The 144,179-nt window shown below is 42.1% G+C and overlaps 4 protein-coding genes across 11 annotated transcripts in view; all 4 read right to left on the bottom strand.

Moving 5' to 3' along the window:
• mark2b (MAP/microtubule affinity-regulating kinase 2b) overlaps positions 1 to 24,796 on the bottom strand; it is a 138,782-nt gene extending 113,986 nt beyond the window's left edge. The window contains exon 1 of the mRNA XM_045700611.1: positions 23,499 to 24,796. Within this exon, the coding sequence (XP_045556567.1) occupies positions 23,499 to 23,552 (54 nt within the window). The 5' untranslated portion in view covers positions 23,553 to 24,796. The remainder of the gene's footprint in view (positions 1 to 23,498) is intronic.
• Positions 24,797 to 25,869: 1,073 nt separating this feature from the next.
• Positions 25,870 to 39,724, bottom strand: krcp (kelch repeat-containing protein). 2 transcript variants are annotated; one of them, XM_014156694.2, is made up of 12 exons: positions 39,294 to 39,724; positions 38,764 to 38,925; positions 38,247 to 38,328; positions 36,551 to 36,607; positions 34,882 to 35,170; positions 34,650 to 34,781; positions 29,717 to 29,904; positions 29,407 to 29,603; positions 28,673 to 28,764; positions 28,296 to 28,350; positions 27,912 to 28,009; positions 25,870 to 27,824 (listed from the first exon to the last, which is right to left on the bottom strand). In XM_014156694.2, the coding sequence occupies exons 1-12, from the start codon at positions 39,359 to 39,361 to the stop codon at positions 27,589 to 27,591; spliced, it is 1,656 nt and encodes a 551-aa protein (XP_014012169.1). In that variant the 5' UTR covers positions 39,362 to 39,724; the 3' UTR covers positions 25,870 to 27,588. The 2 variants fall into 2 exon arrangements, with proteins under 2 accessions (XP_014012169.1, XP_045556491.1); XM_045700535.1 differs by lacking the exons at positions 38,247 to 38,328; positions 38,764 to 38,925; positions 39,294 to 39,724 and adding an exon at positions 37,995 to 38,084.
• An 18,785-nt stretch (positions 39,725 to 58,509) lies between these two features.
• Positions 58,510 to 102,196, bottom strand: LOC106578104 (zinc finger protein OZF). 5 transcript variants are annotated; one of them, XM_045700525.1, is made up of 4 exons: positions 101,998 to 102,196; positions 101,732 to 101,863; positions 95,982 to 96,431; positions 94,063 to 95,445 (listed from the first exon to the last, which is right to left on the bottom strand). In XM_045700525.1, the coding sequence occupies exons 3-4, from the start codon at positions 96,205 to 96,207 to the stop codon at positions 94,340 to 94,342; spliced, it is 1,332 nt and encodes a 443-aa protein (XP_045556481.1). In that variant the 5' UTR covers positions 96,208 to 96,431; positions 101,732 to 101,863; positions 101,998 to 102,196; the 3' UTR covers positions 94,063 to 94,339. The 5 variants fall into 5 exon arrangements, 4 of the variants coding, with proteins under 4 accessions (XP_045556480.1, XP_045556481.1, XP_045556478.1 ...); XM_045700524.1 differs by lacking the exon at positions 94,063 to 95,445 and adding an exon at positions 58,510 to 59,787 and having other exon boundaries at positions 101,732 to 102,182; XR_006760260.1 differs by lacking the exons at positions 94,063 to 95,445; positions 95,982 to 96,431; positions 101,732 to 101,863; positions 101,998 to 102,196 and adding exons at positions 59,422 to 59,787; positions 60,433 to 60,496; positions 66,237 to 67,177.
• Positions 67,170 to 74,682, bottom strand: LOC106578102 (zinc finger protein 629). 3 transcript variants are annotated; one of them, XR_006760263.1, is made up of 3 exons: positions 74,080 to 74,682; positions 67,459 to 69,253; positions 67,170 to 67,406 (listed from the first exon to the last, which is right to left on the bottom strand). XR_006760263.1 is itself a non-coding variant. In XM_014156697.2 (2 exons), exons 1-2 carry the CDS (start codon positions 74,258 to 74,260, stop codon positions 68,115 to 68,117), a joined length of 1,320 nt encoding a protein of 439 aa, XP_014012172.2. In that variant the 5' UTR covers positions 74,261 to 74,682; the 3' UTR covers positions 67,170 to 68,114. The 3 variants fall into 3 exon arrangements, 1 of the variants encoding a protein (XP_014012172.2); XR_006760264.1 differs by having other exon boundaries at positions 67,511 to 69,253; XM_014156697.2 differs by having other exon boundaries at positions 67,170 to 69,253.
• Positions 102,197 to 144,179: the final 41,983 nt, after the last annotated feature.

Genomic DNA, 144,179 nt, shown 5'->3' with positions numbered 1-144,179 from the left:
TAATTCCTATAATAACTACAACCTAAAACATCTTACCTGGGAATATTGAAGACTCATGTTAAAAGGAACCACCAGCTTTCATATGTTCTCATGTTCTGAGCAAGGAACTTAAACGTTAGCTTTTTCACATGGCACATAATGCACTTTTACTTTCTTCTCCAACACTTTGTTTTTGCATTATTTAAACCAAATTGAACATGTTTCATTATTTATTTGAGGGTAAATTGATTTTATTGATGTATTATATTAAGTTAAAATAAGTGTTCATTCAGTATTGTTGTAATTGTCATTATCACAAATAAATATAACCAAAACTTTGTTTATTTATTATTATATTTTTGTATTTTTATTAAAAATTAAAAATAAATGTAATAAAAAAAAATCGGCCCTCCTTTTTTTTGGCCCTCCAATAATCGGTATCGGTGCTGAAAAATCATAATCGGTCGACCTCTAGTCTATAGTAATGATAAGTCCAATGGGGGGGAGATCACACACACACACACACACTCCTGTGTCCTGGTTGTGATGGATGTGTTTCCATGGTGATTTGTTGCTGGCTGTAGCTGCCCTCACACCATTTCCCCTTCTCCTCTGTCATCCCTTCTCCTCTGTCATCCCTTCTCCTCTGTCATCCCTTCTCCTCTCTCCTGTCTTCTCTGTCATCCCTTCTCCTCTGTCATCCCTTCTCCTCTCTCCTCTCTTCTCCTCTCTCCTGTCTTCTCTGTCATCCCTTCTCTTCTGTCATCCCTTCTCCTCTCTCCTGTCTTCTCTGTCATCCCTTGTCCTCCCTCCTGTCTCCTCTGTCATCCCTTGTCCTCCCTCCTGTCTCCTCTGTCATCCCTTGTCCTCCCTCCTGTCTCCTCTGTCATCCCTTGTCCTCCCTCCTGTCTCCTCTGTCATCCCTTGTCCTCCCTCCTGTCTCCTCTGTCATCCCTTGTCCTCCCTCCTGTCTCCTCTGTCATCCCTTCTCCTCCCTCCTGTCTCCTCTGTCATCCCTTCTCCTCCCTCCTGTCTCCTCTGTCATCCCTTCTCTTCCACCACCTCTACTCAATCCCCTCTATCTTTGTATTCAATGATGGGAGATGGATGCAAGATATTCTGTCAAGCACACACACACACCTGTACTTCGTATTTATATTACTTAGATGTTGTTGCACACAGAGAAAGTCAGCCATGAGTTGGGTGAACTAAAAATAAAATGTCCACCTACACACACTCATACGCTCTCGCTCATGGACAGGGATGTGTGTGTGTGTGTGTGTTATACTAACTCCCTAGAGTAAAGGGTTTGTGTTGGTACTTGTCAAGGGAGAATGCATTTGCGTTGAAGTGTGTGAAACTATGAGCTCGTCAACAACAGGGGGGTTATTTAAATAAAGAATCACCTTATAGCATGAATAGCACCATCTAGTGGTCAGAACCTTATTTTTTTTTTTAACTAGGCAAGCCACAAGCACAAATTCTTATTTACAATGAAGGCTTACCTAGTGGTCAGAACCTGGTCATATCAAGATGCAGGATGGGACATAAACCCAACAACTTCAATGACACATTTCTCTGAACAGGGGAAAACAACATTACCAAATTCACTGAGAATACATTACATATGAAGAAACAATACTCCAAGCGACAGCTCCATACTCCTTGTCAAACATAGAGAACAGACACTACAGCCAGCAGCATACCACCCTGCATCCCACTGCTGGCTTGCTTCTAAAGCTAAGCAGGGTTGGTCCTGGTCAGTCCCTGGATGGGAGACCAGATGCTGCTGGAAGTGGTGTTGGAGGGCCAAATGGCCTCTGGTCTAAAAAAATATCCCAATGCCCCAGTGTAGGGTGCTGTCTTTTGGATGGGATGTTAAACGGGTGTCCTGACTCTAAGGTCATTAAAGATCCCATTGCACTTATTGTAAGAGCAGGGGTGTTAACCCTGGTGTCCTGGCTAAATACCCAAACTGTCCCTCATAGCATCACGGCCACCTAACCCTCCCCAGCTTACACTTGGCTCATTCATCCCCCCTCCTCTCCCATGTAACTATTCCCCAGGTCGTTGCTGTAAATGAGAACGTGTTCTCAGTCAATTTACCTGGTAAAATATATAGTTAACGGACACTAAATACTTCTTGTTTGGTTGGGATGTTGGGGGTCCGTGGATTCCTCATGTCTTACTCATTGTTAGAAATATACTGCTCAAAAAAATAAAGGGAACACTTAAACAACACAATGTAACTCCAAGTCAATCACACTTCTGTGAAATCAAACTGTCCACTTAGGAAGCAACACTGATTGACAATAAATGTCACATGCTGTTGTGCAAATGGAATAGACAACAGGTGGAAATTATAGGCAATTAGCAAGACACCCCCAATAAAGGAGTGGTTCTGCAGGGGGTGACCACAGACCACTTCTCAGTTCCTATGCTTCCTGGCTGATGTTTTGGTCACTTTTGAATGCTGGCGGTGCTTTCACTCTAGTGGTAGCATGAGACGGAGTCTACATCCCACACAAGTGGCTCAGGTAGTGCAGCTCATCCAGGATGGCACATCAATGCGAGCTGTGGCAAGAAGGTTTGCTGTGTCTGTCAGCGTAGTGTCCAGAGCATGGAGGCGCTACCAGGAGACAGGCCAGTATATCAGGAGACGTGGAGGAGGCCGTAGGAGGGCAACAACCCAGCAGCAGGACCGCTACCTCCGCCTTTGTGCAAGGAGGAGCAGGAGGAGCACTGCCAGAGCCCTGCAAAATGACCTCCAGCAGGCCACAAATGTGCATGTGTCTGCTCAAACGGTCAGAAACAGACTCCACGAGGGTGGTATGAGGGTCCGACGTCCACAGGTGGGGGTTGTGCTTACAGCCCAACACCGTGCAGGACGTTTGGCATTTGCCAGAGAACACCAAGATTGGCAAATTCGCCACTGGCGCCCTGTGCTCTTCACAGATGAAAGCAGGTTCACACTGAGCACGTGACAGACGTGATAGAGTCTGGAGACGCCGTGGAGAACGTTCTGCTGCCTGCAACATCCTCCAGCATGACCGGTTTGGCGGTGGGTCAGTCATGGTGTGGGGTGGCATTTCTTTGGGGGGGCCGCACAGCCCTCCATGTGCTCGCCAGAGGTAGCCTGACTGCCATTAGGTACCGAGAGGAGATCCTCAGACCCCTTGTGAGCCCATATGCTGGTGCGGTTGGCCCTGGGTTCCTCCTAATGCAAGACAATGCTAGACCTCATGTGGCTGGAGTGTGTCAGTAGTTCCTGCAAGAGGAAGGCATTGATGCTATGGACTGGCCTGCCCGTTCTCCAGACCTGAATCCAATTGAGCACATCTGGGACATCATGTCTCGCTCCATCCACCAACGCCACGTTGCACCACAGACTGTCCAGGAGTTGGCGGATGCTTTAGTCCAGGTCTGGGAGGAGATCCCTCAGGAGACCATCCGCCACCTCATCAGGAGCATGCCCAGGCGTTGTAGGGAGGTCATACAGGCACGTGGAGGCCACACACACTACTGAGCCTCATTTTGACTTGTTTTAAGGACATTACATCAAAGTTGGATCAGCCTGTAGTGTGGTTTTCCACTTTAATTTTGAGTGTGACTCCAAATCCAGACCTCCATGGGTTGATAAATTGGATTTCCATTGATTATTTTTGTGTGATTTTGTTGTCAGCACATTCAGCTATGTAAAGAAAAAAGTATTTAATAAGATTATTTCTGTCATTCAGATCTAGGATGTGTTGTTTAAGTGTTCCCTTTATTTTTTTGAGCAGTGTATATTTAATCCAAATCAGCTGTTATGTATTGTAATTATTGAATATTATATGAATTCTATAAAAAATAATTTAAAAAAATTAAATTGCCATTTTGGGTGCAATCAATTCACTTAATTTATATTTCAGCAAAATAATTTTTTCCTGAGTGCTTATCTTATCCGTTTCTAACTAGAGAAACGTTTCCAGAACCATCTGAAGTGTCATGAAATGACCAGAGAGGGAGATGGGGGGGGGGGGGTCCTACGAAGCAGAAACAGAGGGAGAAAAGATAAAAACACAGAAATACAGTAGAAACGAGAAAGCAGTCAAGTCCTTTTCCCCCTCTCACACCCCAACCCAACATACACAGGACACACACCTATAGGACGTACATGCCAGGTGGTGTCTGAGAAAAAGACTCCAGCCACCCGAGACATGGACTGCTCTCCATGCTTCCGTCCGGCAGACCGTACCGGTGCATCAAGGCTCAGCTGTCCCCTGACCATAAGACTATCCACACTGACTCTATGCTCATCCACAGGTCTCTTCCCACTCAGAGACACACAGACACACACCCCATCACACCTACACTGCAGCTAATATGATCTTTAATTAGATGTATTACCACTACGTTGCTGTTCATTGATTATCTATTTATCCTGCTACTGGGTCACTATTACTCCAACGCTAGTATAGCCCTGTTTACATGTATATATTACCACTAGTATAGCCCTGTTTACATGTATATATTACCACTAGTATAGCCATGTTTACATGTATATATCACCGCTAGTATAGCCCTGTTTACATGTATATATTACCGCTAGTATAGCCCTGTTTACATGTATATATTACCACTAGTATAGCCCTGTTTACATGTATATATTACCGCTAGTATAGCCCTGTTTACATGTATATATTACCGCTAGTATAGCCCTGTTTACATGTATATATCACCGCTAGTATAGCCCTGTTTACATGTATATATTACCGCTAGTATAGCCATGTTTACATGTATATATCACCGCTAGTATAGCCCTGTTTACATGTATATATTACCGCTAGTATAGCCCTGTTTACATGTATATATCACCGCTAGTATAGCCCTGTTTACATGTATATATCACCGCTAGTATAGCCCTGTTTACATGTATATATTACCGCTAGTATAGCCCTGTTTACATGTATATATCACCGCTAGTATAGTCCTGTTTACATGTATATATCACCGCTAGTATAGCCCTGTTTACATGTATATATCACCGCTAGTATAGCCCTGTTTACATGTATATATCACCGCTAGTATAGCCCTGTTTACATGTATATATCACCGCTAGTATAGCCATGTTTACATGTATATATCACCGCTAGTATAGCCCTGTTTACATGTATATATTACCGCTAGTATAGCCCTGTTTACATGTATATATCACCGCTAGTATAGTCCTGTTTACATGTATATATCACCGCTAGTATAGCCCTGTTTACATGTATATATCACCGCTAGTATAGCCCTGTTTACATGTATATATCACCGCTAGTATAGCCCTGTTTACATGTATATATTACCGCTAGTATAGCCCTGTTTACATGTATATATCACCGCTAGTATAGCCATGTTTACATGTATATATCACCGCTAGTATAGCCATGTTTACATGTATATATTACCGCTAGTATAGCCCTGTTTACATGTATATATCACCGCTAGTATAGCCCTGTTTACATGTATATATCACCGCTAGTATAGCCCTGTTTACATGTATATATCACCGCTAGTATAGCCCTGTTTACATGTATATATTACCGCTAGTATAGTCCTGTTTACATGTATATATCACCGCTAGTATAGCCCTGTTTACATGTATATATTACCGCTAGTATAGTCCTGTTTACATGTATATATTACCGCTAGTATAGCCCTGTTTACATGTATATATCACCGCTAGTATAGCCCTGTTTACATGTATATATCACCGCTAGTATAGCCCTGTTTACATGTATATATCACCGCTAGTATAGCCCTGTTTACATGTATATATCACCGCTAGTATAGTCCTGTTTACATGTATATATCACCGCTAGTATAGCCCTGTTTACATGTATATATCACCGCTAGTATAGCCCTGTTTACATGTATATATCACCGCTAGTATAGCCCTGTTTACATGTATATATTACCGCTAGTATAGCCCTGTTTACATGTATATATCACCGCTAGTATAGCCATGTTTACATGTATATATCACCGCTAGTATAGCCATGTTTACATGTATATATTACCGCTAGTATAGCCATGTTTACATGTATATATTACCGCTAGTATAGCCCTGTTTACATGTATATATCACCGCTAGTATAGCCCTGTTTACATGTATATATCACCGCTAGTATAGCCCTGTTTACATGTATATATCACCGCTAGTATAGCCATGTTTACATGTATATATCACCGCTAGTATAGCCCTGTTTACATGTATATATCACCGCTAGTATAGCCCTGTTTACATGTATATATCACCGCTAGTATAGCCATGTTTACATGTATATATCACCGCTAGTATAGCCATGTTTACATGTATATATCACCGCTAGTATAGCCATGTTTACATGTATATATCACCGCTAGTATAGTCCTGTTTACATGTATATATCACCGCTAGTATAGCCCTGTTTACATGTATATATCACCGCTAGTATAGCCCTGTTTACATGTATATATTACCGCTAGTATAGCCCTGTTTACATGTATATATTACCACTAGTATAGCCATGTTTACATGTATATATCACCGCTAGTATAGCCATGTTTACATGTATATATCACCGCTAGTATAGCCCTGTTTACATGTATATATCACCGCTAGTATAGCCCTGTTTACATGTATATATCACCGCTAGTATAGCCCTGTTTACATGTATATATTACCGCTAGTATAGTCCTGTTTACATGTATATATCACCGCTAGTATAGCCCTGTTTACATGTATATATTACCGCTAGTATAGCCCTGTTTACATGTATATATTACCACTAGTATAGTCCACACACACACACCACACCCCCTTGGGAAAATGTGGCACTGTACATTTGACCGGCAGTACTTTGACTTAACAGCCATTTGAGAAATGTACCAGACCCATATGGATTGGGTGAGTAACCCATTAGAGCGGTCCAACCACGGTGCTCAGAAAGACAGAAATAACATTTAGATTATGGGAATTCATATTAACAGAACATACAACTCCTGTAATGAAGCAGCCAAGAAAAATATATATATTTTATGTTTATATATTTCATGTTAGCAATATATTCATAATTAAAGAGAGATGTTGTCCTGACATTTCTTATACCCATTCATGCCTTACATGCTGACCAATATCAGCGTTAGTGATGAGTAGGTTACATTTTTACACTTTAGCAGACGCTCTTATCCAGAGCGACTTAGATTTCATACATTTTTTCCGTACTGGTCCCCCGTGGGAATCGAACCCACAACCCTGGCGTTGCAAACACCATGCTCTAACAACTGAGCCACACGGGACCATGGTTGTCTCATAACCCGCAGTCCCTGTGATTACATCCACAATTTAGATATATTTGTATTTATTATGGATGCCCATTAGCTACTGCCAAGGACTTCCTGGGTCCAGCAAAATTAAGGCCGTTATATACATATTTTTTAAACATTACAATACATTCACAACAGATTTCACAACACATCGTGTGCCCTCAGGTCCCTTCTCTACAACACAAAATCTATGTTATCGTGTGTGTATGCATATGTCTGTGCCTTTGTGTGTGTGTGTGTGTGTGTGTGTGTGTGTGTGTCTCTCTTCACAGTCCACCCTGTTCCATAAGGTGTATTTTTAGCTGTTTTTTGTTTTTTAAATCTGATTCTACTGCTTGCATCAGTTACCTGATGTGGAATAGAGTTCCATGTAGTCATGGCTCTATTCAGTACTGTGCACCTTCCATAGTCTGTTCTGGACTTGGGGACTGTGAAGAGACCTCTGGTGGCATGTCTTGTGGGGTATGCATGGGTGTCTGAGCTGTGTGTCAGTAGGTCAAACAGACACCTCGGTACATTCAACATGTCAATACCCCTCATAAATAAAAGTAGTGATGAAGTCAATCTCTCCTCCACTTTGAGCCAGGAGAGATTGACATGCATGTTATTAATATTAGCTCTCTGTGTACATCCAAGGGCCAGCCATGCTGCCCTGTTCTGAGCCAATTGGTATTTTCCTAAGTCCCTCTGTGGCACCTGACCGAACAGTAGTCCAGGTGCGACAAAACTTGGGCCTGTAGGACCAGCCTTGTTGATAGTGTTAAGAATGCAGAGCAGCGCTTTATTATGGACAGACTTCTCCCCACCTTAGCTACTGTTGCATCAACATGTTTTGACCATGACAGTCTTCAATATGCGCCTCGGAATTTGATAAGAAGGACGTGAGCAGTGTGTCCCCGACGTGTCTGTCTTCACTTGTAGCTTACTTCGGAGCGGAGATGCCTGTGAGAAGGACCTGATCACCATGGGCATTGGCTAATAAGAACTGAGACAGCCATGTGAGTGAGAGGTGCTTCAGAGCACGGCAATTGACAGCCGGGAGAAGGGAATTATAATATTCAGCCCAAGGGCACAATGGCCCCTTTGGCTGCAAAAGGCATGACTTTTTTTACACAAGGGGGATGTCGCCGGGAGATTCGATGTCTGGTGAGAATATTATCAAGTGCTTGACAAATTATGAATGAGAGACTGATGAAGTGTGTACAGTCTGCACAAGAAACAAAGCAGAGCTCATGCCTTTAATGATGACCAGAAAAAAAGTTGCATGAGATTCGCATCATGCAGCCTTAGAATGTATAAAAATCAAAACATTATAGCCCAAAGTTTGAAGAACTAAAGTTACATAAATAACTAAATGAAGCATATAGGAACAGCTGTTTCTTTGTTAACATATCAACAACAGCATAGCCGCATGTGCGCGGTCCCTCGGAAATCGTTGGCAGAAAATCTCATTTTATTCAGCTATGTTCAATTGTATTCTTCCTACTATAAAATAATCTAAAGGAATGCCATGGAATCTATATATCTATTCTAAGCAAATCTTGTCTGCTAAATTAACTAGTGTAGCCCACAGCCATATGGCATAGCCAGATCAGGACCTAACAGAATATCACACTTGACTCAAGTCATTCAATGTTTAAACTAACAGTTTGTTAACTAAAGAAAAGAAAATAGCCTACTAAACAGGCAAAGCCTAACTAATATATATTTTTTTACCCTGATTTTACCAGGTAAGTTGACTGAGAACACGTTCTCATTTACAGCAATGACCCTGGGGAATAGTTACAGGGGAGAGGAGGGGGATGAATGAGCCAAAATGGAAGATGGGGACGATTGGGTGGCCAGATGGTATGAGGGCCAGGACGGGGTTAATACCTCTACAATAAGTCCCATGGGATCTTTAGTGACCACAGACAGTCAAAACACCCTTTTAACGTCCCATCAGAAAGACGGCACCCTACACAGGGCAATGTCCCCAATCACTGCCCTGGGATATTCATTTAGACCAGAGGAAAGAGTGCCTCCTACAAGCATCAAGCATTTTTCTGGGGCCGTTTTAATGCTAATTTCCTGCAATTCTACAAAATGTTCGAAGTCTTGTGTGTTTAAATGATACGAGGCGTCCAAACCCAACCGAGTCACACCGCCCCCCCCAAAAAAAAATATGTGTTTGTTTTTGTAGTTGGGACTGTGTGTATTGACCCTGGGTCCGGATACAGAACGCCAGTTGTGTATGGGGGGGGCCTAAATAAAATCAATCAATTCAATTAAATAGCTCAGGTCTTGAAAATATAGGCAACATTTTTCCCCTCCGTATCCACAATGTACATAAATGAGGCGAATACAGACGAGTTGCCTGTCATTTTTTCCCCCTCCCTGTACGTAATCAGCAAATAAACAAACAACAGGTTTCAAAAACTCACTTTATATAGACTAGGGGCTCTATCACTCCATTCTGCTGCGTACTCCTCCTGTCCCACATCAAGTAGTCCATTTTACCCCGAATCACGTGCAGTGGCCCATTTTCACGACGCGAATATGCCGTTTTGTCACAAAATGATATTGACACATTTGGCTTGATAAAAGGGGGACCCTCCGAGTCATTTAAGAGAATACCATTTTTAAAATGTGGATCTGGTCGGTATTTCACATCTTTTCACACAGATCCGAGTTCTGTGGTTACCGAACGGGATCCGACCCAGGAGCCGAGGGTTCACTACAGAATTTGTGATATGAACCGTCCGGATCCCGGGTAAATCGGGTAGAACCGTGAAGACCTGTAGTAGGGAGCACGACTCAGTAACTTCTTGCAGTCACAATCTGGCTACCTATCAGTTTAAAAGATATGTAAAGACTATGTACACACTTATTTCCAAGTTAAACATCTAAACTACCCACAATGCACTATTTCTCAAGGTCATTTGGAGGACCTCTGTGCTACAGAGTTCGTATGCCATGTTAGGTACACCTCAGGTTATTCAGACTTTGTGACTTGGTGGGAACTCATTAGCACAGCAGGTCCTGGTGCCTTCTTGAAGTGGGCTCAAACGAAAGAGAAAAATCATACCTGCTCTAATTGTGTACTACCTTATCTGTTCTCCCGTTTTTGTTTTGTTTGGGGCGGCAGGTAGCCTAGTGGTTAGACACGCTGGGCCAGTAACCCATAGGTTGCTAGATTGAATCCCTGAGCTGACAAGGTAAAAATCTGTTGTTCTGCCCCTGAACAAGGCAGTTTAACTCACTGTTCCCTGGTAGGCCGTCATTGTAAATAAGTATTTGTTCTCAACTGAATTGCCGGCATACTCTCTGTGAAGTATGTCTAGGGGATATGCTGGCTTGGTCCTCCATATTACGTCACACCCCGGAAAAATATGCCTTTAGGCATTCTGATCTGTTTTATGTAATATCCCCACCCCCAAAAAATAAAAAAACTACTTTGCATTAGAACTTTTTATGTGTATACAAACGCAAATCCATGTTACACGTGGTTATGTTTCTACCTACATACCTACTACCCTTTAAGGATAGGCTGTGTTTTCAAAATGCCTAGTGCCTCCAGCTCATTGCGAAGTGGGGTGTAGCGTGCTGAAGCCTGTCTACGGCTGCCTTTATGCACTTGAGGGTGAATGGGAAGAGTACTTCAATTACCACTTGAGAAATAAAAATAAATATTTTTAAAAATCGTGGCCATCAGAACTGTTTTTTGTTTGTATTTTTTTAAACATGTGAATTTGAATTGTTACGCAATGATTGGGTTTCCAAAAGCACGGTTCAGTCCAGCAACAATGACAAGCCGTAGCAGAAGACTTTAACAACACAGGTTCTGTGTCTGTACGCATGTGATAAACATAACGACTAATGAAAATAAACTATTTAATTCCACTCAATTATGCAGAATTGCCCTACAGACCGATAAGCATAACTGATCAAATGTATTTACATCGACTAGTATTTCTAAATCAGTGAATAGGCTGAAAAGCATTATTTTGCAATGGGAATTTTTGTTTAAAAATTGGCTATTCATTTTTTGGTTTTCAGCCAAAACACAGCTATTACTGGCTAACAAAAACCCTGCCACACACCTACTCACAGACACACACAAAACTTACAGTGCTTTCGGAAAGTATTCACACCCCTTGACTTTTTTCACATTTTGTTGTGTTAGAGCCTGAATTTAAAAAATGTATTACATTTAGATGTGTCACTGGCCTACACACACTCCATGTTAGTGGACATTTTTACAAATTAATTAAAAATGAATTCAACCCCTTTGTTATGTTAAGCCTAAATAAGTTCATTTTTACTCTTGTTCCCAAGTCATATAAGTTGCATGGACTCACTCGGTGTGCAGTAATAGTGTTTAATATGGTGTTTGAATGACTACCTCATATCTGTACCCCGCACATACAATTATCTAGATTTTTTTTTTTTTAAAAAGGTTCCTCAGTCGAGCAGTGAATGTCTAACAGGCTCAACCCCAAAGACCAGGGAGGTTTTCCAATGCCTCGCAAAGAAGGGCACCTATTGGTTGATGGTAAAAAAATATATAATAATTTAAAGCAGACACTGAATATCCCTTGGAGCATGGTGAAGTTATTAATTACACTTTTGATGGTATAGCAACTAAGATACAGGCGTCCTTCATAACTCAGTGGCCGGAGAGGAAGGAAACCGCTCAGGGATTTCACCATGGGGCCAATGGTGACTTTTTTAAAAAAATGACAGAGGTTAAAGACTGTGATAGGAGAAAACTGAGGATGGATCAACAACATTGTAGTTACTCCACAATACTAACCTTACTGACAGAGTGAAAAGGAAGCTGGTACAGAATAAAACATATTCAGAAACATGCATCCTGTTTGACACAAGGCAGTAAAGTAAAAAACATGTGGAACGCAATTAACTTTTTGTCCTGAATACAAAGTGTTATGTTTGGGGAAAATCCAACACAACACTGAGTACCACTCTCCATATTTTCAAGCATGGCTGTGGCTGTATCATGTGATGGGTATGCTTGTAATCGTTAAGGACTGGGGAGTTTTCAGGATGATAAAATATATATATATATATATATATATTTTTTTTTTAATGGTGCTAAGCACAGACAAAATCCTAGGAGGAAAACCTGGTTCAGTCTGCTTTCCAACAGACACTGGGAGATGGATTCACATCTCAGCAGGACAATAACCTAAAACACAAGGCCAAATATACACTGGAGTTGTTTACCAAGAAGACATTGAATGTTCGAGTGGCCGAGTTAGATTTTTGAAAACTATGGCAAGACCGGAAAATGGTTGTCGAGCAATGATCAACAACCAATCTGATAGAGCTTGAAGAATTTTGAAAATAATCCTGGTATGGAAAGCTCTTTGAGACTTACCCAGAAAGACTCAGCTGTAATCGCTGCCAAAGGTTCTTCTACAAAGTATTTACTCCAGGGTGTGAATACTTATGTAAATTAGATATATTTCTGTATTTAACTTTTAATAAAATGTGCTAACGTTTCTAAAAACCTGTTTTGACTTTGCCATTATGGGGTATTGCGATGTTATTATGGGGGTATTGTGATGTCATTATGGGGGTATTGTGATGTCATTATGGGGGTATTGTGATGTCATTATGGGGTATTGTGATGTTATTATGGGGGTATTGTGATGTCATTATGGGGGTATTGTGTATAGATGGTTGGAACACATCCATTTCATGTGACAGTAAAACTTGAAACTAATCCAACACACAATTAAGGGCAACACATAGCTCAACTGGGAAGGCCAGTTCTCTCTCTCTCACACACACACACACATAAGCCAGAGCTTGTAGCTGCCAGCTAGCATGCAATCTGAGTGTATAACCAGACCGACTTACAGGAGCCCAAGGGCACAGATTTTTCACCTAGTCGGCTCGAGGATTCGAACCTGCGTCATTTTGGTTACTGGCCTGCCGCCCTGGTCCAAAGTAGTGCCCTATATAGGGTGAGATAATGTGCGATGCCTATAAAGTGCACTGCCATTTGGCACGCTATCTTTATCAACTAAAAGTTTAACCCTGCGGAAGCGTTTTATAGACATTGTAATGTCCTAAAGATGGATTTTTATTATCACTCCTTCCTGACGGTCACAAGCGGGGAACTCCACGGCCGCTCAGAGAAAACTGACCTTTGGAATAGCTGATTAACTATACAGGAGAAGACAGACATGTAAGACAGACAGGTAGCTTACTAGACTTGGCAGCCCTTTCGAAAGACTGACAGTTAAAAGGAACACACCTTGCTGTTAAAGCCTTCTAGACCAGAGGTCATTCTGTGCTGAACAATAACACAATGCTTTGCACAACAGACGACAAGGGCTGGGTCCTATTCATTAGTGCAGACCGTAGCGAAACGCTTTGCAACAGAAAATGAAAACGTGCAGAAAATGTCCATGATTCTAGGGCTGGCACAATTATTTATGGTATTTTCTTAAAACTGCATTGTTGGTTAAGGGCTTGTAAGTAAGCATTTCACTGTAAGGTCTACACCTGTTGTATTTGGCGCACGTGAGAAAAAAACCTTTGATTTGATCAAGAAAACAAAATAAGTCATAACTATAAAGAATAGAACAGCTGACTGGAGACGGGACGGCCGGGCAAATCGAGAGGTTGACTCTTAATGCGTTTAAACTTTGTTGCTCCTTGCTAAAACACGCAAATGAGTATTCTGTTGCCTTGGTAACACACCCCACAATGCAGCAGCAGCAGCAGCACGTAGAAATAGAATGAATAGAAAGGGATTGGAACCTCTAACACTGGCAATTTGAATGGTAAAGTCATGGGTAAACTTGCAATGGCTGCCTGGCATTGGGATACCATTTCCATGGTAATGTAGAACAGGTCCGAGTATTCAACCAGGGGTCCGAAGCCACCTAGGGGCCAGCGACGGTACTGCATCTTTAATGATGTCAAATTAAATCTCAACTCCTAACATTGAAGCAAATTAAAAACTCACTGGAGTATCTGACAGGCTTCGAAAAAGCACCAGGCTTCCATTGCGACAAGTGCCGCTGGCTGCTGGTAAGCTTTTTTGACTTGGAAATAAACACGTGCCTCACCTTTGTTTAACCAGCTCAACAGCTGCTCTCTGTGAAAATGTGTTTAGAGTTAGCTTTCTAGCTAATAGTCTGTTACAGTTTACACTTCCTCTTCCAATTATAATATAGGGAGGTGAAAATGATGAGAAAAAAAACAAGCTACCAAATCTATTCACTGTTGACCATTTTTCCGTGCCATTATCATTCACCTGATGATAAAACAAGACATTGGGATTCATTTTTATTTATTTTTGCTAATGTATGACAGTGGTCCCTGGGTCGAGGGTTTTCCAGGGAGGGGATCCCCGATGTATCATGTTAACTGATGTGGCTCATGCAATGGAATGTCATTTATGATGTCGATTGAGTCAACAAATCACAGCACAAAATTGAAGCACCCATGGGTACAATCGTCATGGCCACCAGTCCACCCATTATGACATCACTACCAACTTGAAATGGGGACGCCCGTTCTAGTCGAGGCTTTTGGGTCCCCTGCCCCAGTTCCTAAAGGGAAGTGGACTGCAGTGTGAGGGGATGGAGAGGCTCGCCTTGTAGGGGGCTTTCCTGAACCCCTCCCCAGGTGTGATCTTACTGGTGCTTCTCCAGTCGCCGAAGCATCACTCAGGTGGGTGCTACATTTCAGTAGTGGACGATCCAGTCTACCCATCGAAGACGAGGTGCCCGATGAAGAGCTCCGTGGCTCGTCTATCAGATGTCTGGACTTTCCCGCCTGGCGGTACCATCTACGTGCCCTCAACATCGATACTACCTTTCTGAACTGCCTACCATCCAAAGCCGTGGAAAACCAATCGTCCAAGATCTGCCAGAGCCCTACACTTGTTTTGTTAAATTGTTTGTTGATTTTAAAGCAACTTAGATTCTAATTGTAATGAAAAGCGTTATTTAAAATGAATATGTTATTATTTTTCTATGGCAGCCAGGAGCAGAGGAGAAAATGTGTATCTAATAAAATATTAGGACAGAACCGGGGTCATTTGGCTGGCCAATTACTGCTTTCTAAAGTTCCAGGACCATCACAGCCCAACCCGATTCAGTCTGTTTTCTTCTGTTTGGAAATGGATACGACTCTGTTGTTGCTGCCTGGAATAGACTTAGTCTACCTGTACTGCCAGTGAGTGTGAGTAAATGGCTGTGTGTGTGTGTGTGTGTGTGTGTGTGTGTGTGTGTGTGTGTCCTAGCCAAAGCAGACTAGGCAGCTGCAGGGTTTAGTTTTATAGTGCATTCGGAAAGTATTCAGACCCCTCGACTTTTTCCACATTTTGTTGTGTTACAGCCTTATTCTAAAATGAATTAAATTGTTCCCCCCTCAATCTACACACACACACACAATGCCCCATAATGACAAAACAAAAACAGGTTAAGACATTTTTGTAAATGTATTAAAAATAAAACTGAAATACCCCATTTACATAAGTATTCAGACCCTTTACTCAGTACTTTGTTGAAGTACCTTTGGCAGTGATTACAATCGTGATTCTTCTTGGATATGGCGCTACAAAGTTTCCCCCATTCTTCTCTGCAGATCCTCTCAAGCGCTGTCAGGTTGGATGGGGAGCGTCGCTGCACAGCTATTTTCAGGTCTCTCCAGAAATGAGAGATCGGGTTCAAGTCCGGGCTCTGGCTGGGCCACTCAAGGACATTCAAAGACTTGTCCCGAAGCCAGTCCTACGTTGTCTTGGCTGTGTGCTTAGGGTTGTTGTCCTGTTGGAAGGTGAACCTTTACCCCAGTCTGAGGTCCTGAGTGCTCTGGAGCAGGTTTTCATCAAGGATCTCTCTGTCCTTTGCTCCGTTCATCTTTCCCTCATTCCTGACTAGTCTCCCAGTCCCTGCCGCTGAAAAACATCCCCACAGCATGATGCTGCCACCACCATGCTTCACCATAGGGATGATGCCAGGTGTGCCTTTCCACTTTGTCATTATGGGTTATTGTGTTAAGCTGTAGATTGATTAATACATTTTTTTGAATAAGCCTTTAACGTATAAAAATGTTGAAAAATGGAAGGGGTCTGAATACACTGTATATTATATATATCTTTACCCCCAATAGGGAGTAGGTCTCGATTGCCATTTCTATTTGAAAATCTTTGCTCTGGTCTGGCCATCATGTCTCATATTAGAATAAGTAAACATACAAACAAAATGCCAAACAAATAACAGACTTAGTCCTATTATTTGACCCGTCAGCCCCCCTCCCTCCCTTATGGTTACAACAAACATTTCCCCCCAGAAACCCAATTCAACCACCGGAGAAATCCTCTCACCAGGATCTCAAAACAGTTTCTGAAACACAATGAATTTAAAAACACAGACCCACCCCTTGCTAATCAGGAAACTTTGGCGTATGTTGTGGTGGACTGTCATTACAATTACTTCATGGAGATCTGGGAAAACTGTGTTTGTAGCTAGCTAGCCACTGAATGGCTCTGAATTCACTGTCAGCGTGCAGTGAAAACCACAACCACTTCTGGAGCGAACTTGTGCTCTCAAATTGGATCCTGATGACGTCGACAGCTGATGGGAGTTGTATTGATGACAGTGACCATGGTTACAACACCAATATCCCGATATTATTCTGGGACACTCAATAGTTAATATAGTTAGATTCAAGCAGCTTATCTCCTGTCATAGCTTGTCCTAGATGACTAAATAAAGTAGAGCTCATCAGAATAAAAGTCTTCATCAATAGAAGGAACGAATCAGTAATCTAGTGAACGTCTGTATCGTTTAGGGAGAAAACACCACAACAGTGGAAAGATAGGTTCAGTGCAAAATGTCATCAGTTTGACCAGTTTTAAAGGACATAAAAATCTTTCTCTGATAAAATGAGACCAACTGTGAAGTGTTATGTGGTTGAAATACCGTCTGCTTGCAAAACAAGTGTTAAAGATAAACACTTTACACACATCGTCACTCAAAGAAATCATTTCCACTCCTGTTACCAAGACAAAATTAACATTTGTTGTATCATTTTACTGCAGGAAAAGCATAACTCTGCATGAGTTAATATTACTCTACATGTTTATTTATTTCACCTTTATTTAACTACAAAAGTCAGTTAAAAACAAATTCTTATTTTCAATGACGGCCTAGGAACAGTGGGTTTAACTGCCTTGTTCAGGGGCAGAACCACAGATTTGTACCTTGTCAGCTCAGGGATTCGATCCAGCTACCCGTCTCTAACCACTAGGCCTACCCCGCCTCTAACCACTAGGGCTACCCCGCCTCTAACCACTAGGCCTACCCCGCCTCTAACCACTAGGGCTACCCCGCCTCTAACCACTAGGGCTACCCCGCCTCTAACCACTAGGGCTACCCCGCCTCTAACCACTAGGGCTACCCCGCCTCTAACCACTAGGGCTACCCCGCCTCTAACCACTAGGGCTACCCCGCCTCTAACCACTAGGGCTACCCCGCCTCTAACCACTAGGGCTACCCCGCCTCTAACCACTAGGGCTACCCCGCCTCTAACCACTAGGGCTACCCCGCTCTAACCACTAGGGCTACCCTGCTCTAAACACTAGGGCTACCCCGCCTCTAACCACTAGGGCTACCTGCTCTAACCACTAGGGCTACCCCGTCTCTAACCACTAGGGCTACCTGCTCTAACCACTAGGGCTACCCCGCCTCTAACCACTAGGGCTACCCCGCCTCTAACCACTAGGGCTACCCCGCTCTAACCACTAGGGCTACCCCGCCTCTAACCACTAGGGCTACCCCGCCTCTAACCACTAGGGCTACCCCGCCTCTAACCACTAGGGCTACCCTGCTCTAACCACTAGGCTACCCTGCTCTAACCACTAGGCTACCCTGCTATAACCACTAGGGCTACCCTGCTCTAACCACTAGGGCTACCTGCTCTAACCACTAGGGCTACCCCGCTCTAACCACTAGGGCTACCTGCTCTAACCACTAGGGCTACCCTGCTCTAACCACTAGGGCTACCTGCTCTAACCACTAGGCTACCCTGCCGCCCACATGTGAGAGGTTAGACCTATACTCAGTGGCCATACTTCATTTACTATTTAATATAACCCATATGAACTTCAAATTTGGAATAAATGTATTAAATGACACTTATCCTGAATAAGACTTTAAGTGGGATATGAGCTAATACCCGGAATACTGTGTGCATGTAAACGTGGTCATAGCTAACTTCGCTACCTAACATACATTCTGAGAAAATTAGTTCTACTAAGTGGCTAGCTAGCGCTAGCAACGTTTGGTGGTCAATGAGACAGAGCTAGCTAACAAAAGTATCATTTCAGATTGAATAATGAGTCCAGCAACAGGCTCTGTATTTCAGGAATCACAGTAGAAAGTACTCCTGACGCACTGTTTAAACATGGATTTTTATGAACCTTGTTTTTCCACACTGCCCTTCAAGCCATTTAAACATGAGCTCGTCCGACGTGTCGGACTTGACGACAGCTGCTATCCATTGGAGCGCTGCGATTGGTTGCTGAAACTTAGCGAAGGGTCTATTACAGCCACTAGCCTGTGTGTTATGTGATGCTGTGGAGGGGTCAGGGTTAGCCCTGAACTGGGTTTGTAGGTGAAAGGGCACAAATGGACGTGAAAAGACTCACAGTAGGGATGGGCACATTAATCAGATATCCAGACTAAGGTTAGTATTCAAATGCTTGTTCATTGTTTGGGGGGGGGGGGCTATTTTGACAATAAAAAGATTGTTATAACAACGGTACATTTTTTACCCCACTTCAAAAAGCAATTACAGGCTCACACCGAACAGAGTTTCAACAAGACCTGACACAGAACAATGCAAAACACTTTTGGTAACAATCTGTTCCATCATGGTGAAAAATCTGACCTCTCTTTCTGTTGTTAACCTCTGCCATGTGCATTTGTGTCATTCAGATTTTTATTTATTTATTTTAAAACATGCTTTTGACTCTAAACTATATACACACACACAAATATTATTCAAATGGTGAAATAATGTCAAATGTCCATCCCTAACACACACACACACACACACACACCAGTGTTAAGCGAGGATGGATACATTTCCAAAAAACTGCTATTTTTACTCAGTCGGAGCCTCAACTTACTGTTCAGTGTTGGCATGGTACAATACACAAGGTGCAGTTTCTAAACGTGGTTGTACATCAGCACTTCTCTCATGTCAGTCACTCAATTACCCTACCTCGGAAAACTGTTCTGATTGGTAAGTTAGTCTAACGGCCAGCACTCTACACTTGAAGTAATCAATTGCAAAATAAATAAATAATTTTGCTTCGTCATTATGGTGTATTGTGTGTAGACTGATGAGGGGGGGAATACTTTTAGAATAAGGCTGTAACGTAACAAAATGTGGAAAAAGGGAAAGGGGTGTGAATACTTCCTGAATGCACCGTACACCAGGTGGTGACGCGATGTCATAGCATGATGTCATCGCATATGTCACACTGCAGGGCTCCGGTGTGTCCGACCTGTGAGCTCCGAGGGACATCTCTAAATAGAGCCACAGCCAGAAAGAGAATAAACCCAAGTGTGTATGGGGGAACCCATTATGCAGCCTGATACAAAGCTTAAATCACCACCTCATTTTTCCTCAGACATGATTGGCTAGAATCACTCACTTGAATAGACAGGCCGTGTCCCAAATGGCACCCTATTCCCTATATAGAGCCAGGGGCCACGTTACAGCTCTGCAATCTGCATTTTCAAAACAAACCATCAACAACAACAAAAAACCTGCGTTTTAAACCATTTTAAAACGCGTTTTATAAGTAAAAAGGTCATTTTTGTAGGCTACACTGAGAAAAGTAGCAGAGAAAAGTCCCGACACATCAGTCATGCCCTTTTTGTGAATTGTCATCCGAGTAGATCAGTGCAACTGAAGCACAAAATTAATCTGATGCCGAGCGTGAAATACAAAACGAAGCATTTTAGGTTCCGCATTTACAAAACAAAGCTTTTTTATGTTCCGCATTTACAAAACTAAGCTTTTTTATGTTCTGCATTTACAAAACTAAGCTTTTTTATGTTCCGCATTTACAAAACTAAGCTTTTTTATGTTCTGCATTTACAAAACTAAGCAAGATGCAGTATCTTAAGAATTTGATATATTATGTTCTCATGAACGACACAGCATTCTGTGTAAACACGACCCCCCTGATAGAGCACTACTTTAGACCAAGGGCCACAATGCTCTGGTCAAACGTACTGCCCTATATAAGGAATAGAGTGCCATTTGAGACTGAAACTACGCTTGTCTACTCTGCTGTTCAGGCTGCCCCCCCCCGCCGCCCCACACACCACCAATTGATATCAATGGCTGCCCTGAGAAAACAAGCTTCGTTTGGTCATGACAATAAGCTGCTGATATGGGTTTCACTATTCGCACTTCGACCATTACAGACATCTGCATTTACTTTACCTTTGTGCTAGTCATCGCACCTACATCAAATCAATACACACACACACAGACGGAAAGAACGAGACACACACACGTTCAAATTCCACCCAGGAAGACATTACCTGTTTTTTTTGTGTAACACACCCTGGATGCCAAGCCAATCACTGAGGGCTATGATTAAATGACAAATCATGTCCCCAGGAAACGATGAGAACCAGTGACACACGCTGTTAATCTGTTCGCATAGCTACTAAAGAAATGTCTGATTGTAGCGTGCTAATCCCCTCCCTGACCCCACCACCATCAGCCCAACTCCTTGGTTACGTCCCAAAGAGGCACCCGCCAACATCGCTCATCCAAATATTTACATATCTAAAGTGACGGAAAGGAATTAAGAATTTGTGTGTATTGTCAAATTGTTAGATATTACTGCACTGTTGGCGCTAGAAAGACAAGCATTTCGCTACACCCACAATAACAGCTGCTAAACACATGTATGTGGCCAGTAAAATGTGATTTGATATATGGTGCACTACTTGGCAAAAGTCTTATCGACCCTGCACAAAAGCAGTACATTATATAGGAAATGATATAGGAAATACAGTGGCCATTGGGACAGACCCTGTAATATCTAGGACATGGTTGTCCCTTCCATATTAAAAATGCTGTGTGGTTTGTTTCAGACGTGGCCAACCGATAGCTCAAATTCAGAATCTCCTTCCTTCCTGGATGGAATTTGAACCTGTGTGCGCTCGTGTTGAGTGAGTTCATCGGCTGAGCTGACAGTGCAGCTTCGTGCCATTCCCAACCCGGGCAGCCAGTGTTCTCCGCAGCTCGCGTCACCTGAGCCAGGTGGGCCAGTGGGAGGGAGTGACATCACAACAGGGCAAGTCCCCACAACACCAGAAGCAGAAATCCAAGGACCAGGGTAGTATTCATCAGGCACCAAACAGAAGAAAACTGACTGAAAACAGGGAAGAATCTTTCTGGACTTCCCCTTTTCCATTAGGGAAGAAAAAAAGGTTTTGAAAATGGTGTACACTGATGAATATGACCCAGCTTACTGGTTTAAACTAGCCTCTGAACACACAGCCAGGGGAACTGGAAGGCACAGAAAAAAACAGACAACTGTTAATGCCAACTGAAAGTGGCTTGGTGTGTTATGAGATGTTATGACAACCTATAATAATAAATGAACATACTGTAATTTGATTATGACAGATAGCTAAAATGGGGTTTGGTCAGTTGGAACATTAGTTGTAAAGATCAATATTGAGTCATGATTAACCGTCTAGGACAATGATCACCAAGTAAACAGGTACACCTAGCTAGGAGGTTTACAACACAGTATTCCTATAATTAAGAGTTTCATCTAAACAATATGGAATATACAATACAATGACATACCAATACCCATAGAACTAGAATTACTATCAGTAATTACATACACATGACTAAAAGCATGTGGACAAATGGTCGAAGATGATCTCATTCCAAAATCATGGGCATTAATATGGAGTCGGTCTACTCTTTGTAACTTTAAGAGCAACCACCTCTTCTGGGAAGGCTTGATGTGGGGAACTTGCTTCCTTTCAGCCACAAGAGCATTCAGATTCATCCCAAAGATGTTTGATGAGGTTGAGGTCAGGGCTCTGTGCAGGCCAGTCAAGTCTTCCACACTGATCTCGACAAACCATTAGTGTATGGACCTCACTTTGTGCATGGGGGTACTGTCATGCTGAAACAGGAAAGAGCCTCCCCCAAACAGTTGGAAGCACAGAATCATCTAGAATGTCATTATAACGCTGTATTTCCCTATGGGACCTAGCCCAAACCGTGGAAACCTGTTTCATGAAGCTAACAACTAATAGTTATTGTGCTGACGTTGCTTCCAGAGGCAGTTTGGAACTCAGTAGTGAGTATTGTAACCAAGGACGTTACATGCTCCAGCACTCTGTGGTCCCGTTCTGTGAGCTTGTGTGGTCTACCACTTCGCAGCTGTTGCTCCTAGACACTTCCACTTCATAATAACAGCACTTACAGTTGACCTGGCCAGCTCTAGCAGGACAGAAATTTGACAAACTGACTTGTTGGAACGGTGGCATCCTATAACAGTGCCACGTTGAAAGTCAAAGAGCTCTTTAATAAGGCCATTCCACTGCCAGTGTTTGTCTATGGAGATTGCATGGCGGTGTGCTCGATTTTATACACCCGTCAACAACGGGTGTGGCTGAAATATCCAAATCTACTAATTTGAAGGGGTGTCCACATACTAGTGTAGTTTGTTATTCTATTTCTGTGCCAGTACAAAAGGACATGAAATGACACATACATACATATATATTAGCCAGGTAGGAAGGAAATGACAATCTAAACAGAAACCTCAATTGGGTTTCAGGTTGGGAACACCAGAATGAGTGAGTGTAGGAGTTGGATACCAATTTAGTTTGATTACTCAGTTGATGGTAAAATAAAACAAGTTTACATAGCCAAAACAATCAATCAGTCTGGATCAATGCCATTTGGCTTGGCTGGTCACACGCAGTTCATTGCCGAGCAAGGAACATAAAGAAACAAGCTACTGTGTGTGACGTTGGCTGGAGAGGATAGTTTTCTAGCTAATGTTAGTTGACAAAATTTCATTTAGTTAAGACAGTTTAGCACCGATTGTTCTGGGTAGATAGCTAGCATTAGCAACAAACAAAAAAATATCTTACCTGGCCACCTGACGAATTTTCAATGACGGCCAACAATGGCGTCCTGGCCGACATTTTCAGGGATGTTGTAGAAAATAAGTGAAGAGAGGAAGACGAATAAAAATAGTTTCAGGATCTTGTGTTCATTTAGCTAGCAGTGGTAAAAACCACCGTCTACTAGCTAACTGTGTTAGACACACACACGCTGTGTGATCAACAAGTTGATTCCTTCATTAGCCGCTGAATTAGCTAGCCAGACAGCTAGCGTACAAGTGTGTTTCCCATGTCAACACAGCGCTGGAAAATAAGGGGGGGGGTCCAGAGTTCAACCGTTTCAACTCACTGGGTAATACTATTTCTGCCGGCAACACAAGCTAGCAAATACGTCTCAGATGGCTAGTCACCAGCATTAACGTTAGCTATGGAGTTGTCTAGCTAGCTACAGTTCGCGTTAATAAAATGCAAAGTCCTGCCCCCCCCCCAGAAAAACAAACCACATTAACGTCGGCTAGTAGTTGCTACATTTGAGGAAGCACATATTCTAAGCGAACGTTATCAGTGCGGTGTCAAGGCTACGGACAGCTAGCTAATAACCTCGTTAGCTCGGTTTTCATTCAATGACAAACTAACGTTAACGGAAATCACACAGATAACGTTATTGAACTAAATAAAATCCGAGACTTCAACTTCAGGCCAAGTTAGCCCCCACACACACACGAACCCTGACCTTCGTTGACGTATATAACGTTAAATATATATATATTTAAATAAAGCTTTCGGGCTAGCTAGCCAGCACCGTTGATTATAAAAATAGAAACTCGACGTTATTCTCCAATACCCGGGTAACTAAACCACCACCTTGCCTAATAAAACGTTAGTGTGCTAGCTAGCGAGGAAATCAAAAACGGTTGATTAGCCCATGTATACTTGGGAATTTGTGCTTTCGAGCTAGAGCCGAGCTAGCTAGCTAGCAACTGAACAATCTCCCCCAAAAAAATTAAAATCCACGGAAATCGCTTCCCGTCTTCCCGTGATTTGAATAAGGTCGTTTCAAACGCTGCACTGCAGCCCTGCGCTGTCCGATCCCTGCATACGGTGTTTATATCCGTGAGAGCGGATGAAGAAATCCTCAAGTTGTAAAATCGATTAAAATTGGCAACAGTGTTTTTTTTTGTTGTTTTTTTGGCGTGTCAACGAACGAGCGAGTGAGCTGCGCCCGAGTGGCACTAGCAAATGGAGCCTAACGCACACAACCGAGCCCGATACCGGAAAAAGCCCGAGCGAACAGGTTGTTACTAGTTACCACAGCCACAATGGCTATCATAAAAATGTATAACAAACATTTGTTTTTTTTGGTCTTAAATTTAAAAGGTTTGAATAAGGTTAGCAGTGTAGTTCAGGCTAGGGTTAACGTTAGGCTTAAAATGGGATTTTAAGAAGATTAAATTGTAGAAATGGGCGGGGTTTAGCCAGAATTGATGACTTTGTGGCTGTGGTTACAAGTGACGACCGAGCGAACATGGCCGCTTGAACCACGACTGGAGGAAAGGGGGGGCCGCTCTCTGACTTCGGGTAAACTCGGTACATTACGGAAAGTATACAGGTGTTGGATACAGCTGCGACCAGAATATTCACATAATGTAGCAATGCCTTCAATTGTGTAGGCAACGCCAGGCACATTTACATAGAAATAAACCTTATCATCCCTGGTTTGTCATAAATGTTGAGTAAAATTATACTTGAACTTACTCTGCGAACTATGCATACTAACCAATGTCTTGCAGGTGTTTTTACATATGTGCCAGGTGACATGTCTACCTCAGTACATGCACTCTAAAAATTCAGGTAAATGATACTGTCCTGTAGATTGTTTTAAATTTCATCTGAAGGACCAACCACACAGATAACCGGTAAAGTGTAATTGTATTCAACACTCTGGCTTGTAAGGAAACTCCTTTTGCAGTGCCGTGTTTCAGACTATACCAATAATCAAAGTCTGATTTATAAAAGGAAGAGTGGGGTGCATTAGGTTCCCTTCAAAATACACATACCACAACTTTCGTATAGCTACCTACCCGTAGCCAAGCTACCACAGCTTTCATATAGCTACCTACTCACCCATAGCTAAGGTAGGTCTCCAAACAGACTCTCAATTCATCTTTCCTCAATTCCTTGCATCTCCTCTCCTCACCACTTTCTCAAAACCCATTGAAAAAAATGTCAGAGGGGAAGGAACTTGGACCACCTTCTCCTACAAAGGAGAGAGGAAAAACATGATAGCTATTGACTAGTCTCACAGCTGTAGATCTATTACAATGGCCTCTGCTATCTCAAGTCTAGGCTACACGAATCAGCCTGCTATGCATCATTCCCTTTAGACTACACAAGGGAGTATCTTTTAGTATCTTTCAGTTTATTCAGCATGCATGTACAAAAACAAAATCTGCCTAAGAAATGAAAGCGACACCATTCTGAAACAAGATCCATACCAATAAACCTGCCCATATATACACACACACACACATTTGTTTACAATGGGGAAAATAAAAAAATAAAAATCATTTCTCACAAAATTCTCATTCAACAAGAGCAATTGTCAAATAATTATGCTTAAAAATTGATTTCATACATTGTGACAATGACATCATGAGAATGGTCACAAGTGTCCAGATAAGCACGAGATTTCACCCCCATCCTATTTATTGAATATAGTTTATCAGCCCATATCGATATAGCGTTAAAAAAGCCAATATCGGCTGATAAAAATCAGTCAGGCTCTAATTAGAACGTGTGAACCTGAGACGCAGAACTTGAGTAGCTTTAAAAAAATATATATATATATATATATATATACACACAAAATAATTGGAACGTAGGAAAAAACCTAATTCTTTATTTCTATGACAAAGTTAGTTTTTTTTTGTCTTTTTTGTAATTTGAAATAGATTTCTAAGTCTTGTTGTAAATGATTTTAAAGCCCAATATGGTAATGTGGCCTGGTTTCCAGTCCGATTGAGTTATGGAATTCAATTGGCAAGTGAGCAGAAACAGACTGGCAACCCGGCTTCAAATTATGCTTTAGTTTAATTCCACTATGGTTACTGACCATCTAAAGTAAAAAAAAATAAAAAAAATAAAAATGCTTGCACACGCACACACACACACACCTTTAGGCTCACCAAAATAATAATAAAAAAAACACTGCACTTGAAGTACAAAAGGTTACAGTCAAACCATAAATCCTCACTTTATAAACCCCAGGGTTGTATTCAATAGGAACCAAACTGTCCGAAATAGAACAACTACCTTAATTTGTCCGATAAGGAACCCTCATTTTCTGTTGCAGTTTTGCTACAGTGTGCACTGATGAACGCGACCCAGACATGTGGCTTGAGTTCCGAAACGGCAACCCATTCCCTACAAAGGGCTCTGGTTAAAAGCAGTGCACTACAGAAATATGCATTTCCTGGAATGTATACATGTTTTAATGTATCAATAACATCAGTCTGACCATTCTCTCATCACCCTGAGAGACATTTGAAAACAAAAAAAAAGACTAGCACTTCCTGTTTCTAATGACGTGAAAACATCAGAATATACAGCAGATCTGTGAGATTCCTCTAATACACCCATAGGGGCTGTGTATGTGGCCAGAGCCCTGGTCCAAAGTAGTGCACTATATAGAGAATAGGGTGCCATTTAGGATTCCACTCATGTGGTTTATGTTGTGTTCATAACCAAGTGGGAAGTAAATACCAGTTGGATTTATTCACGTGCTTTCAACTTGTTGATTATCGCAGATTGACTAATGGCAAACAAGCCGCGTCAACTATAAAACTACAGGAACTGTTATCATGCTCACAAACAAATTATAGTGTTAAAAAAAATGAATAGATAGCTTTTTATAAACAATGGTTTTTATCGCATTTAGCTGCCGAAAATGTGGTTATTGGGGTCATTTCCTTACTTAAGGGAGGTCAGGATGTGGGAGAAGTCGGAGCTCAGGGATAATATACAAGTGTCCCACCAGTAACGACCAGTTGGAGAGGCATTCAAGTGGATTTTCCCCAGCTGTAACGTGGTAAATTCCCACTTGGTTATGAACACAGCATTAGTTCTGGTCCAGAAGTTCAGCGACAACCAGGGTCGTCAGGTCGGAATAGAAGTTCCCCTCGTTGTCGCCCCCTCCAAATACCAGCAGGGTTTTGGGGGTGCGGTCGGAGTTCCGTTCTTTGCCGTCATCCTTGAATGAAAGGTTTTGATTGGCTAGCGCCATGGTGATGATGGAATGTCCAGCTCTGGGCACGGAGAGCTGTGGGTGAACCAGCTCAGTCCAGGTGTTGGTGTCTGCAACACACACACACACACAGTGTTGAAGGCCTGGTTCTGGAGGAGTGTGTGTGTGGCGAGAAGCAGGGTGTGTGTGTGTCTGACCTGTGTTGAAGGTAAAGGTGTCATTGAGGGCCTGGTTCCCGTTGTATCCCCCGTGGACCACAAACGTAGAGTCAGAGAGTAGCACACAACCATGCCAGCTGTAACACACACATACATGTAACATGTCCTCTGTTAGTTTTCATAGTGGGGAGAAGCAGTATCCAAAAGCACAAACATTTATGAAGACAGACAAAGCATTGCATCGATTACAGGTTTTCCCTTATATAAAAAGGGAGCGATTCAATGACACTTCCTGGGTTAAAAGGTTCAACTTACCTTAAAGGATGGATAAAAAGATGGCTGTCTGAATTATGAGAGACTCATTGAGTCTTTAAACTGTTTGTTTCTGTAACCTGCATTCTTGTGTATAGCCTTTAGTCCTACCTGCGCGGAGAAGGGGGTGATCCATTGGTCTGAACAGACGAAAACTCCATCAGTCCTGAAAACATGTGTATTTATTTGTATATATTTGTATTTAACATGTATTTATTCAGGATAGTCCACTCAGCAACACTTCCCACTGTTTTCCTGGGAGTGTTGGGATCCATAAAGCAATAAAGATACAGTGACTAATATTAAATAAACAGTGACAATCTAATTTAAAATGTTAGTCCTCCAATGCCGTCCCTCTAATAACTAACCCGGCCAATTGTATTGCAGAGCCTCAGACAAGCTGCAGAGCCGTGAAGAGTAACCTAAACAGCAGTCAGGAAGTCTCACCACACATCGACCTCCTGGACAAACAAGCCTGTGTCTCTTACCCAGGTCAAGCATGTACATGTCGTTGAAGCAGAGTGGAGTGTCCCAGCCTCCAAACACATAGATCTTCCCTTGGATAACGCAGGCAGAGTGACTGGAGACAGAGAGAGAGAGACAGAGAGAGAGACAGAGAGAGAGAGACAGAGAGAGAGAGACAGAGAGAGAGAAAAAACCAAAAACACAAAAACAAACCAAAAAACACAGAAGAGACACAGAGAGAGACCAGAGAGAGACACAGAGAGAGACACAGAGAGAGACAGAGAGAGACAGAGAGAGACAGAGAGAGACAGAGAGAGACAGAGAGAGACAGAGAGAGACAGAGAGAGACAGAGAGAGACAGAGAGAGACAGAGAGAAAAAAAAAAAAAGGTATCGAAGGAGACAAGAGGGAGAGAAAATGAGGGAATCAAAGAAGAGAAAAATCAGACAGCCCCCCCCCAAAAGACTGTTCTGGTAATCCTCTGATCTGTACTATAGAAGTTCAAGTTATTTGTACATCTAATCTGTGCTTTAAGTTGCTAAACATCCACCCAGTTATTAGCTGCCAGTCTGTTTGTGCCATCATACCTACTTCCTATTGTCATGTTTGGTTTGACAATAGGCAATGGATTTTGACAAGAGCCCAAACAGATCTGGGCCCAGGCTACCCATGTGGGTGTGAATCAAGAGGTAGAAAGAGGACCGCTCTTTCTAACTAACGGTCTGAAGCTTTTTCGGTTTGGATCGGTCCATCTTACCCTGAGCGGGGGGCGGGCCTGTCGCCTGTGACGATGGGCTGGTACCAAATGGAGAGATGTGGGTCGAAGATGTAGAGAGAGTCACTGCAGCCGTCGGGTTCAGGGTGAGGGCGAGGGAACACCCCTCCCAGGACAAATAGTTCACCCCGAAACATGCTGCAGCTGTGGTAGGCTAATGGAGGTACTTTTCCCTGGGCCTGGAGAGGAAGAACAGGGTAGAAAGATCATTCATGTTCTTACATTTGCACAGATGGAAGCGTACACCTATCCAGTCCCTGATTATTAGGTGTGTGTGTGTGTCCAGTCTCACCTCCACTGTGCTCCACTTCCAGCTCTGTGTATCCAGGATGTGAACGTCGTTGAACCACTTTTTGTTCTTAGAACCCCCAAACACAAAGATTCTTTTGGAATCAGGGTCGTAGGTCGCAGTATGGCCAATCCGGGCCTCGGGGGTGGGGCCTTCTGCCAGCGTCTCCGCGGGAACCCATGACATGTCCTCTGAAGGGTCCACAAGGAAGTGAGGGTGTCATGTGAACCAATTAAAAAACAAAGATCCAAAGTACATGAAAAACACAGCTAGCTAAAGTGCCTTCAGAAAGTAATCACACCCCTTGACATTGTTGTGTTACGAAGTGGGATTAAAATTGATTTAATTGTCATTTTTTGTCAACAATCTACACAAAATACTCTGTCAGTGAAAGAAACTCAAACATAAAAAAAAAAATACAATGATTAACAAAAACACAAATAGCTCTTGAATAGATAAGTATTCAACCACCCAGGTCAAAACACGTTCGAATCATCTTTGACAGCGATTACACCGGTGAATCTTTTTAGGGAGAGCTTTGCTCAATATTTGTTAATTATTAATGTATTTTTTAACTTAAAATGCTGTGAAGTGGGTTGTTGATCATTATTATACAGCTATTTTTAAAGTCTTGCTATAGAATTAAGCCGATTTAAGTCAAAACTAACTAGGCCACTCAGGAACATTCAATGTTGTCTTGGTAAGCAACTCCAGTGTATATTTAGCCTTGTGTTTTAGGTTATTGTCCTGCTGAAAGGTGAATTTGTCTCCCAGCGTCTGTTGGAAAGCAGACTAAACCAGGTTTTCTAAGATTTTGCTTGTGCTTAACACTATTCAGTTTCTTATCCTAAAAAAAAAAAAAAAACTCCCTTGTCCTTGCCGATGACAAGCATACCCATAACAGGATGCAGCCACCACCAAGCTTGAAAATATGAAGAGTGGTACTCAATCATGTATTGTGTTGGATTTGCCCCAAAGAGAACGCTTTGTATTCTGAACAATAAGTACATTTCTTTGCCACATTTTTTGCAGTATTACTTTAGGATGTATGTTTAGGAATACAGGCTTTTGTACAAGCTTCCTTCTGTTCACTCGGTCATTTAGGTTAGTATTGTGTAGTAACTACAATGTTGTTGATCCACCCTCAGTTCTCCTATCACAGCCATTAATCTCTGTAGCCGTTTTAAAGTCACCATTGGCCTCATGGTGAAATCCCTGAGTGGTTTCCTTCCTCTCCGGCAACTGAGTTAGAAAGGACGCCTGTATCTTTGTAGTGACTGGGTGTATTGATACACCATCCAAAGTGTAATGAATAACATCACCATGCTCAAAGGGATATTCAATGTCTACTTTTTAAAATGTTTCACCCATCTACCAATAGTTGCCCTTCTTTGCGAGGCATTGGAAAACCTCCCTGGTCGTTGTGGTTGAATCAGTGTTTGAAATTCACTGCTCGACTGAGGGACCTTACAGATAATTGTATGTGTGGGGTACAGAGATGAGGTAATCACTCAAAATCATGTTAAACACTATTATTGCACACAGAGTGAGTCCATGCAACTTGAGAAGCACATATGTACTCTACCTTATTTAGGCATGCCATAGCGGGGACTGAATACTTATTGACAAGACATTTCAGCTTTTCATAATTTTTTTTACACATTTCTAAACAACTAAATTCCACTTTGATATTATGGGGAATTGGGTGTAGATCAGTGACACAAAATCTAAAAGTAATCACATTTAAATTCAGGCTGTAACAACAAAATGAGGGAATAGTAAAAGGGCTGTGAACACTTTCTGAAGGCCCTGTACCATCTACTACGGCTCCGTTACTGGTACGGACAGGAGGTTAGACACCATCTACTACAGCTCCGTTACTGGTACGGACAGGAGGTTAGACACCATCTACTACAGCTCCGTTACTGGTACGGACAGGGGGTTAGACACCATCTACTACAGCTCCGTTATTGGTACGGACAGGGGTTAGACACCATCTACTACAGCTCCGTTATTGGTACGGACAGGGGGTTAGACACCATCTACTACAGCTCCGTTACTGGTACGGACAGGGGGTTAGACACCATCTACTACAGCTCCGTTATTGGTACGGACAGGGGGTTAGACACCATCTACTACAGCTCCATTATTGGTACGGACAGGGGGTTAGACACCATCTACTACAGCTCCGTTATTGGTACGGACAGGGGGTTAGACACCATCTACTACAGCTCCGTTATTGGTATCAAGGTGAGGATATACAGCTGAAGTCAGAAGTTTACATACACTTGAGTTGGAGTCATTAAAACTCGTTTTTCAACCACTCCACAAATTTCTTGTTAACAAACTATAGTTTTGGCAAGTCGGTGAGGACATCTACTTTGTCTATGACACACGTAATTTTTCCAACAATTGTTTTCAGACAGATTATTTCACTTATAATTCACTGTGTCACAATTCCAGTGTGTCAGAAGTTTACATACACTAAGTTGACTGTGCCTTTAAACAGCTTTGAAAATTCCAGAAAATGATGTCATGGCTTTAGAAGCTTCTAATTGGCTAATTGACATCATTTGAGTCAATTGGAGGTGTACATGTGGATGTATTTCAAGGCCTACCTTCAAACTCAGTGCCTCTTTGATTGACATCGGAAAATCAAAAGAAATCATCCAAGACCTACAGAAAATAAATTGTAGACCTCCACAAGTCTGGTTCATCCTTGGGAGCAATTTCCAAACGCCTGAAGGTACCACGTTCATCTGTACAAACAATGGTACGCAAGTATAAACACCATGGGACCACGCAGCCGTCATACCGCTCAGGAAGGAGACACGTTCTGTCTCCTAGAGATGAACATACTTTTGTGTGAAAAGTGCAAATCAATCCCAGAACAGCAAAGGACTTTGTGAAGATGCAGGAGGAAACCGGTACAAAATATCTATATCCACAGTAAAACGAGTCCTATATCGACATAACCTGAAAGGCCGCTCAGCAAGGACGAAGCCACTACTCCAAAACCGCCATAAAAAAGCCAGACTACGGTTTGCAACTGCACATGGGGACAAAGATCGTACTTTTTGGAGAAATGTCCTCTGCTCTGATGAAACAAAAATAGAACTGTTTGGCCATAATGACCATTGTTATGTTTGGAGGAAAAATGGGGATGCTTACAAGCCAAAGAACACCATCCCAACCGTGAAGCATGGGGGTGGCAGCATCATGTTCTGGGGGTGCTTTGCTGCAGGAGGGACTGGAGCACTTCACAAAATAGATGGCACCATGAGGAAGGAAAATGATGTGGATACATTGAAGCAACATCTCAAGACATCAGTCAGGAAGTTAAAGCTTGGTCGCAAATGGTTCTTCCAAACGGACAATGACCCCAAGTATACTTCCAAAGTTGTGGCAAAATGGCTTAACCTGTTTAGGACAGGGGGCAGTATTTTCACGGCCGGATAAAAAAACGTACCCGATTTAATCTGGTTATTACTCCTGCCCAGAAACTAGAATATGCATATAATTGTTTGATTTGGATAGAAAAACACCCTAAAGTTTCTAAAACTGTTTGAATGGTGTCTGTGAGTATAACAGAACTCATATGGCAGGCCAAAACCTGAGAAGATTGCATACAGGAAGTGCCCTCTCTGACCATTTCTTGGCCTTCTATAGCCTCTTTATGGACAATAGAGGATCTCTGCTCTAACGTGACACTTTCTAAGGCTCCCATAGGCTCTCAGAAGGCGCCAGAACGTTGATTGATGACTCTGCAGTCCCTGGCTGAAAAACAGTAGCGCATTTGGATAGTGGTCGATCTGAGAACAATGATACGGGTGCACGTTAAGAGTCCATTTTACATTTTCAGTCTTCGAACGAAAACGACGTCTCCCGGTCGGAATATTATCGCTATTTTACGAGAAAAAAAGCGCATAAAAATTGATTTTAAACAGCGTTTGACATGCTTCGAAGTACGGTAATGGAATATTTTGACATTTTTTGTCACGATATGCGCCGGCGCGTCACCCTTGCTAGTTCTGAACGGCACATGCTAATGTAAAAAGCAGTTTTTTGATGTAAATATGAACTTTATTGAACAAAACATGCATCTATTGTATAACATAATGTCCTAGGGTTGTCATCTGATGACGATCAAAGGTTAGTGCTGCATTTAGCTGTGGTTTTGTTTTTTGTGACATTATATGCTAGCTTGAAAAATGGGTGTGTGATTATTTCTGGCTGGGTACTCTCCTGACATAATCTAATGTTTTGCTTTCGTTGTAAAGCCTTTTTGAAAATCGGACAATGTGGTTAGATAAAGGAGAGTCTTGTCTTTAAAATGGTGTAAAATAGTCATATGTTTGAAAAATGGAAGTTTGGGGATTTGAGGAATTTGTAATTCGCGCCACGCCCTATCATTGGATATTGGAGCGGTGTTCCGCTAGCGGAACGTCTAGATGTAAGAGGTTAAGGACCACAAAGTCAAGGTATTGGAGTGGCCATCAAAGCCCTGACCTCAATCCTATAGATTGCGAGCAAGGAGGCCTACAAACCTGACTCAGTTACACCAGCTCTGTCAGGAGGAATGGGCCAAAATTCACCCAACTTATTGTGGGAAGCTTGTGGAAGGCTACCCAAAACGTTTGACCCAAGTTAAACAATTTAAAGGCAATGCTACCAAATACGAATTGAGTGCATGTAAACTTCTGACCCCCTGGGAATGTGATGAAAGAAATAAAAGCTGAAATAAATCATTCTCTCTACTATTATTCTGACATTTCACATTCTTAAATAAAGTGGTGATCCTAACTGACTTAAGACAGGGAATTTTTACTAGGATTAAATGTCAAGGAATTGTGAAAAACTGAGTTTAAATGTATTTGGCTAAGGTGTATGTTAACTTCTGACTTCAACTGTATACCATGTCTTAAGGTAAACCCACCAGTGCACAGCTTCCACATGGGGTCCTTGCAGAACTGCATCCTGGATCCCTGCCCTCCAATCAGAATGGCTGTCTGGGGGTCGATGGGGCACAGGCTCTGACCCCAGCGACCTGACGGGTTGACCAATGGGGCTGCATCGATGAGGAGGCAGCAGGGTCAATACACTGGTTGGCAGTCTACACACAATAATGTATCCTTTCCACCCACACACACACAGATACGTTAACTCACCAGTCTGTGTAGTGGGTGTCCTGGCAGGTCTACCCTTGCCCCTCTGTGGAGGAGTGTTCTGAGGGGTGAGAGCCGCGCCTCCCTGCTCCTCGCCCTGGAGGAACAGTCTGGTCTGACCTCCTCTGCTCTGACCTCTGACCTTTCTGAGCGGGGTTGACTTATCTGAAAATGACGACACCACTTCGATGGGACACGTGTTCTCCTTCCCTCTGTTCTCTTCCTCGTCTTCTTCCCTCGTTTGTCCCCTCTTTCTCTTCCCCTCCCTAACAGGGGAAGGGGCCATGGCGCTCTGGAATACAAGAGGAAAGAGGGGAAGGAGAAAGAGGGTAAGGAGGGCAGAGACGAGGAGAAAGAGAGGGGGGAAGGAGAAAGAGAGGGGGGAAGGAGAAAGAGAGGGGGAAAGAGAAAGAGAGGGGGAAAGAGAAAGAGAGGGGGAAAGAGAAAGAGAGGGGGGAAAGAGAAAGAGAGGGGGGAAGGAGAAAGAGAGGGGGGGGAGGAGGGCAGAGACGAGGAGAAAGAGGGGGGGAGGAGGGCAGAGACGAGGAGAAAGAGGGGGGGAGGAGGGCAGAGACGAGGAGAAAGAGGGGGGGAAGGAGGGCAGAGACGAGGAGAAAGAGGGGGGAAGGAGGGCAGAGACGAGGAGAAAGAGGGGGGAAGGAGGGCAGAGACGAGGAGAAAGAGGGGGGAAGGAGGGCAGAGACGAGGAGAAAGAGGGGGGAAGGAGGGCAGAGACGAGGAGAAAGAGGGGGGAAGGAGGGCAGAGACGAGGAGAAAGAGGGGGGAAGGAGGGCAGAGACGAGGAGAAAGAGGGGGGAAGGAGGGCAGAGACGAGGAGAAAGAGGGGGGGAAGGAGGGCAGAGACGAGGAGAAAGAGGGGGGAGGAGGGCAGAGACGAGGAGAAAGAGGGGGGGAAGGAGGGCAGAGACGAGGAGAAAGAGGGGGGAAGGAGAAAGAGGGAGGGCAGAGAGGGCACAAGCACGATGAACTGCAGATACTTCGGACGTGAGCCTGATATTGCAGTCTACTTCGTGCAATACTGACTCTACCTTTGAGTGACATTTAATAGAACGAGGTTCTGAAGTAACAATGGGCTTATTCCTTTTGAATTTCAAGATGGCGTCCTCTCCTTTCCCCAACATTCACTGGTGTAGAACTTCCCGAGAGCAGTGTTTAACTGCTCCCCATTTTAGTTTTTAAACTCTAGCACTACACACCTTCATCCACTCATCATCAAACCTTTAATTAGTGGACTCGGGTGCGTTAGCACTAGGGCAACAACTACAATGTGTATGTACCCTTTAAGAAACATTAGCACTAGGGCAACAACTATAATGTGTACCCTTTAAGAAACATTAGCGCTAGGGAAACAACTATAATGTGTATGTACCCTTTAAGAAACATTAGCGCCAGGGCAACAACTATAATGTGTACCCTTTAAGAAACATTAGCGCTAGGGCAACAACTATAATGTGTATGTACCCTTTAAGAAACATTAGCGCTAGGGCAACAACTACAATGTGTATGTACCCTTTAAGAAACATTAGCGCTAGGGCAACAACTATAATGTCTACCCTTTAAGAAACATTAGCGCTAGGGCAACAACTACAATGTGTACCCTTTAAGAAACACTGCCCTAGAAGGACTGAGGAGCCAGGCGTGTTGATCTCACCTCTGGGGTGTATTCCATCATGGACATGGTGAGGTCAGGGTCCATATCTCCTTTGGCCTGTAGAACAAACAGAGTCAAGTCCATCGCCGTTTGGATCGTCTCAAAATGTAATACATAGTTCTGTATATCTGCATGCTCTGGTTTAGAGATGGTATTCCCTGCCAGTCTATAAAATATATTCAATCAGGAATTATTTCTCTGTATCTAACCATCCCACCTTCTCCATCTCTATAGATACCATAGTATTTTAGGCAGTACTCCCCAGAGGCGCGTTCAACAAGGTTGAACGTTGGCTAACATATTCCATTAGTTATTTTGTTAGCTGTGACTGTAAATTGTTGGTCCCATGCTTCATGAGCTGAAATAAATAAAAAAATCCCAGAAATGTTCCATACGCACAAAAAGCTTATTTCTGTAAAAATGTTGTTTCCATCCCCGTTAGTGAGCATTTCTCCTTTTCCAAGATGATCCAGCCACCTCGCAGTTGCGGCATATCAAAAAGCTTATTTAACAGCAGGATCATTACACAGGTGCACCTTGTGCTGGGGACAAAGGCCACTAAAATGTGCAGTTTTGTCACAACACAATGCCACAGATGTCTCAATTTGAGGGAGCGCGTAATTGGCATGCTGACTGCAGGCATGTCCAATAGAGCTGTTGCCAGAGAATTGAATGTTCATTTCTCTACTATAATCCACCTCCAACATCGTTTCAGAGAATTTGGCAGTACGTCCAACCAGCCTCACAACCGCAGACCACGTGTAACCACGCCAACCCAGAACCTCAACAACCAGCTTCTCCACTGGTGGGATCATAGGCCCACCCACTTGACAGTCAGGCCCAGCCAATGTAGAGCCAGGCCTAGCCAATGTAGAGCCAGGCCCAGCCAATGTAGAGCCAGGCCCAGCCAAGCGGAATAAGTTTTTCCCCACAAGGTCTTTATTTCAGACTGAAATACTCCTCATAAATACTTTGTTGGGAAAAACGTATTCTGATTGGCTAGGCCTGGCTCTACATTGGGTGGGCCTGACTGCCAAGTGGGTGGGCCTATGCCTTCGAAGGCCCACCCATTGCTGCACCCCTGCCCAGTCATGTGAATCCATAGATTAGAGCCTAATGAAATTATTTCAAATCGACTGATTTCCTTCTATGCACTGTAACTATAAAATATTTTAAATTGTTAAATGTTGCGTTTATATCTTTGTTCATTATATTTAGTAGGAATTGCTAAGTCATTTTTAGTTTGAAGTCGCTAAAAGCCACAGTAATCCTTACAAAAAGTAGCAGTTTGATGTTTCACTGTAACGTTTTGGAATGTTTATTCAAGTCGTTCAACTGAAATTGTTACTCTGGCAACATGTTCGCCACAAACAGAAGCCTTGTTGTCCTCCTTCCAAGCTGACAGTCAACTCCCTCTGTCCTATCTGTCCATCCATCCACTCACCAGGTTTCCTCCTTCCAAGCTGACAGCCAACTCCCTCTTTCCTATCTGTCCATCCATCCACTCACCAGGTTTCCTCCTTCCAAGCTGACAGCCAACTCCCTCTGTCCTTCTGTCCTTCCTCCGGTTTCTCTTCCAAGCTGACAGTCAACTCCCTCTGTCCTATCTGTCCGTCCATCCATCCACTCACCAGGTTTCCTCCTTCCAAGCTGACAGCCAATTCCCTCTGTCCTATCTGTCCATCCATCCACTCACCAGGTTTCCTCCTTCCAAGCTGACAGTCAACATCACTCCTTCAGTCCAGCTCTCCTCTTCCCACTGCTCCCATGTTAAACACCTGAACCAGGAACAAGATAATGTGACAATCACACTACAATACTTTACTCCCTATTATTACCGTCTAAGACAGTGGTTCTCAATACTGGTCCTGGCGACACATTTCAGTTTGTTCCTTAGGGTCCCCAGGACCAGGATTGACAAATACTGGTCTAGGAGACATGCAAAATAAACTTTTACCAGGGACAAGTCAGTCAGTGTGTGTGTGTGCCTTCTTGTGGGACATCCCAAAAATATCCTTCCATGTAATTGTCTACATCATAGCTCGCTGGGCCACGTTCAGTAAGCAAATGTTGTGGAATGTTTTCAGATAGCAATGTCACAAATAGAGTGATTCCTTGTGCTACATGTCAGGGAGGCATTTTTGTTCTTCATGACATTTCCTCGACGTTGTGTTTTTTTAACGTGTCCTGGCCCTGGAAATATAGGAACGTACCTGTTATAAGGTGTCAATTTTCCTATGGTGATTGGAACTCTGTCGGCGTCGTTGAGTTCTGCGTTGACGCAGATCCGGTCTCCCCATCGCCCCCTGGAAAACAGCACCACCTGCTGGGAACTCGGTGGTACTGCAACGGAAAACTGGGCTGACCCGTTTGCACTGTAAAGGAGAGTTAAATATTAAACTACTTAACGCTACCTATTAACCAGCTAGCTGGTGCAAAAAATGTTTTACACTTGAGCTACTTTATATCATGCATTTTCCTACACGTTGACAAGACATGTGTTGGGGTAACCATACCAGAATCTAGCTATGACTGCTGCACCATGCGTGATTGTGGAATTTTGTGATAACATTGCTAGCTAAACGCATTTATAAAAACATGCAACTCACACATTAGTGTTATCGATTAACAAACACAAATAAGTTGGCAAAGCGATACATTTACGATAAATAGCCATCTAGTATCGAATAAGATACATCAAACTCTCGTTACACGGTTGGCTAGCTAACGTTAGATAATTTACCATAGGAGCTTTAGGGGCACATCGTTCACTCCCAAAACAACGTAGACCCCAAAATCATCCATTTTCATTGTCCTTCTCCTCCCGAAGCAAACTTGATATTTGGAGACAGTAATAAACTCAAAACATGAAGCTAATTTGATTAATTCTCAAAAGTAGTGGAGATACTAATCAAATGTCTCTCTGTCTAACTTCTCATCTCCCGCCACCGTAGTAGATAAAATACAAAAACCCGCGCCAGTTCTCGAAGTTTGACGCCTTCTGTGTTTAAGCCAATCAGACGGCTAGGTTCAGCTCTCCGGCCAATGAGACGTTCCAGACGGCTGGGTTCAGCTCTCTGGCCAATGAGACGTTCCAGACGGCTGGGTTCAGCTCTCTGGCCAATGAGACGTTCCAGACGGCTGGGTTCAGTTCTCCGGCCAATGAGACGTTCCATGGGCGGGAACTTCACATCCTGTGTCTCCAAATTAAAGAACAGTTCAGAGTGTCAAGTTCTGCTCTTGAAGCTGTAAATGTTATGGTTGGTTGAGTTGTATCTTTAAGTCTATAAATTATATTCAATTAGTAAATTCAAAAATAAGACTTTGTTCTTAAACTGACTTGCCTAGTTTAAAAATAAAGGTTAAATTAAAAAAATAAGTAGACTCTAAAGTGTAATTTTATGATCTGATTTCCTCTCTCCACTTTTTGGAAGTTATACAGACAAAAAAACAGACATCTAAAACCAAAATCGTATAATTTTGTAATAATAATATATAATAATGAGTAGCTATTCGGGCTCCCGAGTGGCGCAGTGGTCTAAGGCATTGCATCTCAGTGCAAGAGGTCTCACTACAGTCCCTGGTTTGAATCCAGGCTGTATCACATCCAGCTGTGATTGGGAGTCCCATAGGGTGGAGCACAATTGACCCAGTGCAGTCTGGGTTTGGCCTGGGTAGGCCATCATTGTAAATAAGAATTTGTTCTTAAATGACTTGCCTAGTTAAATACATTTTAAAAAGAGTTATTTAGTATGCAAGGTGAGTTGTAGATCACTCAGTCTGACAGCAGTCTTCTGTCGTGTTGCCCTAAGCTATAGCCCGGGCTGCCTGTGAGGGCAGTTTGCGCCAGGTGAAAAATGACTGCGTACGTTTTGGAACCAGGCTGCCTCCCTGGCGTGAGCGACGGCGAAGTCGGATCAAAACAAAAGTGACATAAATCACGTGGAGCTTAATGAGTAGGATTCTCGGTTCTCATACAAAATAAGCTGTGTTTCCATTAACTTGTACAGTGATCTTTTTGTCGACATTTAGAAAATTCATATAGAAAATTGATGCGGCAACTGTGCATTTCCATTAAACTATCTTGTGTCGATAAAAACAGCCGGATGTAATGGCGTCGCATCAACAACAAAAAACCTGTAGAAAGGTTTCCATTCAATTTGAGACAGTTTTCATGCGAATATTAAAAATTAAAAAAAATCTGCATAAGATAATATGCGCATTTTCCCACCAGAGATGTTTGCATCAAACTGATTTACAGTCTGTCCCAATGGACGCGTCATCATACCCACAAAACCTAGCGGTAAAACACGGAAATGGCTGTAAATTGTTTTTTCGACATACATTTTTCACGTCGTGAATTGTACAAACACTTCAAATAAAATATGTGTTTGGTGTAACCTTACATTGGCGTGACGTTTTGATAACCGTGTAATTCTCTATCGGACAATGTGAGTTGTATCAATATATTCGCCTCAATTTACTCTCAAAATGTGAAATGCTAATTACTAACAGAGAAGATCTCAGCAAGATCAGATCAGAGATCTGTGCGCAGTCCATGATGAATCCATGTGCTGTCCCCTTTCTCAGTGGTAGAGGTTAAAAGTATGTTTCTTGTTCATTCCCAGCGCACCTCTCCAGGGTGCTGTTGGAGAGAAGCATCGACTCCACCAACGCTCCGCCCCCAAAAAATCATCAAATATAAATCATGTAGCAGGGTTGGGTACGTTACTTTATAAATGTAATCCGTTAGTTGCTAGTTAACTGTCTAAAATTGGAATCAGTAACGTAACTTTTGGATTACCCAAATGTAGTAACATAATCTGATTACATTCCGTTACATTTATATTACTTTCCAATTAAGTGGCATTAGAAGAAGACAAAAATGTATGTTACCAATTGAACGACATTTATTGCAGGATAAATCAATGTTAAAGTTTACATAGCTGGCCATATATGGATGTTAAATTTTACTTTATGGGTTGGTTATGTAGGCTTCTTCTAACACATCGCTTTCTACTACAAATAATAATATGATTAAATTATATCTTTACATTAATAACCACTGTCTATCAGAATTTCAGTCATTACAATAAATGTTATACCCCTCAATCTTCAATAATAGGACTTGGAAATATGGAAGTATAGATGAACCATTGTTTTACCTGAGCATAACCCCAAAACTAAGGACTTATTAGCCAGCACTACTCTGTTGTTTATTTTGTTGTCATGGAGGACTGATTGGGCTCATTGATTCGAGTTGAAAAATAAATGCTGCTCTCATGGTTTGAACACTACTGAAAAGTGCTATTTACATGTGAAAAATGAATGCCATGTGCTGCATTTGCTATAGGCCTATTGTTTACCTTTTTGTAGTGGACACTTTAATACCTTGATAATATGCAGCTGTTTAAAGGGCAAATCCACAGATTTTGGTAAAAAGTGGAAAGATGGGCCTGGAGAAATGTAACCACTCTCAGATTAATAGACAGAGCTATGGATGCAAGGACTGACCATCCATGATATTATTATTTTTTTAACCATGTTATGAGGCTATACATTGTTCGTTTACATTTACAATGTTTACAAACATTGGAGTAAAACAAGCTTATATTTTTGATTCTTATGGAGTGTGACAGTAGAACTAAGCTCATGAGGCATTTATAAGTTCTATTCTTCCAGAATCAATGTATATACAGTACCAGTCAAAAGTTGACACACCTACTCATTACAGGGTTTCGCTTTATTTTTACTATTTTCTACATTGTAAAATAATAGTCAAGACATCAAAACTATAAAATAACACATATGGAATCATGTAGTAACCCAAAAAGTGTTAAACAAATCAAAATATATTTTTGACTCTTCAAAGTAGCCACCCTTTGCCGTGATGACAGCTTTGCACACACTTGGCATTCTCTCAACCAGCTTCACCTGGAATGCTTTTCCAACAGGCATCTGCATTGTTTGCTGTTTGTGGTTTTAGGCTGGGTTTCTGTATAGCACTTTGTGACATCGTCTGATGTAACAAGGGCTTTATAAATACATGAGATTAATTGAAGGAGTTCCCACATAGGCTGAGCACTTGTTGGCTGCTTTTCCTTCACTCTGCGATCCAACTCATCCAGTTCGGGTGATCGTGGAGGCCAGGTCATCTGATTCAGCACTCCATCACTCTCCTTCTTGATCAAATAACCCTTACACAGCCTTGAGGTGTGTTTTGGGTCATTGTTCTGTTGAAAAACAAATTATAGTCCCACTAAGCGCAAACCAGATGGGATGGCGTATCACTGCAGAATGCTGTGGTAGCCATGCTGGTTAAGTGTGCCTTGAATTCTAAATAAATTAGACAGTGTCATTAGCAAAGCACCTCACACCTCACACTGCATCTCACAAAGACACAGCGTTTGGAACCACAAATCTCAAATTTGGACTCATCAGACCTAAGGACAGATTTCCACCAGTCTAATGTCCATTGCTCATGTTTCTTGGCCCAAGCAAGTCTTCTTCTTATCTTGTCCTTTAGTAGTGGTTTCTTTGAGGCAATTTGACCATGAAGGCCTGATTCACACAGTCTCCTTTGAACAGTTGATGTTGAGATGTGTCTGTTACTTGACCTCTGATGCATTTTATTTGGGCTGCAATTTCTGAGGCTGGTAACTCTAATGAACTTATCCTCTGCAGTAGAGGTAACTCTGGGTCTTCCTTTCCTGTGGCGGTTCTCATGAGAGCCAGTTTCATTATAGAGCTTGATGGTTTTTGCGACTGTACTTGAAGAAACTGTCAAAGTTGTTGAAATATTCCATACTGACTGACCTTCATGTCTTACAATAATGATGGACTGGCGTTACTCTTTGCTTATTTGAGCTGTTCTTGCCATAATATGGACTTAGTCTTTTACCAAATAGGGCTACCTTCTGTATACCTCCCCTACCTTGTCACAACACAACTGATTGGCTCAAACACATTAAGGAAATAAATTCCACAAATACACTTTTAACAAGGCACAACTGTTCATTGAAATGCATTCCAAGCGACCACCTCATGAAGCTGGTTGAGAGAATGCCAAGAGTGTGAAGAGCCCGGATCTCAATCCCATTGAGCACGTCGGACCTGTTGGATTGGAGGGTGAGGGCTAGGGCCATTCCCCTCAGAAATATCCGGGAACTTGCAGGTGCCTTGGTGGAAGAGTGGGGTAACATCTCACAGCAAGAACTGGCAAATCTGGTGCAGTCCATGAGGAGGAGATGCACTGCAGTACTTAATGCAGCTGGTGGCCACACCAGATACTGACTGTTACTTTTGATTTTGACCTCCCCTTTGTTCAGGGACACATTGTTCCATTTCTGTTAGTCACATGTCTGTGGAACTTCTTCAGTTTATGTCGGTTGTTGAATCTTATGTTCATACAAATATTTACACATGTTAATGACATTTGTATTGCTACTAAGTTAACCTCCAATTGGTCCCTACTATTCTACCTGCTAAAAGCCCTCCTCATCCCGAGTTGGTTTGTCATCCCAATGCCCGGTAGACCGTCCCCATGTACAGTTGCAAACCGTAGTCTGTCTTTTTCATTGCGATTTTGGAGCAGTGGCTTCTTCCTTGCTGAGTGGCCTTTCAGGTTATGTCGATATAGGACTCGTTTTACTGTGGATATAGATACTTTTGTACCTGTTTCCTCCAGCATCTTCAAGGTCCTTTGCTGTTGTTCTGGGATTGATTTGCAGTTTTCGCACCAAAGTACGTTCATCTCTAGGAGACAGAACGTGTCTCCTTCCTGAGCGGTATGACGGCTGCGTGGTCCCATGGTGTTTATTGACTGCAACCACACAACTGCTTACCACATTTAGTGACAATATCCGATATTTTCCTTGCCAAAAAAACTCAATACCAATATATACATTTTTAGCAGCATTTTAAACATTCTAGTACAGTTAAATAGTTGAAACACACACTGACCAAAAAGTTATTTTGTTGGCATTTACATATGTAAATTTACGTACGTACCAGTAAAACATAATCAAAACCTATTTATTTCACTCACTTGCTGTTTCGTTCATTTGTTCAGTCGTTTCATTCTCAACCAGGATTTCATAAAATCACATTTTATTGGTCACATACACATGGTTAGCAGATGTTAATGCGAGTGTAGTGAAATGCTTGTGCTTCTAGTTCCGACCGTGCAGTAATATCTAACAAGTAATCTAAAAAATTCACAACAACTACCTTATACACACAAATGTAAAGGGATGAATAAGAATATGTACATGTAAATATATGGATGAACGATGGCCGTGCAGCATAGGCAAGATGCAGTAGATGGTATAGAGTACAGTATATACATATGAGATGAGTAATGTAGGATATGTAAACATTATTACAGTGGCGTTATTTGAAGTGACTAGTGATACCTTTACTAAATGTAAATTTATTTGAGTCTGTATGTTGGCAGCAGCCACTCTATGTTAGTGATGGCTGTTTAACAGTCTGATGGCTGTTTTTCAGTCTCTCGGTCCCAGCTTTGATGCACCTGTACTGACCTCGCCTTCTGGATGGTTGCTATGTGAACAGGCAGTGGCTCAAGTGGTTGTTGTCCTTGATGATCTTTTTGGCCTTCCTGTGACATCGGGTGGTGTAGGTGTCCTGGAGGGCAGGTAGTTTGCCCCCGGGGATACGTTGTGCAGACCACACTACCCTCTGGAGTGCCTTGTGGTTGCGGGCGGAGCAGTTGCCGTACCAGGCGGTGATACAGCCCGACAAGATGCTCTCGATTGTTCATCTGTAAAAGTTTGTGAGTGTTTTAGTTGACAAGCCAAATTTCTTCAGCCTCCAGAGGTTGAAGAGGCGCTGTTGCTCCTTCTTCAACATGCTGTGTGTGTGTGGGTGGACCATTTCAGTTTGTCCAATGTGTACGCCGAGGACTTAACTTTCCACCTTCTCCACTACTGTCCCGTCAATGTGGCTGGGGGATGCTCCCTCTGCTGTTTCCTGAAGTCCACGATCATCTCCTTTTGTTGACGTTGAGTGAGAGGTTATTTTCCTGACATCACACTCCGAGGATCCTACATGTCAAGCAGTGAAGTTTCAGCTCTTTCTGTCTGTGGCCTCTTCTGTCGTGGGTCCTCGTCGGTGCGCACTGTGTCCGTTTCCATCTTGTCCAGCTGTGTCTGTAACATTTCACGTAAACCCTGTTTCTTGTCTGCATCGAGGTGGCGGTCCTTGTACCTAGTATCAAGCGTGGTGGCGACACAGTAAAGAGGCTCAGAGAGAATGCCACCGAATCGCTTGTTCACAGCCTCTAGTAGAGTACTTTTGTTAGTTTTAACCCCACAGTCTGTGTGGGCAGTTTTGTTGAGCAGGTGTTTCAATGCCATGACAGAGGGTATCACGTCTGCTACAGACGCAGTTGATGAGCTTATTTCTCCAGTCAGTTGTTCAAATGGAGCTAGGAGAGTGTTCATGTTTCCAAGTTTCAAACATGTATGAGAACCAGCACATTCTTGAGCATGCAATACGGCTTTCCTCAGTGCGAATTCCTCGTCGACCCAATGTGCTGTCAGACTCAGCATGCTCATGGGACTGACATCACAGGTCCAAATGTCAGTCGTGAAGCTAAAAGCAGTGACGCCCATAGCAAGTAGCTCATGGATGTGCGTTTCAGCAATACTGTGTAACTCCGGTGGGGAAACATCTGAAAAATAGCGCCTACTTGGTAGTGTGTACCAGGGCTCGTGGTACTCGACCAGTCGGCGAAAGCCAACATCATCCACAACAGAGAACGGTTGATTGTCAAGGCCAATGAATTCCATTATCCTGGCGTTTTTTAATGGATTTCGCTTTTTGAGTTGTCTCGCTGAAATGTTCTTACTTTTTCAAATGACTACTCAACTTGAACTTGTTTAGTTGTTTTTACTGCTTTTGTTCTAAGTAGCCACTGAATGTCTGGGGGTGATGCACTTTCAAATGAGTCATTAGGTTTGTGGTATTGAAAGATTTCACTTTCTCCCCTCCTCAGGAAATAATAGCAGCACAAACGTTACATATGGCCTTTTTGTTATCTTCCTTTGAAACTTCAAAATAGATCCACACAGCAGACATTGTGGGCCAGGTTAGGAATGCTGTATTGCACGTGTAGCGCTGTATTTCTCGTGGCGTCATTACGTCACCTACCTAATGTTATATAGGTATGCACGTCAGCGTTGACATCGGCGTTAAACTAGACATCGGGCCGACGCCAATGTTGGCATTTTTAGCTAATATCAGCCGATTCCGATATGCTTACCGATTATAGCGTGCATCCCTACTAGTGACCTTAAATAACCACACAACTTCTGAACCCAACCACATCACTGCTTACCACATCTAGTGACCACAACTACTGACCACAACCACACAACTACTGAACACACATCTAAATACTGACCATATACACAACTTTTGACCACAACAACTGAACCTTATAACTACTGCACCACATAACTACTGATCAAATCTACTGACTATCGATGGGAATTAAAAATGATTTCACTATTTGAATAATACAAAGTACAACTTTTTGAACTTCTTTCACTACCGCAAAAAAAAAAGAATAGTTACCATCTAGTTTAGATTGAGTATTGTGGATTAACTACAATGTTGTTGATCCAGGCTCAGTTTTCTCCTATCATAGCCATTTTAAATTAACTATGTAACTGGTTTAAAATCACCATTGGCCTCATGGTGAAATCCCTGAGTGGTTTCCTTCCTCTCCGGCAACTGAGTTAGGAAGGACACCTGTATCTTTGTAGTGACTGGGTGTATTGATACACCATCCAAAGTGTAATTCATAACTTCACCAGGCTCAAAGGGATATTCAATGTCTACTTTTTTGTTTTATTTTTACCCATCTACCAATAGGTGCCCTTCTTTGCAAGGCACTGGAAAACCTCCCTGGTCTTTGTCATTGAATCTGTGCTTAAAATTCACTGCTTGGCTGAGGGACCTTACAATTATCTGTATGTGTGGGATACAGAGATGGAGTAGTCATTCAAAAATCATGTTAATCACTATTATTGCGCACAGAGTCCTCTCGAGAGCAGCCTATGTGAACTGAGGGAGGACATAGATGCTTTTCGCCGTGATTGCCGCCACAAGAAATCCAACACATCTAGCGTTCCTATCAGATTATTTTTAGTTTTTAAGTGACATCTTCAATCAATTGAATGGACTTCATTTGGGACTACAGGGGAGGGATAAAACAGTCATTTCCCTACACTGCTCAACTATATTCAGTCATCATCAGTACAGACCACTCCCGTGAGATTTTAGATAAACCGAAAGCTAACTTTTCAACGAGATGAGTGTAAACACTAATCCCCTACACCTTCTCTCACATCTCCCGTCTACTTCAAAGCCTCTCCTAATCAGCATCAAGGAGCGGCCAGTCTAACCAAATGGTGCTCAGATAGCCTGCTGGAGACACGGGCACAGCAGGGTTCTGATGAAGACTGAGGATGACTACAGCTCAGTTAAGGAACTGCGTCAAACTCTCTTATTTCCTCAAGCAAACGGCGTAAATGAACTGAAAATGATATGGTTAAGGTGTTGAGGTGTGTGTGTGTGTGTGTGTAATAGGATTTTGTATTTATATAATGTTATATAATGTTTGCATACCCTACATTACTCATCTCATATGTATATACTGTACTCTATACCATCTACTGCATCTTGCCTATGCCGCATGGCCATCACTCATTCATATATTGTTATGTACATATTCTTATTCATTCCTTTACACTTGTGTGTATAAGGTAGTTGTTGTGAAATTGTTAGGTTAGATTACTTGTTAGATATTACTGCATGGTCGGAACTAGAAGCACAAGCATTTCGCTACACTCGCATTAACATCTGCTAACCACGTGTATGTGACAAATAAAATGTGATTTTATTTGAATGTGAATGATATATGACCCTCACTAATTAACAGGCATTACCCTCACTAATTAACAAGCATTACCCTCACTAATGAACAGGTATTACCCTCACTAATTAACAGGTATTACCCTCACTAATTAACAGGTATTACCCTCACTAATTAACAGGTATTACCCTCACTAATTAACAGGCATTACCCTCACTAATTAACAGGTATTACCCTCACTAATTAACAGGTATTACCCTCACTAATTAACAGGTATTACCCTCACTAATTAACAGTCCACACTTGTCAGAGGAAAAGTAGGCATATGTTGTTTGGTATCTGTGTGACCGCACAGTTTTCACACAGATGTTCGAATATGTTATGAGAGTATACAAAATACCAATGTTGTAGTACTGTTATGAGAGTATACAAAATACCAGTGTTGCAGTACTGTTATGAGAGTATACAAAATACCAACGTTGTAGTACTGTTATGAGAGTATACAAAATACCAATGTTGTAGTACTGTTATGAGAGTATACAAAATACCAGTGTTGCAGTACTGTTATGAGAGTATACAAAATACCAATGTTGTAGTACTGTTATGAGAGTATACAAAATACCAGTGTTGTAGTACTGTTATGAGAGTATACAGAATACCAATGTTGTAGTACTGTTATGAGAGTATACAAAATACCAGTGTTGTAGTACTGTTATGAGAGTATACAAAATACCAATGTTGTAGTACTGTTATGAGAGTATACAAAATACAAATGTTGCAGTACTGTTATGAGAGTATACAAAATACCAATGTTGCAGTACTGTTATGAGAGTATACAAAATACCAATGTTGCAGTACTGTTATGAGAGTCTACAAAATACTAGTGTTGTAGTACTGTTATGAGAGTATACAAAATACCAATGTTGCAGTACTGTTATGAGAGTATACAAAATACCAGTGTTGTAGTACTGTTATGAGAGTATACAAAATACCAGTGTTGCAGTACTGTTATGAGAGTATACAAAATACCAATGTTGCAGTACTGTTATGAGTATACAAAATACAAATGTTGTAGTACTGTTATGAGAGTATACAAAATACCAATGTTGCAGTACTGTTATGTGTATAGAAAATACCAGTGTTGTAGTACTGTTATGAGAGTATACAAAATACCAGTGTTGTAGTACTGTTATGAGAGTATACAAAATACCAGTGTTGTAGTACTGTTATGAGAGTATACAAAATACCAGTGTTGCAGTACTGTTATGAGAGTATACAAAATACCAATGTTGTAGTACTGTTATGAGAGTATACAAAATACCAATGTTGTAGTACTGTTATGAGAGTATACAAAATACCACTGTTGCAGTACTGTTATGAGAGTATACAAAATACCACTGTTGCAGTACTGTTATGAGAGTATACAAAATACCAGTGTTGCAGTACTGTTATGAGAGTATACAAAATACCAGTGTTGTAGTACTGTTATGAGAGTATACAAAATACCAGTGTTGTAGTACTGTTATGAGAGTAAACAAAATACCAGTGTTGCAGTACTGTTATGAGAGTATACAAAATACCAGTGTTGCAGTACTGTTATGAGAGTATACAAAATACCAATGTTGCAGTACTGTTATGAGAGTATACAAAATACCAATGTTGCAGTACTGTTATGAGAGTGTACAAAATACTAGTGTTGTAGTACTGTTATGAGAGTATACAAAATACCAATGTTGCAGTACTGTTATGAGAGTATACAAAATACCAGTGTTGCAGTACTGTTATGAGAGTATACAAAATACCAGTGTTGTAGTACTGTTATGAGAGTATACAAAATACCACTGTTGCAGTACTGTTATGAGAGTATACAAAATACCAATGTTGCAGTACTGTTATGAGAGTATACAAAATACCAGTGTTGTAGTACTGTTATGAGAGTATACAAAATACCAGTGTTGCAGTACTGTTATGAGAGTATACAAAATACCAGTGTTGTAGTACTGTTATGAGAGTCTACAAAATACCAGTGTTGTAGTACTGTTATGAGAGTATACAAAATACCAGTGTTGCAGTACTGTTATGAGAGTGTACAAAATACCAGTGTTGTAGTACTGTTATGAGAGTCTACAAAATACCAATGTTGCAGTACTGTTATGAGAGTCTACAAAATACCAGTGTTGCAGTACTGTTATGAGAGTATACAAAATACCAGTGTTGTAGTACTGTTATGAGAGTCTACAAAATACTAGTGTTGTAGTACTGTTATGAGAGTCTACAAAATACTAGTGTTGTAGTACTGTTATGAGAGTATACAAAATACTAGTGTTGCAGTACTGTTATGAGAGTATACAAAATACCACTGTTGCAGTACTGTTATGAGAGTATACAAAATACCACTGTTGCAGTACTGTTATGAGAGTATACAAAATACCAGTGTTGCAGTACTGTTATGAGAGTATACAAAATACCAGTGTTGCAGTACTGTTATGAGAGTCTACAAAATACCAGTGTTGTAGTACTTTTATGAGAGTATACAAAATACTAGTGTTGTAATACTGTTATGAGAGTATACAAAATACTTGTGTTGTAGTACTGTTATGAGAGTATACAAAGTACCAGTGTTGTAGTACTGTTATGAGAGTCTACAAAATACCAGTGTTGCAGTACTGTTATGAGAGTATACAAAATATCAATGTTGCAGTACTGTTATGAGAGTATACAAAATACCAATGTTGCAGTACTGTTATGAGAGTATACAAAATACTAGTGTTGTAGTACTGTTATGAGAGTATACAATATACCAGTGTTGCAGTACTGTTATGAGAGTATACAAAATACCAGTGTTGCAGTACTGTTATGAGAGTATACAAAATACCAGTGTTGTAGTACTGTTATGAGAGTATACAAAATACTAGTGTTGTAGTACTGTTATGAGAGTATACAAAATACCAGTGTTGTAGTACTGTTATGAGAGTATACAAAATACCAGTGTTGTAGTACTGTTTTGAGAGTATACAAAATACCAATGTTGCAGTACTGTTATGAGAGTATACAAAATACCAATGTTGCAGTACTGTTATGAGAGTATACAAAATACCAGTGTTGTAGTACTGTTATGAGAGTCTACAAAATACTAGTGTTGTAGTACTGTTATGAGAGTCTACAAAATACTAGTGTTGCAGTACTGTTATGAGAGTATACAAAATACTAGTGTTGTAATACTGTTATGAGAGTCTACAAAATACTAGTGTTGTAGTACTGTTATGAGAGTATACAAAATACTAGTGTTGCAGTACTGTTATGAGAGTATACAAAATACCACTGTTGCAGTACTGTTATGAGAGTATACAAAATACCACTGTTGCAGTACTGTTATGAGAGTATACAAAATACCAGTGTTGCAGTACTGTTATGAGAGTCTACAAAATACCAGTGTTGTAGTACTTTTATGAGAGTATACAAAATACTAGTGTTGTAATACTGTTATGAGAGTATACAAAATACTTGTGTTGTAGTACTGTTATGAGAGTATACAAAGTACCAGTGTTGTAGTACTGTTATGAGAGTCTACAAAATACCAGTGTTGCAGTACTGTTATGAGAGTATACAAAATATCAATGTTGCAGTACTGTTATGAGAGTATACAAAATACCAATGTTGCAGTACTGTTATGAGAGTATACAAAATACTAGTGTTGTAGTACTGTTATGAGAGTATACAATATACCAGTGTTGCAGTACTGTTATGAGAGTATACAAAATACCAGTGTTGCAGTACTGTTATGAGAGTATACAAAATACCAGTGTTGTAGTACTGTTATGAGAGTATACAAAATACTAGTGTTGTAGTACTGTTATGAGAGTATACAAAATACCAGTGTTGTAGTACTGTTATGAGAGTATACAAAATACCAGTGTTGTAGTACTGTTTTGAGAGTATACAAAATACCAATGTTGCAGTACTGTTATGAGAGTATACAAAATACCAATGTTGCAGTACTGTTATGAGAGTATACAAAATACCAGTGTTGTAGTACTGTTATGAGAGTCTACAAAATACTAGTGTTGTAGTACTGTTATGAGAGTCTACAAAATACTAGTGTTGCAGTACTGTTATGAGAGTATACAAAATACCAGTGTTGTAGTACTGTTATGAGAGTCTACAAAATACTAGTGTTGTAGTACTGTTATGAGAGTCTACAAAATACTAGTGTTGCAGTACTGTTATGAGAGTCTACAAAATACTAGTGTTGTAGTACTGTTATGAAAGTCTACAAAATACTAGTGTTGTAGTACTGTTATGAGAGTCTACAAAATACTAGTGTTGCAGTACTGTTATGAGAGTATACAAAATACCAGTGTTGTAGTACTGTTATGAGAGTCTACAAAATACTAGTGTTGTAGTACTGTTATGAGAGTCTACAAAATACTAGTGTTGCAGTACTGTTATGAGAGTCTACAAAATACTAGTGTTGTAGTACTGTTATGAGAGTCTACAAAATACTAGTGTTGTAGTACTGTTATGAGAGTCTACAAAATACTAGTGTTGTAGTACTGTTATGAGAGTCTACAAAATACTAGTGTTGTAGTACTGTTATGAGAGTATACAAAATACTAGTGTTGTAGTACTGTTATGAGAGTATACAAAATACCAGTGTTGTAGTACTGTTATGAGAGTATACAAAATACTAGTGTTGTAGTACTGTTATGAGAGTATACAAAATACTAGTGTTGTAGTACTGTTATGAGAGTATACAAAATACTAGTGTTGTAGTACTGTTATGAGAGTATACAATATACCAGTGTTGTAGTACTGTTATGAGAGTCTACAAAATACTAGTGTTGTAGTACTGTTATGAGAGTATACAATATACCAGTGTTGTAGTACTGGATTGTGGTCTCGAAACCACGTATTGAGTGAGTCTGTCTTGACTCGGTCTTGTCTCGAGTTCAGATACATTTTGACTCTGTCTTGACTCGGTCTTGTCTCGAGTTCAGATACATTTTGACTCTGTCTTGACTCGGTCTCGGACAATGCGTTCTCGTAATTTCTTCCCGAGACCAGCTGAGTAGAAAACTCATAATCATCAACCCCTGTTCAGTCAACACATAAAACAGTGTCGCCAGGCCAGATACACACTTATTTTATGGCACATTTATAAAGTATGCTTCCTACTTTACTCATAACATTATTCTTTAGGGCTGTCCCCTACTAAAATAAATATTGGTAGACCAAGCATTTCGCTACACACGCAATAACATCCTGCTAAATATGTGTATGTGACCAATAACATCCTGCTAAATATGTGTATGTGACCAATAACTTCCTGCTAAATATGTGTATGTGACCAATAGCTTCCTGGTAAATATGTGTATGTGACCAATAACTTCCTGCTAAATATGTGTATGTGACCAATAACTTCCTGCTAAATATGTGTATGTGACCAATAGCTTCCTGGTAAATATGTGTATGTGACCAACAACAATTAGATTTGATGCCGGTATGTCTGGCACCAACTACCATACTCCGTTCAAAGGCACTTCAATCTTTTGTCTTTCCCATTCACCCTCTGAATGGCACACAAACACAATCCATGTCTCAATTGTCTCAAAGGCTTTAAAATCCTTCTTTAACCTGTCTCCTCCCCTTTATCTACACTGTTGAAGTGGATTTAACAAGTGACATCAATAAGGGATCATAACTTTCACCTGGATTCACCTGGATTCACATGGTCAGTCTATGTCATGGAAAGAGCAGGTGTTGTCAATGTTTTGTATACTCAGTGTACATGATTCATTTAAATGTCCAAAACATTGATGTTCCAGTCGCAGACTGCACCTTTAGCATGTCCCTAATAAAACTCCTCTTCACCTGCTTCTGCTTTCAGATCTATTTCTCAACTTACTTTATCAGTGCAGTAATAGCAAATGCTGTATAGCTAGCTGTACCAATAAATAAGACCCTATCCATCTGTGGTAATAGCTTCAAGCGACCACTAGATGGCGGTGTAAGACCACAACATTGTGCAAAATAGTACAGTATCGGTCAACCCAGTCCTAGGTTCCTGCAGCCACAGAGGAGCTTTTGAAGTGAACTCTGCACTCTACATTGTCTAGATATCAGCAGAGAGAGAGAGAGAGAGAGAGAGAGAGAGAGAGAGAGAGGCAGAGAGAGAAAGAGGGAAGAGTTTCATTCATAATTACACGACCTCATACATCTCTCCTTCTTCAGTCCATGTCTATCCTCCTCTCATCCCCCTTCTTTCTTCTCCCGCTCTCTCCCGCTCTCTCTGCTCCCACTCATCCTCTCTCTAAATCTCTCTTTCCCTTCCGCTCTCTTTCCTCTCCTCTCTTTTCTCCCTTCCCTTCTCAATAGGGGCTCCTGAGTGGCGCAGTGGTCTCAGACACTGCATCTCAGTGCTAGAGGTGTCACTACAGACACTGCATCTCAGTGCTAGAGGTGTCACTACAGACACTGCATCTCAGTGCTAGAGGTGTCACTACAGACACTGCATCTCAGAGCTAGAGGTGTCACTACAGTACCTGGTTAGTGTTCAGGCTGCATCACATCCGGCAGTGATTGGGAGTCCTATAGGGCGGTGCACAATTGGCCCATCGTTGGCCGGGGTAGGCTGTCATTGTAAATAAGAATTTGCTCTTAACTGACTTGCCTAGTTAAATAAAGGTAAAATGTATTTTTTTTTAAATAAAATGTTTTTTTATCCTTCCTCATCCTCTCTCTCGCTCTCTCGCTCTCTGTCTCTCTCTCCCTCATCCTCTCTCTCAACCACCAATCAGGGCAGTAGGAAATATGGCTCCGCCATTTCCTGGTTGCTAAAATTCTAATAGTTCTCCACATTTCAGTTTGTAACAAAACAAGCAAGTATAGAGTATAGAATCATTGTACCATCTAAACCGCTGTGAAATATATTTTCCATAACCAAACATATTGTATTTTCAGCTGTTTTAAGATGGTGTACAAAAAACAAAAGTTAAAGACACAAAAAAACGAACCTTAAGAACTTAATAAAAATTAGCATTTCTCTGATTTACTTATCTAATACTTCCTTTGGGAACAGAACACCTGTAGTGTGTCCGAAATGGCACCCTATTTCCGATGAGGACCCATAATGCTCTGATTGAAATGTAGTGCACTATTTTTTATCAGGACCCACAATGCTCTGGTTGAAAAGTAGTGCACTATATTAGGGTTAGGGTGCCGTTTTGGGACAGTACGCTCCGTTTGGGACAGTACCCTCCGTTTTGGGACAGTACCCTCCGTTTGGGACAGTACCCTCCGTTTGGGAGAGTACCCTCCGTTTGGGACAGTACCCTCCGTTTGGGACCCTCCGTTTGGGACAGTACCCTCCGTTTGGGACAGTACCCTCCATTTGGGACAGTACCCTCCGTTTGGGACAGTAACCTCCGTTTGGGACAGTACCCTCCGTTTGGGACAGTACCCTCCGTTTGGGACCCTCCGTTTGGGACAGTACCCTCCGTTTGGGACAGTACCCTCCGTTTGGGACCCTCCGTTTGGGACAGTACCCTCCGTTTGGGACAGTACCATCCGTTTTGGGACAGTATCCTCCGTTTGGGACAGTACCCTCCGTTTGGGACCCTCCGTTTGGGACAGTACCCTCCGTTTGGGACAGTACCCTCCGTTTGGGACAGTACCCTGTTGTAGAGAGATGGAAAGTGGTTAAGAGGGAGAAAGACAGAAAGTATATCCTCAGGAAAGGGTTGCTTATACACTATTTGTCCTGTTTCACCGCATGCAAAAGTGGGTAACCTGTACGTGTGTGAAATGGAAATATGTTTTTTGCATATCTCAACTCCCACTGAGAGTGGTGTCACAGCCAGGTACCAGGCATTATTGACCCTGGAGCAATTAGGGTTAAGTGCCTTGCTCAAGAGCACATTGACATATTTTTCCCATTGTCGGCTCGGGGATTCAAACTAGCAACCTTTCTGCTACTGGCCCAAATCTCTAACTGCTAGGCTACCTGTCGCCGTACCTGCCATCCTTCCATCTGTCCAATACTTTTCCTCACACGTTTTGACCTAATGCTGCTCAATCATGATATATATCATTTCAATATGTTCTGCCTGCGGATATGGAACTCTGAGCTGTTCACCGGATGTGCTGCCTTGAACTGCTGTTTTCAACTCTCTCTCCCCCTCTCTCTCTCTCTCTCTCTGTGTCTCTCTCTCTCTGTGTCTCTCTCTCTCCCTCTCTCTCTCCCTCTCTCTCTCTCGCTCTCTCGCTCTCTCTCTCCCTCTCTCTCCCTCCCTGTCTCTCGCTCTCTCTCCCTCTGTGTCTCTCTCTCTCCCTCTCTCTCTCTCTCTCCCTCTCCCTCCCTCTCTCCCTCTTTCTCTCTCTCCCTCTCTCTCCCCCTCTCTCTCTCCCTCTCTTTCTCTCTCTCTCCCTCTCTCTCTCTCCCTCTCTCTCGCCCTCTCTCTCTCTCTCCCTCCCTCTCTCCCTCTCTCTCTCCCTCTCTCTCTCTCTCCCTCTCTCTCTCTCTACCGCACCTGCTGTCTCTAACTCTGAATGATCGGCTATGAAAAGCCAACTGCCCTTTACTCTTAAGGTGCTGACTTGTTGCACCCTCGACAACTACTGTGATTATTATTATTAGATCCTGCTGGTTATCTATGAACATTTGAACATCTTGGCCATGTTCTGTTATAATCTCCACCCGGCACTGCCAGAAGAGGACAGGCCACCCCTCATAGCCTGGTTCCTCTCTAGGTTTCTTCCTAGGTTCCAGCCTTTCTAGGGAGTTTTTCCTAGCCACCGTGCTTCTACACCTGCATTGCTTGCTGTTTGGGGTTTTAGGCTGGGTTTCTGTATAAGGACTTTGTGACATCTGCAGAAGTAAACAGGGCTTTATAAATCAAATCAAATTTTATTAGTCACATATGCCGAATACAACAGGTGTAAACCTTACAGTGAAATGCTTACTTACAAGCCCCTAGCCAACAATGCAGTTAAAAGCATACAAATAACAAATAAAAGTAACAAGTAGTTGAAGAGCAGCAGTAAAATAACAATAGTGAGACTATATACAGGGGGTACTGGTACAGAGTCCATGTGCAGGGGCACCGGTTAGTCCAGGTCAAAATGCATTTTATATATTGATCTTTTGGGAGATACTGATTTACTTCATTTTTCCTAGAGGGGATTTTAGAAACACTTAAAATAAGGGCTGTGTTTCATGTAGACTTACCCTGGCATGATAACTGTCTCGGGCAAGGAGAATTTTATCAATATACTTGCCTGTATTTACCCCCCCCCCATCCCAAACGAAACGCTAATTAGCTGCTAATGAGGCTATCATACAGAACTACAAATGCCTTACCTCTGGTTTAACTATCTAATGTTAGCTACATTTAGTAATGAATAAATTGGCTACATTATTTCACATAATTGTCAATTTAATCAATCTTGGGAAGTTGTACATTTACACAATACATGTTATCTACCTAGCTAGCTCATGGTCTAGCTAGTTAGCAACATTAGCCTGGCTAGATGGCAAAATTAGCCGTCTATCTATTCATTTAAATGCATGAGAAATTCATAAACTAGTTTAGCTTTCTTTGGCTTTTATAAACCAACAGTCTAGCTTACTAGTTAACCAGCTTGCTAACTTAGATGGTTGAAGCTAGGCATTCTTGATAATGTTTGTGTCTGTTGGGTGGTTAGCCTACTTCAAGTACTTGTAGCTAGCTGTTTCAGAGATTGACTGCTTAGCATCCTCTGAGTCAAAAGTGTGGTTACTTTACTGCAGGAAAACATTGATCTGTTTGCTGTTACAATCTGGCCAGCAGATCATAAGTATAGCCAGTAGGCAATAGGGATGGGGGAAACATCTATCCAGATACATATCGCAATATTTTCTTTGGACGATATTATATCGATACTCTGACTCCAAGTATCGATTTGTAAAAAAAATTAGAAAGTGTATATATATATTTGTTTTGCTAGTTGGCTGTACCAGCACCAAAACTCAAGTATGTTTCAACCTATAGCTCGTTACTTTTTAAATAGGGAGCCAACATGTTTTCAGCACTTTTATTTCCATGATCAAAACACATTTTCTGATGCTCTCTTGTCTCTCTGCAGGAGACATATAGGGAGTAATATGGTTATGAACATCAAATAGCAATAACATCACAATATCGAATCGCAATACAGATAATGAATGAGCAGCATTAGGTCTGAGTTGATGAGAAATACTCTTGGAAAAATGGAAAGAGATATTTTCTGGAATTATATTTCCTAACATCAGCTGCCCTTTATCACCATGAGAGACATTCCTAATCAAAAGATCAGATATTAGAAACAGGAATGAAGAGAACAATTCTACAGACTTTGAACAGCAGACCTGTGCATTTCCTACAATCCTCTGTACTGTTTGATAATTACCTCATCATTCAAATCAAACTTTATTTACAGAATGTTTTCAACATTAACATTTACCAGTTTCTGCATGGTTAGGTTCTGCTTGAGACCGACACTTCTCCTGTGTGAGTCCGTATATGTGCAGTTAGGTGCTCTTTGCGAATGAATCCTTTACCACAGTAATCACAGCTAAATGGTTTCTCTCCTGTGTGAGTCAGTATGTGTCTCCTTAAGTCCCCTTTCTGATTGAAGCTTTTACAGCAAAAATTACAGCTAAATGGTTTTTCTCCTGTGTGAGTCAGGATATGTCTCCTTAGGTCCCCCTTCTGAATAAAGCTCTTCCCACAGTCACCACAGCTAAAAGGTTTCTCTCCTGTGTGAATCCTCATGTGCATGGACAGATTTCCTTTTTGTTTGAAGGTCTTGCCACAAAAGGAGCAGGTGCAGAGTTCCCCCATTGGTGGGTTCAGATCCAATTGTGGGCTGGGATCCAATTGTGGGCTGCTATCAAGTGCTACTGGGTCGCTGCATATAGCTGAACTGTGGCTGTAGGCATTGTTCTGATTATCTGGAGGACCACAAGGAATGTTGAAACTCTTTAGGTGGGTCACAGTGCCAAAAGGTTTGAGATCCACTGGTTTAGAGTCACTCTCTCTGTTCTCCACAATCTGGGTTTGGCGAAGAGTCAAGGACTGAACTGGGTCCTCCTGATCACATTCACTTTTCACACAAGGAGGAGTGAAATTGAACTCTATGATATCGGCCTCCAGCCCTTGAAGTTGCTCTTCCTCCTGACTGCTCCTGAGTTCCACCTGTTCCTCTTTAATCTGTGTGAACTTGGGGTCCTTCTGTCCCAGACTGGGGCTCCACTCCTGCTCACAGTGCTGCTGCTCAGGGGGAACCTCCTCTTCAGAGTCAGAGAGCTGCAGGGAGTCTGGAGAGAAGGAGAGGAGGTGCACACACTTGAATCATACATTTGAATGATAGATTTCTAAGATCTAAACAGCCTTTAGACTGAGACTGTATCTCTTTAGACGTGCCTCAGTTCAGGTAGTTAGGGCCAGCTTCTAGACAGACATTGTATCTCAGTCTAGCAGTAATAAACTAACCCACTGTGTAAAGTACATACAGCCTGTGCCTGTTTGGCAATGCTTTTCCCCCATTGGAGGGTATATCAGTGGTCAGGTCTGATAATAATGCTTAGTTTGCTGATTGGTGCCAAGGAAATTATTCAATCCAATTATTACATGCCACCACCCCCCTCCAATTCAAAACCTAACACACACACACACACCATACACACACACACACACACACACACACACACACACACACACACACACACACACACACACACACACACACACACACACACACACACACACACACACACACAGTACCAGTCAAAAGTCTGGACACACCTACTCATTCAAAGTTTATTTGTATTTTTACTATTGTCTACATTGTAGAATAATAGTCAAGACATCAAAACTATGAAATAACACATATGGAATCATGTAGTAACCAAAAAAAGTGTTAAACAAATCAAAATATATTTTAGATTTTTAAAAGTAGCCACCCTTTTCCTTGATGACAGCTTTGCACTCTTGGCATTCTCTCAACCAGCTTCATGAGGTAGTCACCTGGAATACATTTCAAATAACAGGTGTGCCTTGTTAAAAGTGTATTTGTGGAATTTATTTCCTTAATGCGTTTGAGCCAATCAGTTGTGTTGTGACAAGGTAGGGGTGGTATACAGAAGATGGCCCTATTTGGTAAAAGACCAAGTCCATATTGTGGCAAGAACAGCTCAAATAACCAAAGATCTCTTTTGTATTTTCCTAGGATATGAAGCCCATGTCGGGACTTGCCAGACAGTGACGCTAAAGTGAGTGACTCTTCAGTGTAGCCTAGAGAATCGCATCGTTAAGAGAGATGTTAATTTGTCTCCTTAATTTGCATACTGTTATGCTTTTTGGAGTGTTTTTTCCATGTCTAGATGTCATTTTGTCATTAGTCACTGCGCTCTGTAGAGTTGCTATTTTCTCGAGTTTTCTCATGTCAATTAACTCGTGACATTCCTGCATTACTTATTATATTAATTTAACCAACAAATACGATAGTCAGTTTAAAAAGCTTAAGGGTACACGACTGTGTACATACAGTGCCTTGCGAAAGTATTCGGCCCCCTTGAACTTTTCGACCTTTTGCCACATTTCAGGCTTCAAACATAAAGATATAAAACTGTAATTTTTTGTGAAGAATCAACAACAAGTGGGACACAATCATGAAGTGGAACGAAATTTATTGGATATTTCTAACTTTTTTAACAAATAAAAAACTGAAAAATTGGGCGTGCAAAATTATTCAGCCCCTTTACTTTCAGTGCAGCAAACTCTCTCCAGAAGTTCAGTGAGGATCTCTGAATGATCCAATGTTGACCTAAATGACTAATGATGATAAATAGAATCCATCTGTGTGTAATCAAGTCTCCGTATAAATGCACCTGCTCTGTGATTGTCTCAGAAGTCCGTTTAAAGCGCAGAGAGCATCATGAAGAACAAGGAACACACCAGGCAGGTCCGAGATACTGTTGTGGAGAAGTTTAAAGCCGGATTTGGATACAAAAAGATTTCCCAAGCTTTAAACATCCCAAGGAGCACTGTGCAAGCGATAATATTGAAATGGAAGGAGTATCAGACCACTGCAAATCTACGAAGACCCGGCCGTCCCTCTAAACTTTCAGCTCATACAAGGAGAAGACTGATCAGAGATGCAGCCAAGAGGCCCATGATCACTCTGGATGAACTGCAGAGATCTACAGCTGAGGTGGGAGACTCTGTCCATAGGACAAGAATCAGTCGTATACTGCACAAATCTGGCCTTTATGGAAGAGTGGCAAGAAGAAAGCCATTTCTTAAAGATATCCATAAAAACTGTCGTTTAAAGTTTGCCACTAGTCACCTGGGAGACACACCAAACATGTGGAAGAAGGTGCTCTGGTCAGATGAAACCAAAATCGAACTTTTTGGCAACAATGCAAAACGTTATGCTTCGCGTAAAAGCAACACAGCTCATCACCCTGAACACCCTATCCCCACTGTCAAACATGGTGGTGGCAGCATCATGGTTTGGGCCTGCTTTTCTTCAGCAGGGGCAGGGAAGATGGTTAAAATTGATGGGAAGATGGATGGAGCCAAATACAGGACCATTCTGGAACAAAACCTGATGGAGTCTGCAAAAGACCTGAGACTGGGACGGAGATTTGTCTTCCAACAAGACAATGATCCAAAACATAAAGCAAAATCTACAATGGAATGGTTCACAAATAAACATATCCAGGTGTTAGAATGGCCAAGTCAAAGTCCAGACCTGAATCCAATCGAGAATCTGTGGAAAGAACTGAAAACTGCTGTTCACAAACGCTCTCCATCCAACCTCACTGAGCTTGAGCTGTTTTGCAAGGAGGAATGGGCAAAAATGTCAGTCTCTCGATGTGCAAAACTGATAGAGACATACCCCAAGCGACTTACAGCTGTAATCGCAGCTACAAAGTATTAACTTAAGGGGGCTGAATAATTTTGCACGGCCAATTTTTCAGTTTTTTATTTGTTAAAAAAGTTTTAAATATCCAATAAATTTCGTTCCACTTCATAATTGTATCCCACTTGTTGTTGATTCTTCACAAAAAATTACAGTTTTATATCTTTATGTTTGAAGCCTGAAATGTGGCAAAAGGTCGAAAAGTTCAAGGGGGCCGAATACTTTCGCAAGGCACTGTATCTGGCTGTGTTGGCAAAATCACGACATATCCCAACGAGCCAGTGGATCTCAAAACTGAACTTGGATCCGCGTTAAGTAGCAATCCTTCGCCACCGTTGTCTTACGACAGATATCTCAAAACAAAACGTCATTTTCATGTTTCTTTCCAGCGAATGTCTTATTGTATAACTAGCAAATTCGTTTTGAAGTTGAGGGTGCAGTATATTTATGAAGTTTGCCAATGAGGATGAAAACTAGCATAGTTCAGCTAGCCAGCTAGTTTAGCTAGGGAAACCCAGGGAAAACAACCTTGGGACATGATATAGCTGGGTGCACACGCGCACTAGGCTAATTCAGGAGAGATTGTTGTTTTTATACCCTGATATCAGGAGCTGGCGTTGAAATGTTCGATTAAAAAATTAATAGACAAACAAATAAATCAGTTGACTTATATTTAAGGAGAGAAAATAGATAGTAGAGGTCAACCGATTAATCGGAATGGCCGATTTAATTACGTCCGATTTCAAGTTTTCAATAACAGTCGGTAATCGCCATTTTGGGACACCGATCATGGCCGATTACATTGCACTCCACGAGGAGACTGCGTGGCAGGCTGACTACCTGTTATGCGAGTGCAGCAAGGAGCCAAGGTAAGGTGCTAGCTAGCATTAAACATATCTTATAAAAAACAATCTTAACATAACCACTAGTTAACAACACATGGTTGATGATATTACTAGTTTATCTAGCCTGTCCTGCGTTGCATATAATCGATGCAGTGCCTGTTAATTTATCATTGAATCACAGCCTACTTCGCCAAACGGATGATTTAAAAAGCCCATTCATGAAAAAAGCACTGTCGTTGCACCAATGTGTACCTAACCATAAACATCAATGCCTTTCTTAAAATCAATACACAAGTATATATTTTTAAACCTGCATATTTAGTTAATATTGCCAGCTAACATGAATTTCTTTTAACGAGGGAAATTGTGTCACTTCTCTTGTGTTCTGTGCAACAGAGTCAGGGTATATGCAGCAGTTTGGGCCGCCTGGCTCGTTGCGAACTGTGTGAAGACTATTTCTTCCTAACAAAGACAGCCAACTTCGCCAAACGGGGGATGATTTAACAAAAGCGCATTTGTGAAAAAAAGCACAATCGTTGCACGACTGTACCTAACCATAAACATCAATGCCTTTCTTAAAATCAATACACAGAAGAATACATTTTTAAACCTGCATATTTAGTTAAAAGAACCTGTCAATATTAAACTAGGGAAATTATGTCACTTCTCTTGCGTTCATTGCACGCAGAGTCAGGGTATATGCAACATTTTGGGCCGCCTGGCTCGTTGCGAACTAATTTGCCAGAATCTTACGTAATTATGACATAACATTGAATGTTTTGCAATGTAACAGGAACATTTAGACTTAGAGATGCCACCCGTTAGATAAAATACGAAACGGTTCTGTATTTCACTGAAATAATAAATGTTTTGTTTTCGAAATGATAGTTTCCGGATATGACCATATTAATGACCAAAGGCTCGTATGTCTGTGTGTTATTATGTTATAATTAAGTCTATGATTTGATAGAGCAGTCTGGACTGAGCAGTGGTAGGCAGCAGCAGGCTCGTAAGCATTCATTCAAAAAGCACTTTCCTGCGTTTGCCAGCAGCTCTTCGCAATGCTTCATGCATTGCACCGTTTATGACTTCAAGCCTATCAACTCCCGAGATTAGGCTGGCAATACTAAAGTACCTATTAGAACATCCAATAGTCAAAGGTATATGAAATACAAATCGTATAGAGAGAAATAGTCCTATAATAACTACAACCTAAAACTTCTTACCTGGGAATATTGAAGACTCATGTTAAAAGGAACCACCAGCTTTCATATGTTCTGAGCAAGGAACTTAAATGTTAGCTTTTTTACATGGCACATATTGCACATTTACTTTCTTCTCCAACACTTTGTTTTTGCATTATTTATACCAAATTGAACATGTCTCATTATTTATTTGAGACTAAATTGATTTTATTGATGTATTATATTAAGTTAAAATAAAAGTGTTCATTGTTCATTCAGTATTGTTGTAATTGTCATTATTACAAATATATATATATATAAAAATCGGCCGATTAATCGGTATCAGCTTTTTTTGGTCCTCCAATAATCGATATCGACGTTGAAAAATTATAATCGGTCGACCTCTAATAGATATACAATCCCGAAATCAGCTGTAACTGTCAATAAATAGTCAAACAAAGCTTAAAACGATGTTTGGATGAACCCCGAATATGAATGGTGAAGTCGCTTCCGGACACGATAGACTCCTCTTCCTCACCACTATTAGCAACTACTTCAACTATCAATAAGGCAGAGCTACCTTAAACTATCTCTATCCCTCTCGTCGTTGTGTTGTGCAGACTACATTTCTCTCTCATGCGGTTTCATATGATCTTTGTGTGTATCCGCCTCTGTCTCTGGCCGGAAAGAACAGGCACAATGGATTATGGTCATTGTAGTTAATTACCACGTTTCTGCACTGAACTACGTCACAGATGAAGAGGCAAAGTGAGAGGGTTTACTCCGCCCAAAATTTGTCCTCGAAAATAAGAACACGAAGTGAGGAATTTTTGTTTTGAGGTCAATGAGTGTCGAATTTGGTCAACAACAGATTGAATTGCTATTTTGATACGTGACTTTTATTTGACCTAATAGAAGTGTTGACATGGTTATGTTGTTACAAAATGCAATGATACGCAATGATTCGGTTAATAGCTCAGCACTACTTTAATTTATTTTTCAAGAAAATGTTAATGTTTTAATAAAATACATAATTTGGAGAACAAAAATCACTTGTGGCAATTAATATCTTGCAGTAAACTGTAAATAAGTTGAATCTCATGAGAAGATGTTTAAAGGTGTCATGTTGTCCACTTAGAAGACTGTCTGGATCATATAGACCATATCCAAAACAACTAAACAATACACTGAATTCCTAAATGTTCAGACATTTAGATTGTAAAATAACGTCTTTCTCAGAGAAGATGGAAACTCGAGTCGCACTTAAGTTGCAAAGAAAATGTAAGGGGGCGGCAGCACCCCTACTTCGCCCGGCTATGCCAGAGGCCACCCAAAATAAAGCTCATTCAGCAAAAATGTTGAACAAGGAAGGCCTGGCTGGTTCCTTTCTCTATTTGGCTGGCTAATCTACATCCACTGAGTAGTATTTGGTGTTTTCACAGATTCCTAGTAATTACTACACGTGCTTAATTAAGTCCCTTTTTTTTTGAACCGACAACTTTACGCTGTGCCCTTTGAACTGGGCACCTGGATCACGCCCGGTGTTGTACCGAAAAGCCCCCCCCCTCGCGTGAACAGACCATTCAGACCGTTTATCCTTCATTGCTGCAACTTGCCCTGCTAGGATTGTGGCAGGGGGGGAGCTTTCGGCACAACACCGGGAGGCTGCCCAGCTCCAAATCGAATGCAATCAACTTTCAGCCGATGCAAAACACGCGTAAACAGGCGTCCGGGCGGGATTAATCGAACCCCCTCAATGTTTACCGCTCATTAGGGGATGAAGCAAGCTATCGGTAGATCCACATACGAACCTATTCTACATAGTTTTATGTCTGGTGTGATCCGCAGCAGGCTCCGTAGCCGATCATTCTCCTCCTGGTATTCCACTACAATTTTCTCTACTTCCCCGAAAATCTCCACAGCAGCCGCCGTTAAACGATCATTTAAAAACACACTCAACAACTGTAGTTTATACATTTTAAGTCGAATGAGAGTTGGGTAGTATGTTCAGATCTGTCAATGGGTCTTTCTTTACTCCAATTCTTACTTCCGTGTTTTAATCAAGGAATCTTAGAAAATACGTTGTGCTATTGGCTGGCGAACCCGGAACCACACAACAGCGCTGCCAGCTGGATGGGAGTTACTACTGTGGAAGGCAGCGTACATAATCAATGATTCATCAGGAGTCGACTGTTTATCATTACTCTACACAGCATTACATCAATAATCATGAATGAGCAGCATTATGTCAGAATTGACGAGAAATACTTTTGGACAAATGCAAGGAGACCTTTTCTGGAATTTTATTTCATTTCATGTATCGATAACATCAGTCCGACTATTATCTCATCACCCTGAGAGACATTCTGAATCAAACGATCAGATATTCCTATTTGTAATGATATAAAAACATGATAAAGACTTTGTACAGCTTGTCCATGCCTTTATCTCTTCAAGGCTTGACTACTGCAACGTACTCTTCAACAGGATCCCTGTCAGGAGTCTCCAGAACTACAACACAGTCTTCACCAGGATCCCTGTCAGGAGTCTCCAGGACTACAACACAGTCTTCACCAGGATCCCTGTCAGGAGTCTCCAGGACTACAACACAGTCTTCAACAGGATCCCTGTCAGGAGTCTCCAGAACTACAACACAGTCTTCACCAGGATCCCTGTCAGGAGTCTCCAGGACTACAACACAGTCTTCACCAGGATCCCTGTCAGGAGTCTCCAGAACTCAACACAGTCTTCACCAGGATCCCTGTCAGGAGTCTCCAGGACTACAACACAGTCTTCACCAGGATCCCTGTCAGGAGTCTCCAGGACTACAACACAGTCTTCACCAGGATCCCTGTCAGGAGTCTCCAGGACTACAACACAGTCTTCACCAGGATCCCTGTCAGGAGTCTCCAGAAGCTCCAGTACTTCCAGAACAGCCCTGCCAGAATCCTGATGAGAGTGCGGAAACACCATCACATCACCTCCATCCTGGCATCTCTGTACTGGCTCCCCATCTCAACACCACCACATCACCTCCATCCTGGCATCTCTGTACTGGCTCCTCGTCTCAACACCACCCCATCACCTCCATCCTGGCATCTCTGTACTGGCTCCCCATCTCAACACCACCACATCACCTCCATCCTGGCATCTCTGTACTGGCTCCCCGTCTCAACACCACCACATCACCTCCATCCTGGCATCTCTGTATTGGCTCCCCATCTTATTCCAGACTGAATTAAAAACCCTCCTGCTGACTATTCATGGTAATATCCCTCCTGCTGACTTTCCAGTGTATTCATGGTAATATCCCTCCTGCTGACTTTCCAGGGTATTTACGGTAAAAACCCTCCTGCTGACTATTCATGGTAATATCCCTCCTGCTGACTTTCCAGTGTATTCATGGTAATATCCCTCCTGCTGACTATTCATGGTAATTTCCCTCCTTGTCCATGTCCCTTGTAGCGTCATCTGTGTAATTGTTTCCATTAATATATATTTTGGGGGTTTTCATTTTATGCACTTTGAGATTATTCTGTATAATTAAAAGCGCTTTACAAATGTAATCAATTATTACTTATTATTATTATTATTATTACAGCAGACCTGTGAATTTCCTACAATACTCTGTACTGTTTGATTTGAATAATGAGGTAATGATCAAACTTCATTTACATTCAAATATCTATTTATCTGAGACCCACAGTATGAATGGTCTGGAGTTGCTTTCCTTTCCTATGAGTGTTGTCCACATCCTGTCTTTTTATTCCCATCTTCTGACTGAAGATTTTCTTTCTCCTGTCTGTTTTTCTCTCTTTGTGGATATTGTCCATATGCTTCAGTAGATGAGTCTTCCGAGTGAATCTTTTACCACAGACTGAGCAGCCATGTTGTTTTTCTCCTGTGTGAGTCTGTCTATGTTCACTTAGGTGCTCCTTGCGATTGAAGCTTTTCCCACAGTCACCACAGCTAAAAGGTTTCTCTCCTCTGTGAATGCGTATATGCCTGGTAAGGTGCTCCTTACGATTGAAGGTTTTCCAACAGTCACCACAGCAAAATGGTTTCTCTCCTGTGTGAATACTCATGTGCCTGGACAGATGTCCTTTTTGTTTGAAGGTCTTTCCACAAAAGGGGCAGGTGCAGGGTTTCCCACCGTGACAGAGTCGGACATGGGCCTTCAGTTTACAGGTGGAGTTATAGAGTTTTCTGCAGAAGAGGCATTCACCGGGTCTCTTCCTGGTGTGAGTCACATGCCTCTGCAGGTCAGCTTTCAGAGCAAATGTTTCACCACAGTCACGGCAGTGGTGAGTTTTTCTAGATGTGCTGGGTTTGAAACACTGTTTTTCCATTGGTGGGTTGAGATTCAACAGTGGGCTGGGATCCAATGGTGGGCTGCTGTAAAGTCCTACTGTGTAGCTGCTTACAGCTGAACTGTGGCTGGAGGCATTGTTTTGATTATCTGGAGGGTCACAGGGAATGTCCAGACCCCTTAGGTGGGTTACAGTGCCAAAAGGTTTGAGATCCACTGGTCTAGAGTCTCTCTCTCTGTTCTCCACAGTCTGGGTTTGGGGAAGAGTCAAGGACTGAAGTGGGTCCTCCTGATCACATTCACTTTTCACACAGGAAGGAGTGAATGTGGAGTCTTTGGTATCAAAGAGCCCTTGAAGCTGCTCTTCCTCCTGACTGGTCCTGACTTCCTCCTGTTCCTCTTTAATCTGTGTGGGCTCTGGGTCCTCCTGCCCCAGACTGGGGCTCCACTCCTGCTCACAGTGCTGCTGCTCAGGGGGAACCTCCTCTTCAGAGAGAGAAAGAGAGAACTGCAAGGAGTCTGGAGGGAAGGAGAGCAGCATAAGTTATTTAAGTTATTTAGACATCATTGTTGGGGTCATTTCAAAAGGTGAACTGAAATTCAAATTCTATGATTGTAAGACTAGAATCTATTTTCAATTACTTCCTTATAATGTGAAGAAAATAAGCTATTTAGTAAATAAAAACAAAAAAAAACATGTTTGAATTGGTTCAATAACGTGTGTTATTGTAGGTTTATAACCTGCTGTGTCCAGTCTGTTGGTGACTTGAATACCCAGTTGTATAATGGTAAAATGACTGTGGCATGGCTCTGCATTACAGTGGATAACTTCCCATTGTGCTGGAGCTAGACCACCTGCCTGTACAACCAAGGGTGAACAATAAACCAGATACTCCAGACGTTGTCACTGCCATAAATGTGTTTCCACTTTGGATATTGGTTTCATATTTGGATTTCCCTTGTCAATCTCTCTTTGACAGGAGATCCTAGGATGATGAAAGTGATATGTCTAGAATCAGAAGATGGTAGAGAGCAAGCTACACCCTTTGTTTTTGAGTTAAGTTCTGTTTCCATAAAGTGACTTTACATTGGTTTCAATGGGGGAATGTTTGCACTCTTGGCTAAGGGACCATCTTACAAGTGCCATCTGCAGAACCTGGTGTTTACAGAAAAAAAAAGTTTGTCTTAATCACAGGTTGGTGGCACCTTAATTGGGGAGGACGGGCTCGTAGTCTAAGGTACTGCATCGCAGTGCTAGCTGTACCACTAGAGATTCTGGGTTCGAGTCCAGGCTCTGTCACAGCCGGCCGTGACCGGGAGGCCCATGGGGCGGTGCACAATTGGCCCAGTGTCATCTGGGTTAGGGGAGGGTTTGGCCGGCAGGGATATCCTTGTCTCATCACGCACTAGCGACTCCTGTGGCGGGCCGGGCGCAGTGCACGCTGACCAGGTCGCCAGGTGTACGGTGTTTCCTCAGACACATTGGTGCGGCTGGCTTTCGGGTTGGATGTGCATTGTGTCAAGAAGCAGTTGGGTTGGTTGGGTCGTGTTTCGGAGGACGCATGGCTCTCGACCTTCGCCTCTCCCGAGTCCATACGGGAGTTGCAGCGATGAGACCAGACTGTAACTACCAATTGGATACCACGAAATTGGGGAGAAAAAGGGGTTAAACATTTTAAAAAAAAGATTTCCTAATTTAAAGTTCACTGATTTTAAAATAATATTTTGGGATTTTTTTTTAATAGCTTAATATCCACATGTGCAAAAATATCTACTGACAAGTACTGTCCTTGTTTGAATTCCTTCTAACATGAATTTAAGATATTTAGCTCTAAAACTCTGGAATTTTGACATGCCCGAAGAGTATATTACGTTCAACAATCTATAGAACATTTTGCCAAACAAACAAGATATTTTCAATATTCATGTTTATATTTTTCAATATTCATAAATTATGTGTAAGAAATGTTTTATCGAAGTAAAAATGCTACTCATATTACAGAGCAAGTGGTAAAGCATTATGACACCAATTTTTGCCTTGTAACAAAAACAAAGATGAAACATTATGGTGTCTTAAAGGAGGCCTGGGTGTCTTACAGTAAGGGAAAAAAGTATTTGATCCCCTGCTGATTTTGTACGTTTGCCCACTGACGAAGAAATGATCAGTCTATAATTTTAATGGTAGGTTTATTTGAACAGTGAGAGACAGAATAACAACAAAAAAAGCTAGAAAAACGCATGTCAAAATGTTATAAAATGATTTGCATTTTAATGAGGGAAATAAGTATTTGACCCCTCTGCAAAACATGACTTAGTACTTGGTGGCAAAACCCTTGTTGGCAATCACAGAGGTCAGATGTTTCTTGTAGTTGGCCACCAGGTTTGCACACATCTCAGGAGGGATTTTGTCCCACTCCTCTTTGCAGATCTTCTCCAAGTCATCAAGGTTTCGAGGCTGACGTTTGGCAACTCAAACCTTCAGCTCCCTCCACAGATTTTCTATGGGATTAAGGTCTGGAGACTGGCTAGGCCACTCCAGGACCTTAATGTGCTTCTTCTTGAGCCACTCCTTTGTTGCCTTGGCCGTGTGTCTTGGGTCATTGTCATGCTGGAATACCCATCCACGACCCATTTTCAATGCCCTGGCTGAGGGAAGGAGGTTCTCACCCAAGATTTGACGGTACATGGCCCCGTCCATCGTCCCTTTGATGCGGTGAAGTTGTCCTGTCCCCTTAGCAGAAAAACACCCCCAAAGCATAATGTTTCCACCTCCATGTTTGACGGTGGGGATGGTGTTCTTGGGGTCATAGGCAGCATTCCTCCTCCTCCAAACACGGCGAGTTGAGTTGATGCCAAAGAGCTCCATTTTGGTCTAATCTGAGCACAACACTTTCACCCAGTTGTCCTCTGAATCATTCAAATGTTCATTGGCAAACTTCAGACGGGCATGTATATGTGCTTTCTTCAGCAGGGGGACCTTGCGGGCACTGCAGGATTTCAGTCCTTCACAGCGTAGTGTGTTACCAATTGTTTTCTTGGTGACTATGGTCTCAGCTGCCTTGAGATCACTGACAAGATCCTCCCGTGTAGTTCTGGGCTGATTCCTCACCGTTCTCATGATCATTGCAACTCCACGAGGTGAGATCTTGCATGGAGCCCCAGGTCAAGGGCGATTGACAGTTCTTTTGTGTTTCTTCCATTTGCGAATAATCACACCAACTGTTGTCACCTTCTCACCAAGCTGCTTGGCGATGGTCTTGTAGCCCATTCCAGCCTTGTGTAGGTCTACAATATTGTCCCTGACATCCTTGGAGAGCTCTTTGGTCTTGGCCATGGTGGAGAGTTGGGAATCTGATTGATTGATTGCTTCTGTGGACAGGTGTCCTTTATACAGGTAACAAGGTGAGATTAGGAGCACTCCTTTTAAGACTGTGCTTCTAATCTCAGCTCGTTACCTGTATAAAAGACACCTGGGAGCCAGAAATCTTTCTGATTGAGAGGGGGTCAAATACTTATTTCCCTCATTAAAATGCAAATCAATTTATAACATTTTTGACATGTGTTTTTCTTGATTTTTTGGTTGTTATTCTGTCTCTCACTGTTCAAATAAACCTACCAAATTATAGACTGATCATTTCTTTGTCAGTGGGCAAACGTACAGAATCAGCAGGGGATCAAATACTTTTTTCCCTCACTGTAAAGGAAGCCTGGGTGTCTTAAAGGAAGCCTGGGCATGGTCCAAATCTCACACATGTTCAAACTTCAATTAATTATTTGTCAATTATGCTAAGATACAAATGTAGAATATATGTCAGCAATCCTTCCTCCAAAGGACCCTTCTTTTGATATTTTTTTGTTGTTGTAAAAATTCAAAAGATCAGGGTCCTGTTTTGTGAGGAATCACCTGAATGCAGCATGGATGAGGTGGTGGTGGTGGGGGGGGATCTGATTCTGGACACATTCCGTTGGACTCAGAGAGCCATTGACGAGAGAACTCAGAATATCCAAAGTGAAAACGAATTGACGGCAGTTGTTGTTGCGTGCTATTTGTTCTACACCTCCTGTGAGAATTAAAAATGGGTTGCTAGTTTGGCCCAACCTAGTCTACAAGCAAGCTAGCTAATAGCTCAACATTTAACTTTACAGTAAAAAAAAAAAAAAATCACAGATGAAAGGGGAAAAACAATCATTTTTGGTAAAACTACAACAGAATTATAGCTACATTCAAATCTTTTGATATTGTGAAACTATTGTGCTTATTGTTGTAAATGGAATTACTGTGAATAAAAAAATTAACAACCAAATCACTTCCTGGTTTTAGTGACGCTGACCATGCACAGGAAAAAGTAAAAAAATTACGTATGTGTTTGAATAGAGATCACTGAATCCCTAAAAACACTGTATTATTAATAGTGACGGGAAACCGAGGCTTTCTGAAGGCTTCGGCACTTTCACCAAATTGTTCTGGAAAACGATTCATTTCTCAGAGCTTCATTACCTGTTAACAACAGCGGAGGCTGGTGGGAGGGGCTATAGGAGGACAGGCTCATTGTATTGGCTGGAATATAATTTATGGAGCGGAGTCAAACGTGGTTTCCATACGTTTGCTTTGTTCAATACAGTTCCATATACTCCATTCCAGCCATTACAATGAGCCCGTCCTCCTACAACCCCTCCTAGCAGCCTCCTCTGGTTCACAATGCACATTAATAACATCTGCTTGTCAGCAATGAATAGCAGCGTCTGATTATGAGATGTTTTTTTTTTTCTCAAATTGTTTTCTTCAAAACTCCATAGCTCAGTGGTAAATCGTTGGCTTTAGTAGCTCATAAATCAGCTGGAATACCAGGTTCACATTTTACATTATCCTTCCCTTTTATGCCTTCGAAAACGGAATCCATGGCATTACATTGGATGCTTAAGACAGAAGCTTATACTATACTATACTAAATAAAATACTTGGAAAAACAGTACATAGTGTGATTTCGCATAGATGATTTAGAAATGTGTTTGAAATATAGGGATTTGACTGCATACCCTAACATCGCCGACTGTTCCAGAGTTCCCTATTGTACCTGCTATGATACCAGTCAGGTGAAACGTTTTATAACAAAATCCTAACTATACCTGTAACTACGGTGTCCAGTAGAGGTAAATATTTAAAAGCAGCTTGGATTCGAAGAAAGCGCACTTATTTGAAAAAGCACGTGATCAAACGAAGCGACGTCTTTCTGATCAATTGATACACGCATCGGTACAACTGCTTTGCGGTTTTGACGCATGCCTCGAAGGCTCCGGTATCAAACGTACAGCACAAATTATGAATTGAGTAGAACTGAACGCACCAGTTCGACATAGTTGTATCTCTGGTGTAATATGCTCTGGTGTGATCCGCAGCAGTCTCCGTAGCCGATCATTCTCCTCCTGGTATTCTACTACCGTTTTCTCAACTGCACCGAAAATCTCCACAGCAGCCGCCGTTAAACGCTCATTTAAAAACACATGTAACAATTGTAGTTTAAACATTTTCAGTCGAATGACAGTTGAGTAGTCTATTTAGTAGAGTCAGTAAGTCTTTACTCCACACAAGCTTGAACGCAAAATCAAAACAAAGACTTCTATGACACAAGTAAGAATGAAGTACTTCCGGGTCACGGATTTGTTGAATCTTTCAGAATAAGTGTCCCATCCTGTATACTTTGTAAATAATTAGGGCAAATATTATGTAAAATGTGAACAGTTATCCATATATTGTATGCTGCTTATCATATAAGACATTACTTGATTTATGTGTTTATGTTTTTATGTGGTGAATCGGTTGTGGTTGTGTTTCAATACAGACATTATAACCTTCGCCTACACAGAAGGTAAATAAAATAAAAAATAAAAACTCCTGTGGTGTATACTTAAAGGAAAACTCCACCCTAAAACGATATTTTGGTATTTTTTTCATTAGTCCATCGTTGCCATAGTCCCAAAATGTTTTGCTTATCAGCAATCAAGTTTTCAAGATACTTTCAAAATACAGAAATCCTCTCTGTATGATGCATTTTGCACACATCACCCCATAATTACGAAGCGAAAACAGATTTTTGATACTTTTTGCAAATGTATTAAAAAACAAATACCTTAATTACATAAGTATTCAGACCCTTTGCTATGACACTCTAAATTGAGCTCAGGAGCATCCTTTTTCCATTGATCATCCTTGAGGTGTTTCTACAACTTGATTGGAGTCCACATGTGGACTTTCAATTGATTGGACATGATTTGGAAAGGCACACAGCTGTCTGTCTATAAGGTCCCACAGTTGACAGTGCATGTCAGAGCAAAAACCAATCCATGAGGTCGAAGGAATTGTCCTTAGAGCTCCGAGACAGGATTGTGTTGAGGCACAGATCTGGGGAAGGGTACCAAACATTTCTGCAGCATTGAAGGACCCCAGGAACATAGTGGCCTCCATCATTCTTAAACGGAAGAAGTTTGGAACCACCAAAACTCTTCCTAGAGCTGGCCGTCCAGCCGAACTGAGAAATCGGGGGAGAAGGGCCTTGGTCAGGGAGGTGGCCAAGAACCTGACGGTCACTCTGACAGAGCTCCAGAGTTCCTCTGTGGAGATGATAGAACCTTCCAGAAGGACAACCATGTCTGCAGCACTCAACCAATCAGGTGTGTAAGGTAGAGTTGCCAGATGGAAGCCCACTTGGAGTTTCCCAAAAAAATCACCTAAAGGACTCAGTACATGAGAAACAAGATTCTCTAGTCTGAAGAAACCAACATTGAACTCTCTGGCCTGAATGCCAAGCGTCACGTCTGGAGGAACCTGACACCATCTCTACGGTGAAGCATGGTGGTGGCAGCATCATGCTGTCGGGATGTTTTTCAGTGGCAGGGACAGACTTGGGCAAAGGTTCACCTTCCAACAGGACAATGACCGTAAGCACACAGTCAAGACAACACAGGAGTGGCTTCGGGACAAGTCTCTGAATGTCCTTGAGTGGCCCAGCCAGAGCCCGGACGAACATCCCTGGAGAGACCTGAAAATAGCTGTGCAGCGACGCTCCCCATCTAACATGACAGAGCTAGAGAGGATCTGCAGAGAAGAATGGGAGAAACTCACCAAATATAGGTGTGCCAAGCTTGTAGCGTCATACCCAAGAAGACTCGAGGCTGTAATCGCTCCCAAATTGCTTCAACAAAGTACTGAGTAAAGGATCTGAATACTTATGTAAATGAGATATTTCAGTTTATTTTATAAATGTGCAAAACATTCTAAAAAACAGTTTTTGCTTTGTCATTATGGGGTATTGTGTGGAGATTGATTTAAAAAACAACAATTTAATCCATTCTAGAATAAGGCTATAATGTTACAAAATGTGGAAAAAGTCAAGAGGTCGGAATACTTTCCGAATGCACTGTATATACATCTTTTAAAAATATATTTTCCTGTATTTTTCACTAACCCTACCACCCCTCCCCTAATTGGAGTAAACTAATGAACAACACCACTTAGGCTTCTACTTCCAGCTTATACATACTATATACATTTTACGGACACAATCCATTTTACAAAAGTTATATTTTGTTTGTTTTTACTCCTATCCTTCACCTCTCCCATCTATTTCTGATTTTTATTTAAATAGGCAAGTCAGTTAAGAACAAATTCTTATTTAGAATGAAGGCCTACCAAAAGGCAAAAGGCCTCCTGCGGGGACGGGGGCTGGGATTAAAAAGAAATAAAATATATAGAAGACACATCACGACAATAGAGACAACACAACACTACATAAAGAGAGAACTAAGACAACAACATAGCAAGGCAGCAACACATGACAACACAGCATGGTGGCAACACAACATGACAATATGGTAACAACGCAACATGGTAGCAGCACAAAACATGGATGACATTATTGGGCACAGACAACAGCACAAATGGCAAGAAGGTAGAGACAACACCACATCACACAAAGCAACCATAACGAATGTCCATCCATTTACATTTACGTCATTTAGCAGACGCTCTTATCCAAAGCGACTTACAAATTGGTGCATTCACCTTATGATATCCACTGGAACAACCACTTTACAATAGTACATCTATATATTTTGTTTGGGGGGGGTTAAAAGGATTACTTTATCCTATCCCAGGTATTCCTTAAAGAGGTGGGGTTTCAGGTGTCCTTCAGGTGGGGATTGACTCCGCTGTCCTGGCGTCGTGAGGGAGCTTGTTCCACCATTGGGGTGCCAGAGCAGCGAACAGTTTTGACTGGGCTGAGCGGGAACTGTACTTCCTCAGAGGTAGGGGGGCCAGCAGGCCAGAGGTGGATGAACGCAGTGCCCTTGTTTGGGTGTAGGGCCTGATCAGAGCCTGAAGGTACGGAGGTGCCGTTCCCCTCACAGCTCCATAGGCAAGCACCATGGTCTTGTAGCAGATGCGAGCTTCAACTGGAAGCCAGTGGAGTGTGCGGAGGAGCGGGGTGATGTGAGAGAACTTGGAAAGGTTGAACACCAGACGGGCTGCGGCGTTCTGGATGAGTTGTAGGGGTTTGATGGCACAGGCAGGGAGCCCAGCCAACAAAGAGTTGCAGTAATCCAGACGGGAGATGACAAGTGCCTGGATTAGGACCTGCGCCGCTTCCTGTGTGAGGCAGGGTCGTACACTGCAAATGTTGTAGAGCATGACCCTACAGGATGGGGTCACCGCCCTGATGTTAGTGGAGAACGACAGGGTGTTGTCCAGGGTCAATCCAAGGCTCTTAGCACTCTGGGAGGAGGACACAAGGGAGTTGTCAACCGTGATGGCGAGATCATGGAACGGGCAGTCCTTCCCCGGGAGTAAGAGCAGCTCCTTCTTGCCGAGGTTCAGCTTGAGGTGGTGATCCGTCATCCACACTGATATGTCTGCCAGACATGCAGAGATGCGATTCGCCACCTGGTTATCAGAAGGGGGAAAGGAGAAGATTAATTGTGTGTCGTCTGCGTAGCAATGATAGGAGAGACCATGTGAGGATATGACAGAGCCAAGTGACTTGGTGTATAGCGAGAATAGGAGAGGGCCTAGAACTGAGCCCTGGGGGACACCAGTGGTGAGAGCACGTGGTGCGGAGACGGATTCTCGCCATGCCACCTGGTAGGAGCGACCTGTCAGGTAGGACGCAATCCAAGAGTGAGCCGCGCCGGAGATGCCCAACTCAGAGAGGGTGGAGAGGAGGATCTGATGGTTCACAGTATCAAAGGCAGCAGATAGGTCTAGAAGGATGAGAGCAGAGGAGAGAGAGTTAGCTTTAGCAGTGCGGAGAGCCTCCGTGACACAGAGAAGAGCAGTCTCAGTTGAATGACCAGTCTTGAAACCTGACTGATTTGGATCAAGAAGGTCATTCTGAGAGAGATAGCAAGAGAGCTGGCCAAGGACGGCACGTTCAAGAGTTTTGGAGAGGAAAGAAAGAAGGGATACTGGTCTGTAGTTGTTGACATCGGAGGGATCGAGTGTAGGTTTTTTGAGAAGGGGTGCAACTCTCGCTCTCTTGAAGACGGAAGGGACGTAGCCAGCGGTCAAGGATGAGTTGATGAGCGAGGTGAGGTAAGGGAGAAGGTCTCCGGAAATGGTCTGGAGAAGAGAGGAGGGGATAGGGTCAAGCGGGCAGGTTGTTGGGCGGCCGGCCGTCACAAGATTTCATCTGGAGAGAGAGGGGAGAAAGAGGTCAAAGCATAGGGTAGGGCAATGTGAGCAGGACCAGCGGTGTCGTTTGACTTAACAAAAGAGGATCGGATGTCGTCAATCTTCTTTTCAAAATGGTTGACAAAGTCGTCCGCAGAGAGGGAGGAGGAGGATGATTCAGGAGGGAGGAGAAGGTGGCAAAGAGCTTCCTAGGGTTAGAGGCAGATGCTTGGAATTTAGAGTGGTAGAAAGTGGCTTTAGCAGCAGAAACAGAGGAAGAATATGTGGAGAGGAGGGAGTGAAAAGATGCCAGGTCCGCAGGGAGGCTAGTTTTCCTCCATTTCCGCTCGGCTGCCCGGAGCCCTGTTCTGTGAGCTCGCAATGAGTCGTCAAGCCACGGAGCAGGAGGGGAGGACCGAGCCGGCCGGGAGGATAGGGGACAGAGTCAAAGGATGCAGAAAGGGAGGAGAGGAGGGTTGAGGAGGCAGAATCAGGAGATTGGTTGGAGAAGCATTGAGCAGAGGGAAGAGATGATAGAATGGAAGAGGAGAGAGTAGCAGGAGTGAGAGAGCGAAGGTTGCGACGGCGCAATACCATTTGAGTAGGGGCAGAGTGAGTAGTGTTGGAGGAGAGCGAGAGGGAAAAGGATACAAGGTAGTGGTCGGAGACTTGGAGGGGAGTTGCAGTGAGATTAGTAGAAGAACAGCATCTAGTAAAGATGAGGTCAAGCGTATTGCCTGCCTTGTGAGTAGGGGGGGACGGTGAGAGGGTGAGGTCAAAAGAGGAGAGGAGTGGAAAGAAGGAGGCAGAGAGAAATGAGTCAAAGGTAGACGTGGGGAGGTTAAAGTCACCCAGAATTGTGAGAGGTGAGCCATCCTCAGGAAAGGAACTTATCAAGGCGTCAAGCTCATTGTTGAACTCTCCAAGGGAACCTGGAGGGCGATAAATGATAAGGATGTTAAGCTTGAAAGGGCTGGTAACTGTGACAGCATGGAATTCAAATGAGGAGATAGACAGATGGGTCAGGGGAGAAAGAGAGAATGTCCACTTGGGAGAGATGAGGATTCCAGTGCCACCACCCCGCTGGCCAGATGCTCTCGGGGTATGCGAGAACACGTGGGCAGACGAGGAGAGAGCAGTAGGAGTAGCAGTGTTATCTGTGGTAATCCATGTTTCAGTCAGCGCCAAGAAGTCGAGGGACTGGAGGGTAGCATAGGCTGAGATGAACTCTGCCTTGTTGGCCGCAGACCGGCAGTTCCAGAGGTTGCCGGAGACCTGGAACTCCACGTGGGTCGTGCGCGCTGGGACCACCAGGTTGGAGTGGCAGCGGCCATGCGGTATGAAGCGTTTGTGTGGCCTGTGCAGAGAGGAGAGAACAGGGATAGACAGACACATAGTTGACAGGCTATGCTAATGCAAAGGAGATTAGAATGAAAATTAACTAAACAACTGGGGAAGCGAGAGAGCAGGGCCTCCCTCACTAACCATTCGCTGAAACACTCAAATATAACTATTCCAACTTCCACTTTAGAAATTATAATTGATGTAAACTACAGTGGTTCAATGTTTCCAGGAATAGGCTCAAATTTAGTTTATTCAGCTAGATAACTTGGTACAGTATTCTTCCGTGAAACCCACCCAGTGCACCGTATCCTATGACGCCGTAGCTGACTAGCATGCAATAACACACGGTTAGGACCAATACTTGGTTACAACAAACTACCAGTGGATCATTCGTGTCAGTGTCTAGTTCCTTTCATAACGCAGAAGTAATTAAACGTTGGCTAGCTAACACAAAGTCAGTCCTGCTAGCTACACAAGTGGGCTACACAACACGAAAGCTTACGTTGCAAAAATCTTATTGACTAAAAATTATACAGTACTGCTAGCTGGTAGAGTCGGCTAGCTAGCAGTGGCTGCGTTTACCTTTATCTTTGATACAAAGACAACTATGTAGCTAGCTAACGTTACACTAATCACATCGTTCCGTTGTAATGTATTTAGTTTCTACAGTACCGCTAGTTGGTGAAGTTGGCTGGCTAGCTAGCAGTGGCTGTGGTGTTGTGATGATGTTGACGCCGAACGAATACAGCTGGCTAGCTAACCTTGTTAGTTTCTCAAAGCTACACCTACACCTTTAGCTACACCTTTATCCTTGACACAAAGACAACTATGTAGCTAACATTACACTCATCAAATCGTTCCGTTGGAATGTAAGGAAATGTAATATTACCCGCAGAGCGAAGAACAGCACGACTACTCACTCCAGCATCCAGTTTTATTTCTATTAACCATATATTTATAACTAAGCAGCAAAACTCTGCAGAGCTGTGAAGGTTGTATCCCCCATATATATATATAACATTCTATTGGTTGCAAGAATTTTGTATAATAATTTATATAGAAAAATTCAGCGTTTTGAATCCAGCATCGTTTTGCGTCTCAGTTCATAAACCATGTGCCATGGAATCGATACATCAAAAATCTCTTACCACCTATTTAGCAATCTATATGGCACCGTTGTAAATGTTTTGGTCCTTAAATGAAACTGGTATACTTTTTCCCATTTAGCCCAATTTTCTTTAACCAATGTTGGTCTTTTAATGCTTTTTCCCCCCTTCCGCTTGCCTCTACGATTTTTGCGGTAATGCTGCAATTAGTTGGTTGTAATTTTGGGTAGAGCAGACATTTCCATATTTTTGTTAGCTGCATGTGTGACGTAACTCCACCAGTCCTATTTATGATATCCTTTACAAAAGATTATTCATATCTTTTTTTAATAATTACTTTTTTTAATCAATGACTTTAAATCACAATATTTGTTGTATTATTTGTTATTTTCTGGTGGATTAAACTAAAATTGCGACCAACTTTCTACGGCTTGTTTTAAAAAATAGCAATATTTTGGAGATTATTTCATTTTCAAATAACTGAAAATGAGAGATTGTAATCTGAAAAAAAGGGAAAAAGGCCATTCTGGAACATCAGGTGAGAAATTCTTAATAATCTGTTAGTGAGAGATCTAATGCTTTGATATTTTATAATTTCTGCCCTCCGAATTCAAATTCATGATATAAATAAGGCCGTTTATTTTTGTCTGGCTTGGTGTTCCAAATAAAATTGAATCTTTTTTGCTCATATAATTTAAAATAAACTGGTCGCTAGGTGTAGGCAAGACCATAAGCAAATAGGTAACCTGGGATATGACTAAAGATTTAATCAGGGTGATTTTTCCACAAATAAAAATGTATTTTCCTTTCCAAGATAGCAATATCTTATGTTTTTTTTTGCTAACTTCCTATTAAAATGTATTGGAGTGAGATTATTTATTAATTTCGGGATATGTATACCGAGTATGTACAATTCACCGTCAGACCATTTTATTGGGAAACTACACGGAACTGTTAAAGTTGTATTTTTTAGTGATCTAATACGTAATATAGTACACTTATCATAATTCTGTAGCATAAACAAATAATTTATCAGTGTTATCTGACAAAGGTATTGATGTGAGTTTCTGTGCGTCTGCGTCCCCACACATTGTTTTCACCGTATAAATTGCTGCCGGTAATATTGGGTAAAATGCCATTTTATCTCTGTTCTTTTTTAGTCAGGTAGGTAAATAAATATAAATTACGGTCCCATTCTCATTTGCTTCCAACGGTACCAAAAATTAGAACAGGTAATGGTAGAAATAGTTGTAGTTACTTAGCTCCGTGGTCCTGGAATTCTCTCCTGAACATTTAACATTTCGTTGGTGGAGTTTAAACACTTGATCGATCTATATATCATAGAAGAGTGCAATTGTCTTCAGAACAATGTTTTTAGTCAAGACTTTCGTGTTTTTTACATAAAATGTTTTTGTTGTATTATATGTGTGTTTATAGTTTTGTTTAATGTTGTGTTACTGTATGTAAGTTGTTTTGTCTGAAACATTGTTCCCCCTGCTGCTATTGGACCAGGTCTCTCTTGGAAAAGAGATGTTATCTCAATGAGAAAAACCTGTATGAATAAAAGGTAAAATAAAAAATTTATATCAAAGTCTCTGTAATAGTGTGTGGTTTCATAGTATAGCGGGCCTAGCCATTCACCGTGGGAATGATTCAACAGTGTGTGGTTTCATAGTGTAGCAGGCCTAGCCATTCACCGTGGGAATGATTCAACAGTGTGTGGTTTCATAGTGTAGCAGGCCTAGCCATTCACCGTGGGAATGATTCAACAGTGTGTGGTTTCATATTATAGCGGGCCTAGCCATTCACCGTGGGAATGATTCAAGTGCAACGGTCAAGTGCGGCCTTTTACCATGATATAAGGGTGCTGTCTGGTTGAATTACATACTTTAGATTTGAATATATATATATATATGAATATACTACTATCTATATATCTATTTTTTTTTACTATTTTCTACAAGAATTTTCATTTAGATTTTTAAGGTTAACTACTATCTATATATAGATATATATAGATAGAAAATAGTTAAAAAAAATTAAAAACCTTGAATGAGTAGGTGTGTCCAAAACTTTGACTGGTGCTATATAGTACCAGTCAAAAGTTTGGACACACTGACTTATTCAAGGTTTTTAATTTTTACTATTTTCTCTCAACCAGCTTCACCTGGAATGCTTTTAATCAATTCTCAGGAGTCTACTGTATATCATTACTCCATAAAATCCTAAATCAATATCATGAATGAGCAAGATTTGGTCAAAAATCGATGAGAAATATTTTGATGAGATATTTTACAGAATGTGTGTACGTTTTGTCTAAATAACATCAGTCAGACCATTCTCTCATCACCCGAGAGACATTCTAAAACAAATGACCAGGAATTCCTGTTTCTAATAACGTGAAAACATTAGACTGAACAGCAGACCTGTGAGCTTCCGACAATGCTGTGTAATGTTTAATCATTACATCATAATTCAAATCAAACTGTATTCATATAGAATTTTTTACAATAGTAAATCCATCACAAATCTATTGATCTCGAACCAACCGCATAAATTATCCAGAGTAGCTTTCCTTTCCTACGAGTGTTGACCACATCCTGCCTGTTATTCATATCTTTTGACAGAACATATTTTTCCTAATTGTCTTCTTTCACTATTCATCCTGTTTTCTTCCTTTGTGGATGTTTTTGACATGCGTCAGCAGGTTAGTCTTTTGACTGAAGCTTTTCCCGCAGTCACCACAGCTAAATGGTTTCTCTCCTGTGTGAGTCAGTTTATGCTTTCTTAGGTTCCCCTTCAAATTGAAGCTTTTCCCACAGTCACCACAGCTAAATGGTTTCTCTCCTGTGTGAGTCCGTATATGATCTGTAAGGTGACCCTTCTGATAGAAGCTTTTCCCACAGACACCACAGCTAAATGGTTTCTCTTGTGTGTGAGTCAGTATATGACTCCCTAGGTCTCCCTTCTGATAGAAGCTTTTCCCACAGTCACCACAGCTAAATGGTTTCTCTCCTGTGTGACTCAGTATGTGCAAGTTCAGGTGCCCCTTCTGATAGAAGCTTTTTCCACAGTCACCACAGCTAAATTGTTTCTCTCCTGTGTGAATACTCATGTGCCTGGACAGATCTCCTTTGTGTTTGATGGTCTTGCCACAAACAGGGCATGTGCATGATTTGTCAATGTGACAGAGTTGGATATGGGCCTTCAGTTTACAGGTGGAGTTGTATTGTTTATTGCAGAAGCGGCATTCACTGATTATATTATTGGTAAGAGTCACGTGCCTCTGCAGGTCAGCTTTCAGAGGAAACATTTCACCACAGTGGTGAGTTTTTCTAGACGTGGTGTTGGGTTTGGAACCGTGTTCCCCCATTGACGTGTTTGGATCTAATGGTGGGCTGATGTCAAGTCCTACTGGGTAGCTGCTTACAGCTGAACTGTGGCTGGAGGCATTGTTTTGATTATCTGGAAGGTCACAGAGAATGTCAAGACCCTTTAGGTGGGTTACAGTGGCAAAAGGTTTGAGATCCACTGGTTTAGAGTCACTCTCTCTGTTCTCAATGCCCTGAAGCTGCTCTTCCTACTGACTGGTCCTGACTTCCTCCTCTTCCTCTTTAATCTGTGTGGGCTCTGGGTCCTTCTGCCCCAGACTGGGGCTCCACTCCTGCTCACAGTGCTGCTGCTCAGGGGGAACGTCCTCTTCAGAGACAGAGAGCTGCAGAGAGTCTGGAGGGAAGGAGAGGAGGAGCAGAGGTTACCTAGACTTTAGATATCAGGGTTGGGGTCAATTTGGATTTAAGACAGTAAATTCAAGACTGGGTAAACTGTATCTCCAATTCCATAACCGTAAAACTAAAATCTGGCTAGACTGTAAACTCTCCTTCCAGACTCATTTAAGCATCTCCAATCCAAAATTAAATCTAGAATTGGCTTCCTATTTCACAACAAAGCCTCCTTCACTCACGCTGCCAAACATACCCTCGTAAAACTGACTATCCTACCGATTTTAGACTTCGGCGATGTCATTTACAAAATAGCCCTCAACACTCTACTCAGAAAACTGGATGTAGTCTATCACAATGCCATATGTTTTGTCACCAAAGCCCCATATACCACCCACCACTGCGACCTGTATGCTCTTGTCGGCTGGCCCTCGCTACATATTCGTCGCCAGACACACTGGCTCCAGGTCATCTATAAGTCTTTGCTAGGTAAAGCTCCGCCTTATCTCAGCTCACTGGTCACCATAACACCCACACGCGCTCCATAACAACACTGCATGCGCTCCTGCAGGTATATCTCACTGGTCATCCCCAAAGCCAACACTTCCTTTGGCCGCCTTTCCTTCCAGTTCTCTGCTGCCAATGACTGGAACGAATTGCAAATATCGCTGAAGTTGGAGACATATCTCCCTCACTAACTTTAAACATCAGCTAACCGATCACTGCAGCTGTACATAGCCCATCTGTAAATAGCCCATCCAATCTACCTACCTCATCCCCATATTGTTTTTAATTTACTTTTTTTTTGCTCTTTTGCACACCAGTATTTCTACTTGCACATCATCATCTGCACATCTATCACTCAAGTGTTAATTTGCTAATTTGTAATTACTTCTCTACTATGGCCCATTTATTGCCTTACCTCCTCATGCCATTTGCACACACTGTATATATATTTTTCTATTGTGTTATTGACTGTACTTTTGTTTATTCCATGTGTAACTCTGTGTTGTTTTTTGTCGCACTGCTTTGCTTTATCTTGGCGAGTTCGCAGTTGTAAATGAGAACTTGTTCTCAACTGGCCTACCTGGTTAAATAAAGGTGAAATAAATAAAAATAAAATATAATTTTCAACTACTTAATGAATTGAAGATAATAATATATTTTTTCATTTAACCTTTATTTAACTAGGCAAGTCAGTTAAGAACAAATTATTATATACAATGACGGCCTACCCTGGCCAAACCCTAACCCAGAAGACGCTGGGCCAATTGTGCGCCCTATGGGACTCCCAATCACAGCCGGATGTGATGCAGCCTGGAGAATAAGATTCATTTCTAAAAAGGTGTTACATTTTTTTAAGAATACATTCAAATCACTTCCTGATTTTTTTATGACAATGTTTTTAATCCATGCGTGGTTTAAAAACAACAATATTAAAATGTATTAAATGGTGATCACTTTTAGCACAAATAGTTTATCAATAAGGTATAACTATTGCTAGCTTCTAGTATATATCTAAATACGTACCTATTCTACATAGTTGATTCTCCGGTGTCCTCCGCAGCAGTCTCCGTAGCCGATCATTCTCCTCCTGGTATTCTACTACCGTTTTCTCAACTGCACCGAAAATCTCCACAGCAGCCGCCGTTAAACGATCATTTAAAAACACACGGAACACCTGTAGTTTAGACATTTTCAGTCTTCAGTTTAGTCAGTTGATCTTTCGTTACTCCACGCAAGGAATTAAAAACAAAGTCAAAGACATGTATAACTAAATCCTCTTCTGTCTGTGACACAGTCGTCTCCAATCCTACTTCCGTGTTCTAGTCAAGGAATTTAGGAAAATAACTCCAAAGACTTTTATAACTAAACCAAGATAGACCACAGCCTTTCGTTTCCAATGGGAAGAAATTAGTCATAGTGGGCAGAGCCATGCACTAGCTAACGAGATCCTATTGGACCGTTCTGGCATATATCTGCATTTTTCCGATAGGGGACGCCTATCCTTGTGCAATAACTAAATTCGCCTTAGCGCTCCTTTTAGACAAAGAAATGTTGAAAAACTTTTGCACAGGATAAAGTCTTCAAAGCTTACCTTTGGAAACAGAAAACTTTATTTAGATCCAATAATGAGAATATTTGAAGAATATTGGCCAAAATCCATCTCCTTCCATCTTCTCCCACTGCCGGCCACTGTGCTTCCGCTCACTACCATATTTGGTAACGAGTGGAAACGCCAAGCAGATGTTTCACATTTATACATCCGGTGAAATATCTGTCACGTTGTTCTATCTGTGATACATCGGTTCAAACTAGTTGGTGGCAAACCCGGAAAGGAACAACAGCGCGGTAGCTGGATGGGGGTTTACTACCGTGCATGGCAGCCAGGTAAAAAAGGGAAAAGATCATTACATGTAGACAAACAATGGATTAATATCATAACTATAGAATAATCTGGAATAATCCATTTTCATCAGGAGTCGACAGTATAGCATTAGTTTGAATGAGGTCAGAATTTTTGTTTAACCTTTATTTTATCAGGGAGGCATGCTGAGACCAAGGTCTCTTTTACAGATGAGCCCTGTAATTACACAAATACACACATTAAATACACTATGAAAAGCAAAGAACCAATATGAAACACAGTCATAGAAAACAAACACATTCTACATTAAATAAGGTCCTCAATCAGCTGTCTGAAATGCCCTAAAAAGGCACCAAATCATCAAATTTGAGACTTTTGGAGATTATTCCACAAGGAAGTTTACCTAACTCTGTAGAGAACGAAGGAATATCCAGAGTTAACCATCCTTGGTAACTTGTACATCTTAAAAGTGATTAATGGTGTTAGGTACAGTGGGAGATTTTGTAAAATGGCTTTATTTTGTAAAATAGCCAACCTACTTTCTGATACAGAATGCAGTGATGTGAACTGAACCTGTTGCCTGTAATAAAGTGTAGTGCTCTGTGATAAACTGCATCTAATGGTTTCAGTGTATTTGGCAGCTGCATTAATGTAGATAATGTCGCCGTAGTCTATGACCGGTAGGAGCGGTGATGATAAACACTCTTGGACAAATGCAAGGCAAGGTTTTCTTGAAAGCATATTTGAAATGTATCAATAATCTAGGGTTTTACTACAAGGTGATAATGGAAAGAGATAACTACATGTGGGGAAACAGTTAGGAAAGGGGGATACCTAGTCAGTTGTATAGGGAAAGGGGGATACCTAGTCAGTTGTATAGGGAAAGGGGGATACCTAGTCAGTTGTATAGGGAAAGGGGGATACCTAGTCAGTTTTATAGGGAAAGGGGGAGACCTAGTCAGTTGCACAACTGAATGCATTCAACCGAAATGGTATTTTGCATTTAACCCAACCCCTCTGAATCAGAGAGGTGCAGGGGGGCTGCCTTCATCGATGTCCATGTCATCAGTGTCCGGGGAGCAGTTGTTGTTGGGGGTTAACTGCCTTGCTCCTGGTATATGTCCGTTACGTTTATGGGGGGTCAGTTAAGGAAAACATACTCTTCTGCAAACCACTGGAAACCAGGACAACAGGAGAGGATATTTTTAAAGTACTGGACAGCTTTGTAACATCAAATGCACTTTGGTGGTCAAGATGTGTTGGTATCTGTACTGATGGTGCAAAAGCCATGACAGGGAGACATAGTGGAGTGGTAACGCGCGTGCAAGCAGTTGCTCCCGACGCCACTTGGGTTCACTGCAGCATCCACCGAGAGGCTCTTGCTGCCAAGGGAATGCCGGACAGCTTGAAATATGTTTTGGACACTACAGTGGAAATGTTTAACTTTGTTAAAGCAAGGCCCCTGAACTCTCGTGTATTTTCTGCATTATGCAATGATATGGGCAGCGACCATGTAATGCCTTTACAACATACAGAAGTGTGCTGGTTATCAAGGGGCAAAGTATTGACACGTTTTTTTGAATTGAGAGACGAGCTTAAAGTTTTCTTTACTGACCGTCATTTTCACTTGTCTGACCGCTTGCATGATGACGAGTTCCTCACATGACTGGCCTATCTGAGTGATGTTTTTTCTCGCCTGAATGATCTGAATCTAGGATTACAGAGACTCTTTGCAACTCAATGTGCAGGACAAAATTGAGGCTATGATTAAGAAGTTGGAGCTCTTTTCTGTCTGCATTAACAAGGACAACACACAGGTCTTTCCATCATTGTATGATTTTTTTTGTGTGCAAATTAACTCAAGTTTATGGACAATGTCAAATGTGATATGGCGAAGCACCTGAGTGAGTTGGGTGCGCAATTACGCAGGTACTTTCCCGAAACGGACGACACAAACAACTGGATTCATTATCCTTTCATGCCTCCAGTCCACTTACTGATATCTGAACAAGAGAGCCTCATCGAAATTGCAACAAGCGGTTCTGTGAAAATTGAATTTAATCAGAAGCCACTGCCAGATTTCTGGATTGAGCTGCGCTGAGAGTATCCTGCCTTGGCAAATCACGCTGTTAAGACACTGATGCCCTTTTCAACCACGTACCGATGTGAGAGTGGATTCTCAGCCCTCACTAGCATGACAACTAAATACAGGCACAGACTGTGTGTAGAAAATGATTTAAGACTGAGACTCTCTCCAATACTACCCAACATTACAGAGATATGAGCATCCTTTCAAGCACACCCTTCTCATTAACATGTGGTGAGTTATTCACAATTTTCTATTAACAAATAAAGTTATGTAAAATGGCTAAATTAAGAGCAAAATTATTGATTATTATTATTTGTACCCTGGTCCTATAAGAGCTCTTTGTCACTTCCCACAAGCCGGGTTGTGACAAAAACACACTCATTATTATGTATCGTATAGTGTGTGTGTGGCAGGCTTACAATGATGTCAAAAAACAACATTTGAGAGTGCGCTTAAGACTTGCTCTAAGTCAGATCAAACAGGCCCTAAGTGGAACATCCCTGCCGGGGTACGCATTGGAAGAGGAAGTCTGCAGGCGAGATGATTTGAAAGCCATCAGAATCTCTTCAGTGGCATATAGTCCAGACTCCAAATTACAATTTTAGGTTGTTCTGAATTCAATAGCTCAAATGCCACCAAATCTGTTAGTTAATATGCATCTTCAAAAGCATGCACATAGGTCAACTATTTTGTGCCTGACTTTAGCTTCAGGTGGGGAGATTATTTTAAAGTGCTTGATATGATGAAACAAGTACAGCGGTTTTTCCACCATCATGAACATTTACGAACATGGGCCCTTCTGTCCTCAAGACATAACTTGGACTTAACGGCAAGAAGGTTGATCTATCATGGAGAAGAAAACATAGAAAACCTGGAAGGCCCTGGAGATCCAGCGTGGAAGAGACATTGTCTGAGGAGCTCACAGCTTGAAGAAGATGAGGATTTGGAGAAAATGGCTTAAGATAGTTTTGTCATCGTGTCCTAGACATGAAGGACACAATACACCTAGAATTGGTCTAGGAGACATGTTTTCTGTAGTTTATCTACTTATGCTCAGGCAGACCTACCCTGGAAATTACTTTTTCATTATACAAGGGGTCACAAGCTACCCAACTGCTCAATAAGTTCACTACAAAAATGTCCAACTGTTTCACATTTTTCAAACAGCTCAAACTCAGGCCTCCCCCATTCACTACAAACATTCCCAACCGTTTCACATTTTTCAAACACATTTTCTTTCAGTTCAACAAGGTCACCACACATCAATCATCAGGCCATTACTTTATATTGCAAACATTTGCTTTACTTCGCAGAAACCGCTGTGCTATCATGTTACATAAGCACACCATAAACACATGACACAGAAATAGCTCATCAATCACCTTTTAACACATACCGTCTACTACATTCTCTCTAGTTGCTCTTAAAAAGACGCAATAGTCTCTACAAACCAGAATGTTTAATAAAATTATATTTACACTTCCTTTACCAGTTGTACATGCTGTTGGTCCTTTTGGCAATAGGAGGTGGAGAGATAGGATATCCACAGCTCCGGTAGGTTCTGTCGCTTGTATTTTCAATCTCTTGACGCATTGCACGTGATGCACAATATGTAAACAACAGCCGAATGTAACCGAACGTAGTCGACCGAAGCACGTTTCCTCACAATCAGCTGGAAGTGTTCGCCCTTTGGTCTGTGGTTCAGTTAGGCTCGGACATATTGTGCAAGTGTTTTGTCACAGTGCGAATTGCATCAGTATTGAAAAAAAAAAAAACTGAAATACAAACCAGTTTACTGAAGGTCGGGTTGATAACACTTCCCTGTTAGATATTTGTATCAGATTACCTCCGACATAGGGACAAAAATCAGCGGACAATAGGTAAAGTCAGTTTGTTCAACATTCTGACTGGTAATGGGACTGTTCGGGAATGCTGAGCCAACATTTTAGAAACGATGGTGTAAGTATTTCACTGGGAAGCATAAGTTAACCTTACCTCATGCGTTTACCAGGTGTGGTTTCCTGACAACGATCAAGAGAATTTTCTCACTGCTTTGACAGCTGCAACACAATTACACCTCAGACATTGGCAAAACGTCAGCTCTGCAGGTTTTAGGGGAGCTCCCGAATGGTGCAGCAGTCTAAGGCACTGCATCTCAGTGGTGTCACTACAGTACCTGGTTCAAATCCAGGCTGCATCACATCCGGCTGTGATTGGGAGTCCCATAGGGCGGCGCACAATTGGCCCAGTGTCGTCCAGGTTTGGCTGTCAGTTAAGTAAAGGTAACAAAAATAGCTATTGCCGGTTGATGCTCGATCTGATTGAATCTAGGCCTTAGTCTCCCAGTTTGTATCCGTTCTCCGACCTTTCACATCGTTCATTATTTTCTAGAGAACTCACAGCCCCTCGTTGATTATCCCTTACTCGGGTGATACAGTAGTTTTGACCTGCATTCAGTGTTGTCGGAGAATGATCCACAGGGTTGTTTAAAATGCTATAGGAATTGAAGGGATTTGATTATCTGTCCCGGGTTACCCCGGTGTGAGGAGTTGTATTGGGTGAAAAGTGATTGCATTGTTTTGGAACAGCCTCCTGGGTGTGACCCAGTGCCCGTTCAAAGCCCATGTCAAAAGTTATGTAGCCTAGGCTAGATTAAGAACTTGGAGTAATGAGTAGGATTCTGTGTTTTCACAAACAGAAGTGATTGCTTTTGATAAAATGCTTTATTTGCCTTCCCAATGAAAACGTGAACATATATTTTATGGAAAAGAGATGTTGCACCATGCTGCCTTACTGATAACATGACCGAGTGACGCCGATTTGTGAAGGGCGGTCCTCCCTCACCGCTTTTGTCCATTCACGTCACAGGCCATCAACCGGTGCACTACGACTCAGATTACTAGAACTCAGTCATACGGTGGTGGTGTCATAATACCGTAAAACGGTTCCAATCGTTTTTCTTTACCATTTATTTATTTTAGAAACGCTTAAAATAAGGGCTGTGTTTCACGTAGGCTTACCCTGGTGTGACGTTTTGATAACCATGTAAATCTCTCTCGGACAAGGTAACTTTTGGCAATATATTCGGCTCTATTTACTCTTAGATTCGAAAATACTAATTAGCGTTAAAGTAGACATCATGCAAGACTGCAAATCCCTGCAAGCTCTTACGTCATCTCTAGTGGACACCTTTACTAACAGGTATGGTGTCAATTTAAAACTTGCACAGGACAATTTACAGAATTGTCAATTTAAACTAATATAGCCAATTTACTCAATACAAAACTTTGCTAACATAATCCAGAGATTCTTACCTTTGCCTCGATTCGGCAGTCTCATGCAGATCATCATGGCATGTGTAGTTCTTTGTGATAGCCACATTAGCAGATAATTAGGATTTCATTTTGGGGTGTAAATAGAGCCGACTATATTGATAAAAGTCACCTTGTCCTAGAGAGATTCACACGGTTATCAAAACGTCACGCCAGGGTAAGTTGACATGAAACACAGCACTTATTTAAGTGTTTCTAAAATCCACTATGAGGAAAAAAATGTATGCTGGAAAAACGATTGGAACCATTTTCTTGTTTGACCGCTAGGTTTTATGGGTAATATGACTCATACTGTGGTACTCTGGGGCAGCGTTACCCAACTTCGTTGTAGCCCTCATTCAACTCCTCAGGGGCTTGATGATTAGTTCACAAGTTGAGTCAGGTGTGCTTGTCTGGGGTTACAATAAAAATGTAATAAAAACACATGCAACAACTGTAGTTTACACATTTTCAGTGGAATGAGAGTTCGGTAGCCTGGTTGTCAACATGTCTTTACTCCACACAATGAAGGCAAAAATCAAATCGAAGTGGTCGTCGCTAGTTACCACAGCCATAAAGTCATAGACCCCGCCTATTTCTACAATTTATCTTTTTCAAATGCGATTTTAAACATAACCTTACTCCACACAGCTAACCTTATGCTTAACCCTAACCTTAAATTAAGACCAAAAGCTGATTTTTATTTTCATACATTTTTACAATATAGCCATTTTTTTTTCTGGCTTTGGTAACTTGTGGAAGCATTCTACTTACATGATCTAGTCAAAAACAATTGAAAAGTCGTAATTCTAGTGGGTGGCGAACCCAGAAACAGGGCTGCGGGACAGGTACAGGATGGCAACAACAACTGCCCGAGTTACACCAGGAATCCCTCCATCAGTGCTCAGACTGTCCGCAATAGGCTGAGAGAGGCTGGACTGAGGGCTTGTAGGCCTGTTGTAAGGCAGGTCCTCACCAGACATCACCGGCAACAACGTCGCCTATGGGCACAAACCCACCGTCGCTGGACCAGACAGGACTGGCAAAAAGTGCTCTTCACTGACGAGTCGCGGTTTTGTCTCACATGGGGTGATGGTCGGATTCGCGTTTATCGTAGAAGGAATGAGCGTTACACTGAGGCCTGTACTCTGGAGCGGGATCGATTTGGAGGGTCCGTCATGGTCTGGGGCGGTGTGTCACAGCATCATCGGACTGAGCTTGTCGTCATTGCAGGCAAACTCAACGTTGTGCGTTACAGAGAAGACATCTACCTCCCTCATGTGGTACCCTTCCTGCAGGCTCATCATGACATGACACTCCAGCATGACAATGCCACCAGCCATACTGCTCGTTCTGTGCGTGATTTCCTGCAAGACAGGAATGTCAGTGTTCTGCCATGGCCAACGAAGAGCCCGGATCTCAATCCCATTGAGCACATCTGGGACCTGTTGGATCGGAGGGTGAGGGCTAGGTCCATTCCCCCCAGAAATATCCGGGAACTTGCAGGTGCCTTGGTGGAAGAGTTTGTTAAGTTTGCTGAAAATAAACGCAGAGGACGTCGACAAACAGCGGTTTAGGCTGATCTGGGAGAATACATTCTCCACCAGGAGTCAACTGTATATCATTACTCTATACAAGATTAAATCAATATCATGAATGAGCAGCATTAGGTGAAATCTGTTGAGACATACTCTTGGAGGTTTATTAAGGCAACTGACAAGGAGACCTTTTCTGGAATTGTATTTTATGCATCAATAATATCAGACATTATGAGAGAAATTACTAAACAAATGCCCAGGAATTCCTTTTTGTAATTCCGTGAAAACGTCAACAATATTTTGATCAGCAGACCTGTGACCTTACTACAACACTATGTACCATTTGATCACACCACCTTTTCATCTGAACCCCAAAGCATGAATGATCCAGATTTGCTTTGCTTTCCTAAAAGTGTTGTCCACATCCTGCCAGTTATTCCCATCTTCTGACTGAACATCTTTGTCCTCATTTTCTTTCGTCTTTCAGGTTTTTTCCCCGTTTTCTTCCTTTGTGGACTTTATCCACATGCCTCAGAAGATTTGTTTTATGAGTGAAACTTTTAGCACAGATTGAGCAGCCATGTTGTTTCTCTCCTTTGTGAATCTGTATATGTTCGGCTAGGGTGCCCTTGTATCTGAAGCTTTTATCGCAGACCTCACAGCTAAATGGTTTCACTCCTGTGTGAGTCCGTATATGAAAGTTCAGGTGACCCTTCTGATTGAAGCTTTTCCCACAGTCACCACAGCTAAATGGTTTTATTCCTGTGTGAGTCAATATGTGCAAGTTCAGGTGACCCTTCTGATTGAAGCTTTTCCCACAGTCACCACAGCTAAATGGTTTCTCTCCTGTGTGAGTCAGTTTATGTCTGGTTAGGAGCCAGTGGCAATTGAATCTTTTCCCACAGTCACCACAACTAAAAGGTTTCTCTCCTGTGTGAGTCAGTTTGTGCCTCCCTAAATCTCCCTTCTGACTGAAGCTTTTCCCACAGTCACCACAGCTAAATGGTTTCTCTCCTGTGTGAATCAGTTTATGCCTGGTTAGGTCCTTCTTGATACTGAAGCTTTTCCCACAATCACGGCAGCTGTGAGTTGTTTTAGAAGTGGTGCTGTGTTTGGATTGGTGTTTCCTCAATGGTGGGCTGCTGTCAAGTCCTACTGTGTCACTGCTTACAGCTGAACTGTGGCTGGAGGCATTGTTTTGATTATCTGGAGGGTCACAGGGAATGGCAAGATCCTTAATATGGGTCACAGTGCCAAAAGGTTTGAGATCCACTGGTTTAGAGTCACTCTCTCTGTTCTCCACAGTCTGGGTTTGGGGAAGAGTCAGGGACTGAACTGGGTCCTCCTGATCACATTCACTTTTCACACAGGAAGGAGTGAATTTGAATTCTATGACATCAGGCTCCAGACTTTGAATCTGCTCTTCCTCCTGACTGGTCCTGACTTCCTCCTGTTCCTCTTTAATTTGTGTGGGCTCTGGGTCCTCCTGCCCCAGACTGGGACTCCACTCCTGCTCACAGTGCTGCTGCTCAGGGGGAACCTCCTCTTCAGAGACAGAGAGCTGCAGGGAGTCTGGAGGGAAGGAGAGGAGCAGAGGTTACCAATTCACTCTTTAGACATGCCTGAGTGCACAATAACATTTCACATTTTTAGCTAATGGAAACTCGAGAAGGAACCCCAAAAAAACATTGTCTCGAAGCCGTGTTACACAAAAACCTCTGTGTAAATCTGTTTTATCTTTTGTATTTGTAAAGTTATTTTTGGATGATAATTAAGTTGTGTTCAAAGTTTACAAAACCGTAATCACAACTGTTTCTAGATAAAACGTTTTTTAACACTTGACCAAATCGTCATCCTGAGCTTTATCAAAAGGGATGTTGAATAAATCAGAAAATCTTTCAGAGCAAGTTCAGATAGAATTTAACACACTCGTTAAATGGAAAAGATTTGTGACACTGCTGTCCAGGGAAAGCATTGGTACATTGGGGGTATTTTTATGCATTCACGGTAAAAGTAATAAAACTACTAATTAAAATAGTGATCAAAGCCAAAACAGTTTATTAATTTACTAGAACTATAGCTAACTATCAGTAAATATACATACGAACCTATTCTACATAGTTTTATCTCTGGTGTCCTCCCCAGCAGTCTCCGTAGCAGATCATTCTCTTCCTGGTACTCTGCTACAGTTTCCTCAACCGCACCAAGAATCTCCACAGCAGCAGATGCTGTTAAACATCCATTTAACAACACACGAAACAACTGTAGTTTAGACGTTTTCAGTGGACTGAGAGTTGGGTGTTCAGCTAGTATGGCTTCTTGATGTTGGTCCATCTGATCACATTCACTTCTCACACAGGAAGGAGTGAATATGGAGTCTTTGGTATCAACAAGCCCTTGAAGCTGCTCTTCCTCCTGACTGGTCCTGACTTCCTCCTCTTCCTCTTTAATCTGTGTGGTCTCTGGGTCCTCCTGCCCCAGACTGGGGCTCCACTCCTGCTCACAGTCCTGCTGCTCAGGGGGAACCTGCTCTTCAGAGACAGAGAACTGCAGGGGGTCTAGAGGGAAGGAGAGGAAGAGCAGACGTTATCTACAGTGCATTCGGAAACTATTCAGATCCCTTGACTTTTTCCTCATTTTGTTACGTTTTCAGCCTTATTCTAAAATTGATCAAGCTTGGCACACCTGTATTTGGAGAGTTTCTCCCATTCTTCTCTGCAGATCCTCTCAAGCTCTGTCAGGTTGGATGGGGAGTGTCGCTGCACAGCTATTTTCAGGTCTCTCCAGAGATGTTAGATCGGGTTCAAGTCCGAGGTGAACTTTCACCTCGGGTCTGAGGTCCTAAGCACTCTGGAGCAGGTTTTCATCAAGGATCTCTGTACTTTGCTCTGTTCATCTTTCCCTTGATCCTTTCTAGTCTCCCAGTCCCTGCAGCTGAAAAACATCCCCACAGCATGATGCTGCCACCAGCATGTTTCACCGTCGGGATGGTGTCAGGTTTCATCCAGACGTAACGCTTGGCATTCAGGCCAAAGAGTTCAATCTTGGTTTCATCAGACCAGAGAATCTTGTTTTTCATGGTATGATAGTCCTTTAGGTGCCTTTTGGCAAACTCAAAGCAGGATGTTATGTACCTTTTACTGAGGAGTGGCTCCCGTCTGGCCACTCTACCAAAAATTAGCCTGATTTGTGAAGTTCTGCAGAGATGGTTGTCCTTCTGGAAGGTTCTCCCATCTCCACAGAGGAACTCTGGAGCTCTGTCAGAGTGACCATCGGGTTCTTGGTCACCTCCCTGAATTTACCACAGGTAGACTCCCATCAAGTTGTAGAAACATCTCAAGTGTGATCAATGAAAACAGGATGCACCTGAGCTCAATTTCAAGTATCATAGCAAAGGGTCTGAATACTTAATGTAAATAAAGTATTTCTGTTTTAATTTTTTATAAATGTGCAACATTTATAAAAACATGGTTTTGCTTTTCCATTATGGAGAATTGTGTGTAGATTGATGAGGATATTTTTTTTATTTAATCCATTTTAGAATACGGCTAACGTAACAAAATGTGGAAAAAGTCAAGGGGTCTGAATACTTTCCGAATGTACTGTATATACCACATAATTAATTAAATAGAACACTTAAATTATTAACAGAATCTCTGATCTATATAGCCAAGCGGGTTCCAACCTCCAGCGGTATAGCTAAAGCATATTTTCTGGAACAAGCCATTCCTAAGAGGCCACATGTTGAAGATGACAATGTGTCACTCAGTGTGACCTAAAACACTCAGTGTGACCTAAAACACAAATGCTATCAACTCTATAAAAATCCCTTTCCCCTGCAATAGGCTCAGAGAAACTCAGTTTAAAATATTACATATTTGCTCTATTTAACCCCTCAGACTCAAGTTTGACCCACTCAATGTTTTTGAACTTTTCTGTTGTTTAGTCTTTAACTGTTGAACTGTTGTTTTACTGCCACTAAGTGGCATGTTTTGGTCTTGCACCAAAAAAATACAAGGAAAAAAACAAGTTATTATTATTTTTTTTTTTTTTATTTCACCTTTATTTAACCAGGTAGGCCAGTTGAGAACAAGTTCTCATTTACAACTGCGACCTGGCCAAGATAAAGCAAAGCACTGCGACACAAACAACAACACAGAGTTACACATGGAATAAACAAACGTACAGTCAATAACACAATAGAAAAGTCTATATACAGTGTGTGCAAATGGCGTGAGGAGGTAAGGCGTTAAATAGGCCATAGTAGCGAAGTAATTACAATTTAGCAAATTAACACTGGAGTGATAGATGTGCAGATGATGATGTGCAAGTAGAGATACTGGTGTGCAAAAGAGCAAAAAGGTAAATAAAAACAATATGGGGATGAGGTAGGTAGATTGCATGGGCTATTTACAGATGGGCTGTGTGCAGAACTGGATGGAGAGGCAGCCAAAGGAGATGTTGGCTTTGGGGATGACCAGTGAGATATACCTGCTGGAGCGCGTGCTACGGGTGGGTGTTGTTATGGTGACCAGTGAGCTGAGATAAGGCGGAACTTTACCTAGCGAAGTTACATCTGGAACTAGAAACAGACGTTTATAAGACATTAATCCCAGTTAACCTAAAACTACAATTTTGTGTAATTTAGTCACTAATTTTAGTTAACCCAAAACTAAAATCTTGCATCATTTGGTTGTCTGTCCACGAGAGATTGAGGGGATTCGATTTGGGGCTCCCGAGTGGCGAGGCAGTCTAAGGCACTGCATCTCCGCGCTAGAGGCGTCACTACAGACCCTAGTTCGATTCCAGGATGTATCACAACCGAAGTGATTGGGAGTCACATAGGGCGGCACACAATTGGCCCAACGTCGTTAGGGTTTGGCCGTGGTAGGCCGTCATTGTAAATAAGAATTTGTTCTTAACTGACTTGCCTAGTTAAATAAAAGGTTTAATAAATAAAATAAAAAATTAAACTGGCTCAGTTGTCCGGATGGGCTGTGTTTGCACGGGAGAAAAGTGATTGCATTTGTTTTGGAATTAGGATACCTCCTGGGCATAAGCGGAGTGATCGGCTCTGGCCGACAGCGAAGTCAACTCAAAACAAAAGTCAGGTAGGAGAAGGCGGAGTAAAGCGTAATTCAGAGTCTAATGATTCTATGATTTAATGCCAGGGAGCTGCGATATTTCACAATGGGCCGCCGTACTATCTGTCCGGCTCTGTCCATGGGTTGATGCACCTCCTAAAAATTCCCAACCAACGCGGCGGCTCCTATTAATTGAATTTTATGAAATTGGAGAAATTGCTTGAGCCGCTCTGAGAAATAGAAAACTATGAAAGCTAAGGGATTAATATTCTAAAAACATTGCTGTGCTGACGTGAGCACGTTTTGAACTGTTTTATGTCAAATGGATGCTGCGTTGTTGACAGTACGACCGAGCGAAGTAGATTACTGTTCTACTTGAGCAGAGCGTACCTCCCTCACCGGCTTTGATCGCCTGGTCACGCAACCCGGAACAGCGTAATCGAATCCCCTCATTAATAACGACACCAGTCCCTTCCATTTGGCAAGTAAAAGTTTGTTGAAAATGTACCACGCTTTGCAAGAACAGATTACATTATTGTACACTACCGATCAAAAGTTTTTGAAGAATCTCAAATATAAAATATATTTGATTTGTTTAACACTTTTTTTTTTGGTTACAACATGATTCCATATGTGTTATTGTACCCCCGCATATTGACTCGGTATCGGTACCCCTGTATATAGCCTCGTTATTGATATTTTGTGTTACTTTTTACATTCGTTTTTTGGTAAATATTTTCTTAACTCTTCTTTAACTGCACTGGTGGTTAAGGGCTTGTATGTAAGCCTTTCACGGTAAGGTCTACACTTGTATTCGGTGCATGTGACAAATAAAGTTTGATTTGACCTATATACAGTCTGAAGCTAATGACATGTTGAATAAAATGTCATTTGAATTTCCTTTACCGGTTGTCCATGGTTTTGCGCTTGTGCCAGGTGAAATTTCAACTTCAGTACCAGCGTTCTGAAAAATTATTATTATTATTTTTTTTAAATCGGGTAAACAATACTTTCCTATTGACATTTTGTCTCATATTTCAACCATCTGAAAGACCAACACCATAGACAACCGGTAAAGTAAGTTCAAAATGTAATTTATTCAACACTCTGGCTTGTAAGAAACCTTTACAGGATTTTGCAGTCAATAGTTTCAGGCTGTATATGGAAATGAATAGTGTATTATAGTCTGATTAATCAGACTAACCCTTAGGCTATCTGCCACCATAATGGTAATCACTGTTAGCCTAAACAGTTAGCCAGCAGATCCGACCGCTTGCTTACAGCTGCACTAGGGTCCGACAGCACTCATGTGCAGATTAAGACACCACGGAGCCGACGTGAGATATGGATAGGAAACGTACAATCCAGGGATGAGAAATAATGTAATTCATTTACAGTGTTAAATAACACTAATAGGTGAGAACAATATTTTTTTTTGTGAACAAATTTTTAATAATTTTGGCGTTTATAATAAGTTTGGTAGCAACATGGAAAACTGTGGTGGAAATCTGTTGCAGCTCAAGTCGAATACAAAATCCACAATGAAATTATCTCTCTATGGGCTGGCTAGCTAGCAAACGTAGCTACACACAATAATACCAAAGACAATATCAGCATGTGAAGTAGCTAGTTAGTTGTAAAATCACCTAAACAAACTACACCATCAATTTAGGAGTCTACAGTCTCACCATGGTCAACCTGCAGATTGATGTGCCTCACTGAGTGAAGTCTAACATTCTCAATGACAGAGACACTTTTGAGGAGATGGGAAACGTTTCCCATGCTACCGCAATCGGCCGCGCTGTGCATTCTGGGTGATTCTGGGACAAGGAGTGCTCTCCTTCAAGGAGTGAATGGGAGTCCATAGGGCAGTGGTGGAAAAAGTACTTGATTGTCATACATGAGTAAAAGTATAGATGCCTTAATAGAAAGTTACTCAATTAAAAGTGAAAGTCACCCAGTAAAATACTATTTGAGTAAAAGTTTAAGTATTTGGTTTTAAATATACTTAAGTATCAAAAGTAAATGTAATTGCTAAAATATACTTTTAAAAGTATAAATGATTTCAAATTCCTCATATTAAGCAAATCCGACGGCACCATTTTCTTGTTTTTAAAATGTATGTATGTATAGCCAGGGGCACACTCCAACACTCAGACATTATTTACAAAAGATGCATTGGTGTTTAGTGAGTCCGCCAGGCCAGAGGCAGTAGGGATTACCACATGTTCTGCTGGGTGGAGCGTTACACATTTACTCCATTCATGGGGATTCCTATCTCCTTTCTATAATATCTCTGGCAACGGCACCATACAATGCACCCTGGACTAAAAAGGCAGACAAATAGGAAAAATGTGCTGTGAATTTACACATTTATATCGCAAAAATATGATCAATGGCTCATTCAAGAGAAGACATTGTCCTGAGTTATGACACCGGACAGTATTGAAATATGACAGACGTTTTCGCGATCTAAAAGTCGTATTACTATTAACTTCCAGTGTAGTGAGCGCGACTTTAGCACGGTGCTACATAGTAACAGATGGATTTCTGCCTGCTTGATAACTCCGATACACATGAAAACATTAAATGACCCAGGGAATCGATAGAACATCACCCAGAGATGTACAAAATCAATATAACATCCAAAATGGGTGAACCTTTCCTTTAATATACACAGGAATGCGGTCTAACCCTAGTGCAGCTGAAAGCAAGCGGGTCAGATCTGCTGGCTACCTAAAATGTGTATTAAATCAGTAGATCTACATACTAACCTATTTTACATAGTTGTATCTCTGGTGTGATCCGCAGCAGTCTCCGTAGCCGATCATTCTCCTCCTGGTATTCTACTACCGTTTTCTCAACTGCCCCGAAAATCTCCACAGCAGCCGCCGTTAAACGCTCATCTAAAAATACACGAAACGCATCTAGTTTATACATTTTCAATTGACAGGGAGAGAGCTGGACATTCAGTAGTGATGATACCGGAGCATGGGTTGAAATCGCTAAGTTTATTTAGAAGCACTGTGCGGACGCTTACATTTCTTATCGTGGTTTGGTAGAAGACAAAAAGGCTTCGCCACAGAGTCTATAAACCCAGAGGCGCAACTTTGCTAGACTTCCGGGAACGCTTGCGAAGCAGACCAAGCAGGCCGGGTTAGATAAATCAATGGGAGAAGTGTAACATTCTGTCTTAGTTGTTAATTATCTAGAAATCTAAAGGCACAACCTAGATTCGAGCCAATGTCTTAAGTAGTTGAACATGTTATTACTCAGACCTCGTGAAAGTGACAAACTGACACGTTTTCATTTTTGTCAAAAAGTACACACACACACACACACACACACACACACACACACACACATACACATACATACACACACACACACACACACACATACATATATATCGAAGGAGTGCGTTTTACAGTGTGCACATGCGCAGTTCGGCACGAGAGCCCGTTAGACCCGATGACGTGTTTCTACGCATGACTTTCGCTAGCCAACGTCGCCATGACGTCGCCTACAAGCGTGATCGGGGATTTCTATTAGAGATGCAGTTTCTGCCAATCTTCATACTGTACTGTCTTTGGCTTCACTAACGTACTCGCTACGGCGTGTGTCTTTGTTCAATAATTTTGCTTTTCTAAATTATTTTGACCTGCAGGTGGCACTAGTGTACACTGTTGATCAAAGCCTTGAGTAGTGCACCTATTCTCGACACAATCGGTTGGAAATGCTCCATGTTTTTCAGGAAGCGCGTGGCCTTCACAAAAAAAGAAAAAAAAGAAATGTACGCTCAGTTTCAATTCTGCATTATCGTCTGCTTCTGTTCGTGTCAGCGGGTGGTGAGTGTATAAACACTAATGGTGCGCGATTCAGCTGTTACTTCACCAGCATCCGCCCACAATTGCTAATAACCCATCAGAAACCACCCATTTATACGTGATAAAGTAATCTGAGGCCTGCACCTAACCTTAACCTAATATAGAACATGCGCTATAGGCTACAGTCAAAGACAATAGAAAAAAAATTGACAGGGGTGCAGGATTTTTTTGCTGTTGCCTGATTTAGATATTTTCTGCTTATAGTTTGTCTATAATTTGACACATGTAGCTTCTCTTTTGTAATTATATGTTGCCCTAGAAGACTAAAATAAATGACTAGATCGATAGAATGAATGCTTCAATCTAAAGTTCTCGGACATCTTTCGCGGAGCAAAGACATTTAGGGACGGCGGAGAAATTACAATAACGCAACAATTTAAAAAAACGGGAAAGATTTTCTAATCAAAATGTCCAAATGGCATCAGTTTGACCGGTTGTAAAGAAAAAGAAAGCTGCGAAAACGAACCAACGTGTTTCTGATAAGATTTCAGTTTAGCTTCGATTCATATTTTATGTGGTTGAAATACTGTCAGCTTTTTTGAAGACAGCACCCTTTTGCCTCCGTGGCTTGATATTAACTTTTTCTGTCCTTTCCCAAAAGCATTTTTTGTCTTTCTGCCTGTTCCCCCCAAAAGCATTTTTTGTCTTTCTGCCTGTTCCCCCCAAAAGCATTTTTTGTCTTTCTGCCTGTTCCCCCCAAAAGCATTATTTGGCGATTGGCTGTGTATGCTATTTGGCATGTGTACAGTTAAGCCTTAAAGTTTAGGTTTATGCACTAAAATACTAGCATACAGCTCAGACACCCATGCATACCCCACAAGACATGCCACCAGAGGTTTCTTCACAGTCCCCAAGTCCAGAACAGACTATGGAAGGTGCACAGTACTACATAGAGCCATGAATACATGGAACTCTATTCCACATCAGGTAACTGATGCAAGCAGTAGAATCAGATTTTAAAAAACCCAGATAAAAATAGCACCTTATTGAACAACAGGGACTGTGAAGAGAGACACACACACATTGTGATTTTGTTGTATGGTGGTATTGAACATGTTGTGGATATGTGGTGGTGTAGGGATGTTATATGATGTACTGTTTTATCTTTAGCTCATTCAGTACAAACATAGTTCACTGTTTTATCTGTTGTTTTATATGTAATGTGGATGCTTTGGTGTGTTTGGACCCCAGGAAGAGTAGCTGCTGCCTTGGCAGGAACTAAATGGGGATCCCAAATAAATAACAATACCAGATAGCCTAAACAAATGAAGGAAAAACCTCATTGAAGCCTATATAAATTGCACATTAAATATATTTATGGATTTTGTAAAACGTATCGTTTCCTCTTCATTCAACCTGCCCATCACCCACCCGCCCTTCAACCATAATATTTAATGACCCTAAACCCATCCACCCCACGTATATAACCCCAGGGCCCGCTGGTTATGAGTTAACCCACGCATCACTGATAAACACAATGCCCCCAGGTGGATAGAGTCTTACTACAAGCTACAGACCAGTAATAATGGAAATGGATAAGTGGGAGAAACATTTATAATAAATAATATGGTGATCTAGGATGATTATTTCTTGTATGAACTGAATTAAAAGACAAAACATTGTAACACAGGCGACTCCTAACGTCTGTAACATCTTCGGACTGATGTGACAGTGTGCACTCAACCAGACAAGGCAAGTGGGACACTCGATTACAGAGAAACGTAAGCCTGTTTGTATGTCCTGTCAATAAATGATCAGATATTAGAGAAACAGAGTACTCCTTTTTCCTTAATATTCCTGCAGAGTCACCCGTTAAAGTGTCCTGGGGTAAGGAATGTTTTCAATTATTAACTGGGTGGTTCAAGCCCTGAATGCTGATTGGCTGACAGCTGTGGTATATCAGACCATAGACCACGGGTATGACAAAACATTTATTTTCACTGCTCTAATTACATTGGTAACCAGTTTATAATAGCAATAAGGTACCTCAGGGGTTTGTGCATAAGAACAGTCCTTAGACGTGATATATTGGCCATATACCACACCTCCTCGTGCCTTATTGCTTAACTATAAGGTTAATGAAGTGGATTTGGAAAAACACTCCAGTCTCCTTTTCACCTCATTTAACATCTGATTTACTTGACAAAGAGCACATCTCAATAGGTGGTCCAGGTAAGTCATGACATCACAAGTGGGGGGGGGGGGCTTTCCTCTTTTGTTCTCTATTGTTCCTCAGGCAGGGGGGGGGCGATGACATCACGACTTCCCATCAAACCAACTCCTTGAATGCCCTACTCCTTAAAGTTTGCAGTTGTATCTAAAAAAATAAAAATAAACACTATTTTGCTCAAAACATGTATTTTTTTAACCTTTAATGCGTGCTCTTAATAAGGACCCGGGGATTATCTTGTCATAACTCCCGACCAATGGTTGTTCGCCTCGGGCCCTTAGGAAGGAATTATCACACGATTATACCCGGGTTCAAGGGTCTTATTGCTTTTATAAAACGGTTGCGAACATAATTGTGAATTATTTTTTTTACATGTTTTCATATTTTATTTTAAATAAGTAAATTAGTTTTATTTAATCCTTCCACCAAACGATATAGTCTAGGCAAAAGCCAGTTCCCACAAGCCACACTCCTACTGCACTGTAAAACTATTCCCTGTTAAATTAAAGCATTATACTGGCACAACAGTTACGAGCTTAGTAGTATAATTTTGCTTTACAGCAGATAGTACTGTAAACTATATTACAGCATATTTTCCTTACTGTAAAACATAGTAAAGCATCCCTGCTGTAAACATCCCTGCTGTAATATGTTACACTGTTACACTGGTTCAAACCCTGGATGGAAGATGGATCAATTCTCCAGTAGAAGGTGCTGCCGGTAGTGTGGCCAATCACGTTACATTCTGTGATATAAAAAAGGAATGGGGAAAAGAAAAACATTTCACCACCACCACCACCTATATACCACTATTACACACCACCACCCTCTATATACCACTATTACACACCACCACCACCTATATACCACTATTACACACCACCACCTATATACCACTATTACACACCACCACCCTCTATATACCACTATTACACACCACCACCCTCTATATACCACTATTACACACCACCACCACCTATATACCACTATTACACACCACCACCACCTATACACCACTATTACACACCACCACCATCTATATACCACTATTACACACCACCACCTATATACCACTATTACACACCACCACCTATATACCACTATTACACACCACCACCATCTATATACCACTATTACACACCACCACCTATATACCACTATTACACCCCACCACCACCACCTATATACCACTATTACACACCAGCACCTATATACCACTATTACACACCACCACCACCTAACATCTATATACCCCTATTACACACCACCACCACCTACATACACCACCACCATCTATATACCACTATTACACACCACCCTCTATATACCACTATTACACACCACCACCATCTATATACCACTATTACACACCACCACCCTCTATATACCACTATTACAAACCACCACCACCACCCTCTATATACCACTATTACACACCACCACCACCTAACATCTATATACCACTATTACACACCACCACCACCTAACATCTATATACCACTATTACACACCACCACCACCTATATACCACTATTACACACCACCACCCTCTATATACCACTATTACACACCACCACCACCACCTATATACCACTATTACACCCCACCACCATCTATATACCACTATTACACACCACCACCCTCTATATACCACTATTACACACCACCACCATCTATACACCACTATTACACACCACCACCACCACCTATATACCACTATTACACACCACCACCACCACCTATATACCACTATTACACACCACCATCACCACCTATATACCACTATTACACACCACCACCACCACCTATATACCACTATTACACACCACCACCCTCTATATACCACTATTACACACCACCACCACCTAACATCTATATACCACTATTACACACCACCACCACCACCTATATACCACTATTACACACCACCACCATCTATATACCACTATTACACACCACCACCACCACCTATATACCACTATTACACACCACCACCACCACCTATATACCACTATTACACACCACCACCACCATCTATATACCACTATTACACACCACCACCATCTATATACCACTATTACACACCACCACCCTCTATATACCACTATTACACACCACCACCACCTATATACCACTATTACACACCACCACCATCTATATACCACTATTACACACCACCACCACCTATATACCACTATTACACACCACCACCACCTATATACCACTATTACACACCACCACCCTCTATATACCACTATTACACACCACCACCATCTATATACCACTATTACACACCACCACCCTCTATATACCACTATTACACACCACCACCCTCTATATACCACTATTACACACCACCACCATCTATATACCACTATTACACACCACCACCCTCTATATACCACTATTACACACCACCACCCTCTATATACCACTATTACACACCACCACCACCTATATACCACTATTACACACCACCACCACCTATATACCACTATTACACACCACCACCCTCTATATACCACTATTACACACCACCACCATCTATATACCACTATTACACACCACCACCCTCTATATACCACTATTACACACCACCACCCTCTATATACCACTATTACACACCACCACCCTCTATATACCACTATTACACACCACCACCCTCTATATACCACTATTACACACCACCACCCTCTATATACCACTATTACACACCACCACCCTCTATATACCACTATTACACACCACCACCACCACCTATATACCACTATTACACACCACCACCACCTATATACCACTATTACACAACACCACCTATATACCACTATTACACACCACCACCACCACCTATATACCACTATTACACACCACCACCACCTATATACCACTATTACACACCACCACCATCTATATACCACTATTACACACCACCACCATCTATATACCACTATTACACACCACCACCACCTATATACCACTATTACACACCACCACCATCTATATACCACTATTACACACCACCACCACCACCTATATACCACTATTACACACCACCACCACCTATATACCACTATTACACACCACCACCACCTATATACCACTATTACACACCACCCTCTATATACCACTATTACACACCACCACTATCTATATACCACTATTACACACCACCACCATCTATATACCACTATTACACACCACCCTCTATATACCACTATTACACACCACCACCACCACCTATATACCACTATTACACACCACCACCACCACCTATATACCACTATTACACACCACCACCACCATCTATATACCACTATTACACACCACCACCCTCTATATACCACTATTACACACCACCACCCTCTATATACCACTATTACACACCACCACCACCTATATACCACTATTACACACCACCACCATCTATATACCACTATTACACACCACCACCACCTATATACCACTATTACACACCACCACCACCTATATACCACTATTACACACCACCACCCTCTATATACCACTATTACACACCACCACCATCTATATACCACTATTACACACCACCACCCTCTATATACCACTATTACACACCACCACCATCTATATACCACTATTACACACCACCACCCTCTATATACCACTATTACACACCACCACCCTCTATATACCACTATTACACACCACCACCACCATCTATATACCACTATTACACACCACCACCACCATCTATATACCACTATTACACACCACCACCACCTATATACCACTATTACACAACACCACCTATATACCACTATTACACACCACCACCACCACCACCACCTATATACCACTATTACACACCACCACCACCTATATACCACTATTACACACCACCACCATCTATATACCACTATTACACACCACCACCACCTATATACCACTATTACACACCACCACCATCTATATACCACTATTACACACCACCACCACCACCACCTATATACCACTATTACACACCACCACCATCTATATACCACTATTACACACCACCACCCTCTATATACCACTATTACACACCACCACCACCTATATACCACTATTACACACCACCACCACCTATATACCACTATTACACACCACCCTCTATATACCACTATTACACACCACCACCATCTATATACCACTATTACACACCACCACCATCTATATACCACTATTACACACCACCACCATCTATATACCACTATTACACACCACCACCATCTATATACCACTATTACACACCACCACCACCTATATACCACTATTACACACCACCACCACCTATATACCACTATTACACACCACCACCACCTATATACCACTATTACACACCACCACCACCTATATACCACTATTACACACCACCACCACCTATATACCACTATTACACACCACCACCACCACCTATATACCACTATTACACACCACCACCACCACCTATATACCACTATTACACACCACCACCACCACCTATATACCACTATTACACACCACCACCACCTATATACCACTATTACACACCACCACCACCACCACCTATATACCACTATTACACACCACCACCATCTATATACCACTATTACACACCACCACCATCTATATACCACTATTACACACCACCACCATCTATATACCACTATTACACACCACCACCACCTATATACCACTATTACACACCACCACCATCTATATACCACTATTACACACCACCACCATCTATATACCACTATTACACACCACCACCACCACCTATATACCACTATTACACACCACCACCACCTATATACCACTATTACACACCACCACCACCTATATACCACTATTACACACCACCACCACCTATATACCACTATTACACACCACCACCACCTATATACCACTATTACACACCACCACCACCTATATACCACTATTACACACCACCACCACCACCTATATACCACTATTACACACCACCACCACCACCTATATACCACTATTACACACCACCACCACCTATATACCACTATTACACACCACCACCACCTATATACCACTATTACACACCACCACCCCTATATACCACTATTACACACCACCACCACCTATATACCACTATTACACACCACCACCACCTATATACCACTATTACACACCACCACCACCTATATACCACTATTACACACCACCACCACCTATATACCACTATTACACACAACCACCCATATATACCACTATTACACACCACCACCACCTATATACCACTATTACACACCACCACCACCTATATACCACTATTACACACCACCACCACCTATATACCACTATTACACACCACCACCACCTATATACCACTATTACACACCACCACCACCTATATACCACTATTACACACCACCACCATCTATATAGCACTATTACACACCACCACCAAAACCTATATACCACTATTACACACCACCACCACCACCTATATACCACTATTACACACCACCCTCTATATACCACTATTACACACCACCACCATCTATATACCACTATTACACACCACCACCATCTATATACCACTATTACACACCACCCTCTATATACCACTATTACACACCACCACCACCACCTATATACCACTATTACACACCACCACCACCACCTATATACCACTATTACACACCACCACCACCATCTATATACCACTATTACACACCACCACCCTCTATATACCACTATTACACACCACCACCCTCTATATACCACTATTACACACCACCACCACCTATATACCACTATTACACACCACCACCATCTATATACCACTATTACACACCACCACCCCCTATATACCACTATTACACACCACCACCACCTATATACCACTATTACACACCACCACCCTCTATATACCACTATTACACACCACCACCATCTATATACCACTATTACACACCACCACCCTCTATATACCACTATTACACACCACCACCATCTATATACCACTATTACACACCACCACCCCCTATATACCACTATTACACACCACCACCCCCTATATACCACTATTACACACCACCACCACTCTATATACCACTATTACACACCACCACCACCTCTATATACCACTATTACACACCACCACCACCTATATACCACTATTACACAACACCACCTATATACCACTATTACACACCACCACCACCACCACCTATATACCACTATTACACACCACCACCACCTATATACCACTATTACACACCACCACCATCTATATACCACTATTACACACCACCACCACCTATATACCACTATTACACACCACCACCACCTATATACCACTATTACACACCACCACCACCACCTATATACCACTATTACACACCACCACCATCTATATACCACTATTACACACCACCACCCTCTATATACCACTATTACACACCACCCTCTATATACCACTATTACACACCACCACCACCTATATACCACTATTACACACCACCCTCTATATACCACTATTACACACCACCACCATCTATATACCACTATTACACACCACCACCACCTATATACCACTATTACACACCACCACCATCTATATACCACTATTACACACCACCACCATCTATATACCACTATTACACACCACCACCACCTATATACCACTATTACACACCACCACCACCTATATACCACTATTACACACCACCACCACCTATATACCACTATTACACACCACCACCACCTATATACCACTATTACACACCACCACCACCTATATACCACTATTACACACCACCACCACCTATATACCACTATTACACACCACCACCACCTATATACCACTATTACACACCACCACCACCACCTATATACCACTATTACACACCACCACCACCACCTATATACCACTATTACACACCACCACCACCTATATACCACTATTACACACCACCACCACCTATATACCACTATTACACACCACCACCATCTATATACCACTATTACACACCACCACCATCTATATACCACTATTACACACCACCACCACCTATATACCACTATTACACACCACCACCCTCTATATACCACTATTACACACCACCACCCTCTATATACCACTATTACACACCACCACCACCTATATACCACTATTACACACCACCACCACCTATATACCACTATTACACACCACCACCACCTATATACCACTATTACACACCACCACCACCTATATACCACTATTACACACCACCACCACCTATATACCACTATTACACACCACCACCACCTATATACCACTATTACACACCACCACCACCCCTATATACCACTATTACACACCACCACCACCTATATACCACTATTACACACCACCACCACCTATATACCACTATTACACACCACCACCACCTATATACCACTATTACACACCACCACCCCCTATATACCACTATTACACACCACCACCACCTCTATATACCACTATTACACACCACCACCACCTATATACCACTATTACACACCACCACCACCTATATACCACTATTACACACCACCACCACCTATATACCACTATTACACACCACCACCACCTATATACCACTATTACACACCACCACCACCTATATACCACTATTACACACCACCACCACCTATATACCACTATTACACACCACCACCACCTATATACCACTATTACACACCACCACCACCTATATACCACTATTACACACCACCACCACCTATATACCACTATTACACACCACCACCACCTATATACCACTATTACACACCACCACCACCTATATACCACTATTACACACCACCACCACCTATATACCACTATTACACACCACCACCACCTATATACCACTATTACACACCACCACCACCCTATATACCACTATTACACACCACCACCACCCTATATACCACTATTACACACCACCACCACCTATATACCACTATTACACACCACCACCACCTATATACCACTATTACACACCACCACCACCTATATACCACTATTACACACCACCACCCCCTATATACCACTATTACACACCACCACCCTCTATATACCACTATTACACACCACCACCCTCTATATACCACTATTACACACCACCACCATCTATATACCACTATTACACACCACCCCACCTCTATATACCACTATTACACACCACCACCATCTATATACCACTATTACACACCACCACCACCTATATACCACTATTACACACCACCACCATCTATATACCACTATTACACACCACCACCACCTATATACCACTATTACACACCACCACCCCCTATATACCACTATTACACACCACCACCCCCTATATACCACTATTACACACCACCACCACCTATATACCACTATTACACACCACCACCCCCTATATACCACTATTACACACCACCACCACCTATATACCACTATTACACACCACCACCACCTATATACCACTATTACACACCACCACCACCTATATACCACTATTACACACCACCACCACCTATATACCACTATTACACACCACCACCACCTATATACCACTATTACACACCACCACCACCTATATACCACTATTACACACCACCACCACCTATATACCACTATTACACACCACCACCACCTATATACCACTATTACACACCACCACCACCTATATACCACTATTACACACCACCACCACCTATATACCACTATTACACACCACCACCACCTATATACCACTATTACACACCACCACCACCTATATACCACTATTACACACCACCACCACCTATATACCACTATTACACACCACCACCACCTATATACCACTATTACACACCACCACCTCTATATACCACTATTACACACCACCACCACCTATATACCACTATTACACACCACCACCACCTATATACCACTATTACACACCACCACCACCTATATACCACTATTACACACCACCACCACCTATATACCACTATTACACACCACCACCACCTATATACCACTATTACACACCACCACCCTCTATATACCACTATTACACACCACCACCCTCTATATACCACTATTACACACCACCACCCCCTATATACCACTATTACACACCACCACCCTCTATATACCACTATTACACACCACCACCCTCTATATACCACTATTACACACCACCACCACCTATATACCACTATTACACACCACCACCACCTATATACCACTATTACACACCACCACCACCTATATACCACTATTACACACCACCACCACCTATATACCACTATTACACACCACCACCACCTATATACCACTATTACACACCACCACCATCTATATACCACTATTACACACCACCACCACCTATATACCACTATTACACACCACCACCACCTATATACCACTATTACACACCACCACCACCACCACCTATATACCACTATTACACACCACCACCATCTATATACCACTATTACACACCACCACCCTCTATATACCACTATTACACACCACCACCCTCTATATACCACTATTACACACCACCACCCTCTATATACCACTATTACACACCACCACCACCTATATACCACTATTACACACCACCACCTATATACCACTATTACACACCACCACTATCTATATACCACTATTACACACCACCACCATCTATATACCACTATTACACACCACCCTCTGTATACCACTATTACACACCACCACCATCTATATACCACTATTACACACCAGCACCACCTATATACCACTATTACACACCACCACCCCTATATACCACTATTACACACCACCACCACCTATATACCACTATTACACACCACCACCACCTATATACCACTATTACACACCACCACCACCTATATACCACTATTACACACCACCACCACCCTATATACCACTATTACACACCACCACCACCTATATACCACTATTACACACCACCACCACCCTATATACCACTATTACACACCACCACCACCACCTATATACCACTATTACACACCACCACCACCTATATACCACTATTACACACCACCACCACCTATATACCACTATTACACACCACCACCACCTATATACCACTATTACACACCACCACCACCTATATACCACTATTACACACCACCACCACCTATATACCACTATTACACACCACCACCCTCTATATACCACTATTACACACCACCACCATCTATATACCACTATTACACACCACCACCCTCTATATACCACTATTACACACCACCACCACCACCTATATACCACTATTACACACCACCACCACCACCTATATACCACTATTACACACCACCACCCTCTATATACCACTATTACACACCACCACCACCTATATACCACTATTACACACCACCACCACCTATATACCACTATTACACACCACCACCACCTATATACCACTATTACACACCACCACCCTCTATATACCACTATTACACACCACCACCATCTATATACCACTATTACACACCACCACCCTCTATATACCACTATTACACACCACCACCACCTATATACCACTATTACACACCACCACCACCTATATACCACTATTACACACCACCACCCTCTATATACCACTATTACACACCACCACCACCTATATACCACTATTACACACCACCACCATCTATATACCACTATTACACACCACCACCCTCTATATACCACTATTACACACCACCACCATCTATATACCACTATTACACACCACCACCACCTATATACCACTATTACACACCACCCTCTATATACCACTATTACACACCACCACCACCTATATACCACTATTACACACCACCACCACCTATATACCACTATTACACACCACCACCACCTATATACCACTATTACACACCACCACCACCTATATACCACTATTACACACCACCACCACCCCTATATACCACTATTACACACCACCACCACCTATATACCACTATTACACACCACCACCACCTATATACCACTATTACACACCACCACCACCTATATACCACTATTACACACCACCACCTCTATATACCACTATTACACACCACCACCATCTATATACCACTATTACACACCACCACCACCTATATACCACTATTACACACCACCACCACCTATATACCACTATTACACACCACCACCATCTATATACCACTATTACACACCACCACCACCTATATACCACTATTACACACCACCACCCTCTATATACCACTATTACACACCACCACCACCTATATACCACTATTACACACCACCACCACCACCTATATACCACTATTACACACCACCACCCTCTATATACCACTATTACACACCACCACCACCTATATACCACTATTACACACCACCACCACCTATATACCACTATTACACACCACCACCACCTATATACCACTATTACACACCACCACCCTCTATATACCACTATTACACACCACCACCCTCTATATACCACTATTACACACCACCACCACCTATATACCACTATTACACACCACCACCACCTATATACCACTATTACACACCACCACCCTCTATATACCACTATTACACACCACCACCACCTATATACCACTATTACACACCACCACCACCTATATACCACTATTACACACCACCACCACCTATATACCACTATTACACACCACCACCACCTATATACCACTATTACACACCACCACCACCTATATACCACTATTACACACCACCACCACCTATATACCACTATTACACACCACCACCACCTATATACCACTATTACACACCACCACCATCTATATACCACTATTACACACCACCACCACCTATATACCACTATTACACACCACCACCACCTATATACCACTATTACACACCACCACCACCTATATACCACTATTACACACCACCACCACCTATATACCACTATTACACACCACCACCACCTATATACCACTATTACACACCACCACCTATATACCACTATTACACACCACCACCACCTATATACCACTATTACACACCACCACCACCTATATACCACTATTACACACCACCACCACCTATATACCACTATTACACACCACCACCACCTATATACCACTATTACACACCACCACCACCTATATACCACTATTACACACCACCACCACCTATATACCACTATTACACACCACCACCACCTATATACCACTATAACACACCACCACCACCTATATACCACTATTACACACCACCACCACCTATATACCACTATTACACACCACCACCACCTATATACCACTATTACACACCACCACCACCTATATACCACTATTACACACCACCACCACCTATATACCACTATTACACACCACCACCACCACCTATATACCACTATTACACACCACCACCACCTATATACCACTATTACACACCACCACCACCTATATACCACTATTACACACCACCATCTATATACCACTATTACACACCACCACCACCACTTATATACCACTATTACACACCACCACCACCTATATACCACTATTACACACCACCACCACCTATATACCACTATTACACACCACCACCACCTATATACCACTATTACACACCACCACCACCTATATACCACTATTACACACCACCACCATCTATATACCACTATTACACACCACCACCACCTATATACACCACTATTACACACCACCACCACCTATATACCACTATTACACACCACCACCACCTATATACCACTATTACACACCACCACCACCTATATACCACTATTACACACCACCACCACCTATATACCACTATTACACACCACCACCACCTATATACCACTATTACACACCACCACCACCTATATACCACTATTACACACCACCACCACCTATATACCACTATTACACACCACCACCTATATACCACTATTACACACCACCACCATCTATATACCACTATTACACACCACCACCACCTATATACCACTATTACACACCACCACCACCACCTATATACCACTATTACACACCACCACCACCACTATATACCACTATTACACACCACCACCACCACTATATACCACTATTACACACCACCACCACCTATATACCACTATTACACACCACCACCACCTATATACCACTATTACACACCACCACCACCCTATATACCACTATTACACACCACCACCACCTATATACCACTATTACACCCACCACCACCACCTATATACCACTATTACACACCACCACCACCTATATACCACTATTACACACCACCACCACCATATATACCACTATTACACACCACCACCACCACTATATACCACTATTACACACCACCACCACCTATATACCACTATTACACACCACCACCACCTATATACCACTATTACACACCACCACCACCTATATACCACTATTACACACCACCACCACCTATATACCACTATTACACACCACCACCACCTATATACCACTATTACACACCACCACCACCTATATACCACTATTACACACCACCACCCCCTATATACCACTATTACACACCACCACCATCTATATACCACTATTACACACCACCACCATCTATATACCACTATTACACACCACCCTCTATATACCACTATTACACACCACCACCACCTATATACCACTATTACACCCCACCACCACCTATATACCACTATTACACACCACCACCACCTATATACCACTATTACACACCACCACCACCTATATACCACTATTACACACCACCACCACCTATATACCACTATTACACACCACCACCACCTATATACCACTATTACACACCACCACCACCTATATACCACTATTACACACCACCACCACCTATATACCACTATTACACACCACCACCATCTATATACCACTATTACACACCACCACCACCTATATACCACTATTACACACCACCACCACCTATATACCACTATTACACACCACCACCCCTATATACCACTATTACACACCACCACCATCTATATACCACTATTACACACCACCACCATCTATATACCACTATTACACACCACCACCACCTATATACCACTATTACACACCACCACCACCACCTATATACCACTATTACACACCACCACCACCTATATACCACTATTACACACCACCACCACCTATATACCACTATTACACACCACCACCATCTATATACCACTATTACACACCACCACCACCTATATACCACTATTACACACCACCACCACCTATATACCACTATTACACACCACCACCACCTATATACCACTATTACACACCACCACCACCTATATACCACTATTACACACCACCACCACCTATATACCACTATTACACACCACCACCACCTATATACCACTATTACACACCACCACCATCTATATACCACTATTACACACCACCACCCTCTATATACCACTATTACACACCACCACCCCTATATACCACTATTACACACCACCACCCTCTATATACCACTATTACACACCACCACCCCCTATATACCACTATTACACACCACCACCCCCTATATACCACTATTACACACCACCACCCCCTATATACCACTATTACACACCACCACCCTCTATATACCACTATTACACACCACCACCCTCTATATACCACTATTACACACCACCACCCCCTATATACCACTATTACACACCACCACCCCCTATATACCACTATTACACACCACCACCTCTATATACCACTATTACACACCACCAACCTCTATATACCACTATTACACACCACCACCCTATATACCACTATTACACACCACCACCCTCTATATACCACTATTACACACCACCACCCTCTATATACCACTATTACACACCACCACCCTCTATATACCACTATTACACACCACCACCCTCTATATACCACTATTACACACCACCATCTATATACCACTATTACACACCACCACCACCTATATACCACTATTACACCCCACCACCTATATACCACTATTACACCCCACCACCTATATACCACTATTACACCACCACCACCTATATACCACTATTACACCCCACCACCATCTATATACCACTATTACACCCCACCACCTATATACCACTATTACACCCCACCACCCTCTATATACCACTATTACACACCACCACCCTCTATATACCACTATTACACACCACCACCCCCTATATACCACTATTACACTCCACCACCCTCTATATACCACTATTACACACCACCACCCTCTATATACCACTATTACACACCACCACCCCCTATATACCACTATTACACACCACCACCCCTATATACCACTATTACACACCACCACCCCCTATATACCACTATTACACACCACCACCCTCTATATACCACTATTACACACCACCACCCTCTATATACCACTATTACACACCACCACCCTCTATATACCACTATTACACACCACCACCCTCTATATACCACTATTACACACCACCACCCACTATATACCACTATTACACACCACCACCACCTATATACCACTATTACACACCACCACCCCCCTATATACCACTATTACACACCACCCCCCCCTATATACCACTATTACACACCACCACCACCTATATACCACTATTACACACCACCACCACCTATATACCACTATTACACACCACCACCACCTATATACCACTATTACACACCACCACCACCTATATACCACTATTACACACCACCACCACCTATATACCACTATTACACACCACCACCACCTATATACCACTATTACACACCACCACCACCTATATACCACTATTACACACCACCACCCTCTATATACCACTATTACACACCACCACCCTCTATATACCACTATTACACACCACCACCACCTATATACCACTATTACACACCACCACCACCTATATACCACTATTACACACCACCACCACCACCTATATACCACTATTACACACCACCACCACCTATATACCACTATTACACACCACCACCACCTATATACCACTATTACACACCACCACCACCACCTATATACCACTATTACACACCACCACCACCTATATACCACTATTACACACCACCACCACCTATATACCACTATTACACACCACCATCTATATACCACTATTACACACCACCACCACCCTTATATACCACTATTACACACCACCACCACCTATATACCACTATTACACACCACCACCACCTATATACCACTATTACACACCACCACCACCTATATACCCACTATTACACACCACCACCACCTATATACCACTATTACACACCACCACCACCTATATACCCACTATTACACACCACCACCACCTATATACCACTATTACACACCACCACCACCTATATACCACTATTACACACCACCACCACCTATATACCACTATTACACACCACCACCACCTATATACCACTATTACACACCACCACCATCTATATACCACTATTACACACCACCACCACCACCTATATACCACTATTACACACCACCACCACCTATATACCACTATTACACACCACCACCACCACCTATATACCACTATTACACACCACCACCACCACCTATATACCACTATTACACACCACCACCACACTATATACCACTATTACACACCACCACCACCTATATACCACTATTACACACCACCACCACCACCTATATACCACTATTACACACCACCACCACCACCTATATACCACTATTACACACCACCACCACCACCTATATACCACTATTACACACCACCACCATCTATATACCACTATTACACACCACCACCACCTATATACCACTATTACACACCACCACCATCTATATACCACTATTACACACCACCACCACCTATATACCACTATTACACACCACCACCACCTATATACCACTATTACACACCACCACCATCTATATACCACTATTACACACCACCACCACCACCTATATACCACTATTACACACCACCACCACCTATATACCACTATTACACACCACCACCAACTAACATCTATATACCACTATTACACACCACCACCACCACCTATATACCACTATTACACACCACCACCACCACCTATATACCACTACTACACACCACCACCACCTATATACCACTATTACACACCACCACCACCTATATACCACTATTACACACCACCACCACCTATATACCACTATTACACACCACCACCTATATACCACTATTACACACCACCACCACCTATATACCACTATTACACACCACCACCACCTATATACCACTATTACACACCACCACCATCTATATACCACTATTACACACCACCACCACCTATATACCACTATTACACACCACCACCACCTATATACCACTATTACACACCACCACCACCTATATACCACTATTACACACCACCATCTATATACCACTATTACACACCACCACCATCTATATACCACTATTACACACCACCACCATCTATATACCACTATTACACACCACCACCACCTATATACCACTATTACACACCACCACCACCTATATACCACTATTACACACCACCACCACCACCTATATACCACTATTACACACCACCACCACCTATATACCACTATTACACACCACCACCACCTATATACCACTATTACACACCACCACCATCTATATACCACTATTACACACCACCACCACCTATATACCACTATTACACACCACCACCACCTATATACCACTATTACACACCACCACCACCTATATACCACTATTACACACCACCACCACCTATATACCACTATTACACACCACCACCACCTATATACCACTATTACACACCACCACCACCTATATACCACTATTACACACCACCACCACCTATATACCACTATTACACACCACCACCCCCTATATACCACTATTACACACCACCACCCTCTATACCACTATTACACACCACCACCCTCTATATACCACTATTACACACCACCACCCTCTATATACCACTATTACACACCACCACCCTCTATATACCACTATTACACACCACCACCCCCTATATACCACTATTACACACCACCACCCCCTATATACCACTATTACACACCACCACCCTCTATATACCACTATTACACACCACCACCCTCTATATACCACTATTACACACCACCACCCTCTATATACCACTATTACACACCACCACCCTCTATATACCACTATTACACACCACCACCTTCTATATACCACTATTACACACCACCACCCTCTATATAGCACTATTACACACCACCACCTATATACCACTATTACACACCACCACCCTCTATATACCACTATTACACACCACCACCCTCTATATACCACTATTACACACCACCACCCCCTATATACCACTATTACACACCACCACCCCCTATATACCACTATTACACACCACCACCACCCCTATATACCACTATTACACACCACCACCACCACCTATATACCACTATTACACACCACCACCACCTATATACCACTATTACACACCACCACCACCTATATACCACTATTACACACCACCACCACCTATATACCACTATTACACACCACCACCATCTATATACCACTATTACACACCACCACCCCCTATATACCACTATTACACACCACCGCCTATATACCACTATTACACACCACCACCCCCTATATACCACTATTACACACCACCACCACCTATATACCACTATTACACACCACCACCACCTATATACCACTATTACACACCACCACCACCTATATACCACTATTACACACCACCACCACCTATATACCACTATTACACACCACCACCATCTATATACCACTAATACACACCACCACCACCTATATACCACTATTACACACCGCCCCTATATACCACTATTACACACCACCACCATCTATATACCACTATTACACACCACCACCATCTATATACCACTATTACACACCACCCCCTATATACCACTATTACACACCACCACCTATATACCACTATTACACCCCACCACCATCTATATACCACTATTACACCCCACCACCTATATACCACTATTACACCCCACCACCTATATACCACTATTACACCCCACCACCCTCTATATACCACTATTACACACCACCACCCTCTATATACCACTATTACACACCACCACCCTCTATATACCACTATTACACACCACCACCTATATACCACTATTACACACCACCACCTATATACCACTATTACACACCACCACCCTCTATATACCACTATTACACACCACCACCCTATATACCACTATTACACACCACCACCCCTATATACCACTATTACACACCACCACCCTCTATATACCACTATTACACACCACCACCCTCTATATACCACTATTACACACCACCACCCCCTATATACCACTATTACACACCACCACCCTCTATATACCACTATTACACACCACCACCCCCTATATACCACTATTACACACCACCACCCTCTATATACCACTATTACACACCACCACCTTCTATATACCACTATTACACACCACCACCCTCTATATACCACTATTACACACCACCACCCCTATATACCACTATTACACACCACCACCCTCTATATACCACTATTACACACCACCACCCCCTATATACCACTATTACACACCACCACCCCCTATATACCACTATTACACACCACCACCCCCTATATACCACTATTACACACCACCACCCCCTATATACCACTATTACACACCACCACCACCTATATACCACTATTACACACCACCACCACCTATATACCACTATTACACACCACCACCACCATACCACTATTACACACCACCACCACCTCTATACCACTATTACACACCACCACCATCTATATACCACTATTACACACCACCACCCTCTATATACCACTATTACACACCACCGTCTATATACCACTATTACACACCACCACCCTCTATATACCACTATTACACACCACCACCACCTATATACCACTATTACACACCACCACCACCTATATACCACTATTACACACCACCACCACCTATATACCACTATTACACACCACCACCACCTATATACCACTATTACACACCACCACCATCTATATACCACTAATACACACCACCACCACCTATATACCACTATTACACACCGCCCTCTATATACCACTATTACACACCACCACCATCTATATACCACTATTACACACCACCACCATCTATATACCACTATTACACACCACCCTCTATATACCACTATTACACACCACCACCTATATACCACTATTACACCCCACCACCATCTATATACCACTATTACACCCCACCACCTATATACCACTATTACACCCCACCACCTATATACCACTATTACACCCCACCACCCTCTATATACCACTATTACACACCACCACCCTCTATATACCACTATTACACACCACCACCCTCTATATACCACTATTACACACCACCACCTATATACCACTATTACACACCACCACCTATATACCACTATTACACACCACCACCCTCTATATACCACTATTACACACCACCACCCCCTATATACCACTATTACACACCACCACCCTCTATATACCACTATTACACACCACCACCCCCTATATACCACTATTACACACCACCACCCCCTATATACCACTATTACACACCACCACCCCCTATATACCACTATTACACACCACCACCACCTATATACCACTATTACACACCACCACCACCTATATACCACTATTACACACCACCACCACCTATATACCACTATTACACACCACCACCACCTATATACCACTATTACACACCACCACCACCTATATACCACTATTACACACCACCACCACCTATATACCACTATTACACACCACCACCACCTATATACCACTATTACACACCACCACCCTCTATATACCACTATTACACACCACCACCCCCTATATACCACTATTACACACCACCACCACCTATATACCACTATTACACACCACCACCACCTATATACCACTATTACACACCACCACCACCTATATACCACTATTACACACCACCACCACCTATATACCACTATTACACACCACCACCATCTATATACCACTAATACACACCACCACCACCTATATACCACTATTACACACCACCACCCTCTATATACCACTATTACACACCACCACCCTCTATATACCACTATTACACACCACCACCCTCTATATACCACTATTACACACCACCACCCTCTATATACCACTATTACACACCACCACCCTCTATATACCACTATTACACACCACCACCTATATACCACTATTACACACCACCACCTATATACCACTATTACACACCACCACCCCCTATATACCACTATTACACACCACCACCCTCTATATACCACTATTACACACCACCACCCTCTATATACCACTATTACACACCACCACCCTCTATATACCACTATTACACACCACCACCACCCTCTATATACCACTATTACACACCACCACCACCTATATACCACTATTACACACCACCACCACCTATATACCACTATTACACACCACCACCACCTATATACCACTATTACACACCACCACCACCTATATACCACTATTACACACCACCACCACCTATATACCACTATTACACACCACCACCACCTATATACCACTATTACACACCACCACCACCTATATACCACTATTACACACCACCACCATCTATATACCACTATTACACACCACCACCACCTCTATACCACTATTACACACCACCACCACCTCTATACCACTATTACACACCACCACCATCTATATACCACTATTACACACCACCACCCTCTATATACCACTATTACACACCACCGTCTATATACCACTATTACACACCACCACCCTCTATATACCACTATTACACACCACCACCCTCTATATACCACTATTACACACCACCACCCTCTATACCACTATTACACACCACCACCCTCTATATACCACTATTACACACCACCACCCTCTATATACCACTATTACACACCACCACCCCCTATATACCACTATTACACACCACCACCCTCTATATACCACTATTACACACCACCACCCTCTATATACCACTATTACACACCACCACCCTCTATATACCACTATTACACACCACCACCCTCTATATACCACTATTACACACCACCACCCTCTATATACCACTATTACACACCACCACCTTCTATATACCACTATTACACACCACCACCCTCTATATACCACTATTACACACCACCACCTATATACCACTATTACACACCACCACCCTATATACCACTATTACACACCACCACCCCCTATATACCACTATTACACACCACCACCCCCTATATACCACTATTACACACCACCACCCTCTATATACCACTATTACACACCACCACCCTCTATATACCACTATTACACACCACCACCACCTATATACCACTATTACACACCACCACCACCTATATACCACTATTACACACCACCACCACCTCTATACCACTATTACACACCACCACCACCTCTATACCACTATTACACACCACCACCATCTATATACCAATATTACACACCACCACCCTCTATATACCACTATTACACACCACCGCCTATATACCACTATTACACACCACCACCCCCTATATACCACTATTACACACCACCACCACCTATATACCACTATTACACACCACCCCCCTATATACCACTATTACACACCACCACCACCTATATACCACTATTACACACCACCACCACCTATATACCACTATTACACACCACCACCATCTATATACCACTAATACACACCACCACCACCTATATACCACTATTACACACCACCCTCTATATACCACTATTACACACCACCACCATCTATATACCACTATTACACACCACCACCATCTATATACCACTATTACACACCACCCCCTATATACCACTATTACACACCACCACCTATATACCACTATTACACACCACCACCATCTATATACCACTATTACACACCACCACCTCTATATACCACTATTACACCCCACCACCTATATACCACTATTACACCCCACCACCTATATACCACTATTACACCCCACCACCATCTATATACCACTATTACACCCCACCACCTATATACCACTATTACACCCCACCACCCTCTATATACCACTATTACACACCACCACCCCTATATACCACTATTACACACCACCACCCTCTATATACCACTATTACACACCACCACCCTCTATATACCACTATTACACACCACCACCCCTATATACCACTATTACACACCACCACCTATATACCACTATTACACACCACCACCCCCTATATACCACTATTACACACCACCACCCTCTATATACCACTATTACACACCACCACCCTCTATATACCACTATTACACACCACCACCCTCTATATACCACTATTACACACCACCACCCTCTATATACCACTATTACACACCACCACCACCTATATACCACTATTACACACCACCACCCTCTATATACCACTATTACACACCACCACCCTCTATATACCACTATTACACACCACCACCACCTATATACCACTATTACACACCACCACCACCTATATACCACTATTACACACCACCACCACCTATATACCACTATTACACACCACCACCACCTATATACCACTATTACACACCACCACCACCTATATACCACTATTACACACCACCACCACCTATATACCACTATTACACACCACCACCATCTATATACCACTATTACACACCACCACCCTCTATATACCACTATTACACACCACCACCCTCTATATACCACTATTACACACCACCACCACCTATATACCACTATTACACACCACCACCACCTATATACCACTATTACACACCACCACCACCCCTATATACCACTATTACACACCACCACCACCTATATACCACTATTACACACCACCACCACCTATATACCACTATTACACACCACCACCACCTATATACCACTATTACACACCACCACCACCTATATACCACTATTACACACCACCATCTATATACCACTATTACACACCACCACCACCACTTATATACCACTATTACACACCACCACCACCTATATACCACTATTACACACCACCACCACCTATATACACCACTATTACACACCACCACCACCTATATACCACTATTACACACCACCACCACCTATATACCACTATTACACACCACCACCACCTATATACCACTATTACACACCACCACCACCTATATACCACTATTACACACCACCACCACCTATATACCACTATTACACACCACCACCACCACCTATATACCACTATTACACACCACCACCACCACCTATATACCACTATTACACACCACCACCACCACCTATATACCACTATTACACACCACCACCACCACCTATATACCACTATTACACACCACCACCACCCCTATATACCACTATTACACACCACCACCACACTATATACCACTATTACACACCACCACCACCACCTATATACCACTATTACACACCACCACCACCACCTATATACCACTATTACACACCACCACCACCACCTATATACCACTATTACACACCACCACCACCTATATACCACTATTACACACCACCACCATCTATATACCACTATTACACACCACCACCACCTATATACCCCTATTACACACCACCACCATCTATATACCACTATTACACACCACCACCACCTATATACCACTATTACACACCACCACCACCTATATACCACTATTACACACCACCACCATCTATATACCACTATTACACACCACCACCACCACCTATATACCACTATTACACACCACCACCACCACCTATATACCACTACTACACACCACCACCACCTATATACCACTATTACACACCACCACCACCTATATACCACTATTACACACCACCACCACCTATATACCACTATTACACACCACCACCACCTATGTACCACTATTACACACCACCACCACCTATATACCACTATTACACACCACCACCACCTATATACCACTATTACACACCACCACCATCTATATACCACTATTACACACCACCACCACCTATATACCACTATTACACACCACCACCATCTATATACCACTATTACACACCACCATCTATATACCACTATTACACACCACCACCATCTATATACCACTATTACACACCACCACCATCTATATACCACTATTACACACCACCACCACCTATATACCACTATTACACACCACCACCACCACCTATATACCACTATTACACACCACCACCACCACCTATATACCACTATTACACACCAGCACCACCTATATACCACTATTACACACCAGCACCACCTATATACCACTATTACACACCACCACCATCTATATACCACTATTACACACCACCACCACCTATATACCACTATTAAACACCAGCACCACCTATATACCACTATTACACACCACCACCACCTATATACCACTATTACACACCACCACCACCTATATACCACTATTACACACCACCACCACCTATATACCACTATTACACACCACCACCACCTATATACCACTATTACACACCACCACCACCTATATACCACTATTACACACCACCACCCTCTATATACCACTATTACACACCACCACCCTCTATACCACTATTACACACCACCACCCTCTATATACCACTATTACACACCACCACCCTCTATATACCACTATTACACACCACCACCCTCTATATACCACTATTACACACCACCACCCCCTATATACCACTATTACACACCACCACCCCCTATATACCACTATTACACACCACCACCCCTATATACCACTATTACACACCACCACCCTCTATATACCACTATTACACACCACCACCCTCTATATACCACTATTACACACCACCACCCTCTATATACCACTATTACACACCACCACCCTCTATATACCACTATTACACACCACCACCCTCTATATACCACTATTACACACCACCACCTTCTATATACCACTATTACACACCACCACCCTCTATATACCACTATTACACACCACCACCTATATACCACTATTACACACCACCACCCCTATATACCACTATTACACACCACCACCCCCTATATACCACTATTACACACCACCACCCCCTATATACCACTATTACACACCACCACCCCCTATATACCACTATTACACACCACCACCCCCTATATACCACTATTACACACCACCACCACCTATATACCACTATTACACACCACCACCACCTATATACCACTATTACACACCACCACCACCATACCACTATTACACACCACCACCACCTCTATACCACTATTACACACCACCACCATCTATATACCACTATTACACACCACCACCCTCTATATACCACTATTACACACCACCGTCTATATACCACTATTACACACCACCACCCTCTATATACCACTATTACACACCACCACCACCTATATACCACTATTACACACCACCACCACCTATATACCACTATTACACACCACCACCACCTATATACCACTATTACACACCACCACCATCTATATACCACTAATACACACCACCACCACCTATATACCACTATTACACACCACCCTCTATATACCACTATTACACACCACCACCATCTATATACCACTATTACACACCACCACCATCTATATACCACTATTACACACCACCCCCTATATACCACTATTACACACCACCACCTATATACCACTATTACACACCACCATCTATATACCACTATTACACACCACCACCACCTATATACCACTATTACACCCCACCACCTATATACCACTATTACACCCCCACCACCCTCTATATACCACTATTACACACCACCACCCTCTATATACCACTATTACACACCACCACCCCCTATATACCACTATTACACACCACCACCATCTATATACCACTATTACACACCACCACCTATATACCACTATTACACACCACCACCCTCTATATACCACTATTACACACCACCACCCTCTATATACCACTATTACACACCACCACCCTCTATATACCACTATTACACACCACCACCCTCTATATACCACTATTACACACCACCACCCCCTATATACCACTATTACACACCACCACCCTCTATATACCACTATTACACACCACCACCACCTATATACCACTCTTACACACCACCACCACCTATATACCACTATTACACACCACCACCACCTATATACCACTATTACACACCACCACCACCTATATACCACTATTACACACCACCACCACCTATATACCACTATTACACACCACCACCACCTATATACCACTATTACACACCACCACCACCTATATACCACTATTACACACCACCACCATCTATATACCACTATTACACACCACCACCCTCTATATACCACTATTACACACCACCACCCTCTATATACCACTATTACACACCACCACCACCTATATACCACTATTACACACCACCACCACCTATATACCACTATTACACACCACCACCACCTATATACCACTATTACACACCACCACCACCTATATACCACTATTACACACCACCACCATCTATATACCACTATTACACACCACCACCATCTATATACCACTAATACACACCACCACCACCTATATACCACTATTACACACCACCCTCTATATACCACTATTACACACCACCACCCTCTATATACCACTATTACACACCACCACCCTCTATATACCACTATTACACACCACCACCCTCTATATACCACTATTACACACCACCACCCTCTATATACCACTATTACACACCACCACCCTCTATATACCACTATTACACACCACCACCCCTATATACCACTATTACACACCACCACCCTATATACCACTATTACACACCACCACCCTATATACCACTATTACACACCACCACCCTCTATATACCACTATTACACACCACCACCCTCTATATACCACTATTACACACCACCACCCTCTATATACCACTATTACACACCACCACCCTCTATATACCACTATTACACACCACCACCACCTATATACCACTATTACACACCACCACCACCTATATACCACTATTACACACCACCACCACCTATATACCACTATTACACACCACCACCACCTATATACCACTATTACACACCACCACCACCTATATACCACTATTACACACCACCACCATCTATATACCACTATTACACACCACCACCACCTCTATACCACTATTACACACCACCACCACCTCTATACCACTATTACACACCACCACCATCTATATACCAATATTACACACCACCACCCTCTATATACCACTATTACACACCACCGTCTATATACCACTATTACACACCACCACCCCTATATACCACTATTACACACCACCACCCTCTATATACCACTATTACACACCACCACCCCCTATACCACTATTACACACCACCACCCTCTATATACCACTATTACACACCACCACCCCCTATATACCACTATTACACACCACCACCCCCTATATACCACTATTACACACCACCACCCTCTATATACCACTATTACACACCACCACCCACTATATACCACTATTACACACCACCACCCTCTATATACCACTATTACACACCACCACCTTCTATATACCACTATTACACACCACCACCCTCTATATACCACTATTACACACCACCACCTATATACCACTATTACACACCACCACCTATATACCACTATTACACACCACCACCCTCTATATACCACTATTACACACCACCACCCTCTATATACCACTATTACACACCACCACCCGCTATATACCACTATTACACACCACCACCCTCTATATACCACTATTACACACCACCACCACCTATATACCACTATTACACACCACCACCACCTATATACCACTATTACACACCACCACCACCTATATACCACTATTACACACCACCACCACCTATATACCACTATTACACACCACCACCACCTATATACCACTATTACACACCACCACCATCTATATACCACTATTACACACCACCACCACCTATATACCACTATTACACACCACCACCACCTCTATACCACTATTACACACCACCACCACCTCTATACCACTATTACACACCACCACCATCTATATACCACTATTACACACCACCACCCTCTATATACCACTATTACACACCACCGTCTATATACCACTATTACACACCACCACCCTCTATATACCACTATTACACACCACCACCACCTATATACCACTATTACACACCACCACCTATATACCACTATTACACACCACCACCACCTATATACCACTATTACACACCACCACCACCTATATACCACTATTACACACCACCACCATCTATATACCACTAATACACACCACCACCACCTATATACCACTATTACACACCGCCCTCTATATACCACTATTACACACCACCACCATCTATATACCACTATTACACACCACCACCATCTATATACCACTATTACACACCACCCTCTATATACCACTATTACACACCACCATCTATATACCACTATTACACACCACCACCATCTATATACCACTATTACACACCACCACCTATATACCACTATTACACCCCACCACCTATATACCACTATTACACCCCACCACCATCTATATACCACTATTACACCCCACCACCATCTATATACCACTATTACACCCCACCACCTATATACCACTATTACACCCCACCACCCTCTATATACCACTATTACACACCACCACCCTCTATATACCACTATTACACACCACCACCCCCTATATACCACTATTACACACCACCACCCTCTATATACCACTATTACACACCACCACCTATATACCACTATTACACACCACCAACTATATACCACTATTACACACCACCACCCTCTATATACCACTATTACACACCACCACCCTCTATATACCACTATTACACACCACCACCCTCTATATACCACTATTACACACCACCACCCTCTATATACCACTATTACACACCACCACCCTCTATATACCACTATTACACACCACCACCACCTATATACCACTATTACACACCACCACCCTCTATATACCACTATTACACACCACCACCCTCTATATACCACTATTACACACCACCACCCTCTATATACCACTATTACACACCACCACCACCACCTATATACCACTATTACACACCACCACCACCTATATACCACTATTACACACCACCACCACCTATATACCACTATTACACACCACCACCACCTATATACCACTATTACACACCACCACCACCTATATACCACTATTACACACCACCACCCTCTATATACCACTATTACACACCACCACCCTCTATATACCACTATTACACACCACCACCCTCTATATACCACTATTACACACCACCAACTATATACCACTATTACACACCACCACCCTCTATATACCACTATTACACACCACCACCCTCTATATACCACTATTACACACCACCACCCCCTATATACCACTATTACACACCACCACCCCCTATATACCACTATTACACACCACCACCCCCTATATACCACTATTACACACCACCACCCTCTATATACCACTATTACACACCACCACCACCTATATACCACTATTACACACCACCACCCTCTATATACCACTATTACACACCACCACCCTCTATATACCACTATTACACACCACCACCACCACCTATATACCACTATTACACACCACCACCACCTATATACCACTATTACACACCACCACCACCTATATACCACTATTACACACCACCACCACCTATATACCACTATTACACACCACCACCACCTATATACCACTATTACACACCACCACCATCTATATACCACTATTACACACCACCACCCTCTATATACCACTATTACACACCACCGTCTATATACCACTATTACACACCACCGTCTATATACCACTATTACACACCACCACCCTCTATATACCACTATTACACACCACCACCACCTATATACCACTATTACACACCACCACCCTCTATATACCACTATTACACACCACCACCACCTATATACCACTATTACACACCACCACCACCTATATACCACTATTACACACCACCACCACCTATATACCACTATTACACACCACCACCACCTATATACCACTATTACACACCACCACCACCTATATACCACTATTACACACCACCACCACCTATATACCACTATTACACACCACCACCATCTATATACCACTATTACACACCACCACCACATCTATACCACTATTACACACCACCACCACCTCTATACCACTATTACACACCACCACCATCTATATACCAATATTACACACCACCACCCTCTATATACCACTATTACACACCACCGACTATATACCACTATTACACACCACCACCACCTATATACCACTATTACACACCACCACCACCTATATACCACTATTACACACCACCACCCCCTATATACCACTATTACACACCACCACCACCTATATACCACTATTACACACCACCACCACCTATATACCACTATTACACACCACCACCATCTATATACCACTATTACACACCACCACCATCTATATACCACTAATACACACCACCACCACCTATATACCACTATTACACACCGCCCTCTATATACCACTATTACACACCACCACCATCTATATACCACTATTACACCCCACCACCATCTATATACCACTATTACACACCACCCTCTATATACCACTATTACACACCACCATCTATATACCACTATTACACACCACCACCATCTATATACCACTATTACACACCACCACCTATATACCACTATTACACCCCACCACCTATATACCACTATTACACCCCACCACCATCTATATACCACTATTACACCCCACCACCTATATACCACTATTACACCCCACCACCTATATACCACTATTACACACCACCACCCTCTATATACCACTATTACACACCACCACCCTCTATATACCACTATTACACACCACCACCTATATACCACTATTACACACATCCACCCTCTATATACCACTATTACACACCACCACCCTCTATATACCACTATTACACACCACCACCCTCTATATACCACTATTACACACCACCACCCTCTATATACCACTATTACACACCACCACCCTCTATATACCACTATTACACACCACCACCCTCTATATACCACTATTACACACCACCACCACCTATATACCACTATTACACACCACCACCACCTATATACCACTATTACACACCACCACCTATATACCACTATTACACACCACCACCCTCTATATACCACTATTACACACCACCACCCCCTATATACCACTATTACACACCACCACCACCTATATACCACTATTACACACCACCACCACCTATATACCACTATTACACACCACCACCACCTATATACCACTATTACACACCACCACCACCTATATACCACTATTACACACCACCACCACCTATATACCACTATTACACACCACCACCACCTATATACCACTATTACACACCACCACCATCTATATACCACTATTACACACCACCACCCTCTATATACCACTATTACACACCACCACCATCTATATACCACTATTACACACCACCACCACCTATATACCACTATTACACACCACCACCACCTATATACCACTATTACACACCACCACCATCTATATACCACTAATACACACCACCACCACCTATATACCACTATTAAACACCACCCTCTATATACCAATATTACACACCACCACCCTCTATATACCACTATTACACACCACCACCCTCTATATACCACTATTACACACCACCACCCTCTATATACCACTATTACACACCACCACCCTCTATATACCACTATTACACACCACCACCTATATACCACTATTACACACCACCACCTATATACCACTATTACACACCACCACCCTCTATATACCACTATTACACACCACCACCCTCTATATACCACTATTACACACCACCACCCTCTATATACCACTATTACACACCACCACCACCTATATACCACTATTACACACCACCACCTATATACCACTATTACACACCACCACCACCTATATACCACTATTACACACCACCACCACCTATATACCACTATTACACACCACCACCATCTATATACCACTAATACACAGAACCACCACCTATATACCACTATTACACACCGCCCTCTATATACCACTATTACACACCACCACCATCTATATACCACTATTACACACCACCACCATCTATATACCACTATTACACACCACCCTCTATATACCACTATTACACACCACCATCTATATACCACTATTACACACCACCACCATCTATATACCACTATTACACACCACCACCTATATACCACTATTACACCCCACCACCATCTATATACCACTATTACACCCCACCACCTATATACCACTATTACACCCCACCACCTATATACCACTATTACACCCCACCACCCTCTATATACCACTATTACACACCACCACCCTCTATATACCACTATTACACACCACCACCCTCTATATACCACTATTACACACCACCACCTATATACCACTATTACACACCACCACCTATATACCACTATTACACACCACCACCCTCTATATACCACTATTACACACCACCACCCTCTATATACCACTATTACACACCACCACCCCCTATATACCACTATTACACACCACCACCCTCTATATACCACTATTACACACCACCACCCTCTATATACCACTATTACACACCACCACCCCCTATATACCACTATTACACACCACCACCACCTATATACCACTATTACACACCACCACCCCCTATATACCACTATTACACACCACCACCCTCTATATACCACTATTACACACCACCACCACCTATATACCACTATTACACACCACCACCACCTATATACCACTATTACACACCACCACCACCTATATACCACTATTACACACCACCACCACCTATATACCACTATTACACACCACCACCCTCTATATACCACTATTACACACCACCACCCTCTATATACCACTATTACACACCACCACCTATATACCACTATTACACACCACCACCACCTATATACCACTATTACACACCACCACCACCTATATACCACTATTACACACCACCACCACCTATATACCACTATTACACACCACCACCCTCTATATACCACTATTACACACCACCATCTATATACCACTATTACACACCACCGTCTATATACCACTATTACACACCACCACCCTCTATATACCACTATTACACACCACCACCACCTATATACCACTATTACACACCACCACCACCTATATACCACTATTACACACCACCACCACCTATATACCACTATTACACACCACCACCATCTATATACCACTATTACACACCACCACCATCTATATACCACTATTACACACCACCACCATCTATATACCACTAATACACACCACCACCACCTATATACCACTATTACACACCACCCTCTATATACCAATATTACACACCACCACCCTCTATATACCAATATTACACACCACCACCCTCTATATACCACTATTACACACCACCACCCTCTATATACCACTATTACACACCACCACCCTCTATATACCACTATTACACACCACCACCTATATACCACTATTACACACCACCACCTATATACCACTATTACACACCACCACCCTCTATATACCACTATTACACACCACCACCCTCTATATACCACTATTACACACCACCACCCTCTATATACCACTATTACACACCACCACCACCTATATACCACTATTACACACCACCACCACCTATATACCACTATTACACACCACCACCTATATACCACTATTACACACCACCACCACCTATATACCACTATTACACACCACCACCACCTATATACCACTATTACACACCACCACCACCTCTATACCACTATTACACACCACCACCACCTCTATACCACTATTACACACCACCACCATCTATATACCACTATTACACACCACCACCCTCTATATACCACTATTACACACCACCGTCTATATACCACTATTACACACCACCACCCTCTATATACCACTATTACACACCACCACCCTCTATATACCACTATTACACACCACCACCCTCTATATACCACTATTACACACCACCACCCTCTATACCACTATTACACACCACCACCCTCTATATACCACTATTACACACCACCACCCTCTATATACCACTATTACACACCACCACCCTCTATATACCACTATTACACACCACCACCCTCTATATACCACTATTACACACCACCACCCTATATACCACTATTACACACCACCACCCCCTATATACCACTATTACACACCACCACCCTCTATATACCACTATTACACACCACCACCCTCTATATACCACTATTACACACCACCACCCTCTATATACCACTATTACACACCACCACCTTCTATATACCACTATTACACACCACCACCCTCTATATACCACTATTACACACCACCACCTATATACCACTATTACACACCACCACCCTCTATATACCACTATTACACACCACCACCCTCTATATACCACTATTACACACCACCACCCTCTATATACCACTATTACACACCACCACCCTCTATATACCACTATTACACACCACCACCCTCTATATACCACTATTACACACCACCACCACCTATATACCACTATTACACACCACCACCACCTATATACCACTATTACACACCACCACCACCATACCACTATTACACACCACCACCACCTATATACCACTATTACACACCACCACCATCTATATACCACTATTACACACCACCACCACCTATATACCACTATTACACACCACCACCACCTATATACCACTATTACACACCACCACCACCTCTATACCACTATTACACACCACCACCATCTATATACCAATATTACACACCACCACCCTCTATATACCACTATTACACACCACCGTCTATATACCACTATTACACACCACCACCCTCTATATACCACTATTACACACCACCACCACCTATATACCACTATTACACACCACCACCTATATACCACTATTACACACCACCACCACCTATATACCACTATTACACACCACCACCACCTATATACCACTATTACACACCACCACCATCTATATACCACTAATACACAGAACCACCACCTATATACCACTATTACACACCGCCCTCTATATACCACTATTACACACCACCACCATCTATATACCACTATTACACACCACCACCATCTATATACCACTATTACACACCACCCCCTATATACCACTATTACACACCACCACCTATATACCACTATTACACACCACCACCATCTATATACCACTATTACACACCACCACCTATATACCACTATTACACCCCACCACCTATATACCACTATTACACCCCACCACCTATATACCACTATTACACCCCACCACCTATATACCACTATTACACCCCACCACCCTCTATATACCACTATTACACACCACCACCCTCTATATACCACTATTACACACCACCACCCTCTATATACCACTATTACACACCACCACCCTCTATATACCACTATTACACACCACCACCTATATACCACTATTACACACCACCACCTATATACCACTATTACACACCACCACCCTCTATATACCACTATTACACACCACCACCCTCTATATACCACTATTACACACCACCACCCTCTATATACCACTATTACACACCACCACCCTCTATATACCACTATTACACACCACCACCCTCTATATACCACTATTACACACCACCACCACCTATATACCACTATTACACACCACCACCCTCTATATACCACTATTACACACCACCACCCTCTATATACCACTATTACACACCACCACCACCACCTATATACCACTATTACACACCACCACCAACTATATACCACTATTACACACCACCACCACCTATATACCACTATTACACACCACCACCATCTATATACCACTATTACACACCACCACCATCTATATACCACTATTACACACCACCACCATCTATATACCACTATTACACACCACCACCACCTATATACCACTATTACACACCACCACCCTCTATATACCACTATTACACACCACCACCCTCTATATACCACTATTACACACCACCACCACCTCTATACCACTATTACACACCACCACCCTCTATATACCACTATTACACACCACCACCCTCTATATACCACTATTACACACCACCACCCTCTATATACCACTATTACACACCACCACCACCTATATACCACTATTACACACCACCACCACCTATATACCACTATTACACACCACCACCACCTATATACCACTATTACACACCACCACCACCTATATACCACTATTACACACCACCACCACCTATATACCACTATTACACACCACCACCACCTATATACCACTATTACACACCACCACCACCTCTATACCACTATTACACACCACCACCACCTATATACCACTATTACACACCACCACCCCCTATATACCACTATTACACACCACCACCGCCTATATACCACTATTACACACCACCACCCTCTATATACCACTATTACACACCACCACCCCCTATATACCACTATTACACACCACCACCCCCTATATACCACTATTACACACCACCACCCTCTATACCACTATTACACACCACCACCCTCTATATACCACTATTACACACCACCACCCCCTATATACCACTATTACACACCACCACCCTCTATATACCACTATTACACACCACCACCCTCTATATACCACTATTACACACCACCACCATCTATATACCACTATTACACACCACCACCTATATACCACTATTACACCCCACCACCTATATACCACTATTACACCCCACCACCATCTATATACCACTATTACACCCCACCACCCTATATACCACTATTACACCCCACCACCTATATACCACTATTACACACCACCACCCCCTATATACCACTATTACACACCACCACCCTCTATATACCACTATTACACACCACCACCTATATACCACTATTACACACCACCACCTATATACCACTATTACACACCACCACCCTCTATATACCACTATTACACACCACCACCCTCTATATACCACTATTACACACCACCACCCACTATATACCACTATTACACACCACCACCCCCTATATACCACTATTACACACCACCACCCCCTATATACCACTATTACACACCACCACCCTCTATATACCACTATTACACACCACCACCTTCTATATACCACTATTACACACCACCACCCCCTATATACCACTATTACACACCACCACCCTCTATATACCACTATTACACACCACCACCTATATACCACTATTACACACCACCACCCTCTATATACCACTATTACACACCACCACCCCCTATATACCACTATTACACACCACCACCCCCTATATACCACTATTACACACCACCACCCTCTATATACCACTATTACACACCACCACCACCTATATACCACTATTACACACCACCACCACCTATATACCACTATTACACACCACCACCACCTATATACCACTATTACACACCACCACCACCTATATACCACTATTACACACCACCACCACCTATATACCACTATTACACACCACCACCATCTATATACCACTATTACACACCACCACCACCTATATACCACTATTACACACCACCACCACCTCTATACCACTATTACACACCACCACCACCTCTATACCACTATTACACACCACCACCATCTATATACCACTATTACACACCACCACCCTCTATATACCACTATTACACACCACCGTCTATATACCACTATTACACACCACCACCCTCTATATACCACTATTACACACCACCACCACCTATATACCACTATTACACACCACCAC

This window comes from Salmo salar, chromosome ssa18 (genome assembly GCF_905237065.1).
Source record: "Salmo salar chromosome ssa18, Ssal_v3.1, whole genome shotgun sequence".
NCBI lineage: Eukaryota > Metazoa > Chordata > Actinopteri > Salmoniformes > Salmonidae > Salmo > Salmo salar.
Note: the sequence above shows the minus strand (reverse complement) of the source record. Positions and strands in the feature narration are given on the sequence as shown.

Bases quoted from the DNA above. Each gene is read 5' to 3' on its own strand.
- LOC106578102 (XM_014156697.2), bottom strand. From the start codon at position 74,260: ATGTTTAAACTACAATTGTTACATGTGTTTTTAAATGAGCGTTTAACG. The intron at 69,254-74,079 runs GTGCGTTCAGTT...CCTTCCCTCCAG, and splicing joins GATACAACTATGTCGAACTG to ACTCCTTGCAGTTCTCTCTT.
- krcp (XM_014156694.2), bottom strand. From the start codon at position 39,361: ATGAAAATGGATGATTTTGGGGTCTACGTTGTTTTGGGAGTGAACGAT. The intron at 36,608-38,246 runs GTGAGTGGATGG...TTTGTTCTACAG, and splicing joins GCTTGGAAGGAGGAAACCTG to GCCAAAGGAGATATGGACCC. The intron at 28,351-28,672 runs GTAAGAGACACA...ACATGTTTTCAG, and splicing joins CATGTACATGCTTGACCTGG to GACTGATGGAGTTTTCGTCT.
- LOC106578104 (XM_045700522.1), bottom strand. From the start codon at position 101,897: ATGTATAAACTAGATGCGTTTCGTGTATTTTTAGATGAGCGTTTAACG. The intron at 96,432-101,731 runs GTTAGTATGTAG...CCTTCCCTCTAG, and splicing joins GATACAACTATGTAAAATAG to ACCCCCTGCAGTTCTCTGTC. The intron at 95,446-95,981 runs GTTCGTATGTAT...CCTTCCCTCCAG, and splicing joins GATAAAACTATGTAGAATAG to ACTCCCTGCAGCTCTCTGTC.